General features: G+C 36.0%; 7 protein-coding genes across 8 annotated transcripts; 3 read left to right on the top strand and 4 right to left on the bottom strand.

The window, feature by feature from the left end:
• Nucleotides 1–7,707: 7,707 nt before the first annotated feature.
• LOC132556133 (uncharacterized) lies at nucleotides 7,708–10,521 on the bottom strand. 2 transcript variants are annotated; one of them, XM_060220519.1, is made up of 4 exons: nucleotides 10,414–10,521; nucleotides 10,028–10,169; nucleotides 9,373–9,453; nucleotides 7,708–8,720 (listed from the first exon to the last, which is right to left on the bottom strand). In XM_060220519.1, exons 2-4 carry the CDS (start codon nucleotides 10,131–10,133, stop codon nucleotides 8,620–8,622), a joined length of 288 nt encoding a protein of 95 aa, XP_060076502.1. In that variant the 5' UTR covers nucleotides 10,134–10,169; nucleotides 10,414–10,521; the 3' UTR covers nucleotides 7,708–8,619. The 2 variants fall into 2 exon arrangements, with proteins under 2 accessions (XP_060076502.1, XP_060076504.1); XM_060220521.1 differs by having other exon boundaries at nucleotides 10,454–10,474.
• Nucleotides 10,522–10,614: 93 nt separating this feature from the next.
• On the top strand, nucleotides 10,615–24,878 carry LOC132556136 (palmitoyltransferase ZDHHC6-like). Its single transcript, XM_060220524.1, has 9 exons — nucleotides 10,615–11,104; nucleotides 11,501–11,592; nucleotides 12,976–13,132; nucleotides 14,040–14,168; nucleotides 14,958–15,011; nucleotides 18,782–18,943; nucleotides 19,978–20,165; nucleotides 20,471–20,517; nucleotides 22,658–24,878. Exons 1-9 carry the CDS (start codon nucleotides 10,853–10,855, stop codon nucleotides 22,801–22,803), a joined length of 1,227 nt encoding a protein of 408 aa, XP_060076507.1. The 5' UTR covers nucleotides 10,615–10,852; the 3' UTR covers nucleotides 22,804–24,878.
• Nucleotides 24,879–30,372: 5,494 nt separating this feature from the next.
• Nucleotides 30,373–45,074, top strand: LOC132556139 (UDP-GlcNAc:betaGal beta-1,3-N-acetylglucosaminyltransferase-like protein 1). The gene is made up of 12 exons (XM_060220527.1): nucleotides 30,373–30,521; nucleotides 32,490–32,606; nucleotides 34,923–35,022; nucleotides 36,037–36,101; nucleotides 36,526–36,591; nucleotides 36,991–37,086; nucleotides 38,321–38,416; nucleotides 39,619–39,743; nucleotides 41,332–41,467; nucleotides 42,998–43,066; nucleotides 44,193–44,267; nucleotides 44,695–45,074. The coding sequence occupies exons 1-12, from the start codon at nucleotides 30,414–30,416 to the stop codon at nucleotides 44,773–44,775; spliced, it is 1,134 nt and encodes a 377-aa protein (XP_060076510.1). The 5' UTR covers nucleotides 30,373–30,413; the 3' UTR covers nucleotides 44,776–45,074.
• Nucleotides 45,075–49,126: 4,052 nt separating this feature from the next.
• Nucleotides 49,127–80,867, bottom strand: LOC132556162 (meiosis regulator and mRNA stability factor 1-like). Its single transcript, XM_060220551.1, has 23 exons — nucleotides 80,703–80,867; nucleotides 80,150–80,367; nucleotides 79,111–79,228; nucleotides 77,593–77,759; nucleotides 76,945–77,114; nucleotides 68,966–69,057; nucleotides 66,532–67,763; nucleotides 65,920–66,098; nucleotides 64,761–64,841; nucleotides 63,563–63,707; nucleotides 61,862–62,037; nucleotides 61,403–61,575; nucleotides 60,631–60,848; nucleotides 60,237–60,375; nucleotides 59,154–59,245; nucleotides 58,720–58,765; nucleotides 58,048–58,250; nucleotides 57,539–57,766; nucleotides 57,049–57,252; nucleotides 56,371–56,635; nucleotides 55,852–55,959; nucleotides 54,271–54,471; nucleotides 49,127–54,011 (listed from the first exon to the last, which is right to left on the bottom strand). The coding sequence occupies exons 2-23, from the start codon at nucleotides 80,348–80,350 to the stop codon at nucleotides 52,996–52,998; spliced, it is 5,454 nt and encodes a 1,817-aa protein (XP_060076534.1). The 5' UTR covers nucleotides 80,351–80,367; nucleotides 80,703–80,867; the 3' UTR covers nucleotides 49,127–52,995.
• Nucleotides 80,868–83,669: 2,802 nt separating this feature from the next.
• LOC132556155 (uncharacterized) lies at nucleotides 83,670–85,337 on the top strand. Its single transcript, XM_060220544.1, has 2 exons — nucleotides 83,670–84,087; nucleotides 84,625–85,337. The coding sequence occupies exons 1-2, from the start codon at nucleotides 83,670–83,672 to the stop codon at nucleotides 84,939–84,941; spliced, it is 735 nt and encodes a 244-aa protein (XP_060076527.1). The 3' UTR covers nucleotides 84,942–85,337.
• Nucleotides 85,338–95,211: 9,874 nt separating this feature from the next.
• LOC132556154 (major facilitator superfamily domain-containing protein 1-like) lies at nucleotides 95,212–103,364 on the bottom strand. Its single transcript, XM_060220543.1, has 13 exons — nucleotides 103,358–103,364; nucleotides 101,908–102,014; nucleotides 101,017–101,123; nucleotides 100,506–100,561; nucleotides 99,798–99,947; nucleotides 99,301–99,453; nucleotides 98,838–98,944; nucleotides 98,444–98,544; nucleotides 98,099–98,204; nucleotides 96,914–97,054; nucleotides 96,094–96,233; nucleotides 95,587–95,701; nucleotides 95,212–95,385 (listed from the first exon to the last, which is right to left on the bottom strand). The coding sequence occupies exons 1-13, from the start codon at nucleotides 103,362–103,364 to the stop codon at nucleotides 95,212–95,214; spliced, it is 1,464 nt and encodes a 487-aa protein (XP_060076526.1).
• Nucleotides 103,365–105,871: 2,507 nt separating this feature from the next.
• LOC132556153 (sodium-dependent proline transporter-like) lies at nucleotides 105,872–122,381 on the bottom strand. The gene is made up of 13 exons (XM_060220542.1): nucleotides 122,147–122,381; nucleotides 114,006–114,137; nucleotides 112,937–113,219; nucleotides 112,421–112,553; nucleotides 111,501–111,635; nucleotides 110,775–110,878; nucleotides 110,415–110,539; nucleotides 108,609–108,721; nucleotides 107,559–107,687; nucleotides 107,282–107,378; nucleotides 107,076–107,176; nucleotides 106,673–106,843; nucleotides 105,872–106,171 (listed from the first exon to the last, which is right to left on the bottom strand). Exons 1-13 carry the CDS (start codon nucleotides 122,379–122,381, stop codon nucleotides 106,028–106,030), a joined length of 1,902 nt encoding a protein of 633 aa, XP_060076525.1. The 3' UTR covers nucleotides 105,872–106,027.
• Nucleotides 122,382–131,047: the final 8,666 nt, after the last annotated feature.

Here is a 131,047-nt window from a genome sequence, read left to right as displayed (position 1 = left end):
GTTCCGTATCGGGAATGTTTACTCTGGCGCTGTGTGCTACACGCTCTGTACCATGCCTACTAATTGAAAAATGGCATTCCCATGTATTTCATTACCAGATATATCAGTAACAGCCTCTCCGCTTGTCTGTCCGTCCGTCCGTAATAACCTTTATCCTATAAGAGTTAGTACTTTTTCAATACGGCGAGATAATTACATCTTACACAATTTCTGTCTGAAAAGCTGCGCTGCTTCTATCAAAACGACAGAAATCTACAGCAAAGAGGGACAACTTTAACAGAGAGCATCGGTACATCATTCTGTGATCAAACCAAATCTAAAATGCATGCCTTATTATCCAGTCATTCTTTCGTGGCTACCTATGTGTAGTAAGTATTTCATATTACAAAATTTATCACAGGTATCACGGTATTACAAGCATACATCTCATAAACGTGACGTAAACAAATATTGAGGTGTGTCATATGAGAAATTAATAGATAATCTTATTGAAATGATAGTAGCGTCTTCAGAGAAGTTTCTTAAGTGAGTTCGCTTCAGAGAAATTCCTTGAGGGAGTATGCTTCAGAGAAATTTCTTGAGGGAGTATGCTTCAGAGAAATTCCTTGAGGGAGTATGCTTCAGAGAAATTTCTTGAGGGAGTATGCTTCAGAGAAATTCCTTGAGGGAGTATGCTTCAGAGAAATTCCTTGAGGGAGTATGCTTCAGAGAAATTTCTTGAGGGAGCATGCTTCAGAGAAGGTGCATTTCATCGGATGAAAACTACTCCGTTCCACTTACAGAAAATGCGCTTTGCTAGGTGAAAGAAAGGTGAATAACTCCAGTTTATTGAAATCCATTGCTTAGAGTGAGAAGTGTTCATCGATTAAAACGAAGGCTATATCACTGAGGTACAGTTAACCGAGAAAATATGTGACCGCTCATGAATATACCCTTATAGGTAGTAAACATTCAGAGTCCATAACCTAGTTTTAGTGGATGTCCTGTTTAATGTCTTGTCCCTGTTCTGAAGTTAAGCAAGCGCGGTCAATAGTTGCATGAGTTACTTCTCGGCGTATTCCGGTTACATTTGGTAGCGGCAGAGGGATTACCAAGCTTGAAAAGCAGTGATTGAATTATTATCTAACCCGTGAACCATATTCTTATTTCGCCGTATTTCACGAAAGTCATACATAAAACCGAAGCCAGTGTTCTTGACCTCAATTTGACGTGTTCCAAGAAACCGTGCCTTTAACTGCCACTTCTGTCCCATATCACTTTGTCTATATAACAGTTTTTCTTGCCTCCGGGTTGATCTTCGTGTCTTTAACAGAAACGATTCTTTTCTAAACTGTTAGATAGCAATAATATAAATTCGGAAATGGATTCTTGGAAATTGTACTTCATATAACTTCAACAAAATACAGTGAACAAACATTGGCTAGCAAAACTAATAGAACTAAACAAACTAGCTTATAAAGACGCTTAACCTTTAGGAACATCAGGTCTGATCCTTTTTTTTCAGAAATCTCAAAGTAAATCTTTTTTTGTCGGTTCATCGATTTTTTTATTTCAGAATTGTTAAGATGTCTGTATATATTATTATCTATTTAGATATTTTTTGCTTTATTTGGTTGTTGTTTATGAGAGCTGTCAGCATGGAAATCCTCGTGTACATTGATAATATACAGTTTCTAGACTGCTTGTATTACATTCGTGTCTGTACAGAAGTTATCTAAAGTTGTCTTTGTACATCAGTATATCTACAGTTGTCTCTGTCCCGGTACATCAGTATATCTACAGTTGTCTCTGTACATCAGTATATCTACAGTTGTCTCGGTACTTCAGTATATCTACAGTTGTCTTTTACATCAGTATATCTACAGTTGTCTCTGTCCCGGTACATCAGTATATCTACAGTTGTCTCTGTACATCAGTATATCTACAGTTGTCTCTGTACATCAGTATATCTAAAGTTGTCTTTGTACATCAGTATATCTACAGTTGTCTCTGTCCCGGTACATCAGTATATCTACAGTTGTCTCTGTCCCGGTACATCAGTATATCTACAGCTGTCTCTGTACATCAGTATATCTACAGTTGTCTCGGTACTTCAGTATATCTACAGTTGTCTCGGTACATCAGTATATCTACAGTTGTCTCGGTACATCAGTATATCTATAGTTGTCTCTGTACATCAGTATATCTACAGTTGTCTCTGTACATCAGTATATCTACAGTTGTCTCTGTACATCAGTATATCTACAGTTGTCTCTGTACATCAGTATATCTACAGTTGTCTCTGTACATCAGTATATCTACAGTTGTCTCTGTACATCAGTATATCTACAGTTGTCTCGGTACATCAGTATATCTATAGTTGTCTCTGTACATCAGTATATCTACAGTTGTCTCTGTACATCAGTATATCTACAGTTGTCCCGGTACATCAGTATATCTACAGTTGTCTCGGTACACCAGTATATCTATAGTTGTCTCTGTACATCAGTATATCTACAGTTGTCTCTGTCCCGGTACATCAGTATATCTACAGTTGTCTCTGTACATCAGTATATCTACAGTTGTCTCTGTACATCAGTATATCTACAGTTGTCTCTGTACATCAGTATATCTACAGTTGTCTCTGTACATCAGTATATCTACAGTTGTCCCGGTACATCAGTATATCTACAGTTGTCCCGGTACATCAGTATATCTACAGTTGTCCCGGTACATCAGTATATCTACAGTTGTCTCTGTACATCAGTATATCTACAGTTGTCTCTGTACATCAGTATATCTACAGTTGTCTCTGTACATCAGTATATCTACAGTTGTCCCGGTACATCAGTATATCTACAGTTGTCTCTGTCCCGGTACATCAGTATATCTACAGTTGTCTCTGTACATCAGTATATCTACAGTTGTCTCCGTACATCAGTATATCTACAGTTGTCTCTGTCCCGGTACATCAGTATATCTACAGATGCCCCTATACATCAGTATGCTTTCTTTTTCTTTATTGAAATGTTTCATTTTATGCCATGTTCCCCTATCTCATATGTGATTTTGTGTACACCGTCACGTGCTTGTTTCTGATTGCCGTTCACAGTCACGTGCTTAATACTGGCGTTAACAGTAACTTGTTTATCAAACTGTTAATTACATACATTTCACTCAATAGCCTGTTTATATATATAATATTTACAAACCCCTGAACGTGTTGCATTCATATTTACAATCATGTAACTATATGTGTTTCAGTCACTTACCTGTATCTGTTAGGTTTTTTTTTTTTCAGTCACGTGCCTGTATATGATTAGAGTTTGTGTTTGCGTGGGAAGTAAGGGTGTATATTACTATCAGACACACAGCACGCAAAACAATGTAGGAAGGGATTAAACGTTCAAGTTTCACTGTGATCTAAACGTTATACTATGGACTGACAACAGCAATGTTTCGTTTTTAACTAATTTGATTGTGTCGTTATAATTCACCATATGTGATGTGTCAAAATCATCCATCGCTTGTGATGGGTCGAATTCATCTATCGCTTGTGATGTGTCGAATTAATCTATCGCTTGTGATGTGTCGAAATCACCCATCGCTTGTGATGTGTCGACATCTCCCATTGCTTGTGATGTGTCGAAATCATCCATCGCTTGTGACGTGTTGACATCACCCATCGCTTGTGATGTGTCGACATCTCCCATCGCTTGTGATGTGTCGAAATCACCCATCGCTTGTGATGTGTCGACATCTCCCATCGCTTGTGATGTGTCGACATCTCCCATCGCTTGTGATATGTCGAAATCACCCATCGCTTGTGATTTGTCGAAATAATCCGTCACTAGTGATATATCAAAATTATCCGTCACCAACGTCTTGTCAAAATCATTTGTCATTGTGATGTGTCGAAATCATTTGTCACCTGTGATATGTCGAAATCATCCGACCAAATCACCCGTCACTTGTGGTGTGACCAAATCATCTGTTACCTGTGATTGTGTATTTGTTTTGTAACCATATCACATCGTTCTACCTATATTGACTGTATATACATTGTGTATAGTAGTACCAGATGACCGGGTAATTGCCGTAAAATACATTTGTAATACATTTGCAGATAAATGTTGGGTTGGTTTGAATGTGTCTGTATTATATGCTATATTGTATGTGGTAAATCATAACCTGTCAAGTGACTATATATATATATATATATATATAGATATATAATGAACATGGAACATTTTTATTCATTAAAATAATGTACTTAAATGTATTGTTTTTATTTGTTTTTCATCCAAGGTTTCTTACATGTAATCATAACAGGAGCAAGACACCATACTACTCTTTTAATGACAGACAGGATTGGACGATCAACGTAGCACACGAAACATAATGACAGACAGGATTGGACGAGCAACGCAGCACACTACACATATAATGACAGACAGGATTGGACGAGCCGCGCAGCAATCTACAACATATAAAGACAGACATGATTGGACGAACAACGGAACAGACTACACATATAAAGACAGACATGATTGGACGAGAAACACAGCATGTCAATCGTGTTACATTGAATCGAGATTAGTCAACTGTCATGGGATGACGTAGGACGATCAATCAGCTTTAATTTTAGTTTACTAGATATAAAACCGTTATAGATACAATTAGAATAGGAACAAAAATTGTTTCAATGTTGTCAATGGTTATAGTCAGCCAGGCTGTTGTTCTTTCTTTATAATTAATGTAGAACTAGAATACATAGCTACAGAGTTACAGATGATTCGGGGAAGTTTTGAAGCATCCATAACCAAACCGACAAATAAACTACGTCAACTGTCCTACTCCCTTTATTGTCTTTTCTTACTAGAATATTTACACATACATACATTGTATGTACTTCCACAGCCATGAGATTTATAAGGGACCGAAGTGTCTGTTTTACAGTGATTAATCTGGTAAATATATTCCTACTTCAATCATAATTAACAGAATTTAAAAATGACACGAAAAGAAGATCGTTTTAAAGCACTCCATGACGACAACCTATATATTCCAAGGTGTAACAATATGCGACAACGCTTCCCGCCTCTTCCCTGACTCAACCCGAAACAACCCCGACACATCATTTTGACAACTTTACCTGAAAATTGTTGCAGCACAAGGACTGAGGAATTTATGGGTGACAATTTTATGTCTCCAATTACTTCTGTTATTTTCTTATCAAATAGCTTTGTAAATGACGGATGACAATTTCACACCAAGTACATCGAATTATATTTATGTCCCCTAAAATACAAACTAAATACAATATATACAAGGATCCGTGATTCAGATTTGTTTGGATGAATCACCTGTTATGTAATTTTCAATGAATGTCAAGCATATTGGAATTTAGCATCACTGACTAACTGGTGAATGGAATGGTCAAAAGGACCCTTTCTGACAATTTGAACTAGCTCTTCCTGAATAAGTAGTTTTTCCTTCTCAAGTGAATGACATAATTTCATGAAGAAGTAAGAAATTAAAAATAAAAAGGTAGTTTTGGAAGTCTCCATAACAATCACACGGGAAACTGCTATAGCTTGCAAGAATTACATAGCTGAAGATCTGTTGACTTTATTCTTCCACTTCTCAGAAATTAGCTCATCTCATTTGATGCTCTTGACTATCTGGATTATATCCACTCGTTACCAATCGATTACGGCTATATATGATAAAAAATGTAAGGCAACTTATCATCAAAATATAATATTGGCGATGTTATGTCGTAGGTCAAAGGTAACGATATAGTGGAAAGAGTATCAAAGCATACAAACACTATAGATCTTAAGTCACCTACAGCAGTATAGCGTCTAATACACTATATCTTCTACAAGTCAGTCAACAATTATGGAGATTGTACAAAGGACACTCATTTAGAGTTAGATACGGTAGGACATAACAATTAACTTAACTGCATCGTATAGCGGTTTCGTACTTCTGGATTCATCAGCGATGATAAGGGCCTAAATTTTGAAGCTTAGGAGGCGACTGTGGTAAACGCAAATTGATGGAAAGAAAATGTTAAAAATTAGATGAGGTGGTGCACTAGCTCCATAATTCCATAAATAAAATTATTTCATCCAGTGCACATCTTATAATATTAGAAAGACGTCGAGTATATGTGCATATTCCGAACCATTTTACGAGATATTTGAGAAAATCAAATTCTCTCTTTGAAAACAGAGCAAGGCGCCCACGTGAAGTACATCTACCTCAGTGACAGGAAACATTGGTCAACAACGTAAATAATTAAATACACTGAATCTCTAAAGCTAATTGTATGGACAAATTGAGCGACAAATGGTCACCACTGAGTTCAGTAAGTGAAATTCATCGATGTTTTCCAAGTATTAACATATCTCTTATTTCATGCTTCACGCGATCTGTAGTTCCTATGTCATTACTTCGAATAACGTACGAATGGAGCTGAAGAGACAAAAAAGCAGTTCAATAGCTAACTGAAAGTTTCATCTAAACAAAACTCCCATGGGACCTGCATCGCTCGCCTGACTGAAATTGCTTTATCCATCTATTTCTCCATTGGGCCCCATCCCTTTGTCCGGCCCCAGTAGTCGGCCAAACCATTTATATAGTTTTCTTCGCCCACGCAAGTTTCAGATCAAGTTCGAACAGAATTCTGCTATTTGCTCTATTTCCCATTTTGAGCCCCTCCCCTCCCATCCCACGGGGTTTGAGACCATATGTGTATGCAAAAGTAATTTCTCTTAATCTCTAAAGAAGCTTTAGACCAAATTGACACAGAATCAACCTTAGGTCTCATCTTTCTTGTCCTAGGGGACCAATTCCTTCCGTTTATACAAAATTAACTTCCATTCATGTGAAGATGCTTTTGACAAATCCACACGTTCACACAGAAGAATGATTATGAGGAATTTTATCTATTTCTCCTATTAGACCCCATCCCTCCTACTCCAGGGGCCCCCTCCCCATTCCTCCTACTCCAGGGACCCCCTCCCCACCCAAGACCCCATCCCTGCTACTCCAGCCCCCCCCCACCCCCCCCCAAAAGATCCAGTTATGAAAAATTGATTACCCTTCACGTTTGTATGCTTCAGGTCCTGACTTTCCTACAGAAGAGAAGCAATTTGAAATAATTTGCTTAACTAATTAGATAGACAACATGCTGTGGTATGCCTCTAGCTCACAACCTCACCAGGTGAGGTAAAACTATTCTTGGTATTCTGATATATGTTAGCCATTTCTTTGGTTGAGGTTCCAACTGTAACCGCTGCAAAATTGATCTTAACCCTTCTTCTTGGCTACAGTATTTGGAGAAAAACAAAAACAAGGCCAATTTTGCATAAAATGTGAGTAAGACCTACATCGTATCATGCCAGATACAGATATGGATTCCAGGGGACCAGAGTAGGACATTAATGAATGTGGTTACAATGTACATATATAGTTTGGGTTTTTTTTTTAGTGTGTTTTCAGATAGTTTTTATTGTTTCAAAATAAACCAAGCAAGACTGTATTTGATAACAGCCCTTCCCCTCCCCTCCCCCCCCCCCCCCCCCAAAAAAAAAAAAAAAAAAAGAATCAGGGGAGCAGAAAATGAATTGTCAACAATAGTATTTCCTGATCCAGGTAAAAGATTAATGCTGTGAAAAAAGTTGCATGCATTGGAAAAATAACAAAAACAACCAAGTCTTCCCATGAAAAAGCTACACAGATTTTATTTCAGAATGTATCATTATAAAAGTATGCATGAAAAACATGGAATAAATCTAGTGTTCTCTCAACCATGTTTCTGTGCACTTACAAAGTTTTTTGTTGTTTGAATTAAGAAGTGTACCAATCAAATTCACAAAATTGAAATGAAAAGAGGAAAAAGGTGGGTGAATCTCTACAAAACCACCAGAGATTTCAAATCAAGAAGGATATTACAGAATGACTGTAGTGTTATTGGTAATAAGCAGATACACACAATGTTAATAGCCAGGGATAAACACTAAATTCATATCAAGAATCTCACTGTACAGTCTTTACTGATCTCTTAGCTTTCGTATTACATTTGGAAAACTGAAATACATTACTATCACCGAGTGCATCAACAAAAAGATAGCCTATCACTTTATAAACTGCTCTATCCTAGGTGTACTCTCAGAAAACTTCATCACTTCTTTCAATTATTTACTCAGTTAAAAACTATTAAATGATATTGAAAGAATTTTGGGGTAACAAGACTAAGCTTGATTATCAATGTCAAAAAATTGAACAACACATAAAAACATTTAAAGACTAAAGGTGTTAATGACAATGATGAAAATAGCTGAATTCATAACTGATACTCGCAAAATGTAACTACAAGTAACAGAAGTGGGGGAACTCTAGCACAGTGCTCATTCAGAAGAATCTTGTTCTAATTCGATCTGTGAAGTATCAGGTTACACTTTAATCTTTAACTGCAATTGTAAAATCGTCAATGACGTTATTGTTGTCCAGCTTGAAATGAAAGATTGTCCATTCTGTTCAAATTGTTTATGTTGTCAACATCAGGAAACTAACTTATCCTGGTAAAGAGTCCATCAATTTGTTGATAATGCTTCATCATGTTCCAAATCATGTTCCTATCAATTTGTCTATGTTAGGATAACGCCAATCATCCTCAGCCATTTTCTTCAGCAACTGTCTCATCTGTGTTAAACACTGCTCATGTGTATCTAATAAAAACAACAAAAAACTTTTCTTAAATTTTAACACATATCAAAACAAAAAAAACATTCCTGAGAGGTTAAAATTCTCATATGCTTCTAATTCATCAGAATAATTGTGTTCAGTTTGTTCCAAATACATGAAAATAAAAAATTAGACTAAATGCCATGTTGCATTGGTATAATTCTGGAAATTAGTGCCTAAAGTTACAAGCTAAAATTAAAATGCTATGATAAAACAAGGCTCCTGAAAAACTCAAAATAATTGGATTCTGATAAAAAAAAAATAGCTCCGCAAATGCGGGCAATACCCCACAGCCCTATTATAAAGTTGGAAATGTGTGGTTGGGGTGAGTGGAAAGTTATCTCAAGAATGGGTTGTGTAGGTCCTAGACCCAACATCCCCAGTGAAAATGGTGATGACCGGTGATGCAGTTTTTGAGATAATAAGCACTATGCAATTGTGGATGGATAGACAGACAGGCGGACGGACGCCGTGCATGATCGCAATACCCCACACCCTTTCAGGCTGTGGGGTAAAAAGCAGATATAAAATACAAACAAACACTTGCATGTTGGATAATATGAGGCTGCGATATAATTGCAGAATACATCATACAATGTTTTACCTTTAATTTATTCATAAGTCTGTATTTCTCACCTTTTTGTAATGCTTTGTAGCTGAGCTCTGTGTCGTGTTCAATCTGAAGTTTGTTCATGAAAGTTAATGTATAGTGGAATTCTGAAAAGAAAAAAAAAACTACAGTACAAAAACTCATCAACTGTCTGGTGAAATGAGTATTCTTTCATAGGCCTCGTCAAAATTTTGAAAGGGATGTTTTTGAACCACATGAAAAAATCCTACAAAAATTACTGATAATTTATTGATATAGTTGTATTCATTGAAATTATTACACAAAACTTTTCTTGTCTTTGATGAATGAAATTTGCATCATGATATACCTTTGACTTTTGTACATTCAAATTTTAATCAAAAGGGAACAATTCAAAGAGTTAATTTAGTTCACAAGCTACTGTGCATGTGGATAGGTGACCCGACCAATGCAAATATTAAAACTGTTGATACTTAAACTGTTTTCTAGGAAGTGGAAGACATTTATATACTTCTCAGATCACACAATAAAGTTCATCCTTGTTGGATCTGAATAGATGAAAAATCTCAATAATTCATTAACTTAATTTTTGCTCATATGATGACCATCTGGAACAAAAAATGGAAGGTTACAAAACATAATTCAACAGATTAAGGGTAAGGATAATTTACATTGTACATCAGAGGCTCAAGTGAGATATACCTGATGTTCTCTCTCCATCAACCACAGGTGATCCGAACAGTTTCTTTCGGATTGGATCTTTACTTTTTGATTTGATATTGAACAAATCACGTGCAATTGATGCCATTTTGCTTGATACCTTTTACATGCAGACCTTCATTTCCTGTAAATATGAAACAAAACATTTTTCATCCAAAATTAAATAACAAATAATGGTTTAAACAAAATAAATGATTTGTTAAACCTGTGCCGAAGCCCAATATATCTAAACAACTGTTTCAGACATATACTGTAGTGTGTACATAATGTACGTATCCATCGAATTATTTCCGATTCATCATAGATTAACGATTAGCGTGATGTCTCGGAAACTCATCGGGGCAATTTCAGGACATACAGATGATTACCTAAGATAACAATGTCATATCTGGTGGTTGTATACGGTACCCTTATGAATTTCTTTCGGGTTCTGAGTTGTATTGTTCCTCGGACAACACTAGCTAGACAGGAAACGAAACAAAATGGTAGAGTCTGCTCCCTTTGAAAGAAACTTCATCTTATCACTTCCGGGTCAAAAGACGTGACAGGTCCGGTCTGATCCCAATGCATATTTTCCTAGCAGCACATTTCCACTAGGGAACTAAGACCGAAATGACACTCGACAACCAAACACCTTGAAAATTAAGCTACCAACAATGTGAACAGTCTAACGTGTTTATGTGTAGGATAAAGTCAACGAAACAAGCAGAATGTTATAGAATTTAATCGGATCACATTGTTTTGTTGACACAGCTGAGTAATAGCTACGCTTAACCGTGTCGTTCTGGATAATATTTGACATAAGAAATGGCACAATTTACTTATAAAATGGTGGTAAGGCCTACTCAGTTGCTTCACTGGGGCCCTATCATCGCGCTCACTGTCATATTTATGATCTCGTTCACTGGTATGCGATGCTTGTTGATGTGGTGGCCCCTACACACCTATGGAGGAACAATTCATCTGTGTGTTTACTGTATGTGGATGTTCCTTGTCCTCTACAATTATCTACTTGCCGCATTCAAAGGTCCTGGCTTTGTTCCGAGAGGATGGAGGCCGGTGAGTCCTTAGGGTAAAATGCTATAATGGTAATGTTACATACACTTCTCTCATTTACAAAGGTTATGATATGATACTAGGCCACAGAAATTCAGGTAAACTTGTAATGGGCCAGAGATATGTGCATGGCTGCCATGATGCTGCACCAGGTTTCAATTGTGTATTGTTTCTTTTTACATCCTATTACATGCTGGTACATATGACCAACCAAAGACAAATGGGTTTGGATAGTTAAATCCTTTTCTGGTACTGTTTTGTAAAATAAAGATTTAGTACAAATGTAGTTGTTGGAAGTCATGATACATGTACATATTAGGTAGCCAATATTATCCATGATACAAAAAGTTTGTTTTGATGTAAATATCAGGAATTTTTATCACTAATTATTCATTACAGGACACAGAAGAAGAAGAAAGCTGGTTACAATATTGTGAAGTTTGTGAGGGATTCAAAAGTCCCCGATCACATCATTGTAGGAAATGTAATCGGTAAGTGGAAGTAAGATTGTTTTAGTCAACATTTCAGAAAGCAAACTAAAACTGTAAATGGATATTGGGACAGCTGGTGTGGTGGTATAGTCACATACGACAGTAACTGTTTGTTTACTGGGTTTATCATCCTGGTAACAGCATTGTAGATCAGCTGTTGGTTGCCTTATTGAATAAGACATGACAACATCAGCATATAAACCTGTTGATTTCTCAGCTTATGGAGCATTGAACCAATCTGGATCTTTAACAGAAGTACAAAAAGGCCTATTATCTAACAAACTGAGCAATTGCATCCCCCATTCTACCTGTTGTCAGTGTGTGATACAGCTAGTGTGTAGTGGTATAGTGACATACTGTTGTCATTGTGTGTTACAGCTAGTGCATAGTGGTATAGTGACATACTGTTATGACTATGTGTTACAGCTAGTGTGTATTGGTATGATGTTATTTCTGTAAGTTAGATTTGAGGTGTATTGGTATACTGTAAGTTTATATGAGTACACTATTATTACTGTGTGTTACATCTGGTATGTATTTGTATACTGTGTGTTATGTCATGTGTGTAGTGGTATACTCTTATTACTGTGTGTTACATCTGGAATGTATTTGTATACTGTTATAATTGTGTGTTACATCTGGAATGTATTTGTATTTGTGTGTTACATGTGTGTATTGGTATAATGTTGTAACTGTGTGATATGTTTGTGGTGTGTATTGGTATAATGTTGTAACTGTGTGATATGTTTGTGGTGTGTATTGGTATAATGTTGTAACTATGTGATATGTTTGTGGTGTTTATTGGTATAATGTTGTAACTGTGTGATATGTTTGTGGTGTGTATTGGTATAATGTTGTAACTATGTGATATGTTTGTGGTGTGTATTGGTATAATGTTGTAACTATGTGATATGTTTGTGGTGTGTATTGGTATAATGTTGTAACTATGTGATATGTTTGTGGTGTGTATTGGTATAATGTTGTAACTGTGTGATATGTTTGTGGTGTGTATTGGTATAATGTTGTAACTATGTGATATGTTTGTGGTGTGTATTGGTATAATGTTGTAACTGTGTGATATGTTTGTGGTGTGTATTGGTATAATGTTGTAACTGTGTGATATGTTTGTGGTGTGTATTGGTATAATGTTGTAACTATGTGATATGTTTGTGGTGTTTATTGGTATAATGTTGTAACTGTGTGTTACATCTAGGGTGTATTGGTATAATGTTGTAACTGTGTGTTACAGCTGGAGGAAAGTGATATACTGTTGTTACTTTGTGTTATGTCAGGTGAGCATTGGTATAGTGACATACTGTTTTTGCTCTTCTGTATTGTCAGATGAAAGTTATAATGATGTATTCTCTTTTTTATATATTGTAGGTGTGTTATGAAGATGGACCACCACTGTCCTTGGATTAACAGCTGTTGTGGTCACTACAATCATGCTAACTTTGTCTACTTCCTTTTTTTTGCCCCACTAGGCTGCACTCATGCAGGAATTGTCCTTGTCATCTCCACTTACAAGGCTCTGAACTGGGTATGTTTGTATCAGACTGGACTGGAAAAATGTGTAAAAAAAATGAACATGTATTAGAAGTATTGATTATAATATACTGTGGAACCATGTTGTCCTAATTAGGGTTTCCCCAGACTCTCAAAAATCTTTATTTTGGTTACTTATTTTAAGAAGGAAACCCCAAAAGGAATAAAGTTTGACTTGATTTCATGTATGGTGTTAGTCCTTGGGCTCTTATAGTTCATAAATTTGGGGGTCCCATGGAAGTCCCTGGGCTCTTATAGTTCATAAATTTGGGGGTCCCATGGAAGTCCCTGGGCTCTTATAGTTCATAAATTTGGGGGTCCCATGGAAGTCCCTGGGCTCTTATTGTTCATAAATTTGGGGGTCCCATGGAAGTCCCTGGGCTCTTATAGTTCATAAATTTGGGGGTCCCATGGAAGTCCCTGGGCTCTTATAGTTCATAAATTTGGGGGTCCCATGGAAGTCCCTGGGCTCTTATAGTTCATAAATTTGGGGGTCCCATGGAAGTCCCTGGGCTCTTATAGTTCATAAATTTGGGGGTCCCATGGAAGTCCCTGGGCTCTTATAGTTCATAAATTTGGGGGTCCCATGGAAAATCATGCAAACGCCCTCGCTTGCTGTCAATTTTGTTTGGATTTCAAGTTTTCATGACTGTTTATGGTGGCTTTTGTAATTAGATTTTCATTTCAGTCCAGCAATACCAAAAATATCAGAGCATTCTTTACACTAATGCACATTGTTTATATTCACAATAGCCACACACCCTGGACTTCTTGATTTTGTGAGAGCTAGTGATATTTTTAACTACTGACACCAAATATTGGTTTGGCTAGTAGAAGGATCTGACTAACTGAAATGTTTTTTGTTTGTTGACTACACCAATAAGTTGTTGTATTCATTTTAGCAATACTACATGTACTACACCAATGAGCCTATTGTACAGCTGGGATTTGCTGGATTCATCACAGCCATGTTTGCTATTGGACTTGCCATTGGTGTTTTTATAGCTGTTGGGATGCTGTTTATCATCCAGGTCAGTGTCCCCTGGGTTGGTGCTGTAAAGTTTACAGGGGTGGGGACAGATATCATTATCCATGTATCTCCGGTTGTATCCCATCATATATACTATTTAGCATGTTAAGTCTAGGTTAAAGGTTGATAGGTCACATTATTCATGAAAGAGAAGAATAAAGGATCTTTTCCTAGCTGGAGGGTAGGACAATCAGTGATCTCTTTCGTGCGTAGTGATTTCTCTGTTCCACCCACAAGGTAGGGAATGATCCTTTTTCTGCCCCCTTTTCCCCTTAAAATTGAATAAGGAAATAGATATACATTTAATATCATAACTATCAGTATAGTCATTTGCATTTGAGGCCTGGATGATAATTGTTAATGATATCAGTGACCCCAACATGTCATAAAAAAGACATAATTAACAATTACATGAACCTAAAATTTTACTTCCTGTGCATGCAGTCTCTTTTGCCAGGGTCAGATAGAGATACCTTGCACTCACTGGAAGTGTGGATATTTCTGTTTGGTAGGGTAGGAATTGATGGCTTGCAGACGCTTTCAATTGTTGTCATAGAACCCCTCTCTGAGTAATAAAAAGGCATTTAATATTAAATTCAACATTGAATACATTTAAAATGAGTTTTGACTGTTTAGATATAAGTGATTGTCAAAATGTTGACAGGTGATGACAGGAAATATTTTTTCAATAAATGGATATTTGAACTCTACTGAATGATAATATAAATTTATAATTCAATATTTTTACATACATGTGTATTGATTACATGAATACTGTTTTCTATTCCAGATGAAAAGTATAATAAAGAATGAATCTGGTATAGAATCTTGGATCATAGAAAAGGTAATATGTGTTTCTGTAATCATTAATCATTTCTTATATTTTCAGATTAGAACTGTCATTAAGAATCAGACCTTTATAGAATCCTGGGTCACACACTGGGTAAAACAGAGTTTTTTGAAGGATCACTAACAGATAACATCTGCTTTGTGTGTTTGTTTAACAGTTAGGAAATGATAAAAAATACTACAGAAATAGCAATTAGAAAATTTAAAAAAAACAAATACCCAGTAATATACATTTTTATTAAAATATTTCCTGTGTTTTATTTTTGGTATGTTGGCAAGAGTTTTGGCCCAAAACCCATAATGAATTACAAAATATTCTGTATACTTGTTAATAATTCTGTTGTCAATCTGATTGAAACCATAGATTGAAACAATATTTTGATCTATGTTCCCTTTGTGTAAAGTACACTATTAGTATATCAGAGTGTATTTAGTGTACAAAAGGGAAGGGTACACTGTATTTTACAGGAGAGAAAGGGGAGTGTATACGATAGTTTACAGAAGGGGAGGGTACACTGTAGTTTACAGAAGGGGAGGGTACATTGTAGTTTACAGAAGGGGAGGGTACACTGTAGTTTACAGAAGGGGAGGGTACACTGTAGTTTTACAGAAGGGGAGGGTACACTGTAGTTTACAGAAGGGGAGGGTACACTGTAGTTTACAGAAGGGGAGGGTACACTAGTTTACAGAAGGGGAAGGTACACTGTAGTTTACAGAAGTGGAGGGTACACTGTAGTTTACAGAAGGGGAGGGTACACTAGTTTACAGAAGGGGAAGGTACATTGTAGTTTACAGAAGGGGAGGTTTCACTGGAATGTACCTTGGTAGTTTACTTGGTAGTGTACAAAAGTGGAATGTACATGGTAGTGTACAGAAGGGGATTGTACATGGTAGTTTACATGGTAGTGTACAGAAGTGGAATGTACATGGTAGTGTACAGAAGGGGAGTGTACATGGTAGTGTACAGAAGTGGAATGTACATGGTAGTGTACAGAAGTAGAATGTACATGGTAGTTTACATGGTAGTGTACAGAAGTGGAGTGTACATGGTAGTTTACATAGTAGTGTACAGCAGGGTAGAGTACATGGTAGTTTTTATGGTAGTGTATAGGAGTGGAGTGTACCTTGGTTGTTTACATGGTAGTGTACAGAAGTGGATGGTAGATTGGTAGTTTAGATGGTAGTGCACAGAAATGGAGTGTACCTTGGTAGTTTACATGGTAGTGTACAGAAGTGGAATGTACATGGTAGTGTACAGAAGGGTAGAGTACATGGTAGTTTTCATGGTAGTGTACAGAAGTGGAGTGTAGATTGGTAGTTTAGATGGTAGTGCACAGAAATGGAGTGTACCTTGGTAGTTTACATGGTAGTATACAGAAATGGAGTGTACCTTGGTAGTTTACATGGTAGTGTACAGAAGTGGAATGTAGATTGGTAGTTTAGATGGTAGTGCACAGAAATGGAGTGTACCTTGGTAGTTTACATGGTAGTGTACAGAAGTGGAATGTATGAGTGTACAGGTAGAGTTTAGTTTTCATGGTAGTGTACAGAAGTGGAAATGGAGTGTACCTGGGTAGTTTACATGGTAGTGCACAGAAATGGAGTGTACCTTGGTAGTTTACATGGTAGTGTACAGAAGTGGAATGTAGATTGGTAGTTTAGATGGTAGTGCACAGAAATGGAGTGTACCTTGGTAGTTTACATGGTAGTGCACAGAAATGGCAGAAGTGGAATGTAGATTGGTAGTTTAGATGGTAGTGCACAGAAATGGAGTGTACCTTGGTAGTTTACATGGTAGTATACAGAAATGGAGTGTACCTTGGTAGTTTACATGGTAGTGTACAGAAGTGGAGTTTAGATTGGTAGTTTAGATGGTAGTGCACAGAAATGGAGTGTACCTTGGTAGTTTACATGGTAGTGTACAGAAGTGGAATGTAGATTGGTAGTTTAGATGGTAGTGCACAGAAATGGAGTGTACCTTGGTAGTTTACATGGTAGTATACAGAAATGGAGTGTACCTTGGTAGTTTACATGGTAGTGTACAGAAGTGGAGTTTAGATTGGTAGTTTACATGGTAGTGCACAGAAATGGAGTGTACCTTGGTAGTTTACATGGTAGTGTACAGAAGTGGAGTTTAGATTGGTAGTTTACATGGTAGTGCACAGAAATGGAGTGTACCTTGGTAGTTTACATGGTAGTATACAGAAATGGAGTGTACCTTGGTAGTTTACATGGTAGTGTACAGAAGTGGAATGTAGATTGGTAGTTTACATGGTAGTATACAGAAATGGAGTGTACCTTGGTAGTTTACATGGTAGTATACAGAAATGGAGTGTACCTTGGTAGTTTACATGGTAGTATACAGAAATGGAGTGTACCTTGGTAGTTTACATGGTAGTATACAGAAGTGGAGTGTACCTTGGTAGTTTACATGGTAGTATACAGAAATGGAGTGTACCTTGGTAGTTTACATGGTAGTATACAGAAATGGAGTGTACCTTGGTAGTTTACATGGTAGTATACAGAAGTGGAATGTACTTGGTGGTGTACAGAGGTGAAGTGTAGCTTGAGATATGCTTTTAATCAGATTGCTCTCTGATAAAAGTGACATGATATTAACAACAAGTGATAGCTAATACATCAATCACCAGTGAGTCGGGAATATATTCATTGGCTAGCTTGTTTTACTTCATATGGAATTCTTGTTAAAATAGAAATATTAATGATCATTCTTCATACTATGTACTATTAAGTACTTTGAAATTTACATAATTGTGAAATGTTGATGATTTGGCAACACCAATTTAATTATAACTGAAACAGAAATTAAACTCAGAAGATGGGACTAAAACATTTAGAGACAGTGAAGCATTAAAACAGTGTTAAAAGTCAGATGGGCATCTTATAGTGGTGATTGCCTAAAGATTTTTGTTTCATAATTGATATGTTGTAAAACTGGAGAGACATTGGGACAAACATAAAGGATCCCTTTCAGGAACAATGAAATTTTGCCAACACACCAAATTAAATAATGTGGTATTTGTAGCACCTTGAGTGACTACCCATGAAACAGGATTAACAAATTCAAAAGGTCCATAGGGCCTGTGTTATGACCAATTTAGTGTTGTAACCGTAGGAGTGGGACAGGGTTCAGTTTTTCATCTAAAAAATATTAAAACCACAGCATACATTACCAAATGATATGTTTAATTAACAAGGATCAGTGTGACAATATGATGGTAAATATGTATCAAAATATTGCAAAATAAAAAACAAATGATATAGTCTCAAAATGGAAAAAGTTTTTTTTGTGACATTTTTTCAGCTTAGACAGTATGAAGTATGTACTTTCAGTTTGAGTACCATGAATTTGTGCTATTTTTGATTCCTCTGTTGACAAAGTGCTGCACATATATATATACTGTTTTTTATATCATAGAAAATTCAGAACATCTATCTTTATACTTGACTGTAGTATCATGTGTATGTATAAATGTAGTTAGGGGTGTGGGGTGTTATTTATTTGTTGTATTTTAATGAGTGTCTTGTCATTGATACTGTGTAAAATGAACTGTTACTCCTCTCCTGATGAGAGAAAGGTAGACCAAACCTGCTTGTGAAATTTAACTTGTTGTACAGTATGTACAGTTGATTTGTCTTGTGAGAAAAAAAAATTGTTCACCTATTTTTATATCAGCATGTGTGGTCACATAATTCAAGGGTATCAGGATTAGTCCTTCATCAGAAGATTTCATCTGTTTTCAGGCCTTAGACAGAGACAGAGAACCAGAGGAGGGTGAATTTATATATCCTTATAATTTTGGATGCTGCAAAAACTTGTCACAAGTGTTTACTTGGTCAGGTATGCCTCAGTCAGATGGTATCACCTGGCCTGTACTGGAAGGATGCAATCAGTACACACTCACGGTAGGTGTTTCTGTTATTTCTGTTGCTGTTACATGACATACATACAAGTGTAAGTAAGTCAAAGAGAGGTTAAATTGAGGGAAATGGTTATGAATGATATCTAAATTGTGAAAGTGATAATAAAGAAATATACTGATTGATTAAAAAGAGTATGTAACAGCTTTAAATGTAAAATTGTGATATTTTATCGATTACAGACATTGTATTTACAGAAATTCCAGTTTCATGATGCATTTTACGGGAAATCATTTTAAAATTTCAAACTTTATAAAAGATAATTACTGGTAATTCAACTTGGTTCGAATACATAAAATTGATTAAAAATTCTAAATTGATGTACATAGTTTTGAATAATGAAGTGATATTGCATCTGAAGTTAACAATAAAGGTCGTTCAAACATATAGAGCAAGGTGAAATCATACATTGATCACTTTATCTGTTTTAGGGGTTACTCATGATTGTTATAGCGAACAAATGTTAAAAAAATAATTTGACAAGATTGTTCAAAAGTTTGTAAGTTACTATAGTATATAGAAGACATATTGAGGATGAAATGTGTGAAGGAAGAAAGATAACTCTGTATTTAGTTGGCTGAATGACAACAATCTGACATTGCTAGTGACAAGAACAGACACACAGACTGGATCATGAAGAGAGTATTATGAAATAATACCACATGGTAGAAACTGAAAATTTGATGGAGTACACCACTAACTGTAACAGACATATACTGTAACTAGTATTCTACATGGACTCATGAAGATATGATTAAACACATAAGTGTAGTAAACAAGTGATTTCTGCAAAATCAAAGATCAGTGTAGATTTGCTTTAATACTTACCCGTAGTTCATTGTTTGTGTAGTTGTAAATAATTAAACAAATGATTATCATGTTTTGAAAATTATGTTGTTGATTTTGCCCCTGTAAAAAACTAGTCTTGACAACAACATATGGTAGAATCAAAGTTGTGGAGAATACAAAGTTCCGGATAAAATATTGAATACATTGTGATTTTTGTCTTACCGAATCAGATAGAACAAATTCAGCAGAAAGCACTGAAGCGTGAGAGAACCCTGGAGTACCTGATAGTGGAGAACTTTAGTGGTTCCTGGATACCACTCAACAAGGGATGTCGGGTGTGCTTCAACATGCCCTGTACAGATGAGCCACGTATACCAGTGACAGCCGGAGATAAAGTCCTGGTAACTCGTTGGAAAAAGTACGTGAAATCTTCTAGTACAGTTTACATACTACAACTATTGAATATATACTTTTTAAAATTGTTTTAATGAATTTAACAAAAGTTGTTTGTTAATCATTGTTGTAAGTGAAGGAATTCAGAAATACATCCTCAATAGCACTGCTGACAAACTTAACAATGTTTAATGTCTGTTGAAAGCATTAAGATATCTTGTTTCATTGATCATTTCGAAAGCGTTTAGATATCTTGTTTCAGTAATCATTTCGAAAGCGTTTAGATATCTTGTTTCAGTGATCATTTCATATATGTCACTTTCATTGCAGGCATTGGATGTATGGTACAAAACTGATTCCAAATAAAGTAAAAACAGGTAAGAGTCCATACAGCACTGCCATGTCTACTATAGCAAAGGTCTTGATTAGATGGTTAACAATAACCAACACCCCTAACAAGAAACCAGTAACAATTCCCCACACCCCTAACAACAAACCATTAACAATACCCCACACCCCTAACAACAAACAAATAACAATACCTCACACCCCTAACAACAAACCATTAACAATACCCCACACCCCTAACAACAAATCATTAACAGTATGCCACACCCCTAGTAACAAACCAATAACAATAACCAACACCCCTAACAACAAACCAATAACAGTATGCCACACCCCTAACAACAAACCATTATCAATACCCTACATCCATTATAACAACCCATTAACAATACCCTACACCCCTAGTGACAAACCATTGAAAATACCCCACACCTCTAGTGGCAATCTTTTAATAATACCTTATACCTCCCTATGAAAAACATTTTAAAAAAGGACAAACTGTTAACAATATCCAAAACACTCTCTAAGCCAAATGGCATACTGCTTATCATTGCCACCTTCCTCTCTTGGCCTAATTATGATATGTTGACAATATCCCACACACCCTCTATACCTAATGAAAAACCAATAAACAATGCTCCCATCCCTTCTAGGCCTAGTTATAACATGTTAACAATATCTCACACACCCTCTAGGCCTAGTTATAACTGGTTAACAATATCCTACACGCTCTAGGCCTAGTTATAACCCATTAACAATATCTCACACCCTCTAGGCCTAGTTATAACTGGTTAACAATATCCTACACGCTCTAGGCCTAGTTATAACATGTTAACAATATCTCACACACCCTCTAGGCCTAGTTATAACTGGTTAACAATATCCTACACGCTCTAGGCCTAGTTATAACCCATTAACAATATCTCACACCCTCTAGGCCTAGTTATAACCCATTAACAATATCTCACACCCTCTAGGCCTAGTTATAACCCATTAACAATATCTCACACCCTCTAGGCCTAGTTATAACCCATTAACAATATCTCACACCCTCTAGGCCTAGTTATAACTGGTTAACAATATCCTACACGCTCTAGGCCTAGTTATAACCCATTAACAATATCTCACACCCTCTAGGCCTAGTTATAACCCATTAACAATATCTCACACCATCTAGGCCTAGTTATAACCCATTAACAATATCTCACACCCTCTAGGCCTAGTTATAACCCATTAACAATATCTCACACCCTCTAGGCCTAGTTATAACCCATTAACAATATCTCACACCCTCTAGGCCTAGTTATAACCCATTAACAATATCTCACACCCTCTAGGCCTAGTTATAACTGGTTAACAATATCCTACACGCTCTAGGCCTAGTTATAACCCATTAACAATATCTCACACCCTCTAGGCCTAGTTATAACCCATTAACAATATCTCACACCGTCTAGGCCTAGTTATAACCCATTAACAATATCTCACACCCTCTAGGCCTAGTTATAACCCATTAACAATATCTCACACCCTCTAGGCCTAGTTATAACTGGTTAACAATATCCTACACGCTCTAGGCCTAGTTATAACCCATTAACAATATCTCACACCCTCTAGGCCTAGTTATAACTGGTTAACAATATCCTACACGCTCTAGGCCTAGTTATAACCCATTAACAATATCTCACACCCTCTAGGCCTAGTTATAACTGGTTAACAATATCCTACACGCTCTAGGCCTATTTATAACATGTTAACAATATCTCACACACCCTCTAGGCCTAGTTATAACTGGTTAACAATATCCTACACGCTCTAGGCCTAGTTATAACCCATTAACAATATCTCACACCCTCTAGGCCTAGTTATAACCCATTAACAATATCTCACTCTTTAGACCTGGTTATAACCTGTAAACAATATCTCACACCCTCTAGGCCTAGTTATAACCCATTAACAATATCTCACACACCTTCTAGGCCTAGTTATAACCTATTAACAATATCTCACACACCCTCTAGGCCTAGTTATAACCTGTAAACTATATCTCACAACCTGTCTAGGCCTGGTTATATATAGCTTTAGTTGTAACCTTCTAGTAACAAGCTGTGTTTATAAGATAATGCACTGAGAAAGTTACATTCATGTCTATATTTTGGTGTATTACAGGGAAGAAGAAGAGGATACGAGGGTGGTTTCCTCGCTGTTGTGCCAAAGAGCTAGTCATGGATGATGTTGATATGGAGGAGGTCACCAACCACAAAACAGAAAAACCTGGATTACAGAAATCAAATTTAGGGAAAAAAGATAACTGATATATGTCCTTATCTTACAATACATTTTCACCTGATGATAAGGAATACTGATGTGTGTGTTACTTTGAAGTTAAGATAACCTGTGTTAATTTATGTGTGTTTGACTAGAGAACAAGGATGACATTCATTTTACATTTTTACGAGAAATCAATTATACAATGTATTAGTGTACATGTCTGTCAGACGTCAACAAAGACAATTAGTGTACATGTTTAACTTGGTATGAAGCGTAATTGAATCTTATCTGAAATGGGTTGAAAATAACTACTACATGTGGGTGATCATGTGGAGTCCCTTTGACCTCTAACCAAGGGTGACTGCTGCCTATCTTAGTTTGACATTTAACCAAGGATGACTAATATATATGTTTGTTATACTCTAACAAAGAATGACTGCTGTTTATGTCTTTTGACCAAGAATGACTGTTGTGTGTCATGTTTACCTTTCCTCAAGGATCACTGTCATGTGTGCTAGTTTCACCTTTACACAAAGATGATGGCTGTGTGTACTAGTCTGACTTCTACAGAAGGATGACTGCTGAGTACTAGTTTTTCCTCTAAGTTAGGATGACTGCTGTGTGTGTCAGTTTTTTCACTAATTAATGATGACTGCTGTGTAGTGGTTTGACCTCTAACCTAGGATGAATTTTCTATGTTTACTAGTTTGAATTTTTACCAAGCATGACAGCTGTATGTACCAGTTCAACCTTTAATCAAGGTTGCATTGTGTACTAGTTTGACTTTTTTCAAAAGATGACTGCTATACATTAGTTTGATCTCTAAACTAGAATGTCTGCTCTGAGTGTTGGTTTGACCTCTATCTTAGGATGACTGATGTGTTTACTAGTTTGACCTTTAACCTAGAATGAATGCTATGTGTACTAGTTTGACCTTTACCTAAGGTTGACAGCTGTACATGTATGTGCTAGTGTGACCTCTAACCAAGAATGATTCTCTGTGTGTTAGTTTGACCTCTCATCATGGATGACCGCTGTGTGTAGTAGTTTGTCCTCTAACCTAGGATGACAGCTGTGTGTGTAACCTCTGAAATTTCACCAATATCCCAAGTGAGAACAGGGAAAAGATAAGGATTGTTTTGTTGGTATTTTGTAAGAGTATGGTGTTGGATGGAGTCAGCAAGTTGGTATGTCTCATTCCTGACTCAAATATAATTATACAATACTTCAGTATTGCCTATCCATACAAAGTTTATGATTCACTATGATGTTAGACTTTTTTTATACCAATAGTCACTAGTTCCTTGTATGTAATGAGTTTTTAAATTAGTGTGTCAACTCTTCCATCTGCTTGAAGTGCTCATCTCAGAAAGATATGTCATGTGGCAAAACACTACTGTTTATCTTTATTAGCTACTAAACATATACTTTCTAGCAAGGCTTCACTTAACCACTCCCTAATATAAAGTGTTAGCCCCCATGGTAGCTAGTACTTGATGTTTGATCAGCTCCTTATATGATTTTAATAGTCATCTCCATGGTAACATGGACATGAGTATCGTTTTTCATAATTATTAAAGCCAGTGCAACAATGCTGACAAGACTCTACCAGGTATTTTAATGTGATAGGAAACAAAATGATTGATCACATTATACATTCACTCTGTAAAATGTTAACAATTTTAGAAAAATAATGAAATAGTGGAACATGTTTTCCATTAGATGCCAGTTTTACCCAACTGACCAAGAATGACTAAACAGCTGAAACAGTGCTAAATTATTTTTTCTGGTTTATTCAAATGCTCAGAATTAGTGGAGTATTCTAGTTTTAGACTATTTAATGGATGTATTTCATCTAATGCAAATTTTACCATTTGGTGTTAAAATCAGAATATCTAAATTTAGCCATGTCATGTTTTTGTGATTGTAGATCAGAAATTGAAAATATATGATGTAGTTCTTTGCCAGTTCGATATTTACCTTGCAATATCATAGCAAAAGTATCAAGAATTAGATACTGACAAAAAATCTGTTATGGTTTGCAATACTTTTTATGTTAGTATCGATTTTGTTACACTGAAATTCATATTTCAGAATTTAAAGTTTGTTTATTGATTTAGTAAAGCATTTTTTTATGTAAATAGATATGTATTTATGTAATATATATGTACCTGTAATTACAAATTTGTTGAGCATTTGAGCAGAACTTTGTGATCAAATACATATTAACTGAATAGAATTTAATCCTACCATTTGTATATATTTATTGTATTTATGTTTATTGTAGCGGAGCCTGATGCTGATGTGTCATTACTGTCTATATTTGTCCATGTTTTAGTTGAGATACAGTTTTATGAACTTCACATGGACTTTCATGCTAGATCAAATTTCCATTGCTTTTTTAAAACAGATCTGTTTGACCCTGATTTATTGATGGAAGTGATAAGATACTTTCTCCAAGCTCCCTGTGACTTTCATGCCTCAGTCATTTTATCACATAAATCATATTTTAAGGATGTCTATCTTTCAGGATTTTATTCCATTTAGAAAAAGAAAACTTCAGAGATAACCTAAATTATTCAAATGTATTGGTAGAACCTCAGCTGGGAAATATCTGATAGAATATAGAACCCCTCGAAAATAACCAAAATTAGCGACAATTAGAAATCCCACAAAAAGTATTGACATTAGTGAAAGGATAACCCCTTTAAAAAACAAAACAATGAGAAAAAAACAAAAAAGAATGAAATTAGAGAAAAATATGATCTCTCAAAAATCACCAGAAGTAATGATATATAGAACACCTTAAAAATAACCAAAATAAATGAAACACAATACCTATTAAAAATAACATGTACTGATGAAATATAGAAACCTTTAAAAACAACCAAAATTAGTGAAAACAGAATCCCTCAAAAAGAACTACTAGGACAATGCTAGAATTTAGTAGTATTCCAGGTTTTGTTTTTATAACCCACCGCATTTGGCTAGAGAATGTATTTATGAATGACTTGCCTGGACAGCTCTGATTGTTATTTGTGTGAAAGTTGCTTTGAAATCTCTGTACAGAATAGTTGTCATTGTCAAAAGAGAATCAATGTTTATGGGTAGTAAATTAGAAAGTGGTTCACTGACACAAGTAATTTTGGACAAATGATGACTGCTTGACTGACCAACAATTGTTATGCTGTGCTCCTGTCTGTTCCAGAGGCCTTGCCCAACTGTGGACGTACAGTGGTTATGTTCCTTGGAGTCAGGGATAATTTAGGCATAACCCCCCACCCACCCCCTGTGCTTTCTGAACACAGATTGCTTTGGTTGGAGAAAACATAGAACCTGGAACTTTCCAGCCAAGGTATTGGTTAAAACAAGTTTTCAGGTTTAATGCACATAGATTTCATGAACGCATGACATAGTATTGTCCACCGTCCTTACATATGCTAATCTGCCCTCTACAACATAAACTGTATGGTGTTTGTACTACTGAAATCTCCCATGAGAGAGGTTACCCACCCTCTACAACATAAACTGTATGGTGTTTGTACTACTGAAATCTCCCATGAGAGAGGTTACCCACCCTCTACAACATAAACTGTATGGTATTTGTACTTCTGAAATCTCCCCATTACCTGCCCTCTACAACATAAACTGTATGGTGTTTGTACTACTGAAATCTCCCATGAGAGAGGTTACCCACCCTCTACAACATAAACTGTATGGTATTTGTACTTCTGAAATCTCCCATGAGAGAGGTTACCCACCCTCTACAACATAAACTGTATGGTGTTTGTACTTCTGAAATCCATCAAGAGATAGGCTACCTAACCTCTACCACAGATATTGCATGGTGTTGTACTTCTGAAATCTCCCCATTACCTGCAGCCCTCTACAGTGTATTCTGTATGTACAACAAATCTTCATTTAGTATTATACAAATTCTTTGGTGATGTTCAATGTTGAAAACATAGAGTCTTGCACTGTAATATTTCTTATGATAGTCCCACACATCTTGACCCCTTGATATTAAATCATATTGGTAACCCTATAAATATTGTACCTGCTGTGGTGGTAACCCTATACATACTGTACCTGCTGTGGTGGTAACCCTATACATACTGTACCTGCTGGTGGTAACCCCATACATATTGTACCTTCTGATGGTAACCCCACACATATTGTACCTTCTGATGGTAACCCCACACATATTGTACCTTCTGATGGTAACCATATACATATTGTACCTTCTGATGGTAACCCCATACATATTGTACCTTCTGATGGTAACCCCATACATATTGTACCTTCTGATGACAACCCCATACATATTGTACCTTCTGATGGTAACCCCATACATATTGTACCTTCTGATGGTAACCCCACACATATTGTACCTTCTGATGGTAACCCCATACATATTGTACCTTCTGATGGTAACCCCACACATATTGTACCTTCTGATGGTAACCCTATACATATTGTACCTTCTGATGGTAACCCTATACATATTGTACCTTCTGATGGTAACCCTATACATATTGTACCTTCTGATGGTAACCTTATACATATTGTACCTTCTGATGGTAACCCTATACATACTGTACCTGCTGGTGGTAACCCCATACATATTGTACCTTCTGATGGTAACCCTATACATATTGTACCTTCTGATGGTAACCCCATACATATTGTACCTTCTGATGGTAACCCTATACATATTTTACCTTCTGATGGTAACCCCACACATATTGTACCTTCTGATGGTAACCCCATACATATTGTACCTTCTGATGGTAACCCCATACATATTGTACCTTCTGATGGTAACCCCACACATATTGTACCTTCTGATGGTAACCCCATACATATTGTACCTTCTGATGGTACATCCTTCTGATGGTAACCCTATACATATTGTACCTTCTGATGGTAACCCTATACATATTGTACCTTCTGATGGTAACCCTATACATATTGTACCTTCTGATGGTAACCCTATACATATTGTACCTTCTGATGGTAACCCTATACATATTGTACCTTCTGATGGTAACCCTATACATATTGTACCTTCTGATGGTAACCCTATACATATTGTACCTTCTGATGGTAACCCTATACATATTGTACCTTCTGATGGTAACCCTATACATATTGTACCTTCTGATGGTAACCCCACACAAGTTGAAGGAATGAAAAATACTTGCATTGGAAAAAACAATAATATCTATGATGTAAAGTAATGATAGTGAATTCTGACATTTATTTATCAAGAAAGTGGTTTCTTATACCGTGTGATATACAATGTCAAAATCTGAGGTATCAATTTGAACCGACTGTATATTCCATTGTGAATGTCTCTATATAAAGGGACTTTAAATTCTATTTGTACAACATATAAGCAAGTAAGGTGTATAGGGACCATATGTGTTAGGAACTGTGTGTAAACTGAGGTGCTGTGTAACAGCTTGATGCCTTGAAACCTTCATATCCAGGAGACATTCCAAACTGTTACACAAGAGTATTGAAAACTTTCAAATTTTATTTTAAATGAATTAGGAGGAACTTATAGAGGAATGTGTCCTCAATGTGGCAATAGAAGTCAGACCTACTGGTTATGAAATAAACACTTCTTTAGAAATCTGTTGTAGTAAAATAAGAAAATTGCAATACATGCATGTACAAAGCCCATTACTTGACTGATGTTCACATCTAGTAAGTGCTGATAAATATATTTTTTATATTGAATTTCATGTTCTTAATATGCACTACTTAATTAAATTACATGTACTGTGATTAATTGGTGGTGACATCTTACTGCAATAAATTGATTTCAGTATAAAAGTTTTCCTCATTGTTGTTTTATCATTTAAATCTGCAACTGAACAAGTCACAAAAGAACCAAGGTAACGTGATACCAAGCATGAGGATCAAGTGAATGATATACCATACAAAGGCTAAATGAGGTGAATAGTTCACCATCTGTAGGCTAAACAAAACCAATGATTTACCACTCATAGGCGAAACAAAGTTAATGGTTTATCATTCTTGGGCAAAAAAAAAACAAAAAATGAACTGTTTACAATTCATAGGCTAAACAAAACAAGAGACTCGGAGGGCCTGTATTACTCACCCGACTTTATTTGCTGATTTTTTCTTAATCCCAACTAAAAGAAAAGAAAATGAGATTTAAAGGTCTGTATCTACATGTATTGTTCCCATTAAACCCCAACCTTCTACACACAGGGGCCTGGGTCACTGAAGCCTTTTATACAATCTCCTTTACCAAATGCTTCCGATCCAATTGGGATTGTCTCTCACATCCCACAGTAGATCCTGTATACAAAACAGATTCTCTTTCATCCAAGGATGCTAGAGACCAGATTGGGACAGAATACTTACATTCTTATAGAAAAAGAAGGATTTTAAAAATTTACTCTATTTCCAATATTTGGCCCCACCTCTCCAGCCCCAGGTGGGCAAAATTTACAATTATATACAAAATTAAGTCCCCTTCACTACGGGATGTCTCGTAGAAAAAACTTATGTCAGAAACATGACATTGCTACAGAAGAAGAATTTTACTGCTGCAATTTACTCTATTTTCCCTATTGGACCCTGCTTGTCCCATCCCAGCAGGCCAAGACAAGTGCAAAGTATTCTGATGTTCTATCAACTTTTTTTCATATCAGGTTAGAGTCTGCTCTAAGCCGATAAAAAATGTTGATTGAACGTCAGAATAATTCAGACTAGGAAAAGATCTACAAACTTAACAAAATTGTTTCCACTTCACCTAGAATTGTTCAAACCAAATTGTGACAGCTGAATCCTAACATTCCTACAGATGAGGGGTTTTAAAGAATTTGCATTTTTTCCCCACATCTAAAATGCTTCAGACCAAAGTTGGACAAAATCAAATAACTCCTACAGAAGAAGAATTTTAAATAATATAGTTAAATTTCCTCTTTTTGACCCTGAATCCCAAGGAGGTCAGACAAACCGTTTATACAAATTTAGTTCACTTCAGGGTCCACCCCAAAGGATGCTTCTTACCAATTTCAATCAAAGTAAAAAAAAGAAAAATAAAGACCATGCAGATAAGCTAACAACCCTGTTTATAATTCATGGGCTAAATAAAGCCAGCTGTTTACTATTACTAATCATAGGACAGCACTTTATATATAATTATTTCACTTGACTTGGTTGGGGCGTTTTTGCCTCATTTTGGAAAGAAAATTGGGTGAATTAACAGGGAAGGAAATTTTCATAAGTATCTTGCAAATGTTTGGAATTTTACTTAAATATGGTTCGTACTGTGTCTTTTTGCCTTGCAGAACTATATCTAAATCTGTACTTTTTGTAAGACATGTATCGGTAAAGTATATTTTTTAACGAAGAGCATTTTTTCATAAATAAATGATTGAATAAAAATGACTGTTTGCAGAGAGGTAGAGATCAGTCTAATTTCTTCCCAGTTTGGTTTCGAACTCAATTTACGTCCAAATTTGATCAGGAGTTAGCGTCAAGAGCGCATGCGTAGCTAAAGCTACTTTCACTTTGACACACGAGTACTTCAACATGCGTTTCACCTACTGTTCGTCTAATAGCAGTGTAAAAACGATTGTTTTATAATTTTGATAGTTGATTAGTATTTATTATGCGCTCACTGTGTCTACGATTGGCAGTTCCTGAGACGTGTACGAGAACCACGCGTTTGGTGGCATTGATGTGCAACATGTGTTCCCGGAAAATGGCGATAGACGTGGTATGGTATTTAGTACAGTTATATTAGTAGGATTTTTAAGGAAAATTAATGAATGCAAGCTGAAAGCCACTATATCCATATAAGCAATATATAAACAGTGAGGAAATTTACACCATCCGGTACAATATATGTACATAGCTATGCAGAACCAACTGTTAAATTAGAATTTAAACATACAATGTAGCAACGACTATTTTTCCAGTGTTCATCAAACAATACTTCGAAATGGTAAACACCGATGATATGTGTCGATGAATTGTTCCATATATCTACTTTTCTGTGACTGTAGAAATTTCTTCTGATATTGAGGTTACAACGTTTTGGGTTTTTTTACGAATCTTTTCTAAATGATCCCTCCTTTTACTTCAGGTGTCCATTTGGAAAAAAGTTTTCTGTTACTCTATAATCATAAATTTGTTTCACTCTTCTGAAAACATTAACGATATCCTCACTGATTCTGTGATGTTGAAGTGTTAAGAAATTTAATCTCTTCAGGCGTTCCTCATTCTTAAGTCCAGGGATTATTTTTGTAGCCTTCTTCTGTACTTTCTCAATCAGTGTGATATCAGCAACTCCAGATGGACTCCATACACTTACTTACTGCATACTCATGGTGTGGTCTTACAATGGCTTTGAACAATAATCTGAACATTGACTCATAAAGATGAACAAGCGGTCTTCTTTTCAGTACAACTGTACTATCTGCCTTGTTAACAATAATATGTAGATGTGTTTTGAAATTTAATTAAAAAATTAAATATTAGAGATTCAACACGTTGCGTATGACTCGCCTATGTAGTGAAGCAGACTAAGACCTTCTATATGTACATCTCAGAAAACTGATGCTATACATTGATCTGTTTATGAAATATGTGTGCCTACTAAAATATCATCACCCCAGGTATTTCAAATATTAAACTTTCGATGTATGTGTGTCCATAGAGTATACCTAATATTACGAGGTTGATATTGATGTGTTGTGTCTCTTCAGTGGTGACAAGTAGGATGAGTCAGTGGATTCATGAAGTGTTCAGAGACAGGCAGATGGGGAGTGGTGATATTCTAAGATGATAAGGAAAGGGAAAGGGTATAGTCTGAAGGATCATTACTGCTATAAAAGGAGTTAAAACTTCATACTACATGTAGAAGGGGTACAGGCCTGGTATCCACTTCATACTACATGTAGAAGGAGTACAGACCCCAGGTTAACACTTCATACTACATGTAGAAGGGGTACAGGCCCCAGGTTAACACTTCATACTACATGTAGAAGGGGTACAGGCCTCAGGTTGACACTTCATACTACATGTAGAAGGGGTACAGGCCTCAGGTTAACACTTCATACTACAATGTACATGTAGAAGGGGTACAGGCCCCAGGTTAACACTTCATAGTACATGTAGAAGGGGTACAGACCTCAGGTTAACACTTCATAGTACATGTAGAAGGGGTACAGACCTCAGGTTAACACTTCATACTACATGTAGAAGGGGTACAGTACATGTAGAAGGGGTACAGACCTCAGGTTAACACTTCATACTACATGTAGAAGGGGTACAGGCCTCAGGTTAACACTTCATACTACATGTAGAAGGGGTACAGGCCCCAGGTTAACACTTCATAGTACATGTAGAAGGGGTACAGACCTCAGGTTAACACTTCATACTACAATGTACATGTAGAAGGGGTACAGACCTCAGGTTAACACTTCATACTACATGTAGAAGGGGTACAGGCCCCAGGTTAACACTTCATACTACATGTAGATGAACTACAGGCCCCAGGTCTGGTATACACTTTGAGTTTTGTTCAGGAAGAAACACTGCTGTTTTCTTCATTTTTAAAACTAGGAGTTTTGATCAGGAAGATGTTAAGTATTAGAACTTTAAACAGCTGAAATGACTTTGATAATGTTATAAACTATTCCTGGTCTAAGTAAAACATATTATGTATTTCTGGTTTTGACAGTCTGTTGTGATGCCTGTGTACAATGGAGACCAGTGGCTGGCAGAATCTCTTCAATCTGTATGTAACCAGGAGTTCCAGGGTAGTCTGGAGCTGTCAGTCTACAATGATGCCAGTACAGTAAGTATGGTTAGGGTTTGGTAACTACTAGCTAGGCCTTCCATCAGATAAATGTTAGAGGTGTTAGTATGGTTCTGGTGTGGTTACTCTAGGTCTTCCATCAGATAAATGTTAGAGCTGTTAGTATGGTTCTGGTGTGGTTACTCTAGGCCTTCCATCAGATCAATGTTAGAGCTGTAAGTATGGTTCTGGTGTGGTTACTCCTAGGCCTTCCATCAGATAAATGTTAGAGCTATAAGTATGGTTCTGGTGTAGTTACTCTAGGCCTTCCATCAGATCAATGTTAGAGCTGTAAGTATGGTTCTGGTGTGGTTACTCTAGGCCTTCCATCAAATAAATGTTAGAGCTGTAAGTATGGTTCTGGTGTGGTAACTACTAGGCCTTCCATCAGATCAATGTTAGAGCTGTAAGTATGGTTCTGGTGTGGTTACTCCTAGGCCTTCCATCAGATAAATGTTAGAGCTGTAAGTATGGTTCTGGTGTGGTTACTCCTAGGCCTTCCATCAGATCAATGTTAGAGGTGTAAGTATGGTTCTGGTGTGGTTACTCTAGGCCTTCCATCAGATCAATGTTAGAGCTGTAAGTATGGTTCTGGTGTGGTTACTCCTAGGCCTGCCATCAGATCAATGTTAGAGCTGTAAGTAACTCCTAGGCCTTCCATCAGATCAATGTTAGAGCTGTGAGTGTGGTTCTGGTGTGGTTACTCCTAGGCCTTCCATCAGATCAATGTTAGAGCTGTAAGTATGGTTCTGGTGTGGTTACTCTAGGCCTTCCATCAGATCAATGTTAGAGCTGTAAGTATGGTTCTGGTGTGGTTACTCTAGGCCTTCCATCAGATCAATGTTAGAGCTGTGAGTGTGGTTCTGGTGTGGTTACTCCTAGGCCTTCCATCAGATCAATGTTAGAGGTGTAAGTATGGTTCTGGTGTGGTTACTCCTAGGCCTTCAATCAGATCAATGTTAGAGGTGTAAATATGGTTCTGGTGTGGTTACTCCTAGGCCTTCCATCAGATCAATGTTAGAGGTGTAAGTATGGTTCTGGTGTGGTTACTCCTAGGCCTTCCATCAGATCAATGTTAGAGCTGTAAGTATGGTTCTGGTGTGGTTACTCCTAGGCCTTCTATCAGATAAATGTTAGAGGTGTTAGTATGGTTCTGGTGTGGTTACTCTAGGCCTTCCATCAGATCAATGTTAGAGCTGTAAGTATGGTTCTGGTGTGGTTACTCCTAGGCCTTCCATCAGATCAATGTTAGAGCTGTAAGTATGGTTCTGGTGTGGTTACTCCTAGGCCTTCCATCAGATCAATGTTAGAGCTGTAAGTATGGTTCTGGTGTGCTTACTCCTAGGCCTTCCATCAGATAAATGTTAGAGGTGTTAGTATGGTTCTGGTGTGGTTACTCCTAGGCCTTCCATCAGATAAATGTTAGAGGTGTTAGTATGGTTCTGGTGTGGTTACTCCTAGGCCTTCCATCAAATCAATGTTAGAGCTGTAAGTATGGTTCTGGTGTGGTAACTCCTAGGCCTTCCATCAGATCAATGTTAGAGGTGTAAGTATGGTTCTGGTGTGGTTACTCTAGGTCTTCCATCAGATCAATGTTAGAGCTGTAAGTATGGTTCTGGTGTGGTTACTCCTAGGCCTTCCATCAGATCAATGTTAGGGCTGTAAGTATGGTTCTGGTGTGGTTACTCCTAGGCCTTCCATCAGATCAATGTTAGGGCTGTAAGTATGGTCCTGGTGTGGTTACTCCTAGGCCTGCCATCAGATCAATGTTAGAGCTGTAAGTATGGTTCTGGTGTGGTAACTCCTAGGCCTTCCATCAGATCAATGTTAGGGCTGTAAGTATGGTTCTGGTGTGGTTACTCTAGGCCTTCTATCAGATCAATGTTAGAGCTGTAAGTATGGTTCTGGTGTGGTTACTCCTAGGCCTTCCATCAGATCAATGTTAGGGCTGTAAGTATGGTTCTGGTGTGGTTACTCCTAGGCCTGCCATCAGATCAATGTTAGAGCTGTAAGTATGGTTCTGGTGTAGTTACTCTAGGCCTTCCATCAGATCAATGTTAGAGCTGTAAATATGGTTCTGGTGTGGTAACTCCTAGGCCTGCCATCAGGTCAATGTTAGAGCTGTAAGTATGGTTCTGGTGTGGTAACTCCTAGGCCTTCCAACAGATCAATGTTAGAGCTTTTATTGTCACTTAAATTTCATATATTTCTTTTGTTTTAATTTGTTGACATACCGTAATGATATACATATATTGATGGTAGTAAGTTAGCAGCCATTATGTAGTACTATAGTTTACACCTGTTCATATTTTCCAGGATAAGTCCATGGAACGTGTCCAGGAATGGGCTGACATTCTCAAGAAAAAAGATGTCCATGTCACAATCTCAGAAAATACATCTGACTCACCTAGGGGAGGTAAGGACATCACTGAGTATCTAACACATAACTCTGTTACTAGTCACCCTTAGTTTTGTATGTGTGTGAAATTATTATATCATGTTAACTTTAAAATTGTAGAAGCGAATGTTATTCCATTGCTATATGTACATTGTACAGACTTAATATGCTTCATTAAATGACTAATGACAGTCCTATACAGGACATGGAAACAAAGCTTGAAATCTCTTTTTGGAAAATTTCAATGTAATGCCATTGGAAATCAGGTTGGTGCTAAAGAATTAAATTATATTCTGTGGTCTTGTGACTGTATATTATGCTAGATTACAATGTTTACAGAAAATAGGAGGACATTGTTTATTTCAGTGTGAATAGAACAAAAACATTGAATTACAAAATGAACTTTATCAGTTCTCTCTGAATATTTGATTTTATTATAAATTCATACATTTGACTATTTTTTTTCATTCATTGTACTCTATAATATGAATATAAATAATAAATGCTGGTACATGTGCTCCACACATCTACATTTTGCACATGTATGTCCACTAAATCACATGTTAACCTACACAGTATATTTGTGCTTTCTGACATCAAAGTGTTGCTTTATTTAGGAAGAAGAATATGTATAAACCTGGTAAATACTAGCCACAATATACTGCTCAAATAGAAACTTTTCTTTGGCTGGATCAGTTGAGCATCAGACTACAATGCTAGAGGTTGTGGGTTCAAATCCCAGTGAATGCATTGAAATAAATGATGACCTCTCTCACATGCCCAAGGTCAGCTTTAGAGATTGTCTGTATTCTTCCATCGGCTGAGTGTAAGACTGAAGAGCCAGAGGTCCCAGTTTGAATCCTAGGAGAGGCATTGAAATTAATAAAAACTGTGTTACAAAAGTATGAGTCACCTAGTCCTAATAATAGATAGTTGGAATATTTCATTGAGTCAAATGGAAGGGTGTAACCATGAAAACATTGATTTTTGACGTTAATATTAATACTGTAATTCTGTTTTCCTGTGTTACAGTTGGATTTGCTAAGAACAAGGCAGTACAAGCCAGCTCTGGACGATTCCTCTGCTTCCTGGATGCTGTGAGTTGTTTAAATTCAGAAAATGTCTATCTGTAGTACATGCTTGTAGGCAAGAAAAAAATTGAATACATGTACTAGGGAAAACATAGGATTCTAGCTTGTATCATTTCTCATCTCAATACATACTTTGATCTTTCTTTCTAGTTTCTGTCATCCTGGAAGTAATTAGAATCGGTTACATAATTATGATCTCTTTAATATCTGAAATCTGTTACATGATTAGGATAATTGATGAATGTTGACAAATTGTCTGAAAGTTTCCAAATTCAGCAAAGTGTAATATATATCAGGTTACAAAATTTATTTTTGATATTGATTTTGCAAATAACTTCATCTTTTCAGGAATAAACTTAGATGTTGCCCAATGCAGCAACTGAAATAATGTATGAATATTGAGAATCTCTTTTCTTAAAATTTCAAACAGGATGATGTAATGCATAAGGAACGGGTAGCACGCCAGTATCAGGCAGCCCTCAGCCACCCCAAATGTGTAAGTAAAAGTCACTGTTTATTATATAACTACTCTGTGCAGAGTTATTGTAAATCTTATTTGTTTCCATGTCATGAGATCAATTAGTCTTAAATTGGAATGACATCTCAAGAAAGACTTGCTTTGTGAAAATTCCATAGAATTGATTCATAAATTTCATGAAATCTCTTGTCTAAATTATTTTAATTTATATGAATTCTCAAAAGATATTTAGAAACTATACTTCGCTGCCTATCAGAACATATATGAAAAGTATGTTGTAAATAATTAAAAACTGAGCTTGGACTAAAATATTTGTCTTTCATTGGTAACCAGAGTAAGTGAGTATACTGATTAGATTGATAATACAATGCATGGATATTATCAGCACTCACAGTCTTATTGGTATATGCATTGTAGATTGTAGGATCTAAGTTTCATCGCTTACCTGAGGGGTCCACTGAACGTTACACAAGATGGGCCAACACTATATCTCAGGAACAACTCTATACACAGGTATATACCCATCTGTCTCATGGTAAAACAGCTTTAGTTAGAAGAGATATACATTCAAATGTGTACTTCCCACTGAGAAGATATGTAGTTTGTTTAGGTTTGTTATTTGTGATGTAAAAAAACAGAACATCAAGGAAATACCCACATGGCAACATAATCATAATCCAAGCTCAAATTCCATAAAACTAGAGCAAATCATGAACAAAAGAAAGATTTACACATGGACTCTTGAAAAAGCACAAGGAGAATAAGACCAGGTGTTCCGGAAGAGTAAGCATCTTCTACTTCATTGACGACACCCGACATGTAAATCTTGGTCAATCCAAGGAAGTAACGTCACATCCTCAAATGAGGACAACGTTTACAACAACAGAACCAACAGGCAAACAAACAAGCATCCGATAGGTTCAGCTTCATATCACACAAAGAAATAAAATTTTTCTCAATGAGATCACTATGGTGACCATAAAAATTCCCCATAATTTTCCTCAACCTGCATCTTTTGAACCCCTGTGTTACATATTCGCCAGTCAGTTGAAAACTTCTTGCACGAAAATCATGGTAATTGGAATAGGTCCTTGAATATTGAATTAACTATGACATGCAAATACATAGGTTGGAAATGCAGGGATATTGCTATCCAGAAATTGAAAATTCACAATAGGGAAATTGAAATCATCATGTTTATCATACAGCTTGGTGGAAAGCTGTCAATATTGCTTTCATTATAGGACAAGATCAAGATAAGCAGCTGTTGCAGAAGAGTCTGTCATGTCTTTGATTTCTAATTCTGATGGGGATATATGATGGATGTTGTCAATAAATGAAGTTAAAGATTTCCTAATTTCCCAAGTAAACAACAGTTATATTGGATGAGGTTTATTCAAGTTAGCTGATAGCAGTCCCTTTAATGAAATTTTGTCAGCTGTATTATTAACATCTCTGCTGTACCCCTGAAATCTGTCTGTGAAGAACTTACAACAGTAGGTGATATGAAGAAACTATCTTACCTGAACTAATAGAATTGTTTAATTTCTGTCTGTGTAATACACTCTGTTTTTTTTTTCATTTCCCTATACCCCATATGCTTTATCCACTAGGCCAATCTGATTTTCATTTTAAGAGGGTCTTGCAAGGTTTTTGGACAAATTGCTGAAATTTGGATGTGTCTACATATATTAAGTAATATCAGTACTATATGGTCAATACTCTACATGTCACTGACTGTTACTAGATTTATACCTCTCATGGACCAACCGTGCTGATGCCAACCTGGTTCTGCTCCAGGGATGTTTACAACAAAGTTGGGGGGTTTGATGAGGGAGGAAAGGTAAGTTCGTATTATGATACAACTTATATCTAATTCTATAAAACAAGCTGTAACTGAAGTGAAATGTCAATGAAATGATGAAGACAATCTATGTGAATAATAAACAAATGGTACATGGCCCTGGGTAAAAAAATTGAAGGTTATTGATGGTTAAAGTAATTTAAGTGTTCACTAACTACAGCTGGTTACAGTTATAATTAAATTTGTCAATCCAGCTTCAATTTGTTCCTTTAAATGACTTCTGTAACCATGTTTGGCTGGTAATTTCCCAGGATAAAGTGCAACAACCTTTGTGAGAAGAAATGACCTTGACATATATTAATTGTTGCAGGGATAAAATTTATCAAAATGCTCAAAAGTGAAAGACCTAAAATCATGGTAGTAAACTTATTGGTACCTGGCAGTAGGTTAATAAAGTTTGCCAAATGAATTTGACCTTGGTTCATATTCAAAGTTGCAGTCATCATATTTGCTATAACACTTGAAAGACTTCTGATCAACCAGGTGACCTAGAATGATGATATTTGGTCTATAGCTACCTGGGATAAATCCCAACAAAATTCGAAAGAAATTATCTATATTCAAGATCACAGATATCAAACTTGTTGAATTGAAGTGAATGGACTAGAATCATGTAACTTGTAGGTTCCCTGGATAAAGCTTGAGTAGCTAAATGAAAGATGATGACCTTGACTATGTTCCAGGTCACAGGAGTCAAATTTATTAAGGACTCCAACTGCTTTACCTGCTTATATATTGTAATTATTGAAGAGAGCATCCATCAGCTGTAGACAAATTATGTTAAGTCTGTGATACAAGTCGTTACTAGTCTCACAATTTCTTCAAATACTGTATAGTTGGTAATATTTGAGGGCATTTTAAAACCATTATAATCACAAAGATACTGCAAAATTGAATACCCACCCATCATTTCTACAATAAATGAGAATGTCAGAAAATATTTTATATGACTAGTTCATCAAACTGGCACAACTACAAAAAATTAGCCCCACAAAATTAAACAACTGTAAAGAAGAAATGATAGAGTGCTGTCAATTACAATTATGTATTACTTTGTTACCAAGTAATATTCATGAGAAAAATGCTGAATACCTAGTGAACAATGCAAGCCTATTGAGCCTCTTGTTTCTTTATACTGAAAGGTCAAGTGAATGTCCAGGTGTTGTTTCTGTATTTTCCAGGGAGTACCAGAAGATCTGATATTTTTCTATCGTCACCTTGAGTTGGGCGGTGGTCTGTTTCGTGTTGATGAGGACCTTGTTATGTATAGATACCACCCACAAGCTACTACCTTCTCAGTCCACACGTATGTCAGCTGATTTTCAAATATTACACAAAAGTTCTTTTTTCATCTTTGATCTGCCTTTTAAGTTTTACTTGATAATTGATGTGGTAAATTCAACACATACAAGGGATAATTGATAAGCTGTGAGCCTTGTATTGAAGAAGTTGAGCATGGATTCAGATCTACTATTCCCTGGCTATTAAGGCTGCCCGAAGACTGGTGTCATTTGGTCACTTTATGTTGAAGAGGTAGCACTCTAAAGGAAACAAGGCAAATGACTTTTGCAAAGTGGACAAAATCACTCAAAGATCAGTGATTCAATATTTGTATAAGGAAGGTCTAACACCTAAGGATATCTATACTGATATGGCAGCAACACTAGGGAATGATGCCCCTTCATATGCTATAGTAAAAGTGGGTAGTGGAACTTAGGTGTGGCAGGCAAAGCCTTGGGGATGACGCCCATCATGGAAAGCTTGCTGTTGCAACCTCAGAAATGGCCAATTAAGTCCACGATACTGTTGTGGCTGACAGGAAAGTTACAGAGATATATAGCCAGCACAGCTAGTATTTCACAGGAAAGAGTACATTCCATTCCTACTGAAGATCTTGTAATGAGAAAGTTCTCAGCCCGTTGGGTACCAAAACTTCTGACATGTACAGTAGATCAGAAGTACATCAGGTGGACTTTGTTTTGTGCTAATCTGAACCTTTTAGAGGCAGATCCTGCTATCTTTCTGCAGAGGTTTGTGACTATGGATGAAATGTGGGTCCATCATTTCACCCCAGAGGTCAAACAACAGTCTAAACAATGGAAGCACCCTGTTTCACCCCACCAAAGAAGGCAAAGGCTGTTCCATAAACTGGAAAGATTATTGCCTCGGTTTTCTTGGATGCTGACGGTATTCTGATTGTAGATTGTCTGCAAAAGGGACAATAAATCAATGGCACATATTATGCATCACTTAGGCAGTTAAGACTATGTTGTTCCACCAGGATGATGCCCCTGTTCACAAGTCTGTCATTGCTGTAGCTGTCATTAACGACTGTGGCTTTGAATTGATTGAGCATCTGCCATATTCGTCTGATTTTGCTCCATCAGACTTTCTTCTATCCCAAAATTGAAAAATGACATTTCCGATCCACTTTCAGTCAGATGATGCTGTTATACAATGTACATGAGGTGAAGGACTTTCTGAATCGTCAAGAAAGGGACTTCTTTAAATATGGCATTGAGGCCCTTAAACATCGCTGTCAAAAGTGTATAGATACTGAGTGGAATTATGTTGAAAAATGTGTCCTCGAAAAGTTAAACCCTTTAACATGAAGCTCACAACTTATCAAGCAGTCCTCCTACAGATAAATATTTTGAATTCATGGATGATAATACGGAGCCATATTTTTTGTCAGTTGTCATCTAAAATTGTTTTAGGGATGCTGCAATCCAAAGGATGATGAGCTTGACAGCAGAAATTGTCTTACTGTGTGTACATTAGTGTGTGTGTGCATGTATATGTCAGACATATCATGGACATATGTTTTCAGCCCTTGATGTATCTGTACAGATATCATTCCATGTCCTGTTGCCAATTACTTTTTTGTGATACAGAGATACAATCTGGACACACCGTATGGGAGCCATTCAAGACCAGGTCATTAACAAGTGGTCTTCATTTACTATCTGGAACGCAGGCAAGCAAGGCCGCAAGTTGTACCGCAGCTTATCTAAGGAAAATCAGAAAAAGGTTAGACAATGTGTACTGACCTTGATGTTAAGGTCATCTGGCCTTGTTAGGACATTTGGATTTGGTTGTTATATTTATGATAGTCATGGTAACAGTAAGGAATCACAGGCTGTATCAACATAGCTCGATGAATCATCACACTTACTTATGTTATTTAAGATTCTTTACTCACACACAATGCCATGTTCACGAAGAGGTTGACATACGACACAATATCAAACAATGATATAATAGACAGAAACACTGATACATCGATATAATGATATACAATTCTTTTTACTTGTTAAATATGCCATGATATCAGCTTCACCTCAGTCACATTGATATAATGATATACAATTCTTTTTACTTGTTAAATATGCTGTGATATCAGCTTCACCTCAGTCACATTGATATAATGATATACAATTCTTTTTACTTGTTAAATATGCTGTGATATCAGCTTCACCTCAGTCAGTATCAGTTTTCTACTGGTCAATACCACAGCATGATAACCAAGTAAAAAGTGTGTAACTTTTCTATTATATAATCAAGAAAGATGCATCTGAACTCAAGACAATGTCATATATCCTCATAATTTTTTATTTCGTAACAGAATATTCTAAATAACAAAAGCCTGGTTTATAAATTCAATTCTAGTACATATGGTAATTAATTACATGGCACATTTGTGCAATTATTGTTGGGAAATTATGTGGGAAATTATGTCCTGAAGCCTGTATGGCAGAGACATTTGCAACTACAGAGACACGTAGGTAAGTAGATAGTGACATCTCTGGGTCTGGATGGGATCTCATAATGTCATTAACCTCACCATCATCAAAAGTATTAACTAAATTATAATCTTGTCTAGCTTGGCAGTAGTTCAAACGTTCAAAGTCTTCCTGCATGCCTTTTCACTTAAACATTCTTCAAATATCTTTACCGATGAATCAGTGGCATGCCTGGTGTTTACCAAAACCTTTTTTATTAATATCTTTTCCACATTTTTCTCCTCCAAGGAGGCAAAGTGCATTTTCTTTTTCCATGCTGGAGAAGCAAATACATCATCTGACTCCACCATTTCAGGTCGTAATTGCGGTAATAGGAGTCCAGATATAAGGGTATTTCCAGATTATATTTTGAGCAGTACCTGATATTAGCGTGTTTTCTGATATTAACAGGTTGAACTGGAAATAACCAGTTGATATCTGGTGTAAGGGATTCATCCAATGACAGAAGTATTACACACATCAGAGGATTGTATGAAGTACATATTACACATCATGTACAGGTTTTAGAGATATGTATAAGTACCAGAATGTACAGAGTGTATGTGGGGATAGGTCAAATGATTTTACTTGTTGTGTAGACTTAACATTACATCTCAAGATCATACCTGTCTCTACTTATTATGGCATTCAACAATAGTCATTGTGTAGACATTTGTATCTAAGGCCAGTTTCATCTTTACAGTCATATTGATATCTGATCACATTTTCTACAGGGAAGTATGATGTTGTGATGCTCATCGTTAGTTTGTTTTTCCAGGTAGCCATGTTCTGTGATGTTGATGAGAAGAAGATCAAGAAAGGAGTTTACATCTTTGAGGAATCAAAGGTTCAGTGCTAATAACGGGTTATGTTTTGTATGTGTTCAAGATATTGTGGATCATTCATGAGTGCATCATTGGTGCTGATTTGTATTGAAATCCAATATCTATAGGACATTTGATAAACTATATTAATGTTTGATATATACTTGACATTTGTTAAACTCTATTGTCATAACATCTACTGACATTTGTTAAACATCTACTGACATTTGTTAAACATCTACTGACATTTGTTAAACATCTACTGACATTTGTTAAACATCTACTGACATTTGTTAAACATCTACTGACATTTGTTAAACATCTACTGACATTTGTTAAACTATATTGTCATAACTTCTACTGACATTTGTTAAACATCTACTGACATTTGTTAAACATCTACTGACATTTGTTAAACATCTACTGACATTTGTTAAACTATATTGTCATAACATCTACTGACATTTGTTAAACATCTACTGACATTTGTTAAACATCTACTGACATTTGTTAAACATCTACTGACATTTGTTAAACATCTACTGACATTTGTTAAACATCTACTGACATTTGTTAAACTATATTGTCATAACATCTACTGACATTTGTTAAACATCTACTGACATTTGTTAAACATCTACTGACATTTGTTAAACATCTACTGACATTTGTTAAACATCTACTGACATTTGTTAAACATCTACTGACATTTGTTAAACTATATTGTCATAACATCTACTGACATTTGTTAAACATCTACTGACATTTGTTAAACATCTACTGACATTTGTTAAACATCTACTGACATTTGTTAAACATCTACTGACATTTGTTAAACATCTACTGACATTTGTTAAACATCTACTGACATTTGTTAAACATCTACTGACATTTGTTAAACATCTACTGACATTTGTTAAACTTTATTGACATTGGATATCTACAGACATTTTCTAATTGTATTAACATGGACATCTGGTGGATATTTTCTAATCTTTGTCGACTTTGATTATCTACTAGTTATTTTAAGTGCTAATATTGGATGGGTGTTTGGTCCTTGCTCATATATGTTAGATATTTCCTTGAAAGATCATGATCCATTTAACACAAAATTCCTCTTCCTTAGCAACTTCTGTTTGTTCTTGACAGGAGAAGCCAAAGCCCACCGTTCCAATCAAGCACTTCAGCAAAGCTACCAAACCCTTTCTCATCTGTGTCAAAATGGTATGTTAAAATGGTATGTTAAAATGGTATGTTAAAATGGTATGTTAAAATGGTATGTTAAAATGGTATGTTAAAATGACTCAAAATCTGATTATTGTACATGTATTATGACATTACAGTGTACTTCATCAAGGTTTTGCATGTGGTGCCTGGTTTCGTCTCAATGTATCTTTCAAGATATGGTACTCATTTTCAGATATCAAAAAACTACAGGGAATTTTACAAAGCATTTAAATAATTGTGGGTTTAAATGGTACCATTTAAAGAGCAATTAAATAATTATTTTATGTAAAATACATTCATTAGTAACTTAAAGTATTTAAGTATCAAGGAATGGAAATGTCTTGTTTCTTCACATATTTTACAAAGCATTTAGTAAATAAATGTAGGATATGACTGAAGGAAATCTGTTGTTTTTGTGTTGTAGGATATGACTGAAGGAAAACTAGAGGAGAATATAAAATCTCTTAACCTGAAGGAAGGTGTGGATTTCTTTCACTTCAACTGAGAATCTCTCACCCTCAAAATAGATGTGGATTTCTTTCACCTGAAATGAGAATTTCTCAGCCTGGAGGGAGATGTGAATTCCTTTCACTGGAAATGAGACTTTCTCAGCCTGGAGGAAGATGTGAATTGCTTTCACTAGAAATGAGACTTTCTCAACCTGGAGGAAGATGTGAATTGCTTTCACTGGAAATGAGACTTTCTCAACCTGGAGGGAGATGTGAATTCCTTTCAGTGGAAATGAGACTTTCTCAACCTGGAGGGAGATGTGAATTCCTTTCAGTGGAAATGAGACTTTCTCAACCTGGATGTGAATTGGTTTCAGTGGAAATGAGACTTTCTCAACCTGGAGGGAGATGTGAATTCCTTTCAGTGGAAATGAGACTTTCTCAGCCTGGAGGGAGATGTGAATTGCTTTCAGTGGAAATGAGACTTTCTCAGCCTGGAGGAGGGTGTAAATTCCTTTCACTGGAAATGAGACTTTCTCAGCCTGGAGGAGTGTGTAAATTTCTGATGGATGAAGAATTAATACAGGGTCTCTGTCAATTCAGTTTGGGATTTTAGATGTTATACAATTTCATTATTTCAAACTTGTTACAACCTAACGTTGTCCGAACCATTCTTTACACCATTGGATATTTTGATGAAGATGACAATGTGACCACAAGACAATTAAAAATAGACACGTCACACAACATGATTTTGCCTTTAGGCAATGTACAACTTGGATTAAGGCTGTGATTTACAAGTGTTTTCCAACAAGGTGTTAACAGTATGAACACTAATAATGGGTATCATACACAATATAAACTGTGACAAATTCTCTTGGCCTGTCTACATCCCAATATAGGGCCCATGGTGTGAGCTTTGATAGGCTGTCCTGGTCTGCACATGGTATGATCTTTGATAGGCTGTCCTAGCCTGTATACACACCAATATAGGGCACATGGTATGATCTTTGACAGGCTGTCCTAGCCTGTATACACACCAATATAGGGCACATGGTATGATCTTTGATAGGCTGTCCTAGCCTGTATACACCCCAATATAGGGCCCATGGTATGATCTTTGATAGACTGTCCTAGCCTGTAAACCCCAATATAGGGCCCATGGTATGATCTTTGATAGACTGTCCTAGCCTGTAAACCCCAATATAGGGCCCATGGTATGATCTTTGATAGGCTGTCCTAGCCTGTATACACACAATATAGGGCCCATGGTATGATCTTTGATAGACTGTCCTAGCCTGTAAACCCCAATATAGGGCACATGGTATGATCTTTGATAGGCTGTCCTAGCCTGTATACACCCCAATATAGGGCCCATGGTATGATCTTTGATAGACTGTCCTAGCCTGTAAACCCCAATATAGGGCCCATGGTATGATCTTTGATAAGCTGTCCTAGCCTGTATGCATTCCAATATAGGGCCCATGGTATGATCTTTGAAAGGCTGTCCTAGCCTGTATGCATTCCAATATAGGGCCCATGGTATGATCTTTGATAGACTGTCCTAGCCTGTAAACCCCAATATAGGGCACATGGTATGATCTTTGAAAGGCTGTCCTAGCCTGTATGCATTCCAATATAGGGCACATGGTATGATCTTTGATAGGCTGTCCTAGCCTGTATACGCCCCAATATAGGGCCAATGGTATGATCTTTGATAAACTGTCCTAGCCTGTAAACCCCAATATAGGGCACATGGTATGATCTTTGAAAGGCTGTCCTAGCCTGTATGCATTCCAATATAGGGCACATGGTATGATCTTTGATAGGCTGTCCTAGCCTGTATACACCCCAATATAGGGCCCATGGTATGATCTGTGATAGACTGTCAAGGCCTGTATACACCACAATATAGGGCACATGGTATGATCTTTGATAGGCTGTCCTAGCCTGTATACACCACAATATAGGGCACATGGTATGATCTTTGATAGGCTGTCCTAGCCTGTATACACCACAATATAGGGCACATGGTATGATCTTTGATAGGCTGTCCTAGCCTGTATACACCACAATATAGGGCCCATGGTATGATCTGTGATAGACTGTCCTAGCCTGTATACACCACAATATAGGGCACATGGTATGATCTTTGATAGGCTGTCCTAGCCTGTATACACCACAATATAGGGCACATGGTATGATCTTTGATAGGCTGTCCTAGCCTGTATACACCACAATATAGGGCACATGATATGATCTTTGATAGGCTGTCCTAGCCTGTATACACCACAATATAGGGCACATGGTATGATCTTTGATAGGCTGTCCTAGCCTGTATACACCACAATATAGGGCCCATGGTATGATCTGTGATAGACTGTCAAGGCCTGTATACACCACAATATAGGGCACATGGTATGATCTTTGATAGGCTGTCCTAGCCTGTATACACACAATATAGGGCACATGGTATGATCTTTGATAGGCTGTCCTAGCCTGTATACACCACAATATAGGGCACATGATATGATCTTTGATAGGCTGTCCTAGCCTGTATACACCACAATATAGGGCACATGGTATGATCTTTGATAGGCTGTCCTAGCCTGTAAACCCCAATATATGGCCCATGGTATGATCTTTGATAGGTTGTCCTAGCCTGTATGCATTCCAATATAGGGCACATGGTATGATCTTTGATAGTCTGTTCTAGCCTGTATACATCCCAATATATGGCCCATGGTATGATCTTTGATAGTCTGTCCTAGCCTGTAAACACCCCAATATAGGGCCCATGGTATGATCTTTGATAGGCTGTCCTAGCCTGTAAACACCCCAATATAGGGCCCATGGTATGATCTTTGATAGGCTGTCCTAGCCTGTATACACACAAATATAGGGCCCATGGTATGATCTGTGATAGACTGTCAAGGCCTGTATACACCCCAATATAGGGCACATGGTATGATCTTTGATAGGCTGTCCTAGCCTGTATACACCCCAATATAGCGCCCATGGTATGATCTTTGATAGGCTGTCCTAGCCTGTATGCATTCCAATATAGGGCACATGGTATGATCTTTGATAGGCTGTCCTAGCCTGTATACACCCCAATATAGCGCCCATGGTATGATCTTTGATAGGCTGTCCTAGCCTGTATACACCCCAATATAGCGCCCATGGTATGATCTTTGATAGGCTGTCCTAGCCTGTATACACCCCAATATAGCGCCCATGGTATGATCTTTGATAGGCTGTCCTAGCCTGTATACACCCCAATATAGCGCCCATGGTATGATCTTTGATAGGCTGTCCTAGCCTGTATACACCCCAATATAGCGCCCATGGTATGATCTTTGATAGGCTGTCCTAGCCTGTATACACCCCAATATAGCGCCCATGGTATGATCTTTGATAGGCTGTCCTAGCCTGTATACACCCCAATATAGCGCCCATGGTATGATCTTTGATAGGCTGTCCTAGCCTGTATACACCCCAATATAGCGCCCATGGTATGATCTTTGATAGGCTGTCCTAGCCTGTATACACCCCAATATAGCGCCCATGGTATGATCTTTGATAGGCTGTCCTAGCCTGTATACACCCCAATATAGGGCCATGGTAATAAAACACAATGGACTATCCTGAGCTTTCTAATTTTCTCTTCAAATAATTCATTATATTTAGGCTATGTAATATTTAATAGACTATCAATAGGGGTTCATTTAAGCAATATTTATTTGTGTTTAAGCCTGGAGAATATGAATGATATTCTTGCAGAAATTTTGTCAGTTATAAGATGTATAGTCCTTTTGGCAAGTAACAAAAAATTGACCTGTATCCTGCTTAGAGTGACACTGCAGACAGAAAAGTTCAGGAAGTGGAAAACAGTTATGTCTTAAGTGGATGTAGTGTCCTGTAAGCTGGACTAATAGAATCCTACATAGGCTGTTATGCTATGGATAACGGATGTCCCATCCATGTGTAATAGTTTGGTTGGTCAACACTTGGAACAGACCTATGTGCAATTTTTTTTCTCACATACACAAATAGAATCAGTTCAGTAACAATTAATGACATCAATTTGTGATATGGTTACACTGTATAAAATGTTGTCACTACCCTATTCTGAGTGGTGTCACAGTATGCATTATCTGCCATACCCTTGGTGGTGACAGAAAAATCGCCCTGTATAGGTCGACAGAGAATTCTTAAACAGGTAAAATAGGAGACATACTTAAATGATGGAAGAAACTGTCAATGATAGTAATACAAATATCCAACGGACCATCAAGGTTAGAAACTTTAAAGATGGCTAAACAGACATTACATACACTCAAGACTAAAGGTTGAATGTTTGTTATTACAGGTACAAGGGGAATGAAATTATAAATAAACAACATGTTCTGTGCCCAGTTTTTATTGTTCTCAGAACTTCACCATACACCAACATTTCGGTGACAATTATGTAAGTACTATGATCCAATGTAATCTACATATCCTCCGAAAAGAACGCTCTGAAGTACATATGTACCAATTCATTATGGTAGATTAGGAATTCAAATCTGGAAACATTTCAGAAAGCTTCGGCTATAAGTATTAAAGCTAGGCATTAAGGCATGTAGGCATTTTCTAAACACATAAATTGGTCACATTGCATGTCGCATCAATTCATTTTATTTAACAATACACATACTTGTATCATTTGCCATCCTGATTAATTATCACCAACACAAATTTCAACATTCTTTTCCTGTACTTTCTTTTTCAAATATCTCCCTCTAATGCTCTGAACCCTTTACTGCACCAAAATTCTGCTGAACCCGAATTGCCGTATAACTAGGTTTTAATATTAATACCAATAACCTTCCAATGGGATCTTGCAAAATTATTGATATCCTGTAAACAAGCATTTTAATATATATGTATACCAGCGAGATGATGAAAAGTACCCGGTATTATAACCTGTAGACATCTCGTGTTCCCGGAGCTAAGGAGTGCTCACTTTACCTCTACCATTCCTATAAAACTATAAATATAGGTTCTGGAGTATTTTCTTGCAAATTATCCTCTCAAATACCCGGTAATTTGTATTTTGTAGTCATTATAGCAATGCTTTACATAAAAAACAAATTTTGAAACATCTCAAATGATTTTAATTTTGGAAATAATTCCTATCCTCAATAAATATATTCAACAAATTTGGTGCAAGATTTGAGCATGCATGTAGTTTAATCTGTGAAAAGAACACTAGAGATCTCCTAAGTGCAGTAACATATATATCTAGGTCAATGATAAATTGTTGTAATGGGCAACTTTACCTCTACAAATAATGTATATCGACATTTAAACTCTTGATTATTTTGTTACATGAAAAACAAATGTCCACGAGCTGTATTTGGTGGAATTCCTTGTACAAGAAGCTTGAAAGACTGATGAACTGTTTGACTGACTAACAGATAGATGGTGCATATTACTCTCTGGTTGACTAGCAGGAGACAATGCATAAGAACACATAAGATTCCATCTCTTAACTGACCAGACTACAGGACTCCTTGCCTGTGCCAGCATGGTCAGTTACACACATTAAAGGACTTCTACATTCCTTCACCTTTTTCATAACAACATTTACCATGAAATACATGAATATTTAATTTCAATTAAGAATTATGAAGGCAACTTTTTACTTTATATCAATTTTGACTTCATTCACCCTCAAAATATATACATGTACTTCTTTTCTGATGAAAATCGTTATATGCAACCAAAATAGAATTACGATTGACAAAAATAAAACTTTAATAGTTTTAAATTATTAGTCACCATCATGATAAAGATTTTTAAAAAATGCCACTGAACCAACTTATAATAATTCAGGATGATTATAGGTCGTGCTTGGATGTACGAAACATTTACCACCTAATCATGGTAATCCAGAGCTGATATGATACACAATACTGCGACAGCTCTGTGAGGATTCCCAAAGTACCAAAATATGGTATCTGCTCTCCAATATCATTATAGTGATATCCTTTTAACTGAAGTACCACAGCTTGGTATTTCACTCTTTACATTTCATGACAAGTATCCATTGTATACCATCCATATTATCAAATTTATATTGTATTGAGCAATAATAAACTTGGTAGTCTTGGAAGTCCTGGCCCCACGCCCCTTGTAAGTACCAATATATGGTATCCATTTGTAAAGAACACAGCCTTGCTATATCCAGCATACCACTACATGGTATCTGATTACGACCAAAGACATGCTATCTCCAGCATACCAACTTGTGTAGCCAGTTTCCAGTACACTGATACTCTAGATAATGATATATATTCTGTAATATCTACAGTTGGTAAACAAACCAAGTCCTTCTCCCTCCAAGTAAATTCATTTTATACATGAAAACTTTTCCAATGTATAATTTCTGACTTTCTAACTTGACATACAGGTAAATTAATACATCCTATTTGTAAATGAATCTTATAATTTACCTACCTTTAGGTAAATCACACCTCACAGATCTCGTATTTACAATAAATCTTACTTATATTTTGCCACAGGTGAATGCAATGATCACTTACCTTCCACAGGTACAAAGTAAATATTATTTGAAAACCTATGTATCTCAGATTATTTATCCACTAAAATTTATTTCAATGTACCACAGGTAAATGCCATTATCTACCCTACTTTGGTAGATCTCATCATGTACACACAACAGATAAATATCACTTTTTACTCATCAAAAAGTAACCATCATACCTGGGTAAATCAATGACCTACGACCTTGTTACCTACTTAACATAGGTACTGGTAATCAATCATTTCCTATACCACACCTGATCAGTTGTTGTATACTAACTACTTTATGGTACAGGTTCACAAATGTCTGGAATACAAGTCTTAGTAGAACTGATAACATGGACATACCAGTATCATTATTTGATCTTACATCTAATTAAAGGGATGTACAGTAAATGTAGCAAATTTGTTGCTTTGATTTGAGAAAGTTATCAAGATTGTTAAGTAAAATTTATGTCATAAATCAAGCAGAAGAAATTTTCCAAATACATTTATACCTGCAAGCTAAATTTGTACACATGAAATTGTACAGTCATGTTAAAGTAATGCCAAAGAATAATCATAAAGAGGGGGGTTTATATAGTTATGCAAAAATAAATATATATAGATAAATATGAAAGAAGAAGGATTTGAACTTATACAGTTCTACTGTATATTGAAAGGGCTTCACTGAACATGTACACTCACCTGATGTAGTGTAATACATGTACTAGATAGTGATAAAACAACTTCTCTATTTGAAACTTTTACTTTCATCAGAAAGTAGAATATTACTAGGGTAGTTATGGCTCTATAATTGGACCCTACTCTCAAGTGTGAACTATCTTGTGTCTCATGGTCATTTAAAGTTTTATATGTTTGAAGCCTTTTTTTCCCCCTACTTTAACTTGGCAGAGGGATGGTCGGAATTTATTTATTTAATCACTTTCTACTAATATATGAAAAGTTCTATGTCAAAGTATTTTGGTTCTGAGGTACAGTTTAATTACAAAATTTTTAATTTGACTATAAAGGATGAAAAGACAAGTAAATATTGTCAAGCCGTGATGTAAGCTCAAGAAACCTTTTGTAAGAAAATAAACAAAATAGCCCTCAAAGTCATGCCATAAAATACCCAAGAAAATCAAACTGCAGTGTTATGGAAAAAATGGCATTAGTTGAACCACTGTACTGGTCAGTATACAATAAATTTATCAAATCATCAAGCACAAACGCATATAGTCAGATTGGTATTACAAAAGCATACCACAATGTTAGACCATTATATAAACATGTCGTGATACACACTTGTTACTTTCAAACAAATCACAAATATCAAGAGAAAATCATTATTTCATACAAATTGTAAGATTTTATAATGATGTACTTCATAACCCTTCCATCGCCATACCATTGTGTAGGTACTAATGCAGTAGGACAAATTTAATGTGGTAACCTACTGCAAGTTCTTCGGATTAAACAGAAGGAAAAAAAACAATTCAGTTATTCCAGGGTCAATACTTGGTTTTCTTCTGTCTTCCTATCTATTGTCCATTTTACACTGAAGATGAAGCATTTAAGCAGTATCGACTCGCACAACATTTATATAGGTTACATGTAGACATGTACACAACCTTTATCATATTCTGCACCAGGTCACAAGCTCTGTCACAGGCTATCAAAATACTGCTTTGTATACACTACATCTAAGGAGGTGAGGAATGCTCCATTGGATTGTCAAAGCGAGCTGCGATACGTTGTTTACGCGGGGACTTACGAGGCGATCCCTGAGAAACATCACTCAGGGTGCTGGTGTCTGATTTTACAGAACTTGTATCTAGGGGTGCTTCTTGACGAAATATGGTGTTGTAGCTGGTTGTATCTGTCAACGATTTGATTGTTTTTTCCTTTGGCGGACATTTTGGCAACACAATTTTGTGTTTTATAATTGTATCCTTATTTTTCTTGTTTTCTGATGTCTCTATCTCTGTGTTACGATCAGTTTCATTTGTAGCTAAGGTAACTGACACCAACACTGGGTTATTGGGACTATCTGTCACAGCTGGCAAGTCTCCTGAAGATTCTGAGGCAGTAGATACTTGATCAGTAACTGCCGGAGTAGTGGACATTTGAGTGGCAGATTCTGCAACAGACACTGGATTGAGAGCATTTGGACAAGACTCTGACTTCATATCAATTTGACTGAAATCTTCCCTGCCACTAGTTTGTACCTTACTTGTACTAGAGATGTCCTGGTTCAGTTTGCTGGTAGCTGTATCTTCTTGTGGAGAAGAAATTCCTACTTTTCCAGTTGCTGAAGATGAAGCTTCAGACTGGATTGATATAGTTTCAGTAGAACACACTTCCCCTGGCTCAAGACCTCTCACTGGGCCTGCTCCATCTACTTCCTGTCTGGTCTGCGTTTCCTGTCTGGAGAAAACTTGCATCATTTCTGTAAGTTGTGAATCACTAGCCTTCCACCAACTCTGATCATCAGCTAACTCACCCTTGGTGACATCTGCCTGTCCCTCAGCCCTGAGGAGTTGAGGTGTGGCAGACCTATCCAGACTTGGCGTAGACCCTCCAGAGGCTGGAGGTGGTGGACGAGAGATCAGACACTGGGCAGCAAAGTTCAGGAGCTCAGAGGTTGGTGTTCGACACAATGGTGTTTTTTGTCCTCGTTTTTCGTGTTCCGTCAGAGTCCAAATTCTCTCCTGCATATCTGTAAATATAAACATAAATGATGTTGTTGTCCATGACAGTAAGTCAAGGTTACATTTCTATCATTCTGTACCAGTGAACTACTAGTCAAACATAGATTCAATATCAAACATTTCAATCATGCTTATCTAAATGTATGCATCATCATAAAAATTATTTCGGTGTATTTTATCAGTAATATGGATATAATGTGCTGTCAAATTCTCTGAAATTCAATTTTAGATTAAGACCACTCTTATAACAAAGAATAAAGTGAATACCTGTGGAAAGGGTCTCAAAGGTCATCAGGTTTGGAACCTGTTCTTCTGGATTGAGGTCTGGGGAAGGAATGGCTGATGGTACAGGGGCAGAGAGTAGATCAAATGGTTTTGTAGAGATGGGCCTTTCCACAGATTCATGACTAGGCATGAGGTTTTCTGTCTGTGATTGTCTGGCATCACTTTCAACACAGGGCTCATCATCTGCAACCAAAATATCAATACTGAATGAACCTGTAAAAGACATTATGTAGGAATATATAATTCATACATGGGACCAATGGATTGACTGACCAAAATTTGCATGGTGGGTGTCATCGATGAAACAGAAACCGTTTGCCCTTCCAGAACACTTGGTATTCAGGTCATCTTAACCCAAAGGTCAGGATGACCTACAGCAATCGTGTTTTCACCTGTCATTGTGCACCTTCTGCCATGTGTAAACTTTCCATTCAAATGACTGATATTGGGCCTGTGGAATGAAGGCTTATCAATTTGTTAAAATGAATTACCTTGACTCACTTTCAAGTTCACAGGTGTTAAATGTGTTAAAATGTTTAAACAACTTCCTCTAAAAAACAAAAATGACCAAGGGTGCTGAAATCAGGCCTGTAGCCTGCTGAGATAAAGGGAGGGCTACCAAGTTTGTTGATATTATTGACCTTGACAACCTTTCAAGGTCACAGGTGCCAAATATGTAAAAATCTTTAAACAACTACTTCTCAATAACCAAAAGGATTAGGGTGTTGATATTGGGCCTGTGGCATGCGGGGATGAAGAGCTACCATTTTTTTGATGGATGTTTTCTCTTTTTCAAGGTCACTTGGGTCAAATTTGTAAAAATATAAATAACAAAATGTCATCAACAGTCAAAGGCACAATTAGGGTACTAACTTTATATATACAGAATGTTTTCGAGGGTTGAGTGGAGTGGCTCTGAAGTTGTGTTTTTTCGGCAGTGTTTCCATGGTAACACAAATTTTAAAAAAATGTTATCAATAGCAAAAGGCACAACTAGGGGCACTAACTTAATATATAAGTTTTGTGAAGTTCAGTTGAACGGTTTTGAAGATATAGCCATAAAATCCCTCACACATATGCAAGGATGCATGTCCGCATGGAGCCAAAATTAATATCCCCTGCAAACGCGTTTGTATACAAGTTTATTTCTTCAATTAATCAATAGAGAGGGCATAGTGTATAATATATGATAACATACCACTCGGCAATGTGATGTCCCTAACAAAAATCAAAAGTTTTAAGGACTGTGCACTTCTGCAACATAAACTAAAATTAAGCAGGTGACTTAAAATGTATGTACATGGATCCTTCTTATATCAAAGGTATATTCAAGGTAGGTAGATGATTATTGATGAGAGTGAATCAAACCTTCAGGGTAGGTACTGGTTCTCTGGTAAAGGTGAATAAAAAAAATTCAACCTTCAGAGTAGGTAGAGGATCATTGATTTAAGTGAATCCTATATATCTCATCTTCAGGGTAGGTAGAGGATCTTAACTTCAGGGGAGGTACAGGATCACTGATAAAGGTAGATAAAAATATAAGTATTCAAATATATATCTGACCTTCTGGGTTATTGTCTGTGACCCCTGAATCACTGGACTGGGTGTCTGAAGTGGAGCGATGTACATATTCTCTAATTCCCTCCTGTTCCTTGTAGGCAGGCAGGCCAGCTGGGTAGACAAAAGTTTTTATCAACATCAGTAACCTTCACTTAAAACATTTGATTCAATCTTAGAAATTTAAGCTAAAATAGTCTCTATCACCTTTGATTTACCAAAACTTCTTAAGTTGAGAAAAGCTGTAAAGTTTGTTATCAACACTAAACAAACAAAATGAATCTGAAAGAGGCTCTGCAATGGCTGAATGATAATCATCCCTTATTTTTGTAACTTTTGAATTCTGGTTTGTAACTGAATAACATGAAACTACTGATTACCCAACATATATATATTACACATTCCTTCTGAAAGGTAGGTTTCTCAACCCCTATGCCTTTATTTCTTAAACTCTGGCAATAAGTGTCCTTGAGAAGTTAAATGTTATACTGCTCCTATAACAGTTCATATAGTTTGAACTCTCACCTTTGAACTCTGATGATAGCGTACAGTACTTGCGAGGCCCCTTGCCCCTGATATTGGCTATGTATGGGATAGTCTGCAGCAAGGCTAAAGTTGTTGGGTATCCAAACAAAGCAGGTTTGAGTTCCACCCCGAAACGTTCCTTGTAAACTCTCTCAAACTGTGTCAGGTACAAGCGTCCTTGCTCATGGAGGAGAAGACGGACATCGCGGGCAAACGCCTGAACAGGTGTTAGACTGATCACTGCCGACTCGTCATCTCCAGTCACCTTTAATCATTTATACAGGGTAAATGATTATGTGTTTACCTGATATTTTTCACCTGTCGAAATCTGGATTTAAACTGATATAAGTGATCAATTAATTCTTAACAAAATTGTTTCCTAGATATATCTTGTTTCTTGGCATTTTTCCGTGGCACCCGAAATCTGATCAAAACAAAAAACTTTTTAAATGAATTATGTATGTTTGTGTGTATGGCTTAGTGAGTGTAAGTAGATATTAGGAGCAAACTGATTGTGATGACGTCAAAATGTTTGATCCATATCCGGTTAACAAATAGTTTTGAGAATATTACAATCCTACCACAAAATTTTATCCCAACAACTGTCTCTGCATCAACTGGGTCAATTCATATGATCTAAATAAAGAAAATATGACTACCTCCCCTTTCATGCCTCACCTGTACATAATCTAACAACTCTTCCTTGATCTGTTTGATATCACAATCCTGGCCATGCTGTGACTTGTAGCGACTAGCAAGCTCTACTAAAGGGAGACTACCCCCACTCTGGTCCATCATGAGCTGCAGAATGTGATGAGCAAGACGAGGCATCTCTGTTTTATTGACCAACATGACATACTTACATCGGTTCACCATCTCGACCTGAACAAACAGTATGTAAAATAAATAACACATGCTGTATAATTTTTGTTAAAAGATTGGTGAAAAATTGAAAAATATAACCCGATGATCTCAAAATTACATAAAAATGCCACTGAGTTTTATAAATATTACTTAAAACTCTTTATCAAATTTGTTTATGATGAACAAATGGACAGGCTCCAAGAAAAACTTTTTAGAGACCAAAAATAATATCCAATACATTAAGTTATTATTGATAATTTATGGCTACTCATGTAATACATTACTTTTAGTATAAAGGGGTTACCTTGACAACATGTCGTAGTTTTTTCATGAGTTCCTCCTCAGACTCAACATTGAAGTCATAAAGAGGGATGTTGAAGCCATAGTGACAAGTGAATGTTGACATGAGATGATGAAGTGGTAGACACTGACTTTTCTGATATCTTAGCAATGTCACAACCTGCTCTGCCAGAATCTTACGCAGTTCTGGCTCCGTTAGGTGAATCATCCTCTCTTCACCATCCTCCTCCATCTGTAATATATCATTTTATAATCATTTTACACTTACAATACTCTGCTGTTTCTTGTAATCCAAAGAATTTTGCCAGAAAGTACAAGTGACAGTCTTGTCAAATGCTCCGATTCATGCTCTCATATGTTAAATTTGCTGTTACTATATTATGTTGTCATTCCAAATCAACTTTAACATGTAAATGTCATTTTACTGATTGGGAAATGGAGAACAAACACTTATTGTACATTCATTTACCCCCCAAAAGATATAAATGATAAATATTATGTATGACTGAGTACCTCCACTACATGTGGAATGGCCTCGAATAGGTCCATGAGTTTACTGAAGCCATAGTCAGACACACGACACTGGCGACCGAAATGATGGTGGTAGGCAGGAATAAATTTGTTGAATGGCATGCGACACTGGGGGTTGTGACGAAGGAGATCTACAACCTCTAAAGAGAACTGACGAGTCCGTTCAACTTCTTCAGCAGTCTGGTCTAAAACGACAAACATCAGGGATCAAATGAAGTGTTTCACAAGGTCTTAACTTACAGGTGCTCTGTCACTCATCCAATTACCTGTGTCATTTAGATTAATAAAAGTCATTTCATGTAATTTGTATCTTTACCTATGGAAACAACCTTTTATACATTCTAACACTGTAAAGCCGCTTTCATTGTTTAAAGAAAAGAAAACTCGTGTCTAAAACTTCTAAACACAACTCCTCAAATTAAATACAGATGGAAACATTTTCCCTTGTCCATTCCTTTGTCCAGGTAAGACTCACATACAATAATACGACTGAAGGCTTCTCGTTTCTCCAACGACAACTCTTTGAATATTTCTTGAAAAGTCATAGCCATTTTGATTAGTAATGTAATTATCATCATTATCTTTCATGAATTTAAGGAGTCTGAAGCATTTTTATCACATCAAGATCACAGATGACTTACACATGTTACTAACCTTTCCGAGGTATCACAATAACATTTTCTCCCCCTTCAGCAATCACCTGTAACAAATATTTAATCATATGATCTATATGTAAAATAATCAGACTCTACCCCGTCATACATGTATGTGGATAAGGTTAAGCCTTTAGTTGACAGAAATGATGCAGGTGGCAAGATCTTGGTTCAAAGGCCAAATGTATACTTTTATAGTTTGGGACAGTGTAAGCTAGGTAGAACCTCCTCATATTCATCATACTTCTTAAAAATATGGTTATAGTAGAAGTGAAATGGTGGATGGAATGCTCAATGGATTATATATAGTACAAAAGGTGTATAAATCCAGCAATGGTGAGACAAGCGACCATCATCAACAGGTAAGACTTTCTAAAGTTATAGCAATGTTAGAAAAGTTATTCTCTGTAAGTCAAACTACATCAGTAAACTTACCACAACAGTCGTAGGAGGCACCTCTGTTAACAGGTCATCTAAGTGTGACATGCCATATTCTGTTATATCCCACACCTTGTTGTAAAACTTAGCTGAAAGATAAAGTCAGATTTAAAAAAAAAATTAATCAATGATATACATTAGATGAAAAAAGTATACAAAATCAAAATTAGGCTTACACATCAAGAAAAGACCTATTTCATAAACAACAGGCTTTTTGGGGCCATTATTGTCTCCACATTGAAATTATTTGATAAAAATAAATCTCAGCAGGGCAGCAATCCCTAAAATAATGAGGAAAGTTATAGAAAAATGTTTCAACATCAAGTGATAATAAATGGCAACCGTGATGTTGATCTGTGAATTGAATAATTATATTTGTCAAGAGTACTAGCTTGATGCCTGTATTAAGTTTTGAGTACCAGGTAATTACCTTGAACGGTTTAAGAGAACTGGTCTGAAAAAACTGAATTTTGTGATCTGGCCTACCTTTTTTCATGGTAACAAAGTATTTAAATGGAAAACTTCCCTTTAGCAAAAGATAATACTGGCTTAAAAAAGTATAAAAAGTTTTGAGCAATTATCATCAACATTGAAGAGCACTGGTCCACAAAACTGAAGTTTGTGATGGTGGTTATCTGTTTCCATGGTAACAGAAAAATCATTTAACTAGGACACTGACCTAATATATACAGAAAACTAAGTGGAGTTGAGTGGAATGGTTTTGAAGTTGAAGCCAAGCAAGGAAAGTTAACACTAATTTTGTGATTTTTGGCTGTTTCCATGGTAACAGAAATACAAAAAATAAAATGTAAATAACAAAAGGCACCACAAGGACACTAACTTAACATATACAGCAAGTTTTGTGAAGTTGAGTTGAAAGGTTCTGACGTTAAAGCCCGGAAAAAGCCCTCATATGGATGGACAGACGGACCCATGCACGGACAAATGGAACCCAAACCAATATCCCTCACAAACACATTTTGTGGGTGATAAAAAACAACATCTAGCTCATGAAAAATTCTTCATCAACCCTTCTAAGGAGAGGAGAACAGTTTGAATATTCTAACATCATCTACTTACTCCAGGCATCAGGAAGAGACTTCACACTGAGCCTCTTGCCAGGCTGGATCTTGAGCAGCTTTGTGAGGTCAGCAGTGAAGCGTCTTCCCTGAGCTCTGTGACTCAGTGTCAATAGCTTCCTATCACCTGTACCCAGCACCTGAAAGAGAAAAAATGATACCATTCAAGGTAAGCTTCTTTATAATAAATATTTGATAGTACTTAACATTATAACTTCCTTTATGGTCAACAGTTCAAAGCTTCATGGTTTAGTAAGAACATCTTTCTGATTTTTTCTGATAAGAAAGGCTTGATGTTCTCATTTTAAGAGGTTGTTCATTAAGTATACAAAAGAAGTAAAAGTTTTCGGGTAGTTTTATTATATCTGTTTCACTACCAACACCAGTACACATACCTGAACTATATGGGGAATGGCTTCAAAAAGGTCTTTAAGACGACTGTATCCATAGTCGGCCACACGGCACTGCCGCCCGAAAAAGTGGTGGTAGGAGGGGATGAATTTACTCATTGGCATGCGACACTGAGGACTCTGCTTGAGAAGATCAGTCATCTCTCGACATATCTGGTTCAGCTGTTGATTCAGCAGAGGACTGGCCAAAGGTCGAACTGCATCTGTAACAAAGGTGATCAGTTATTACAATCAATGGTATACAGTCACTATGTTTATCTTTCAAATTTTATTACTGTATTAGAGGTAAAATTTCCTAGTTCAGATGAGGTATAGTCTGGACTGATATCTAACTGTTCACTTGAGGTAACGTAGGGATGATAAAGATTAATTTGGTCAGATAAGATAAGGTGGGGAAAGATGCATGATGTTTCTGTTCACATCAGGTACAACAGGGACTGATACAAACTACAGCTATCTGTTCATATGAAGTAGGGCAGGGACTGATTAAAGGCTACACATATCTGTTCAGATAAAGTAGGTTGAAGGACAGGGACTGATTAAAGGCTATACCTATCTGTTCAGATGAGGTAGGTTGAAGGACAGGGACTGAATAAAGGCTACACTAACCTGTTCAGATGAGGTAGGTTGGGAATTGATTAAAGGCTACACTTATCTGTTCAGATGAGGTAGGGCAGGGACTGAATAAAGGCTACACATATCTGTTCAGATGAGTTAGTCTGAAGAAGGGCAAGAAATGAATAAAGGCTTCACCTACCAGAGGAGTTAGATGTCTGATTCTCTGCCCACTGGACTTTCTTCACCCCTGAGGCAGAAACTTGTATCTGGATACCAGGCACACAGCTTATAAGATGCTCTAGGGGTACACCGCCCTGAGACTGCAGGGAAATTGGCAGGCTGGAGAACTCGGCGATGTAACACATTGGAAAGCTGGACAAGCCATATGAAAAGTGAAAGTTTTATATAACTGAAATGACTCTTAAAATATGTCAACAGATATATTTTTCTCTTTATTGGTATTTCAATACTTAAGAAATTTCAGAGGTTCTGAATATACGATATGGACAGTATTTTCTGTGATTGCATTGTAATGGTATATTTTATATCTAATGAAAGCCTAAAAATGACATGAATAAATTGGAAATCAATCTATTTTTAATTGGATATATCTTAAACTGTTACATATCATAGCAACAATAAAACAGTCAGGGTGTACCTCATCAGCGGCATGTGACCATCATGTGTTTGTAGGAGAGAGTGCACCTGGGGTCCAAGCATCTTGATTGACATTTTGACATAGGGAAGCATACAGCTGTTAATGGCCTCTGCATACATAGTGCTGCCCTCTGGACAATGGATTGTACACACAGGCTGTTCAAGGATCTCCTGTACCTGTCAATATAATGGAACTTTAGAAAAAAACTGAGAAAAGTAATAGTTGGGAGCATAGAAATTTAGAATGTGGATGGGAGCATTGGAAATTTGAACCTAGTTGAGGGCTAAGAAAGTTAAAACCTAGTAAGGGGAAAGAAAGTTAGAAACCAAGCAGGGGGACAAATGAAGTCAGAAACTATGTTGGGGTAAAGGCAGATAGAACCTAGTTGGGAGCAAGAGAATTAAGGTCCTGGTGGGGAACAAGGGAATTAAGATCCTGGTGGGGAGCAAGAAAATCAAGATCCTGGTGGGGAGCAAGAGAATTAAGATCCTGGGGGGAGCAAGAGAATTAAGATCCTGGTAGGTATCAAGAGAATTAAGATCCTGGTGGGGAGCAAGAAAATCAAGATCCTGGTGGGGAGCAAGAGAATTAAGATCCTGATGGGGAGCAAGAGAATTAAGATCCTGGTGGGGAGCAAGAGAATTAAGATCCTGGTAGGAAACAAGAGAATTAAGATCCTGGGGGGAGCAAGAGAATTAAGATCCTGGGGGGAGCAAGGGAATTAAGATCCTGGTGGGCAACAAGAGAATTAAGATCCTGGTAGGAAACAAGAGAATTAAGATCCTGGGGGGAACAAGAGAATTAAGATGCTGGTGGGGAGCAAGAAAATCAAGATCCTGGTGGGGATCAAGAGAATTAAGGTCCTGGTGGGGATCAAGGGAATTAAGATCCTAGTGGGGAGCAAGGGAATTAAGATCCTGGTGGGGATCAAGGGAATTAAGATCCTGGGGGGAGCAAGAGAATTAAGATCCTGGTGGGGAGCAAGAGAATTAAGATCCTGGGAGAGAATTAAGATCCTGGGGGAGCAAGAGAATTAAGATCCTGTTAGGGAACAAGAGAATTAAGATCCTGTTAGGGAACAAGAGAATTAAGATCCTGTTAGGGAACAAGAGTATTAAGATCCTGTTAGGGAACAAGAGTATTAAGATCCTGTTAGGGAACAAGAGTATTAAGATCCTGTTAGGGAACAAGAGAATTAAGATCCTGTTAGGGAGCAAGGGAATTAAGATCCTGATGGGGAACAAGAGAATTAAGATCCTGTTAGGGAACAAAAGAATTATGATCCTGTTAGGGAACAAGAGAATTAAGATCCTTGGGGGGAGCAAGGGAATTAAGATCCTGATGGGGAACAAGAGAATTAAGATCCTGTTAGGGAACAAGAGTATTAAGATCCTGTTAGGGAACAAGAGAATTAAGATCCTGTTAGGGAACAAGAGAATTAAGATCCTGTTAGGGAACAAGAGTATTAAGATCCTGTTAGGGAACAAGAGTATTAAGATCCCCGCTTGGAGCAAGAGAAGTTAGAACCTTGTGTAAATAAATGACCTTTAGCTTTGACTGAGCTGATGAGCTGTGCATGCTGCTTATTATTTGAGCTTGGCACAAGTAAGACGCCTCCTCTGGGTGCAGTGTGAAACCTCATACACTTGTTTAGTAGTTGTTATCAAAGGAAATAAGTTTGGTACTACTACCAATGTTTACCTCTCCATCAGCTATCTCTGTGGTAGGTGTATCTTGCTGAGGATGTGAGGCTAAGTAGACCATTCGCCCCGCCCCTCCCTGTTCTCGAATGTCAATCACGTCCCTCATCTTGTATAACTCAGACACACTGATAGATCTGTGGTACCTGGATTAACATTATAAATTTAAAATTAATTTAAAATCAATCTAATAAAAGGCAAGCAAAAACATTCCCTCTCAGTATGCACTTTTTAAATCAATGTTAAATAATTAGGAAGATTCAAAACAAATACATTTATTCCAGATAAGAGTCAAAATGGATTGACCTTTGATTTGTTTTTAACCTTGACTTCAATGTATCGCTCTAAACTCCTTTATCATTGTGTGTTTATCACATTTCACCTAAATAGCTTCATATCATATTTAGCAAAATCACACAAAAAAAGTGTTTGTGCAGTAACCAAGAGGGTCATGGCCCCTAAAAGGTCATCTAACAAATTAACTCCAAATTGTTATCTCAATTGTGTGAATGAAATTTGAGTGGTTCAGACTATTTGTTCAAGATCAGTTATGTTGGATTTTTGACCAAACTGAAAATTAGATTTTGTCAGGATAGTCTCAGGATCACTCAGGCATGTCTGACATCACTCCATCCAGGAATTATGAAGGAGAAGGGTTTTGAAGCAAATTGTTGCCTAACTTCCCTTTTGCGGCCCTGTCCCTTAGGGTCAAATCAATTTTCTGATTTAAGAAATGATAACCTACTTGCAATGATGTTTCAGACCAAATTTGGTTGAAATCTAACCAAGTATTGGGATGGAGTAATATTTAAATCAAACTTCTAACTTCCCTCCTTGGGGCCCCACCCCTAAGTCACCAAGGGGTCAAATTAACATTCATAAGACCCTAAAAACTATGCTATAGAAAGCATGAAACTAGAAATTTGTTTTTATAACTGTAAAATGTTTTCTTTTTAATTTTGTAAGGGAATATGTGGTTCTGTGATCTTTTAAATGATCTTCATAATGATGAAACATCCAAAATTATTCTACTTTCACTACCTTTTTATTTTTGAAGGACATATACCCCCAGAACCCCTGTATATTTTACACCAGTGCACAAAATAAGTAGGTATTTGGGTATAACTAAATATAGATATTTCAAAGAGGTCAAATCAGAAAAAAATAGATCTGATTTCTCAGGATACAGTTTTACATACCTTTTGTCAAACAACTCGATAAATTTAAACAATGGTAGAGTGTTGTCCTTGGCCTCCAGAAGTAGGGCGACTGCCTCAGCCCTGGTAAACAACAATGTATAAGTAACAATTTACTTGTCTATACAATAATAAGCAGACAGGTACTAGGTTGGTACGACTTGTGCAACATCAGATAATTTAAAAGAAAAAAATAATGAAACATTTACTTTCTTCACCTCAAAATTTTTCATTTTGAAGATGTTCCTAATTTCATTCATTGTGAATGGAACTAACAGAATTGTGTTTGTTACAATATCTAACAAGCTTTTCCCTACATACAATGTACTCTTGCTTTATATACAGGATCCTATGTGATTTCCCATTCATATTGCAATTTATGAAATTTGTCTACATTTCGTTCTATTTCCAGACCTTTACGAGGTAAAATGAAAAATTTAAGATGAGCTTCACTAATCTCAAATGGAACAGATTCACATCACTTACTATAGTAATAAGTATTTTAACAAACATTCATGAAACATTTTATACAATTGATACAAAATCAAAATTAATATTTTCATATAACATAAATATATATATATAATGTGTTTATGATGTCATAAGTCTATGATGTCACAAAAAACTATGATCTCACAATGGAAACAATGGGAACTTTCTACCAATCACAGGTCCACTAGGTCATATACATGTGTAATAAAACATTATGTAATGGTAAGTATTACACAAACATGTATCTAGGTGATTAAAGATAAACCTGACACTGATAATACTATTGTACCACAATGAAAGTGAAATGATAAATCTGCCTGTTTTAACAGAAATCACTTTTCACAGTTTCTTCAATTTTTGACAATTTCTTTTGATCTCTTATAAATTTAGGTTGTCATGTCATACATGTGTCACTGTAATGTATAAATTATTACAAACGTTAAGTAATCCGATCTTCCTCGTCTTTAAAAGTTTGTCACATGTAAAAACCTGTAACATCATTAACATCTTCTACTGGTTCTAGATATAAACTAATATGTTATATTAGTAAAACCATGAATGATATCAGTTAGTTAGGACATAATGGTATTCCCAATTTGGTCAGGTTTTGTGGCATTCGTTCAAGATGACAGTAGATATAGTACCATTGTTGAGTGTTAAAGATAATTACCTGGTAGTGTTGGCTGGATGTTGGCCTTCATCATTTTTTAAAGTAACATGGATGCGTTTGTAGCCAATTTTCTTGCGGTGGAACTGTGAGATTGCGAAGCGAGCCTCCTCCTTACTTGGGACCTTCACCATTCCTATACTAGTGTTATCAGGCTGAGCCTTCACGTGTACATTCAGCACCTATATATTATATCATACTCAACTGTATAAGGCTATGCATGTTTATTGCACATTACCAAAAGTCCTGATAAATATTATCAAATTATCTATGGAATATTGCTAGTTATAACTACACTGGCTATTTCCATAATCAGCATTTATTCATATTATTTAAAACTTCATCATTCAGTTAAAACATCTAATGACTATATAATTTAACACATATTTTTTCATGGTCTTTAGAAATGGCAACCTTTACAATTCTTCAAAATATTCATGGAAAATAATCATAACATTGTACTTTTTAATGGTTTTAAAGGTTACATGACATTTGTATTCAAATTATCTAAAAATTAAAAGCAGTTATCATATCACTAGATATATCCCTATCAATGATCAGGCAAGGTCAGCACAAGAGATGGGTACAATCATAGAAATATGAAACATGTCTTACCCTGACATGGGGGTGGAATGTGGTGAAGAGAATCTTCCTCCATTCCTTAGCACTTATGTTGTAGTCAAGATTAGATATCAGTAATTCCACTGGACCCACCACACTGTCCCAGTCTGGAGAATCCTGATCACATGGAGAACTACCAGCTGTACTCGGACTGTCACTCCGTATTGGCTGAAAAGCGTTCATATATGGTGATGTTCTGTCTACCAGATGATTAGCTGATTTGTAGGAAGTGTTCTGATAGGGACTGTGACGGTCCAGTGTGTGGTAGTTTGGGCTCTGGCGATCAGCTGTATAATTGTTGTAGGAACGTTGGTTAGAATATGGTGTTGGGGAGGACGGTGCATAGTCCAGACTTCTGTGAGAATTGTAGTTCTGTCTATATCCTGTAATGTCTGGGGAATAAAACCTGGGTCTCCGAACTAGATCAGAACTGCAGAAACTACGGTTCAAGTCTGGATTATTAGGTTGATATCCTCCATCATTTTCCAACAAATTATTGTTATAACCATAAGAAGACTGAGGATCCATGTTTGTGTTATGTAAGTAATTGTTATATTGGTACCCAACACTGTTACCATAGTATCCTGTATTGTTTCCATAGTAACCTGAATAGCTCTGATAATGGTTCGGTCCCCAGGTATTGTGACTGTAGTAACCATATGATCCTTGTTGATACAGCTGGTCATCATATGACTGGCCAAACATGCTGTAATGACCTTGGCCCTTTTTGAAACCTGAGTTGATGGGAGTATGCCTGTTTTCAGGTGTAGGCTGTGACTGTGGGCGTGACTGTTGGTAGGCCTGAGGTGGAGCCTCCTGTTCCTCCTGGTACAGTTGCTGCTGCAGTAGTAATACCTGTCGACTACTCTTGTTGTCTTTGGAGAATTTATCCACCACTGTTTTGATATCAGACTGACTTTCGTCTTTCAGCTGCACGTCTCCTTGTGATCCTGTACTGATACCGGGCTGTCCAGGTGACTGAGTGGCCATTTTTATAGCCTTTGTTTTCTTGTTAGGGCTTAACAGTTGACTTTTATGTGATTTATCTTTCTTCTTCTCAGAACTTAATTGTTGAGTCTCAGGTGATTTCTCCTTTTTCTTCGATTGATCTTGAGGACATATAGGTAATAATTTTGGCTGTTCTCTGGACTTAGAACGTCGAAATCTTCGTCGTTTAGGTTTTGGATCTGGAGAGGAATCCTTTTTGTCAGGAAGGCTACAGTTACCTAGGATTTAATGATCAATCATTTATACTGAGAAGTTTATTCTGTTCCACTGTAAAAACTAATCTAACATCATCAAAGTGTGGAAAATGCTACATTTTCTGATTGATTTAAAATCACAATATCAACAAATTACATTGTTGTACGTTTCTGTTGAAATTGGATCAAAATAAATGGGGGAAGTAAGAAATAATAAAGGTCTAATTAATAAGCATCTGAGACATCACAAATTAATGCCATTACAGTTAAATCTAAATTGAAAACAGAAGGAACCGAGAAAACCAAAGGGAAGTGACTCCCCCAAGTTATTGAAAATTTCATACAAGAAAACAAGTGAGATCATTTTGGACAAGAGAAAATACTGAAAGCTACAACAGTTATATCCCCTGTCTTCAATATTAAATTTGTAAGGCAGCTTAAGTAAGAACAATCAAAGATGTAAAACTACACCTGTAACCCAATTATCATTAAATCAACCAACATTTATCTAAATAAATGAAATAGAATCCAATTGGCCAATTACAAATTTGTAGTTACTTGTTGATATAACACAATAAAAATACTATCATAAAGATACTAATTCTAACACTTTATGGGTATATGAATTCATGGATTTAGTGTATCCCCAAAATCAATAAAAAATAAATCACCCACAAAAATTGATGATTTTACAGTAACTAACAGTCAATGAACTATGTTGACAGTCAAACTTAGGCTGAAGGATAGTATGATACAAACTAAATCTTGATTGAAATTCATTTATATTTAGCAAAGTTATTACTTTACAGAAACATGTCAAAAATTATGGTGCCATTTTTTGTTGTAAATGTTTAAAAGAACTAAATGTGTTTCTATCTAAAATCATCCTGCAATTGATTAAAAATTGTATTATTCAAAACAGTAATTCACTCAAATGCAGGACATTATGCATATACAGGAGTGTGCCCACCTGTATGATAGGTATAAGACTGAAGTGAATGAGATAGCATTGAGTAACTAACACTACTGTAATTGTTCCCTTTTATTTCTAATTGTATATGCACAACAGAAATTATAAATCACCTTATGTACAACTGTGTAATTCTAACTTTACAATTTTTATATTCCTAGAAGAATACCCTGAAACAGATATCTTTGTCTATGGAAATCCTCACAAAATCACATAACTACTGAATTTTACAATAAGATTTTCCATGCTATTTTACCTTGAGCTGATGGAATGTCTGTTACAGCTACTGCAAAGTCAACTTGTATTGTATTGCTAAACACTTGCTCTCCTGTCATCCTCTTCTTGGCCCTGAAATGGACAGCGTAATCTTGTAATGTCAGCCATGGCTGACCACTTATACTGACACCCAGTAACAGAGGTAGAGAGCACAGGTGAAGGACCTCTCACCACACACAGCACCACATGCATGTGCAAGCTAATTTGCATAAGAAAGGATAGGTCTCTAGCTATAGCCAGGAAGGGTTTACAGTTCAGTGTGGTCTCAGGTAAAAAAACCCACTACAGGAGTCAACATTAAGAATGAACAAGGTAGGTCTTAAACACCAAGTAGTGTAACATTATTATATTAACCACACTTTCAGTAATTCTCAAGATATATATATATATGTCAGAACTGCTTATTTTCATTTATTTAGGCAAGATGGACAATATAGAAATACGACTTTAATTCTATTAAATAAAAGAAAAAGTCTTCAATCAACTGCAGTCTTCTAGAATAAATTAATATTTTTGATATATTACTACTTAATTAACTACAAACTATAATTCCTTGATTCAGTGTACAAAATTCCATATCCATTCATCATTTTCCGTAAAACACTGATATATAATTATATCATGAAATAATGAAGTCAAATCATTTCAGATCATAGGTTAGAATTTTTGAAGACAAATTGAATGTTTAAAGCCTTGAAAATTCATTTAATCACAGGCCTTGGCTTTGCACAGTGATAGTTCTAATGACTGAAACATATATGTATAAATGAAATGTCCATTATAACAAACTGTTACCAAGACAACTTATGAGTTATGTCCATTATAACCAACTGTTACCAAGACAACTAATGAGTTATGAGAGTACCTGAATATATCATACCAAGGGGTTACTGAAGGCAGATTTTAATGTTTATATCTAAGTTGTATCTACTGATCAGTTACACTGTTTTGGCTTAGGCTTCAGCATAATAATCATCATAACTTTTTGTCACAAAATCCAAAGGTTATCTTATTTACACAAACAATATTCCAACTTAACCAGGAATCTTCAATGCTGCACTTTAAAAAGTTGAAAGTTTATTCTTCTCCACCTTAACACAAACCCAAGGTCAAAGTCTTTCCAACACTTACTAAAGGTCACTCCAACACTGACTAAAGGTCACTCCAACACTGACTAAAGGTCACTCCAACACAAACCAAAGGTCACTCCAACACTGACTAAAGGTCACTCCAACAAAAAGCAAAGGTCACTCCAATAGTGACTAAAGGTCACTCCAACACTGACTAAATGTCACTCCAACACTGACTAAAGGTCACTCCAACACTGAATAAAGGTCACTACAACACAAAGCAAAGGTCACTCAAACACAAAGCAAAGGTCATACCAACACAAAGCAAAGATCCTCCTTTCACAAACCAAAGGTTATCCTAACACAAACCAAACACCATCCTTACACAAACCAAAGGTCACTCCAACACAAATCCCAGGTCATTCTTTTGAAAGTCCAAGGAACCAACAGTCACCTCAACACAAAGTAAATGCCACCTGTAAACAAGGTCACTCACACACAAAACCAAGGTCATCTTAACAATACGAAAGGCCATCCTGACACATACCAAAGGTCATCCTAACACAAACCAAAGGTCATACCAACACAAAAAAGGGTCATACCAACACAAAGCAAAGGTCACTCCAACTCAAAGCAAAGGTCATACCAACACAAAGCAAAGATCATACCAACACAAACTAAAGGCCATCCTACCACAAACCAAAGGTCATCCTAACACAAACCAAAGGTCATCTTAACACAAACCAAACACCATCCTAACACAAACAAAATGCCATCCTAACACAAACCAAACACCATCCTTACACAAACCAAAGGTCACTCCAACACAAAGTAAAAGCCATCTGTAAACAAGCCCAAGGTCACTCACATACAAAACAAGGACATCTTAACAATACCAAAGGCCATCTAACACTAACTAGAGGTCACTCCTAACTAGCACCAACTAAGGGTCATCCTAAACCTATTCAAAGGTCACTCCAACATAAACCAAAGATCTCCCTACCAAGAACCAAAGGTCACTCCAATATAAACCAAAGATCTCCCTACCAAGAACCAAAGGTCACTCCAATATAAACCAAAGATCTCCCTACCAAGAACCAAAGGTCACTCCAATATAAACCAAAGATTTCCCTACTAAGAACCAAAGGTCACTCCAACATAATCCAAAGATCTCCCTACCAAGAACCAAAGGTCACTCCAACATAAACCAAAGATCTCCCTACCAAGAACCAAAGGTCACTCCAACATAAACCAAAGATCTCCCTACCAAGAACCAAAGGTCACTCCAACATAAACCAAAGATCTCCCTACCAAGAACCAAAGGTCACTCCAACATTAACCAAAGATCTCCCTACCAAGAACCAAAGGTCACTCCAATATAAACCAAAGATCTACCTACCAAGAATCAAAGGTCACTCCAACATAAACCAAAGATCTCCCTACCAAGAACCAAAGGTCACTCCAATATAAACCAAAGATCTCCCTACCAAGAACCAAAGGTCACTCCAATATAAACCAAAGATCTCCCTACCAAGAACCAAAGGTCACTCCAATATAAACCAAAGATAATCCAAAGATCCAAAGATCTCCCTACCAAGAACCAAAGGTCACTCCAACATAAACCAAAGATCTACCTACCAAGAACCAAAGGTCACTCCAATATAAACCAAAGATCTACCTACCAAGAACCAAAGGTCACTCCAATATACCAACACAAACTAAAGGCCATCCTACCACAAACCAAAGGTCATCCTAACACAAACCAAAGGTCATCTTAACACAAACCAAATGTCATCTTAACACAAACCAAACACCATCCTAACACAAACAAAATGCCATCCTAACACAAACCAAACACCATCCTTACACAAACCAAAGGTCACTCCAACACAAAGTAAAAGCCATCTGTAAACAAGCCCCAAGGTCACTTACATACAAAACAAGGTCATCTTAACAATACCAAAGGCCATCTAACACTAACCAGAGATCACTCCTAACTAGCACTAACTAAGGGTCATCCTAAACCTATTCAAGGGTCACTCCAATATAAACCAAAGATCTCCCTACCAAGAACCAAAAGTCACTCCAATATAAACCAAAGATCTCCTTTACACAAACCAAAAGTCACTCCATTTCTAACAAAAAGTCATGCAAAAACAACCGAAGGTCATACCAATACAAACCCTGGGTCACTCTAATGTAAACCAAAGGTCACTTCAACACTAACCACAGGTCTCCCTACCAAGAACCAGAGGTCAACAGAAATTTAAGGTCATCCTAACACAAACTCAAGGCTAATCCAAAACAAACCCAACATAACTTAAACACAAAACAAAGGTCATTCCAAAACAAATGAAAAGTCACTCCAACACAAACTGAAGATCAACTTTACTCAAACCAAAGGTTACTCCATCACATAGGTCACTTTACTCTAACCAAAGGTTACTCCATCGCAAAGGTCACTTTACTCTAACCAACGGTTACTCCATCGCAAAGGTCACTTTACTCTAACCAAAGGTTACTCCATCGCAAAGGTCACTTTACTCTAACCAAAGGTTACTCCATCACAAAGGTCACTTTACTCTAACCAAAGGTTACTCCATCACAAAGGTCACTTTACTCTAACCAAAGGTTACTCCATCACAAAGGTCACTTTACTCTAACCAAAGGTTACTCCATCACAAAGGTCACTTTACTCTAACCAAAGGTTACTCCATCACAAAGGTCACTTTACTCTATCCAAAGGTTACTCCATCACAAAGGTCACTTTACTCTAACCAAAGGTTACTCCATCACAAAGGTCACTTTACTCTAACCAAAGGTTACTCCATCACAAAGGTCACTTTACTCTAACCAAAGGTTACTCCATCACAAAGGTCACTTTACTCTAACCAAAGGTTACTCCATCACAAAGGTCACTTTACTCTAACCAAAGGTTACTCCATCACAAAGGTCACTTTACTCTAACCAAAGGTTACTCCATCACAAAGGTCACTTTACTCTAACCAAAGGTTACTCCATCACAAAGGTCACTTTACTCTAACCAAAGGTTACTCCATCACAAAGGTCACTTTACTCTAACCAAAGGTTACTCCATCACAAAGGTCACTTTACTCTAACCAAAGGTTACTCCATCACAAAGGTCACTTTACTCTAACCAAAGGTTACTCCATCACAAAGGTCACTTTACTCCAACCAAAGGTTACTCTATCACAAAGGTCATTCTAACCAAATTTCATCACTACATCAACTCTAGGTCTCTCCAACTCAAACGACACTCTAACACTAACCAAAGTCAACATTACACGAACCAGAGGTCACCTCTATGTAAAGGAAGCATTATCATCCTACAAACTAAAGGTTGCTATAAAATATACATAAAGTCAACTCCACATTAATCAAACATCAACCCAAACAAACAACAGGTATTGTCTTAATATAACTGATGATCTATAATACCAAGGAATGATCATCCTAGCATAAATAACAAGCTGCCACGAAACAAACTCCATTCATAATCATCTCCATCTTTTAAGGGAATATACTGCAATGTGGCACCTTTTCAAAAATACTCTGTTTAGCTTATCATAACAAAGACAATAAAATTATACTGACATTTTTCTTATTCTGTAAAAAAAGTATACAAAGGTTAAGCTTTATGTATTAAGGATTATACAGAAATACCAGAGATATTTTTGCATCATTAAGCATGCTGTATGTCCCCTCTGACTGCATATCTTTTAAAAAATATTGCAAATTGAATATTTTGTTTTCTCCCTAATCCCCATTAAAAAAGAAAAAGATAAAAGAATTTACAATGATTTAACCCAGGGATGTTTTTTCACCTCTTTCAGGAATGGTGATGACCTGAATGATGACAGAAAAAGAGATTTTAACTACGCGTATATAACGCAACTTCACTATATGTTGTTGAGCTTCAAAAATACCAGGTGTGTACACATTATGTATTATTGATAATAATTTGTTATAATTTGTATAGATCAACTTCTGAAATCTCATTACCAGAAACTCCTCTGATTTGATGGCATAACATTATCTGTACATGTATCTGGATGTTAAGTACATTTTTGACATTCTTATAGCCTACATACAGTTTCAGCTGATAAACATCCTCCAGTATCCATTAAGCTTTTGTAAATTCAGAGTTAGATTGTCAGGATAATATTCAATTCCTCAGGCATATTGTATCATTTCTATACAACCTACATATGAATGTGGTATCTTTGTCTAGCCACAATTGTGGTAACACACAACGCACGAAAAATTTCCTGAGTGCATTGTGCATAAACATGCACAAAACAGTATCATGCACACAACTGTGCGATAGGATGGCACATTTTGTGCGGTTTGGTAAAAATGGTAGGCTAATATAACAGATTGAAAATAAAATGGAAAATTTGTGAAGCTTTCACAAAATAGTGATCACATTAACATTATTATTTTTTAATTCAACAGTTTTCAAAATACCACTGGATCTAAATTAAGCAGTCTTATCGCATATAGTTTCACACCTCAGGAAGTGGGGAGTAGTGGTGCCTCAGGCAACAAAAGTTTACCTGTATACCAGTATACACCTGACTGGTATGGATCCATTGGTAGCGACTGGGTCACCCATGTAAAAACACAGCATTTATGATTTACCCCAGCATGTATTTTTTATTTACAAAATGCATGAAAAATGAGACACTATGAGATTTTAAATGATTTATTGCTGTGACATAAAGAGACATCCATTTCATTTTACATGTATATATAACGTGTGTCCATACACTAAGGTTGGCCATGTGTAGCTCTTTGTAAACAAAACACTTAAAGTTACGAGTGTATCTAACTATTCAGTGTGTATCTCATGTATCTACAAGTGTCCAACCTATATATTAATGGCTTAATTAGGAAATGTACTGTTTTCTTATATATTTAGAAAATAAATAAACAATATTGCTCACTTATTTATAAGCCATTTCTAAATTTATATCAACCACGATAGAACTGCACATTTGTGCAATAGAACCGCACAATGTGCACACAAATGTGTAATAGCTTATTTCATCCAATTTTCCTATTGTGCGCACATCATGCACACATCAGGCATATATTGTGCAGACATTGTGTGCAATTTGCATAACATTTTGCAATCTGCCAACTGTAGTATAAATGTCCATAGATTGGAATAAAAAACCCAATATTCTATGCATTTTTTTGCTCGATATGGATGTCAATTCTGGTGTTCACACTACCAGTTTGCCCGTTTGATTTTGAGACTAATCACAAAACTGAGACAGCTGACAGGTGGCCATCTTGGATTTTAATGATGAAAGTTTGTTATTGCATTTTCTTGAGATGTGCTGAATGGATCTTTCTCAAATTGTAGGATCACCTTGATCCTTGCTTGTTTGTTTTTGGAACTGATCAGAAAAAAACATGACTAACAGGTGACCATATCGATTGGACAGTTTAAGATTATTATTGCTATTTCTTACGAGGAACGTTAAAATTTCATACAATGAGTCTTTAGTGCCCGTTCTTTTTACTTAAGATTTATTTAAAAGTCATACTAAAACAAGAACTGTAAAATGTAAGATAAGGTTTTCCCTCCCTTCTCAGAAAGATTGATATTTTGGGGGTAAAAATGTCATATTTGTGCGAATTTTGAGAATTTCATTTCATTTTCATTTTTCATTTCAATGCATCAATATTTAAACATGACAACAACAACGTTTATTATTTTGGCAGAAGAGAACAAGATGGACAGAACGTTCATGTAATAACTGATTCGGTCCAAGGAAAGCAAGGCTGTAAACTTAGGCACGTACTGATTGATGAACTTTGAAATATGGACAAGGGGAGGCAGCAAACATTTTGTATAGTGTTGTATCCCTTGGTCTGGAATGTTACTCATACCTGAGTTTCCAATCCTGTTGAGAGTGAAGAGAAATGCTTGAAATGCTTGTTGATTTTTCATATTCAATTTTAATCACGAAATAAGCTGTGTGTTTTGGGGTTTTTTGGTGAATAAATTGTTCTGTCCAGCTTAGGAACTCACCAGGATGTACATCTTTAGTGATGCACAGCATCTAAAACTGACTATACAAACAACACATGCGACATGCGAGGTATATAATTACCTGTAATTCTTATTATCATTTTTAGTTCGCCTCTCAAAGAGAGGGGGAGCTTATGTTGTCACCCCTGCATCTGCACTAGCATTGGTTTCGAAATGTTTAGTTTTGTTGCAAGTGTTGAAAGACATCAAAAAACACCTTTATAAGTATACAAGGGTACTGATATTTTGTTTGAGGGTTGCTATGTGGGGTTAACTATTACTTCTTGGAGTCAGAATGAATTTTTTGGAAACATTTGTGGCTTAGATTTTTATGTAAAATCTGATATATTTTAATGTGCAAGTGTTGAAAGACACCAGTAAACTCCTTTATAAATGAACTAGGGTACTGATATTTGGTCTAAGGGTTTCTGTGGTTATAATTTATCAAATACAAGAGTCTTTATAAACGTTTTATTTTCGGAAAAAAGTCTGTTTTTATTTTTAAACATTTTGGACTTTGATTATTTGTGTCAAATCTAATCTAATCAAATCCAATGTCAAGTATTTTGTGTTGAAAGGTCTTAATTCCTGTTCAAATATCAGTATGTCTGGATGTAGATTCCTGTTGATAAAACCACCTCCTCATGCTAGTTTTGTGAGCTTTTGTGCCATTGATGGTAATCTTGTTTCAAATTAATGATGCATTTTGGACATAACCTATTCCAGCAAATTGAACCGTCCCCTTAGATGCCACCTAAATGTCCATAGTACTTACCGACTAAAACAGATAACCAACAATTAACTTATCCCAGGCTCCCTAATTACCTGACAGCATCATTATGACTGGGGAAGCGAAGTAAGGCATAACTAGCTGTAACACTGATCACACGTCCACCACAGTTTGTTGACAGCTTCTTCAAACAGCTTTCCACCATTTTGGATGGCTGATTGGTAGGGAAGCCCACCACTACTAACTCTTTCTGTCCTTCCTCTGACTAAAAAGAAAAACAAAAGGAGGAAATAAGATTTTACTGTATATAATATACATAGTTATTGACACAAGCTTCAGTTTCATCACCTAGCTGAAGTGAATTTATACAATATCTCTCTCCATGGGCCATCTTTGTTGTCAATAGTTAGTAGTACCACAACAACTGCAGGCACTTGCAGTATAACTAAATTACAGCTTACAAACCTATTCATTCTGATAAAACTGAGCACATGTTTTTACAATAACAAACCTGACACTTGTCATGTAATTTACATTCAATTTAATGTCTTGTATATATTTTATGAATCCTTTTAACCATGAGCCTGCTTTTTAACATAATTACCCTAATCCAGTCTTTTTTTCCTCAATAATAGCTAATCGTTCCCAAAATAGCAAATGCATCACTCCCATGGTAACAACTGAGAGTATTTTGTATGTGAAATCTTTCTATACCCTTACATCCTGTGGCTCGCATGACTTACCAGATCAGGTTCACGGTGGGGGAGATCCTGAATCAAGTCCTCATACAAAAAGTGCTCATTTGCACACAGTTTTAGGGCCTCATGGACATGTTTAGTGTGAACCAGGATTACATGGTAGCCCTTTCGATGACGCAAGTCTGACAAATCAGGCGCGAAATTGATATCACCTGTAAATAAAATTTTGTAGTTTACTTTTTTGAAAAATTTAATATTAACTTTGTTTGATCATTCACTGATAAAGAAAGAATTTTAGCTTGCCTAATCAAAGAATCAGTACTGAATCGAAAATATCAATGGGTTGAAAAAGTTTATCATTAAATAGCTCTAGCACTGGCAGTTGATTATGGAATGGGGCCTAAAAATAGTAAATTTGTGTTTACTTGAAATACCTGTATGTCATAACTAGGCGAGCTATGCTGTTCTCAAACAGCTCTTACAGTTCATGCAAATACAATTTAACCTGTTCTCAAACAGCTCTTGTTTTCGTTCAGTTCATGTAAATATAATTGTACCCTGTTCTCAAACAGCTCTTTTTCTGTTCAGATTTTATCAATTTAATTGAAAAATAAACATTCAACTGCATGCCAAAATCTTACATATATGAAGTAAGTGTTGTTTTTTTTCTGTTTTTAAAACACAGTTATAAGGATTGAATATATGGTTGCAAGCCATTGGTGAAATCTATTGTAACCTATTGTACTTATCAGCAATCAGTAGACTAGTACAGAATTTATCATAGGCATCAGAGTGAGGCTAAACTTAAACAAGAGTTCCTCGGAACTGTATGTGTCGCCTGCATAAAGTGTCATGGTCATCCAGAAATCGAACTGGATGTGCAACGTTCAACCATAATGTCGTAATACCAAATTCATTTCTATAACTCAAGCATGAAGGGAAAACTGCGCAAAGCAATATTTCTGAGAAAGTTCAAAGGGACATATCACTGCCAAGAAGGGTTACAGACTACCAAGAAGTGAACTCGGAGCGTAACTTTTGACCAAGAACTCATATACAATATTGCATTTTGATAACTCAAAGGATAACCAAGAAAATTCCAGAAAACAATAGTCCCGGAGAATTTTCTAAGTTCAAAAATGCATAACTCTGCCAAGAAGGGTTACAGACAGCCAGGAATCAAACTTCACCTGTACCCTTCCAACAAGAAGCCATATACTAAATTTCATTTCAATAACTCAAAGGATAACCCAAAAAAGTCTGGAAAACAATATTCCCAGAGAATTTTCTAAGTTGAAAGGGGCATTACTCTGCCAAGAAGGGTCACAGACAGCTGGAAATCGATCCTAATCTGTACCCTTGCAACAAAAAGCCATATGCCAAATTTTATTTTGATAACTCAAAGCATTACCAAAAAAAGTCAGGAAAACTTTCATACGGACAAAGACGCCACTGCCACCGCCGACATGTGACGACGGACAAAGTGATCCCTAAGTGTTCGCCAGCTCTGCAGGCGACACAACTAGAGATTAGGAACATGAGAACGAGTTTTATAAAACTTACTTGAGATGAGTAACACAACAGCGGGAGGGGGCTGTTTATCAGTGAAGCGTCTGAGACTTTGACGTAGCTTGTCGTCAGCAGCATTTTTACTGGTAGCATTGATGTGTACAACATCAACCTGAAACACACGAAGAATATTACCTAATATAAAGCAGTCAACTTAAATCAAATGAAGGAAAATTGTTCAATTATTCAACAATCTAATCCTTGTATATTACATCCAGTTTTCATAATAAAAATCTAAAACTTGTAAAATATGTGTAAAGATGGAAAGTATTATATTAAAAAAAGTCATATTTGTAGGTAATACATCCTCAATACAAATAATATTCAGACACATTTGTTTAAAGTTACATAATGCACAAGCCAATTGAATAAGAAATGTAAGATTGTGATCAGATTTATCACAATTGGAAAGGAATATATCCAGATTCCCTCTCTGATTTTTTTTTTCATTTTTCAAATGTGTATGTATACTTTTTCTTAAATTTGTATAATCATTTTGACATCAAAATTTCATTGAAAATTGCAGGATAAGAAGGACATTGTCAAACAATATTTTAGTCAAATGATCCACATCCTGAGTCTGATGTTTGGCTTTTGATCTGTTTCCTTTTTGTTTTTGATTGATGTCTCATCTTGTTTCTATATGGTTGTTTCAAACTTTCTAATGTAAACTCATTTAAATAAATTCTCAAGGATATCACTGGTACACAGGGCAAAGTTAAAAGACATTTTGACAGTGCCATTTCAATGAAATGTACTGTACAGTACAAACAAGTCACATTGCATCTAACATCCTCCAAGTATTTTAAAGACATTTGAATGGGCTAATACTCCAATAATCAAATTTAACTGTGATTATTTCAAATACATCAGAATGTATGATGAAGTGGAAAAGACAATTAGTTCCCCTGCTAATATGGTTATCATAACATGTACCTTATACAAATTGGATCATAAACAAAAACATTTGTGTAAAATACTATCAATAAATAATACACATGCGAGTATCTCAAAAACAGTTTTACAGCGGTACCTGAGCAGCTGTTAGGTCTTGAATGACTTGTCTGTTTTCTTTCGTAGTGTCACATACACACAGAAACTCCACCTCTCGCCTTCCAATAAAGAACTTCTCGCGTATGCATTTCACTATAGGTAAGGCTGATTTCCAGCGTGGTACATTACAGTTTTCAATATCCCAGAAAACACCAATCGGGACTAGAAAGTTGTCTGTCATAATGAATGGAAAAAATTCTGAAAAAGAATGAACTATAGTTTTATAATCGGAAAAGCTAACAAATTTAAACATTTGTAAAAAACATTAAATCAAACAGGAAAAGTTCCACACATTTCCATAAAGAAAATGATTTTGCATTTTCATTCAGGGCCACAATTTTTTTTTTCAAATCTTACTGTTCTTTCAATTACCTTATACTGCACAAATATATTTAAATATCTATGGTTTTCATCTTCGTCTTTAACTCTTCTATTTATTTTACCAATTCATCATGTAGTCAAAAGTCAGCAATGTGCAGTCATAATGATTTTGTGAATCATTTTTATAGTCATACTGTTAAAATATCACTTACTTTAAGGAAAAGGCTATCTGTGACTTTTTAAGATGGAGTGATACTGTACATATGCCTGTAGATATAGCAGCCATGAGAATGCGTGGACTATGGCTCTGGACTAGCCATGAGCTTTAAAGCTTACAGCCATTCCATATGAAAATATAGAACACATAATACTTTCTCCTGACACAATCCTCCATCCTTGTCATCCAGTTCAATCCTGCAATGCAGATTTATTGCTGTTTAGTATGATTGTTTGCTTTATTCTTACCATGCAATATTTTATTTCTTTTATGAAAAGCAGAAATATGTCAGAACTAGCCATTTTATTTCTTTCTTAGCAATAAGCCTATCATAACTCAATTGCCCTCAGCATACACCATGTTGATCCCAACCTTGGGAATTACTCAATGGAGGTAAATAGGCCAAGACCTACCCTTTCCATTGCTTTCATTCGTTCAAAATTTCTACCTATCAAGCGATACCACATCATCTTCCTGCAAATATCATCAACTGGAAGATGTGAGTCGATTCTAAAGCCAAAGTGCAAGATCACGTAACGTAACGATAGGTTCTTCCAGCTAGGATCAGCTGATCAACTTTTCGATCAGTTATCAACGATTTGTTTATACCCTGAATGACAACGGTTTATGTCAGTTTCATCAGCTACAGACATACTGATGTATCTTACCAGGGAGTTTTTAACTGTAATGTGTCCATATATGACCAGGTCACAGACTGACCAACACAGCTGTCTTGTTTTGTAATGTTGCACCATCGAAATGAAAACATGAAAGGGAGATTACTCTGACAAGGATTTACTTTAGGTCGCACATACCCAAATACACGTACATGTGTTTGAGTTTCTTATGTGCCTAAAACAAATAAAGGTAGAACTTGTTGTATTCATAATCAACGCTGTGGATTTAAACATTTTCATATCATGCTTTAAACGCAAATTCTCAAAGTAATATAAAACAAAGACATTGAACGGAATATTCTAATTTGAGTTCTTGACTGAACAGATGAGATGAAAAATACATGTAACTAGTTGTTATTCTAGTGTGTAGAATTTCTTGACTAAATACGCCTTATCTATTGTCATTTTTTAAACACAAAATCAAATATACTACTTAATCATGAAACTAGCAATTTTGTTGGACCACGGACTTGGGATCGACTTATTGATATATTACGAATTTGTAAACCATCGCGCAATCGACCCGGTCGACCGCCATCTTGGAAAACATGTCGATTTAAGATGGATCTTAATATCATTAAATCGTCGACTATACCAGTGTCTCTGACAACAGAGACATATATAACACATATACGTGTGATATATACGTTTCTGCTGACAATAAGAAGTCGTTTGCTAGAGGGTGGCAATCGTCAGGTGGTGAAATTCTAGTAACACGGACCAATTTCGTCCCAAAATTTGTCATTAACATTAATATCTGATTACTGATATCAGAGACGTATATACGTCTCTGCTGATATATAACGAATTTGTGAACCCTTTGGGCAAAATGTCGAATTTAATATCAATAAAACTGCATTGTCAAAAGCTATGAATCAATGAAAGAAAATTTATTGGATTTAATACTTTTCGTTGAACAAGTTTCAACTAATTATATAATATGGTTCAGTACTTTCTCACCTTCGACAGCTTATGTTATTAGCCGCCGTGAGAAGGTGACCATAAAATGGCCGATTGGATTCACTTACTCATGAAAGTGGAATTAAAATTATAGGGACACAACACGTTTCAATAAACGAAAAAAGACAAAATAAATGACGAGCTCACATTTTGTCAGTTCTACAGCAAATGGAAGAAGATTAACCCCGGCACATCCGTGGTTTTTAAAAGTCTTTCAAATTACGAAAAATCTAGCGCAACGAGATAAGCTAGAAGAAATTTCCCATTGCAAAACGGCAGATTTGTTATCCATTTATTATAAGCCTGTGCCAATTTTCTTAACGAATTAATCAAGTAATTATTATCCTAAAGGAATTTCTCAAACACAACTCAGTGACTAAGGAAGACAAGTTTTGATTTTTTTTTAACTTGCAACCTTCGGCACTATACCGCCAACTGTAGCCAACCAAGTTAAGACAATGCATCATATACTGTTGATCCGAAAGTTCCTGTTGTAATTGTACTTGAGTGAAATATATAAATGTAACTTTCATATGATTGATATATATATAGAGAGAGATAGCACTTGGTCAGTGTCTTAAAATATAACATATTGGCGAGGGTGAAGGAGGAGAGTTCAAACTGTCAGTTCTTGTACCACAGATGTATCGTAAGAATTATTCATATTTCTGTATCATCGTCTGTAAGTTAGAGTTAGACTTAACGTAGTCTCAAACTGTAGCGGAGTTAGTTCTCTGTCTAATTGCAATACAGTTCCATACCCTAACCTCATATTCCAGTTTTGGTCTTACTAAGAGGACCTAGACATCTAGTAGAAGCGAATCAACAATTGAACTTAATGCCCCAACCTCTTCAATTCTTATTTTATTTTTTCTCTTTTTGCTTTGTTGTATATCAGGCGTACATCTGTAACATCTAAATCCACATTTTATTTGAAAATGAGTTTTGAATTTTTTTTATTCGTCCGTACAGGGACGTATAATACAGATGATTTGTATTATACGTCCGAGGTCCATATCACGCATCGGTATAACGTGATATTTCTGCCTTTTTTATAGGAGTTACTTCCCCTCGATCTTGTTTCTTCATTGAGTTGTAAAAGTGCAATATTTCCCGTAATTATTATGTTATTCTTAATAATTATACACACAACAAGAAACTGTATATATCTCTACATTCAAGCCCGTGTTTAGCCGAGTTTCAAATGGACTTAACGTGTTACTTGCTGCTTGCAGGTGGTCATTCGATGTTACACTATCTACGATATTTTTAGACACAGGGAAGTCCTTCCGCAGTTCCGGTGGAATTTCCCTTACCTAGGTATTATGAAGGGACAAGACGTTCTCCGTGTTGCTGGGTATACTGTGGCTCTTGGCGTTTTATCTGAGATTGTGTACACGATTTATAAAAGACTGATAAAGAAAGCAGTTTCAAAGAGAGATACGACAGAGGTGATATTTTTCCCCGATAGCAAAGTGGCGTGTGTAGATTTCTTCACAAAACCCGATGGCTGTGTGGTAAGGGGATGCAAATTTTCACACCAGGATAATTCACTTAGCAAACTGTTTATGATGCTGTCAAAGTCCACACAGAGCATGGATGTCTGCGTGTTTGTTATGACTTGCACTGACCTGACGGATCTGCTCATCCGGGCACATTGGAGAGGAGTGCGTGTCCGAGTGATCACGGACTGTGAACAGGAAGGTGCCACTGGTTCTCAAGTCTGGCGTTTACGTAGTGAAGGTGAAGACATGTACACTACCTAGTCACAGTCAGTGTTATACAGACCTAGTTGAAAGAGGCATAATAGAATGGACTCAAGAAATTACATTTACTATTCAATTGTCAAAAGGAATATATGGTCTTTCGATCGGTAAAGCCTAAAAATATGTACATAAATGTAGTCTGTTTAATTACAATGTTTTGTTACCGGTATTCTCCCTACACTCGCCAAATTTTCTTACATGCATTCTGTATAAAAATGGTAAGATGAGCCTAAAGTGAAAGCAGACTAACGTTAAATGAGATCGAATGGCGGTGTTCATATTTCTATCTTGTCTAGAAAGGTCAGCTACAATTTCAGATTTATAAAATCGAAGTATTTGTTCATTTTTCTCAAAAATATTGAACAAAATCTTTTCATTAAATGAAATTAATTAAATTAAAGAATTGTAATACCATTACGATCAGTGACTAATTTGACCTCTTTTCTCCCTTTTGAATATATGAACTTAGACTAGCTCACATTATATAATAAACATTTGATTTGTGTTGTTTCAGGTATTGCTGTACGTACAGACGAGTCCTCATTCTTCATGCATCATAAGTTCGTGGTTATCGATGGGAACACACTGATCAATGGGTCATTTAACTGGACCCGACAGGCCATCACAGGCAACCAAGAGAACCTACTGATCTCGAACAACCATGCGCTGGTTACAGAATACCACAAACAGTTTGAATACCTCTGGGGGCTCTATGACCCAGGAGAGGTCACATTGATTTACCACAGGACAAAGGGTAGGGGAACCTACTCATCTCAGCAACCATACGCTGCTTACAGTATACCACAATCTGAATACCTCTTGGGGCTCTGACCCACGGAGAGGTCACATTGATTTACCACAGGACAAAGGATAGGGGGACCTACTGGTCTCAGCAACCATACGCTGCTTACAGAATACCACAATCTGAATACCTCTGGGGGCTCTATGACCCACGGAGTGGTCACCTTGATTGACCACAGAACAAAGGATAGTTCTCATGGATCCATTTGGAATATTCCTGCCACACAAAGACAGTCCATGGTGTTCAGTATTCCTGGACTTACGTGTAAGTAAACTTATAGATACTGTAGGTTGTCTGATCCAGAGGCAAGTGTACCCACCACAGTCCACTGGTGGTATTATTCAGTCAGCAAATAGGGCGCCGAGCCAACAAAGAACCAAGGAAGAACTGGTATTTTGTCGTAATAACCACAGATTTATTGTTATTGCAAGTTTATGTTTCTTGTTATCATAAATAAAATACTAAATCGATAACTGATCTGTTGAATTATTTTTATATATATTACGTAATCTACCATTCATCCAGGCTGGCCCAAATAAAACCTTCGAAGGCTATTTCTTCAAATCGCATATGAAATGAAAAATATATATATATTAAAAACCTAACTGCACGATCTTCCAACATCTGATTTCAATAGATACAAATTTACATGGACATCGGAAAATTTAACACAAAGGAAGTCAAAACTCAGAAACAATACGATCTCTTCAGAGACATGCCGGGTACACGAAAACTCGTGTAATCAGACCATCGCCAACAACAAGAGAAAGTAGTTCCCAGAAAGAACCTCCAACAACTTATTGATTGGAGAGAACTCGTGTAACTGTAAACAAAACAGAACTGAAGTGATAGGAAATAGTGACAACAACCTTGAGGAGTTGCCCCATCATCCTGGTCCCAGGTGAAAATCGCAATGTCGTAAATAAGAGATAATGCGATCTTCACCTGGGGCAGAGATGGAGACAAGCTCGGGTGCACTATTTGTCGATATTCAGCTAAATAGACCACGAAGTCGTTAAAGAGAAAAAAGTAAGACACATAATAATGAAACATTGATAGTATCTCTTAAAGGTGGTTCACAAAGGTATGAAAAATAGGTGATACATTTTCTACAATCCTAATAACATTAATTACAGCTGAAAGTGCAGGTAATAATGTGATCATTTTTTATGAAAACAAAATGTGTTTATGAAATAGGAAAACCTAGAATGATCAATAATCGAAGGAAAAAACAAATCGCGTTTACGAGCTTGGTGTAGACAAGTATCTTATCTTTTATTACAGTTTGGGCCTCAGTCAAAGAAATACTTCATTACTTAGGGATTCTGCATGATACGGTCGTAAGCAAATCAACATTTAAAAGAAATGAACTTGTATAAAATGTATTCAGACATTAAGAAGTGGCTTTGTTTGTACAAAACGAATTTGGAACATCGGGTACATTGTATGGATACAGAAGGATTTAAAGCTCCAAGGCACATAGTTTATGAACTGTTAAAGTTGTTGGACACAGCGGGCGAGCGGTTGTATAAGAGTTATTGACTTAAAATGCGTTAGTACAAAGTAAAGGGCACCTCGACTCGTGTGACAAACTAAAACCACAGAAGATTATCTGTGAAGAAGAAATTCTCCGAAAACTTGAGGTTCCTTGTGACGAAATAGTCGGAGATCTCAGTGGTATCATCATGGAAAGAAAAACTTCAACATGTTTTCAGACGGCCATGAATCTTAACACCTTTATATTGAACTTAGAAGGAACATTGCATCGGAGTTGAATTGATATAATGTGATGGTACATTCCGTTTGTGTATTTTACCATACGTGTGTGTATATAGGTGGAGGGACGGAATTAATTGAAGTACGTGCTTGCAAATAACTTCGCATGTAAGTGTTATTGTTTCTGATATTTTATGTGAATCGTAACACGAATAAATAGTTTTCTTTTATGTACACATTTGCATTTTGTCTTCAATCAGATACATCTTGGTCACTCGACATTTGCAATATTCATAAACAGATGTAACGTGTGCAACACAATACATGAAATTCTGCATCATTTTCCCCACCAAAGATCATTAAATGAAGTTAAACACAAAAATACAACTACTTTTTACCACATATACTACATCATGTGTATACTACTTTCTTGGCACCATGTTTTAGTGGTGGAGGTATGTTGGAGTTTCTGGGGAAAACACGCATGTACACACACACACACACACACGCACGCACACACGTAAACGTGAACTGGATTTGAATTCATACCTCTAAAAGTCATTATGACAGGGTTTTTCGTGTTTTAAAAAGCCGTTATTACGACTCTATCCACGTTATTACGACTCTATCCACGTTATTACGACTTTTGAAAGGCGTTATCACATGTTAATTGCATGCATACTTTCTGAAACACTTAAGTCTTCATCGGGTAATGATTTAACAGTTTTAGTTCAATACTTCTGACCAATGTACTTTTTAACTTTAGGTCAAACATCACGGTCAAGGTCACATGGTCAAAAAGTTTCATCCACCGGAAACGTCTTGTCACAAGAAACACACATGCCAAATCTCTGTCTCTTATGCTGCAATAGTAATGGACAAGGTTAAAGATGACACCTGACAAACAAATCGACAGCACAAAAACAACATGCCCCCCTCCCCTCCCCCCACCCCGATCATTCTATCCGGGAATAACACAAGAATTAACCAAATTCTCACTTTGTAAAGTGTTTGCTTATTATCTCATCATGCATAAGTCAAATTGCATCGGCGTAACCAAACACAAAACCGAAAAGTATGTGTCTTATTGTAATCTGGTAACAAGACCAAATCTTCAGAAGTACTTACAGAAATTAGGCTGTATCTCCAGCAGCGAACCAGTGTGGTAGATTTGGGCCCATGTAAGATAATGAAATAGAATCTACCTTATTAAAAAAAGTGATGATGTGAAAGCGAATTAAACTTTGGAAGAATTTGATTTTGTAGCAAAAGGGAAAAATATGCAATATATCACTCTATCCCTTATTCGAGCAGTTGGGGACGAGTAATGTTGTATATGAGTTGCATTACCAGTATAATATGAACTTTACCTTGGTTGTTTTAACCAAGTATGATGGTGAGATCGTTCAATAATTCTATGCTTGAAAATGTGTTTTGACCTTGGACACAATAATTAAAGCAATAACATTGAATAAATGGGAAGTTAACAGTATAACAGTATACCAATTAGGACACAAGCGAAAACTAATTAGGACGAAAAATCTCCCCGGGTTCATGTTGGACGACTTTTCTGTTACAATCTATGAAAAGTAAAAAAAAAAAAAAAAAAGTCATGTTGCAATTTACCAATACCACAAATGAATTTAACTACTCAATAAACCAAATTAGTTCTTCACTGCTTGACAGACGCTTACTAGACGTTGCTAATGCCTAACACGATACTCATCTTCTCAATATTTGTTCGCATAGAAAGCTGCTTCAGAAAGTGATTGTATGTTTAAATTCCTTGTATTGTACTTTTGTCTTATTCGTCATTTGACTTTGTTGAATTTTGGGAAGAAACCTATTATGGTATAGAGAGGTAACAGCCACGCTACAAAGCACGTGTGCATGATGACTCCATCGGAGTCGATCTTCCTCTATAGAAAAATAATACAACACGCGTGTTTTGTTATATTACTATATATACCGATAACAAAGAAAAAGTGAGAGAGAAGTTAGACAATTAAACAAAGAAAAGGAATAAAAGATTTTCATATTAAGCTGCCAAAACGATGCAAATTATATTTACGTTTGTGTCACGATACTCAGTGGACAAATCAATCTATAATAATCTGTGTGTATTAGCATTACAGTTCTTATAGCACAACCATTAGAAGAGTGTTTCGATGACTGTCACTTTCATTAGACAAATTACCAGTGTGAGGCGTACCTAGTGCTGACGTACGTAGTGTACGAGATAGTAAAGAATCGCAAGGCACGTTTTTTTATGACAGTTACTATTGGTCTGCTGAAAGAGTCTGAGCTGCATAACAACAGAGCGAATAAAGCGATCGGCTGATATTACTTTTTGGTTTTAAATGTTTACATATATTTTGTTAAGTATTGCGGATATTTGACAAGATATTATATAGGTGATTAATATCTATACACATATATAACTCCTATTTATCATATCAATGAGTTGCATTTAATGTGTACTAGGTGGTATATTGTATTTATGCAGAACCATATTATTCCTTTGACTGTCCACTTTCATTTGGCATTTACAGCGAAAATGATTTGAAGCATATTTAGTTAGAAATGAAAAACATACAGCGCAAAGATACGCTATCAGGCCATACCCTACCACCATCAGTATGTAGGTAGGCGTAGTTGCAGGGGAGACATGGCTCCCACAGCGAACAGTATTGAGCTTACTAGTGGCATTATACTGAACAGTATTGCGGATCCTAGAACAAACAAGTTAGATATACACTTGTGATACCAATGCTAATCATATAATAAACAAATGAAGATGAAGACTGGAACATTTGTATGGTTGAGATTTGTTCATTGATCTACACATTTTAACAATTCATTTGATGAACCGACTCTTGCCCCATTAGTAATTGCATGTATGCAAAACAGTTATTGTTACTATACTTGCCTCAACAATATGAAATATTAGAATGGAGTGAATAATAGCACTCACCTTATAGTTATCTGCCCTTGACATCATTCAAACTTCCGGCCAATGTAGTTATCATTAATGAAGTCATCTGAATATCGTTAATCGATATGCACATTGATTTAGAATTTTGGAATTATGTCGTTGTTACACTAGTGACGTGACTAGACAATCTTAGAGTGCAGAATTCTCTTCTGTTTTGTAGAAACAATATTCATTCTATAACACCTGAAAGGAAATTATCAGAAAGTAATCCCAAGGGAAGACAAATCACAGCACAACTCTAATTATCAAACTTTGAAATCAGACACGTGATGGCGATACTATTAATACCAAAGTGACGACGGTAATGTAAAAAGGAAGGTCTTTATTAACACATTCAATTCTTTTGTCCACCTGATATATTAAGTTTTAAATTGATATTTGTTTGTTGGGTTTATCGCCACGTGAATTGTCAGGGTCATTTCGAGGCGGGGTCTCTTTAAAGTAGCCGCTTGCAACCTCATTGAACAACATACGGGAGGCCGGTCGCGTGCCGTAAAGAGCAATTATCGTCTTGCCTAAGGACACAACCACGTCAGCCACAGACTGGTTATTCGTTTATCAGCTTCATGAGAAACACAAACCGCCACATCTTCACTAGATGTTACATAGACTAACTGTGTAACAGACATAGCTATCGCGACACCTCTTTAAGTTTTAAAAGAATCTGCTGATAAATTTCTCGAACATCAAACTCAAAATAATCTTAAACTTGATCATCAATCATAAAAAACATTATTTACTTTCTCCTGAATTCTTTAAAAAAAAAACAATTGTTGGACCTTTTGGACATATTTCATTTACTCACTGTGAAAAGAGCTTATTGTGCATGTTTATTATTTTCTCACGTTGTTAAGAGAGCTTACTGAGTATATATATCATTTTCTCATGGTTGTTAAAAGAGCTTACTTTGTATGTATATAATATACTCATTGTGTTAAAAGAGCTTACTGTGTATGTATATCATTTTCTCACTGTGTAAAAAAAGCTTAACAAGCAGGTGAAATACGTACACCTGTCAACATTTGACAAAGTTAATGTTTCCCATGAGTCATTTACTACCTAATTTTCTTATTTAATAAATATGCTATATGTTGAATATGTAATAGTAGTAAGAAGTCTAACTTTTAATCTTAATAAATCTTGTTTGTCTCGATATCAACGCGAGTAAAAATGGAAGAAAACTTCCCGAGAAAATCCTTCCATGTAAGTTCAATGCCGTTGAAAGCCTTTGCCGTGTTTTCATTTTTCCCAATGTTCGAAGTGATACCACTCGCATTCGAAGATGTACTGAACAATTTTGATAAACGGCGTTTTTCTTTTATGGCAATAATAGCATTTTGCTGATTGTTTCTGCTGTTTGCATTTTGCCTTCAAGTAATTACGTTTTAAGTACAGTTTAAGTTGATATAAAGACTTTTGAGTGATATGCTTATCAGAATATAAAAGTTAAATGTTAGTATACCAAAATTATTAAATCAGTATGCACTATATCATATTTTATTGTCATTTTTTTCTGAATCTATTTATGTACTGGCATGAGTGATGTATGATATATTTTTGATTTGTCATCTTATTTTGTCCTGTAGCGTATAAGGATGCTTGACACTAAATGTGTACAATATCTAAATTCACTTATTTTACTTTCTTTGTGTGTGTTTTGCTCTTGTTATAACCAGCCTTCCTTTTATGTATATATATTGTATATTGCTCCTCCGCTAACTCGTGTTTGATCTCTCCGCTGTGTGACGACAACCGATGTTCAGAAAACTTTCGATGGCAATGCATTATAAATTCGATATAACTGAGTAAATGCTTTCATAGATAAAGTATTTGATTGATAATACATACATAACAATGACTATAAAATTATTACTGCTATCATTTTAAACAATCATAAAAATGAAAACATATTTAATAACAAAAACACTCAATTTGTTTGTTATATCTTTTAGCAAGGCATGGCAAATAATACAGCTGCATCTCACTGTTTTACCAGATGTAGGATAATGTAATGAGCTGTCAAATGAATCCATATCTTTATGAAAAATGTTTTAAACATAAATCTTTCCTGCCATCGTCTATCACTATATATTGTGTGGCTTCTGGTTATACCACTAAGTTCATACCTATATCGAGAGTAGTGTATATTTTATGGTCGGATAAAATCAGAAAGAGGTTGACTGCTTTTGCGTTATTCGACCATAACATTCCTGTATAAACGACAATGAAATGTATGAAAGAAAAGAAGGTAGTCTCATTATGTCATATCTACACAACCGTCTGTCAAACAGCCACAGCCAAATACGCCGTGTTGCTAGCACATGTGTTTCTTGATGAATATCAGTGACATTTTTCAGTTTTCATTGATGTCAGTTTGAATTTGCCACTCTGTTTTTATCTGAAATGCTCGTTCTCAAAATTACCTAGCCGAATGCGTAGTTCCGCATCTAAGACACCGATCATCTTTGACACCAAGTTAGCAATTTTTACAATAACAGTTATGTTTTAATTAAGATTGGCCAGGGTCAATCTGTTAAAGTAAAGCGAGATTCTTACCAGTAGGGTTATGGTTATCTCTGCCCGAGTTATCGTTCCTAAAGTCCGCAATGCATTAACGGAATGTAAAATACAGTAAGCAAATACAATGATTCAATTGGTGAAAAATGAGTGAAAAGATGAATACTTGTTTTTTGTACTGGAGTAAAAATATCAGTTATATTTTCATTGTAAAACCTGAAAATGTAATAAATTTGGTTACCTTTCACAGTGGTAAATCTAACATGTAAGCATGATATAAGCTATTCTTTGATGTTTTACGTACAGTATATGATTTATTAGCTTTATGCTGTCATTGATAATATTATTGTGTGTACAGGAACTTCTATTTGTCATATAATTGTAAATGTATATTTCTGATATCCAATATTTTTCATAAATCCTTATTTATACGACAACGCCAGAATTCACTGGACCCCTATGGTGAAACCACAATTAATAGCTGAAACAACTGTCACAACAACATGTTGATCTAGTTTCTGATTGACAACATCTTCGTGGAGTTTGGTGGTACGAACTTCCAACAGTCTACTGACATGCCTGAGGGAACTAAGTGTGCCCCATTTTAGTTGACTTGTTTTTTGTTTTCATAGGAGGTGAAATGCATGGAAGAGTTTATCAAAACAACTCAAAAAAGACCTTGCTAAGTCGACAAATCTCACTTTCAGGTATATTGATTGACGTCTTGTTTTTAAATAATATCGTATATACCACCATCGTCTTATTGATCTCATTACGAAATGTTCTGTTGTTTTTTTAATGAAGCTGTGTGTGTTTTATGCTATTTTGTTAATTGTTGGTTCTTTTGTTGTATACCTTGTTCGTACTGACAACGTGACATTTGTTTCTTGGACTTGCCAAGGAGCAGAAGATGCTTACTCTTCTGGATCACATGGACTTTTTCTTTTGTACTTTTTCGGGAGTTTCCTTGCAAAGTTTTCTTTTGGTTCATATTTTGTCATTTTATTGAATTTGTGTTTGCATTATGATTATGTTGGTATTTTCCTGTTGTTTTTAAGTTTACAATATAGATTTTACAAATATGACATTTTACTAAACGACAAAACATTCTCTGCCATCTTGTCAAATTCGTGTGATTCTACATTATTTGTTTACCTACGAGATTATGCTTTATTTGTATGTTATGATATATGATTTCCTTAATGTATGATTTCTGTAATTTCATTTTTTATTTACGAGACTTAACGCCCTTTTAACATATGAGGACGAGAAGTAATTCTAAAGCGAATTCTCTATACATATTCGTCCGAGGTCTGTCATACCTGAATTGCTCGCCGGCATGTCCGGTTTTGTTCAGTCGCTGCATTGACCTAAAATGACTGAACGACTTACATTAAAACTTGCCTGTATCTCATACCAACTTGAACCATTGCTGAGCTTTTGCATCTGCCATTTTTCGACATGTCATTTTAAAACATTGCAAGAGCTCGTGTACGATTTACCAGTAATACACGAGAATAAGCTGCATTAAATGGCTAAGCAAATTTGTGTTTAATAGATCACAGGGTACTCCACTTTAATATGTGTATCATTGAGTGTAACGCTTGGCAGCAAGCGGAACCAAACACAAAAGACCATGCAAGGAATGCATAAAAGTTATTTTATTTTTTTAAAAAGGAAAAAAAGGTTTTGATTAAATTTTTGTACTAAAATAGTAGTCCCTTACTTAGGGCCAAGTGTATATAGTTGAACGGTCGTTGTAAACCATCCATAGGTAATATATGAATACTTTAATTTAACACTCATGTCAACCGCGATCTGAAAATGGATGTACTATATGCATGGAAGATATAGATATATTTGCTTTTCAAAGTGTATTGGAATACCTTAAAAATGGATTTGAAATTTAAATCTCACACACAAATTGAAAGTTCAATAGATAATAAAGATAGAAATGTGATGTATATATTGTTATCATTGTTGTTTACTACTATGCGCTTATCAATAGAATGGATAGTTAATAGTACTAATATTCCTATCATAAAAAAATGTCAAATATCAATAAATTGATTATTTAAACTCAAAAATTAAATACGATTTTTTTTTTCTATTTCTTTAGACCGTAATTAGAATTTAATTCGATCCATGGACTTTATGGCCTGTATCCTACGGATTGTATCAAGGTTATGATCCTGATAATTTTGCATAATTTACAATTTGTCATTTCTCAAAACGACACTGCAAAGATTATGATTGTTAAACATTAATCGCTGAGATATTCACATAACATACCCTAAAACACGGTTGGTTCCCTTATACATTAAATATGTTTAGCTTAACTACAGTAAAAATCCCATGCATACAAGTTCGGAAATTATTCAGCATGATGTCTAATCCTATGAACTTATAAACAATTAGCTGGAATTGAAATGATACATATTTCCACCCCTTGGTTATCGGTTGATGTATGGTGCCTCTGTGTTGCATACGAGTTGCGTCGTCAGTATTTATTTGACATTTTCTTGGTTATTTTAAGGAGGTCAAAGAGAGACGACTTTTTATTCTACTCTTCAAAACGAAATGATTATTTTTATCCTTGAACAGAATAATTTAATCGATATCATTGAGTGTGAAAAGTAAACAACATAATACTGATTAAAAGACGGATGAAAACTGATTAGGCGAAAAACATCTCCGGGTTAATTTTGGGCGACAATTTTTGTTTTAATATATGAAAAGTTAACAAAAACAAAAAATAAAAACAAAACAAAAAAAAAAGAAAAAAAGAAAAAACTGCATTACCCTGCAATAAGACTGACATTTACCAGTACAATAAACATAAATTTCGCTATTCATTTAATCAAGTCTTCAGCGTTTAGCAGATGCTTACTAGACACTACTTATGTCTAAGAGTATGCTGTGTTATTCAATATTTGTTCGCATAGTCTAAATTATAGAAAGCTATTTCAGAAAATAATTACCGGCTGGTTATTTCTGTAAAACGTTATTCTCTGTTATTTCCGTTGAATGTTTTTTTCTTAGTTATTTCCGTAGAATGCTTTTTTTCTTGCTTATTCGTCATTTGACTTTGTTGAATTTCGAGAGGATGTGTCATCATTCAAGGTATCGTTATTAATGTTGTCAATACCACTGTATTTGCTGGACGGTTGAATCATCGACATTAATCCTATAGCTTCGATATTAGATTGTCTCCATCCTCTTATTGTGGAATTCAAAGCGCAGTCCTGAAATAGATTAAACTGATATCATTTCTACATTTCGTTTCAACACGTCCTTCTCCTATGATGATTTAATATGACGTTTATTCAGATTGAAAAGAAAAGAATCTTAATATCTCACTCATTCCAGAACAAATATATCTCTTAAATTAAGAATGATCAAAAATGCATTTTCATAGATATTTTACTTCACTGTTTTGACTTTACCTTTCGGAAATCCAGTATGTTCATCAATACTCCACTTATCACCCCGATGGACGACAAGGTTACCAGCAAGATAAACAAATTCTGATAGCCAAGAAGTGCTTCATTTAACTCCAGCCTGTTTGAGCGTAAATAAACAATGTTATGCAATGTATATGCTGATTAAATGGATTTGTTGACATATCTAGAATTACATAAATTTTCTTCCTTTTCGCCTAAAACCAATCGCGATTATCAGAATGCACACTTCGATTTTGTGATTTCTAAAGTGATTTATTCACTTTCAGACTTTTTGAAAAGGATTTTCTCCTTAGAATTATAACGAAGCTGGTTCTACTAGCAAATAAAAACCAATCTAACAAACAACGAATGCGATTAGTTTTTATTCAATGACATTAATCGTTCAGCAAATAGAAATGCTGCCAAAAATATTCTGTCACAATGTTCTTATCCGAGCTGGTCAAATGAGAGAAATACTAATCAGACAATTTCAGAGTAAAATATACTTACACTTGATGTCTCTTCAGAATATATCCCGAGACAACGAAGATCAATGCTGTACACGAACTCCTGAATAAAAACATCAACCCACCCAAAGTGCCTACGTGAGACGCGGGACTAAGATCCAAGAGAACCTGCCACATCATTACCTACAAACAAAAATGAGTCAATATTTACCCCTTTCCTGGTATAAAACTAAATCCTAGTTCATTTGAAATAGCGGGGGTTTAGTTCACTGAACCAAAATAATTTTTCATCGTTTATTTACCGACCGGAGATTTATGTACGAGTCATTTTGTTTTGTTGGAAACAAGTACATGCTTAAAACATAATTAAATTTGTGTTATCTCTACTGATATATTTATATCTATTTTTAACAACTCTTGCTGCCGTTGTCGAAATAAACCTGCCAAGTATATTTTTGCTATATTTAAGTATGTTTTTGTATTCTTGAAAGATTAAATAGTCTAAATAGTCTGAAATTTAAGTAGCAATTGCAGGATTAAAAGTGATACATTGTCACTGACTTCAAAATATATGTGCTGTACTTTGGCTCAGACCAAAAAAGGTCAGAAGTGGCTTGCAAAAGAGTTCGTCAATTTTGTCTTTCTTCACCCTCACTTTATATTCATAAGATCGAATGGTACGTGATATCACCTCTTTCAAATGACCATGTATATCATTTATAAATTTTAGGGTATTAAATATGATTATAAACAAATACACATCTTTCTTGCTATCTTGTAAATTCAACCTGAATTAGATACCACTGCACATCGATTTCCCGGAAAATAACCGTCAGTAGATGCATGTTGTATAATATACTGACCCCAGACATTGTAACTCCAAACCCGTCTGCAATGGCTATGACATAAACGTTGAGAGCCGGACAGAATCCCAGTAAGGCATAGAAAATCAGTAACCACGCTAGAAATCCCGTGTTCATGAGTCCATCAGAGTCGACCTTCCTCTACAGTTAAATATGATTTTTTATAAGATTATACCTACATAAATCTACATACGTTTGACATTGGTAAACAAAAATGTCCATTACAACAACACCTCTTAAACCCAATGGAATTTATAATTACAGCAGTGTATATTTAAAACTGCGAATCTACTCCAGTATGTTAACAAACAAAATGACCATTTAAAATATCATTTTGACGCACAAGGTTATAAACAAGAAGTGGATAACTATTTTAACAATCATCAGCTGGAACTCCAACCTGATTTAAGAAAATTGTACTTGCACTTCTTCAGGAGTCTCCGTGTTAACATTTTCTTTGTTATAATTTCCCATATTTACATCTAATCTGTGTTTGAATAAAGCAAAATCGGTATCTTCTTTGATGGTTTTTTAAAAACATGTGTTAGGAAACTTGTAAAAACGTGTCCATATATAGCAAATGTACACCAAACTAATTTAGGAGGAATTGCTATTCAACACCTCGGATAAAAATGAATAATATTAATAAAAATCACATATAAAATCATATGTAGTGTTCGTATAACATCAACATCACATGAGAGATGTTTCTCAAATTCCAAAAATCAAATCGCACTACTAGCAAAAATAGCACCCCGCAACAGGCCCTGCAGCCATTGAAATTGATAACGGGTATATTCACAAATATTCACAACATGTATAATTTGGTTTTGCAGTATATCACACTCAAATAATTGTTCAAGTTTACTCGTCGAGCGGTATAGCGACTGGAGCACTGATTGTTTCTTAACAATTTATACCGTGATCCCGAGACTATATAATAATCCACTGAAATGTTTTTCATATACAAAATAGGTAATTATTTAACATGAATATAAATTCTGTTGATACAATTACCAGTGGTCATCTTGTAATTTATATTTTATCGAAACAGCACTTTAAATGTTTAATTAAAGCAATCAAAATGTTCATACATACTTACCTTCCATGTACTTAATCTATAACCTTTCAGTAACAAAAAAAATATTTGTATCGACAGCAGTAAAAGAAAAAAAGTATACTTACCAGTAGGATACATAAGAAAGGTGTCAGTAAATTCATGATTGAAGGTATACCAGTTATATGACTAGCTTCTTCCATTGTGTAACCATGTCGTAATACCAAGTAATCTCTGTAATGATATAAATTTTCTGCCATCAAAAATGACGTCTGTGATCTTAGATTTCAAAATCGGTTAAACCAGAAAACAAGACTATGTATTCGATAGTAAACATTTCCTCTATGTTGTCACCTAAAATCGGAGACTTCTTTTGTAGGACAAAATAGCAAAGGAAGATGCTATATCTATGTATAAAGATAAAACGCTATTTAAAATACTGTAAGTATCCATGTCCTTTCTAGTTTCCTTACGGTAAATTGGCTTGTTTAACAGTCCAACAGGCTGACGAAAACGCTGTAGTCATTATAAAGAACCAGTACGATCCCGGTAGTGCCCTTAAATCGCTCAGAGTCTACAACACAGTAATACGATTGAGTATGCTTAACATACATTATCATTGTCGATTTCATCATTGTTTACTCGTGACCTTTACCTTCAGACAGTTTTTATCGGGAGTAGTAACTGCATAAGTAACAAAATTTAATACTTATTTAATATAAAACAGTATGCCGGAATACTCTTTTTGCTTCCTTGTGAGGAAAATACACAGTGTTTATTTAGAAGTTACAAGGACATTTGCATGTATTGTAAGTATCAAAATTCTTTAAACAAAAGCAGTACTAAGGATCACTTATAGTTGCATACCAACATTTTGTTGTATTCAGAATCAGTAGACATCTTTGGTACTTGATGTTTGAGAAGTAGAGCCAAACCAACAGCACACAAAACTCCAAATCCACAGGCTGCTGTTGCTGTAACCGGAAGTACATGTTGTAGAGGGTCGCTTGTATTGTATATGTGACCACAGGTCAGTCATAAGACATAAATATAATTACATACTAGTAGTTGCAGTAATAGAATTCTGAAAACGGAAGCTAATCATTTCTTTTTTTAATTACTACTGATAAGAGAGCGATATCCTTTTGTCATTTTGAGAGGTTCCTGTCTTAGATATTCAAGTTTTATTAGTCAGACATTTTTGTTTTTCATGTTTGTAAATATGACAGAGATCATGCATGTGTTTTGACTTATGCGATTATCATTATGTTAATATTTGGGTTACTATGAGTAACTTTTGTGTTTAGAGTATTTGGTTTTTCGAACATACCTAACCACGCGGCAGCTATTGCCCCTACGTGTACTGCAACATAAGGCGACAAGTAGAGACTCATAGCTTGCCCGGTATATCCAAGTGAACTGAACGCTATGCCGATAAATGTGGAGTCTGGAAAACAATGGGCTATCACTCTGGCCTTTACAACTGAAACACATGGTCCAATACATGTCAAGATTTGAAAAGGAAAGTTCTATTAGAATACTTTACATTTAGATACTTGTTGTACGGAGCACACAAAGGACACACATGTTATAAGAATCCAAATAATTTACCTAATGTTACATTTCGAGGCAGTGTTAAATCAACTATTCTTCTGAACTTGATAAAGTTGTCCATAGTCAACAATCCTTCTTCATATCCACTTGAGCAAAGACTTCGGGATCGTGCAGACCAAACCATTTTGGCATATGCAGCGCAATTGCTTTCAAGCATATACATGTATAGCAAATATTATAATTGAACATTGGTTTTAAGGTGCAGATACCTACACCGCAGAGTTCCGTACGCAAACGCTAACAAGCCATATCCTACCACCATCAGTATGTAGGTAGGCGTAGTCACAGGGGTGTGAGACATGGCTCCCAGGGCGAACAGTATTGAGCCTATTAGTGGCGTTAAACTGAACAGTATTGCAGAACCTAAACAAACAAGTTAGATATACACTAGAAACAATAATGGTAGTCATGTAATAAACAAAGATAAAGATCGGGACTATATGGTTGAGATTTGTTCAATAATCGACATATTTTAACAATTTGATGAAGCGATTATTGCTCAAATATTACTTATATAAAATAGTTATTGGTATTTATAACATATATATGCATCCCCAATATGAAACACAGCCAACAATTTCAGTGCGAATTACAGTAAACTAAAATCACCTGGATTACCTGCTCTTGATCGGGACAATGGATTTAAATCATCAGACATTGCGGTTATCATGAATGTAGTCATGAGATCGTGGTCTCCATACTCTGAATATCGCCAATGGATATGTGCACAGATTTAGTGTCATTATTACAGTATTGACCATTGACCATCGTCTCAAAGCGTGATGTCACTAGACAATTCCATGACGCGGAGTTATACAGTTCAGACAGGATTTTTTTGTTTTGTAAAGTACTATTTATTTGTTAACACTTTGAAACAGTCTAAGCATATGTATGACAACAAAAATCATGTATAATACGTACGTCCATTTCCAAGTTTGTCTATCAGGAAACCTAAAGGAAGACACAGGACGGCAGAACTGTAAATAATAAATTCTGAGTTATACTCATCGCTGCGGTAAACACAAAAATAAAAGCAGAGGAGTAATGACTGAACTGTAGATATCAAAGCCTAAACTTAAAACAAATGAGTTTAAAATGTTCATAAGGGAGGTACTGTATATAACGAATTCTAAAATTAGACATGTGCGGGCGGTGCTGTAAACACCAAAGTCTCATCAGTGAAGAAAACGGTTATTATATTGATATTCGTTAGGTATTGGCAGTCTTAAAATCATATCAGCTGATCAGTTTCTCTCACATCAAACTCAATCATTATTTACTTTCTCGTGACATTTTCAAATGAAACAATACGAAGGTACGTTTCCCTCTCTCGTAAACGATGTATTCATTGTAAAGGACGGTATAGGAAGCATATTTTTTCACCATTCAATGCATAAAGGGTAGAAAAGAATAGCATATAAAATGTACTTACGTCCATCTAGAGATAGCAAATAATACATTGTACCGGACCTCTCCAAAACCAAGACATAATTTACAGTCTGTCCTATTGCTGGTGTTGTTAGATCCCATATAAGAAAACTGTAATAAGAAACCTTTACATTCATCATAATAAGTCAATTCTAACACAACATCAATAGGAAATTCTTTTAACACAGATAAAGGTAAACACGTTGACAAAACTTCAGACGTTCATGGTTTTGTGTAGCAGACAACTGTCAATACAGTTATATGTAAGTTATATGTTCGTTAATGTATAGTTGACATGAGGTTGTCGGTACAATGTAAGTTCGATGTTCGTTAATGTATAATTGACATGAGGTTGTCGGTACAATGTAAGTTCGATGTTCGTTAATGTATAGTTGACATGAGGTTGTCGGTACAATGTAAGTTAGATGTTCGTTAATGTATAGTTGACATGAGGTTGTCGGTACAATGTAAGTTCGATGTTCGTTAATGTATAGTTGACGTGAGGTTGTCGGTACAATGTACGTTATACGTTCGTTAATGTATAGTTGACATGAGGTTGTCGGTACAATATAAGTTAGACGTTCGTTAATGTATAGTATAGTACAATGTACGTTAGACGTTTGTTGATGTGAGCAAGGCCGGAAGTAAGATATAAGTAAGACGATTGTTAACATGTACAGAATTGCCAATAAATCAGTTCTTTGTTGGTGTCCAAACAGTCACGTGCTATCAGTACCATGTTTTGGTTTACCACATAGATGGTCAACTTAAATAGAGATCGGAAGTGTAGTCCCCGATCAATGAGAAGGGTTTGGAGGCTACTAAGTCATATACCGGACACTATAATATGTCTTAGTCACTTTTACAGACCCTATTGTCTTCTCATCATACTTACACGGCTATTCATAATCTCGTTTTGTAGACCAACCGGAAGTTCCATGAAATAATAAGCTCCAATAATCATGAAACTGTTGCAAAAAAACATGCCATATTTCCAACACGCTAAAAACAGAAATAAAAATGAAATATATGAGACATTTCAATGTACCTACTTCAGCCAATTCCAATGTACTGACCACACTTCGACTGATTCTCTCGCAATTGGTGTTTTAATGGTTTAACATCCTGGCAATGATATCTAAAGACACATCACGGTCAAAAGATATAAAAGTTGAACATAGCATGTTATGTCCAGATGCTGTCTCATTGCTTATATTCAGTTCTGATTGTCGACGCTGAGTACTCGGAACTCCCACTATTTATAGTGCCGACACAGCACATTTTTCAAGTTTGTACTGACTTCACTGGGCCATCTTTGCATCAGTTAGAAGTACTCTGCTTTGAAACTGACGAAGTCATTGATTTTTACCCCGATGATCACAGAGGTAGTCATTTTTTGTTTAAAGTAGGAGTGTATTCAAGGGCACGCGTTGTCATATATCTTGAAAAAATGCATATCTACAGTGTTGATCAATATAAAAGGATTTCTTTCTATAATCAAGGTTTGATATCTAGTGTGTATTTCAGCAAAATAGACTTTTATGGTTTAGACAACTATTCTTTTATGATGCACCGCCATACACATTCGAAATATTCTACATGTTCGTTGCTAGTTAGCGTGCCTTGTGGACTCGATCTTAACATGTTTAATCCTAGATCTCAATTTTACACGTAGACTCCTGAAAAAGGACAGAGAGTTTAAGACAAGTTGTTCCGCCTTCTGCTTCATCGACGACATCTACCATGTAAACCTTGGACATCTGAAGTAAAGTCAGTAATGCCACGTTCTCAAAAGATAACAAGGTATACAACAATGGAACCAACAGGCACCAAATCTATCGTAAATTGTTCAGTTTGGTAATCAACAGCTACTACAAGGAGACCCATATTAAAATGACCCTGAGATTCACGGGACTATAAACCCAACAATTGCTCTAAAGTGTGTCAGATCCATTCACTGTATGCATTTATGACAATAACCTATGCTTTTTTTCTCGTCGCCTCCTAGGCTTAGGTCCTGAGTATCACTGGGGAGTCATAAAAGGATGAAACAACTGCATGATGCAGTTAAATTCATTGACGGAATCTACTACATAACTATTTGGGGAATGCTTTGATACAAACAAATGAAGGTTATATTTGATAATATAAACATAATTGTTATACCTTAAATGATTTTTTCACTGCGAGGTATGACAGATAATGGTACAGCAACAACATACTTATATATTATTTATATTTCACTCTGTAAAAATGTTTTATGCCACTGAGTAAACGATATCACTTAATACTACTGATTGAATTCAATAAGCTCATTGCAAAATATGTAAAAAAAATTGTCTTACCTTCCATCGTCTTTCACTGTATATTGTGTAGTTTCTGGTCATACCACTAGCCTCATACCCATAATGGGAGTAGCGTAGAGTTCATGGTTGAATGAAAACAGACAGGGGTCGGCTGTTTTGTGGCATTCAGTCATGACATCTCTACATATAACTACGCGAATAAATGAATAAAAATAAATAGCGAAAGAAAAGAGAGTGCAGTCTCGGTATGACAAACTCACACAATCGTTTATCTGTTTTAGTAGTACAGAGAGATTACTCTCATGAATCTAGTACATGTAGCTTTGAAGCATGAAATTCACTTTTATCTTCGTTGATGAGAACTTAATTTTCTTATTATACATATCATTTTCATATTTCTGATGTCTAATACTGATCACAACACTATATAAACCATGAAGCACACAACATTGATTAAATTCACCACTATAACTACTTTACTCCCATGGTGAAACAACAAGCAATAGCTGCAACAACAACCAAGAACAACGGCTGTTAGGCCTACAATATTTGTTAAATGTCAAATCTTAATCAACAAACCTGAAGCATTCAATCTATTCCACATATTTCATGAAGTTAATTTTAGAAAATTATTTTAAGCCACTACAATTGAGCTATACAGTATATGTATTTGTGCAATAGAACCGCATAACGAGCGCATAGATTTTTGTCCGGTTTTCTTTCGTGCCGACATCGTGCATGCTCCAAAGTGAATTATACATTAGTTTCGTTACATCCAGGAGAGTTGATATTTTTTAATTATTAAAGGTGATATAACAGTGGTGGTAGGGTGGTGCAATAATAGCACATTTGTCTTTCACCATGGCCTGTCCAACCACGTATTTTTTCTTAGGGTACTCCGGTTTCCTCCTACAGTAAGACTCCCGCTCTCTTACATCCAGTGCAACAAAATAAAATAACTTGTTTCCAAATTATTGTAAAATAAATAACGTGTATATCATAGACGATGTGACAAACTTCAAAATTGTTCAGATTTAGTGTAGTAGGACATGATCATGTAATGAAGTGGACAGACATTTTAAACTGCCATCTGGACAGTGGTTTAACAACATTAATTAATCAAAGTGTTTACAAAGAAGCAGGCAGAATATTTTAGAACGCATCAAAATACCTTCTATTTACATTAAGAAAGGTTTCTTCATTGGTGTCTTTCGTGTTTACTCATCGACACTGCCAGAGGACTGAAGTCCTCAAGGTTTGCAGTAAACTGCTTGTCACGTTTAAATCTATTCGAATTGTGACACTGTTCAGAATACACACATGTACTCGATGGTGTTAAAAATATTTTATATATATATAATATATGATTTGATAATGAAGCCACTCCTCTTGTTATCAGCTCACATACGATATATCTCCTCCAACCTTTTCAACATCGGCTGACGTATCATGCCTTTTTCCAGCCGCATTGATTATCGACTGGTTTTCGATGCCGCTTTTCTAAACCATTTCTTATGGACGTATGGTGACATTCGGTGAATCTTTTAAAGCCGTTTGGTTTTTGGATGAGATGGGATGCATCTTTCTAACCTTTTGATTATCGACTAATGTAACACGCAGCTTCATCAACCACCAGCTAATGATAAAGCTATAATGTATGATAGCCATCTATTCTGCCATTGTAAGAATACACCTACCATATATATTTTTGCTGTATTCGGCAGTAACGGAAAATAACTATATCTTAGCGTGCGTCATTTCCATAGAATTATTTTATGTGATAACTTAAAAAATTAAAACCAAACAATGAAAGTAACTATAGAAAAAGGTTATTTTATACGTTGAAGTGAATTAGGTTATTTAGGAAAATTCCTAAAATCGCTGTCATATCCGTTGATGTTTGGAACTATTTCTGCGCGGAGCAATTATTTTGACATACGTCATCAGGCAAAATTCATTGTAACGTCAACATCAGGTAAACAAAAACTGTTGATGTTTTGAGTGTCTGATTTTCAATCAAAGTTGCAGGATAAATAGAAAACAGTGTCAGCGTCTTAAAATATAATATATATATATGCATTTTGGCTCGAGACAGAAACACAAAAGTGGCTCTTCAGAGGCACGCCACTTTTGTCTTTTCTTCGCCAAAATACAGCTTTTAAGACACTGGCCTTGCATTCTCTATTTATCAGTTCCCGGATTTCAACTGCTATATGTTACCCCTTGACCAGATCCCGGATAAAGGCTGAGGTATGACTGTGCTTTCTCGACCTTTTCGCTTTTCGGCTGACATATGGTGTATCTTTATCATACACAGATTATTAACGTAGGTATGACTTTCCTTTACCAGCTCGTTGATTATCGGCTTATGTGTGGCGCCCACTTAACAAGTTTCCACACCTAATTTAACACAGAGGCTGTCATAAATAGAGACACACTTGCACGAGATGATACAGATTTTACTAATTGAATACTTTAATACCGGTAAGTGACAAGGTAATAGTTTTGCATGCAAGTGAATTCTATAACGTACATCATTTGCTATACGTCTTAATCTCCTTTGATTATATGCATATCCGAGACATCTCTGGATAAAAAAGTTTCTGAAAATAATGATGTTCATATAGCATATCTAGGTCACTCAGGGGTATAACAATATGACAACTGTTACGGTAATGTTTCTATATGTTAATGTGCTGCATTAACGTCTCAACCCCGTGGTCCAAGGATATTCAACTTCACTCTGCTGTAGACACTTTTATATTTACTAAGATCATGATATGTGTAGTCCTTTGCGTGTACACGTGAAGCTGGTTTCCAGTTCGCTGATGGTTTGCACGCATTTACTATTCTCTGAAATGAAACAGACGAAAAGACTCAGTCAGTTTGTTAGTACACATTCTTTATAACATCCTTACAAGGTGAAATGCGTTGTAACAAGACCACAATTATTCCAGGTATAAGATGATATACTATAACCAAAATATTACTTAACGAATACAGCAGGGAAATGGATACGTACGCCATAGGCCTATTCCGTTCGATGGTTACAATGATTTGGGTATACACTCATAAAGATGTAAGACACAATCACAATACGCCAGAATGTTTACAAAAAAGGATGTTTCCGAATAGAAAATCACTTCCTCCTGACAGGAGTAGTTCTTATTGGGTAGACGAGTAGTATAGGATAAATGTATCGAAAAGAAATATTTGAATTTAGCAAACTTGTGCTGTAGCTTAAGAAGCAGTGAAAAGGGGGAAAATAACGAATTGTTGCTGAGGTTAACAATAACAAATCTTTTCACTAACATGAAACTTTCAAAGATTTGTATCTTAACACAGGTGACATACCTTTGCAATTGTTTCTCCGTTGGTATGACATATTGCTGTGATTGCTCTAAAGACGACGGGTACCAATGGCAAAAATCCAAGAAAGAAACCGTAGATAGTGATGTAGGAAGGAAACTGGTACGCACCATACGTGGGCGCCTTGTATGTTGTTAGGGTGCAAATGGTGATGACCTGATACAAACGATACTTCGTTACCTTTATGATAAGTATACAGTTGTCCAGTATTAGGTGACAAAAACAGCTGTTGTTCATTAGTATGTAAACACAAATATACCTCCTCTACTTTTGATGAAGTGTAACAAAACAAAAGAGACGAGTTTACGACAAATGATGTGACAAAGTTGCATCCCAATAACACACGTTAGACATGTCATCAAATGTACGCAGGTGTTTATCCACTTACCAGAAGCATACTCGGTGCGATGAAGCATATTGAGATCCGTACCAGGACAGGAATTCCACGTCCAAGCATCAACTCAACATCCCGAGAAAAACGTTCAGCTCCTGCAGAATCGAACCAAATATACACATATGGTTCATAGGAAACTATACAAAAGTAATTAAAAAGACAACACATTCGATATATTCATTGAGTATCTATAAACTTACCGTAAATCCACCCGACAATGATACACTCGGTGAAAGCAAAAAGGGGGATAGATAAGGCCACGTACCAATCAATCGCTAGAAACACATACATTCCTCCCTGTAACGGAACCGACAGTACATTGAAATGTCGATAAACGGAATGAAGACCTGTGCAAAAAAACTAATTTACTGAAGATAATTAATCGACGAATGCTATTCAGTATGGAACATAATGTAAATCGTAATCAGCTACTTTGGCGCACTAATTTTATAAGATTTACATGGAAAACAATTTTACCTGTGTACACAGAATCAGTCCTAACAGAAACCAAAGTATGCATCCAATACCTTGGATCAGGACTCGCTTTGGACGAAGTGCCGGAAACTGGTCCATCACTGCTGATATTAAACTCTCAACAGTGGAAAGCTACAGAATAGGTACAAATAGATAATGACAGATCAAACAATGTGCAGTTACCCAAAGGTGCTACCTTGAAATTTTATTTACTTTTTATATGTTAATAAGATCGGACACAGGCCATGCCTAGGTAAATCCTTTCCAAACTTGGTACGTGAATATAATATATATTCTGCATTGCATTAAATATGTTCAAGTAGGGAAAGGGGAGTTACTCAAATTTGTTTTGGAATATAAAGTACTTAACTTTGAGCATTCTATCCAATTATGCATGTAAACCAAATTTGTTGATAATCCTTAGATAAAGGTCCTTACATTTTTGTGTATATATACCGTAACCATCCACCCATTTGATATGTATAGCAATTTATCAATAACTTCGTATTTAATTGTATATTTAATGATGATTTACCTTTTGATATGTTAATTGTAATATTTTTTATCTTTATTGGAGTACAAGCTCTTAACACAATATGTAGTAGAGTAATGATATATATATATAATTAACATAACAGTAAATTCTTCATAATCTCCATCCAGTTCAATCATAGTTTATTTATAAAATTGAAATGTACTCAATAATTGTTTATATAAGGTTACATTATAGTAATGACTGAATATAAAATATGAGAAAAGTTACACAATAAATGTATTAATCTAAAATTTTAACCCTTATACCATATGATTCCAATTTACATAAAATCCCTCATGCCAAACTCAATTCTTGTCCCATCATAGATGAATATTTGTACAGTATATCGTGTGTGTTGACACATGATATGTGTGTAATGATATATGGCAGGTGAGCTCTAACATATTTGTAAAATAATACACGGTAGATGTACTTTAAAACACCAACAACAAACTTGTGTGTTGTTTGTACATGCTTAAATAGGATAATGGAGATATAAGGTTAATGGCTCATGTTACCTGACTATCCATACCAACAGTAATCATCATCACGAAGAACAGCACTGTCCACAAATTGGGCAGAGGAAAATAGGTCAGAGCCTCTGGGTAGGTCATGAAGGTAAGACCTGGTCCTAAATGAACATAGACGACACAGCAATACCAAGTGATTCAATCTTATTTCTACATCTCCATAGTTTGATTGTTTAAGACTTATATATTGCGGGTGTCTTCGATGAAGCAGAAGCACCTTGTACAGTGCACTCTGTCTAAACCGGTAATCAATGGGACCAGATAGAATCCAGAACAGTTACGGACTTTGCCATTTATGATGCTTTTTCACAAATGTCTGCGTTTTGCCAATAAATGCGTCACCACACATCGCCTAAGTAGGTGTTATAAAACCTTAGGTAGATATCCCTTTTCGATCCCCTCGCACTATGCTTCTAGAGCACATGCTTATACAGAAATTACCTGAGATAACTTTCACCGCCGCATTTCGTGGTCATTGAACCGGATTAAACAGATCGTATATATGCACCATTTTCATGTAAACAATCTTAAAACACCTCCGTAGTCTACGAACTTAACATAGTAGTAACTTAAAAGGAAAATGCCGAGCTCAAATAATTCACTGGTATTGACGAAAATCAAGACTTTTCTCTACATGTTTGACCGTAATTTTCATCAACCTGCATCATTTGAAACTCTGCATTACGAATTTTTCTGTCAGTTGACGACTGCTTGCATGAAACTCGTGATGATGAAAGAAGGCCCTTGAATATCGTATCAACTAAGACATGTAAATATCATAGGTTGGGGAAGTATGAATGCTGCTATCCAGAATTGGAAAATTTACAATAGGAAAATAGGAGTATCGCGGACGAAATATCAACACATTGGAGCCAAAATTCCAAACAACTGCGGAGGTACTCTCAGAACAAGTTTCGGCATCTGATCAATGGTATGAGACCACGGACACAAGAATTGTACAAGTAGCGCGGTGGCTATACCTGATATCGACATTTTCAAACCTAACATAGAACTCGCTTATTGGTTAATATTGATCAATTAGTTTTGGAGATTCGATGACGTGTTAATAAGAGTCGGTTAAATTCAAGTTTTTTTTTAGATTTTGGGGATGTCTTTATGAGCGTTTTTTCATGTTTTTTCAGTACTTCCATGTCTGCAAATTTCTTTTCCTATCAACTGTGTATAGTTTCGTTAAATGCCTAAATACATTCTAGCCCAAGAAGGTATTTGAGGTACCTAACTTGTAGGCAAAACATAAGTTAAATAAAACAATGAAATAGGAATATGGAAAACAAACAACATTCGAATACCCATTGACAATCGATAATAAAGAAGCAGCGCAAATATTAAGACGAAAGAAAGATGTTTTCTACTGACACGTAAGCATATTGTGCTTCATTGACACTAACATCCCGTTCTCAAAAACAAATTGGTGCTAATAACAGCCCACACAAGTCAAACGTCTCATAACAACAGGTAAACTATCCTTCTTATTACCAAAAAGCCCTATCAATAGCTGTCCACTGGACACGAGTGTATTACTGATATTGAACCAACCCTACAAGGCAACTTACATATAAACAATGCCACTATACACACCTGTAAAGGCCAAAACCTTTCATACTGAATAAAGCTATTTACATGTGAAGGAATGACAAAATGTTTGAAAGGAATTGCACTCATATTTGTCATATCTCTGTACTAAGATCAACTTCTGATGGAAATAAAAAAAAATGTGGGCCATCTTGGAAAGTTGGGTTACATCCTTTTGTAAACACATGGAGGAGAGCTTACCTGAGGTTACGACATCTGATATGGTCATTCCTGTCTGGTGTGCCATGAATCCAAGAACAGCAAATACGACTAACCCTCCGTATATACTTGTTCCCTCACAGATAAACACCATAAGGATTGAATCTCTACAAAGGATACCGGAAAACAATGTGGCAACAGTTTATTAAAGCAGTGCCATTTGTTATAAATGGAGCAAGCTTTTTATCTTAATGTGTCTCCTTTTCATATGACACCCAAAACATTATGGTTTCTTTATGGTTTACCTAGATTGTTGTGCGATTGTTAATCTTGTTTGCTGTGACATGGTCTACCTTTTTTTGTTGTGTAATTGTTTACCTTGATTGTTGTGAAATGGTTTACCTGAAACAGTTGTTATGAAAGTCGTTGTAGCTAGCTATGGTGATCAAAGGTCCCCAGCCAGGCCCCAAAGAATAGAAGACTTGCAGAGCCGCCTCCAGCCATACCTTCAACGATTGAAAGACGCTTCCAATATATAAAATCATGGAGGTTTATTACAAATATATAGACCAGAAATCTAAACAACAATCAATAGACTAAAATAGACTGTACTGTAAGGTCAGTGTGTTTCCTAATACAGTCTCCGAAACAAATTAACAATGTATAGATAAACTTGTTCAATAGCCTCCAATATCCTATTACGAGAAAAAACTAATGGCATTTATTGTTGGGATAAATAGTATGTATATCATTTATTGAAAATATAAGTATATAAGCAAACATATTTAGTGACGTTTAAGGTCTTTCAAGCACGAAAGATATCATTACTTGGGAATCAGGTTATAACACATTAACATCAATAGGCACCAATAATGCTTTGAATATGTAAATGTATGTGAATGTATATAAAGACAACATTAAATCAAAACAATATAACATTATATTATGAGAACAATCGTGTGTGACGAGAGAAAGTACATCCCACTCCGCTGACGACAACAAATTGTAACAAGAATATCGTTTACAATAAAATTTCCTTTTTGTTTAGATATATATATATATATTCATAGATTTTAAACGCTATGATCAATTATTATCAAAGTAATATCATGTTTGTCACACATCTACCTGAGCCTCTGAAAGTTTGTTCATGTCTGGGGTGATGAAAAAGATGATGCCATCCGCGGCCCCCGGAAGCAGCAAAGTCCTGATGAAAATGATGGTGAGAATGAAATAAGGCAGCAAAGCAGTCACGTACACCACCTAGAAAACCAAGACAAAATATTTATATAGAATTGAACACCACCTATATAAAACCAAGACAAATATTTATATAGACACGAACACCACATGCAGAAAACCAAGACAAAATATTTATGTAGACACGAACACCACATATAGATACCAAAGACAAAATATCTACACAAAAAGCACACAACTTTTAGAAATATTTATATAGTCATGTGCACCATCTATAGAAACCTAAGACAATGTATTTATATAGTTACATACACCAACTATAGAAACCCAAGATGAACGATTTATACAGACACGTACACCACTTACAGAAATATAGGATAAAACAATTATATAGTCACGTGCACCACTTACAGAAATATAGGATAAAACATTTAAATAGTCACATTTACCACCAATAGCAACTCAAGATAAAACATTTACATAAACACGAACATCTAATAGTGAACCCGAATACTATACAGTCATTCAATACGTACATCCCCGTACACAACATAAGGAAATCTAAGGAATTCAGTCTATGACACTGTGCAATACAACACAAACATTCGTGTAAAACATAAGATAACGCCAAATACTTCTCTTACCACATTAATTGGAATATTTATACTTAAGATACATTAACAGTTCGACAAACATGATGATGTCATTATATACGTCCCACACAACACTTACTCTGTACCTAGAACGAATGGTATATTCTGCGACATCTAATGATATCTATTAGAGGTCGCTGATGTCCTGAAGGTATAATGGAAACTTCCTTGACAGGCGTCTAATCTGACCATTACCTTTCCTGAAGATCTGATGCCACGGATCAAACTAACAAACGTTAGTAACCAGGCGGCTAACAAACACACAGCTAGATGCCATGGGATATCCCCTAAAGCGTCGATACCAGTAGATATATCTAGGAGTCGATACCTGTAAAAGCCATGTTATGTTCAGGTCTATAATATTTCGGTAAACAATTCATCACTTCGTACTAACAAGCATATCACTCCACACGTTAAATAGACTAGACGTAAACTCGGATGTTCTCAGTGTGTCGTTGGCATCAAGCCATGATCATTGTTAAGCTATTTTGTCACGCTGTACCATTTCTTTACTCTATTGTTTCAAATTGCACTACTGAATACAAAATTGTAAACGTGACACAATTATTCTCGTATTCACAACAATATAAGGATGGCTATATTTGAAATTCTCCTCCGCCTTGCCTCTTCTATGTCTACAATAAAAATAAAAACAAATATATTCAATTGCTATATCCGAATACTAAATAAAGGAATAAAAGGTATCCCCACCTCCAGAACTCCTCTGTTGAAGTCGCCACTTTCTTAGGAAGTGTCACATTGTTTCTGTATACAGATTCGGTCAGCTCTGTAGTGTTTGTAGTATAGTTGTACAGAGAGGTATTGTGTAACGGTTTGTTGATGATGCAGTTGGCTGTGTTCCAGCTGTTGTCACAGTTGTCCCATGGTAATGGTGTCAGGAAGGAGGACCCAAGATAAAACAACGTCCATGCTATTATCATGTTGTAGTATGTACTGATGACAAACAGAACGATCAGGGCTCCAGCGCCAATACCTATTGGTCAAAATTGACGAGATATGAACGGACATATTGATACAGATTATACAAAATACTCTGAAATGATTAGCACCTTTCAATACAAAAGAGAAAATTTAACTGCATCATACAACTATTTCGTCCTGCTAGGATTCGTCAGTGATACTAGAGTCTAGATTGTTAAAACATAGGAGGCTACTGAGCAAAGTCCAAAATTGGTCGAAGAGAATGGAAAAACCCAGAATGGGGGGGTCACCCAAACATTTAAGACTTTAGTTATGTTTTTATAGATGTTATTGATATTTACATTTTTATGAGCATAGATAATAAAAACATGAATATCAATACAACATAGTTAATATAATAAAATGTTTTGTCTATAAGAATCCAGCAACAGTGTCTCCGCCATTCTAAAATTTTACAAAATAACTTTCATGTAATTTGTAATTTTAACGAAATGCAGTGTATATATGTTTTGTTTTAAAGACATCAATGATGAATAGTTACATTGTTTCGTTAATTAATATTAATATATAAATATAATAAACAAAATATACCTGAGAAGTACAGAAATGAGAAATATTTTGTTCCAGAAAGACATCAGAAAATTGTTGTATTAGCATTAGATTAGGCCTTATCCTACTACTTTTTAATCAAATGATTGGGTTATTGCAACATGTAACAAAGTAAATAGTTTACATTATTAAGACACTTAATTGAATAACACTTTTCAATACAAATTTAGAGTTAGATACTTTATGACCAAATGTTGAATAACAATATACATGTTAGCCGTTTTGTAACCTTGCAGTAAAGGACATATTTCCCACGCATGAAGTGTTGTCTTCCCAGAGAATTGACCCATCACTAGGTCCAAGAAGAACGTAGGAAGTCCGCATATAACCAGGATAAATAGAAAAGCCACGAGGAAAGATCCTGTAATATAAAACAAACAAAAGAATTTTCTGCAGTTAGGTAAGAACTGATAGTGAATCCCTCGGGTTCTATAACTCGATATAGGTATATTCACACTGTGACTGATGTGGGGTTCTTTTACTTTTGCTCTCTGGACAGTTAAATTTATATATTTTTTCCTGAGTGAGATTTCTTTATATCAGCTTAGGGTTGCGACAAGCTATACGTGCTCTTTGCAGGGGCGTAGCTTCCATAGAAAGAAAAAGCCCAGGCTTACACATAAAAAAATCCGTGCATAGAGTATGTCGAACAAAATTTCAAAACTAAGGTTCAAAATAAATATCTTATATTTTTTATCAATATAAAAAGAAAATTGATGAATAACTAGACCTAGTGCATTGCTTTCCGCTACTTCATACACGTCATACTGTTCTATTTCTTACCATCATATCAACTTTTCCTGTTATACTGTTGTTAAAGTGCAAATGTTCAAAATGAAGAAGGCTTCTGGATTACAGACGTCGATCGACAAGTTTTTCAAACAAAATAAAGTCTTTTATTTAGTCAGGGGTTGAAGTTTGTTGCTAGGTGAATAAAAAAACTGTCTCAGAAAACGATTCAAAACATCTTTGAAATCATGAAATTCATTTTCCGTCAGAGGGCTTCTCCCCCTGATCCCCCACCAGGCGGCCCCAAGACCCCTCGCCTGGGCTTACACATTTCTGCTGGACTATAGCTACGCCCCTGCTTTGCATGTTCTTAAAACAATAAAAGTGACGTCACTGAAGTGACGTGGAACTACTTTTGTGAGGTCACACACAAACTAGCTTGTCTACTACTAAAAACTATCCTAAAACCAGAAAATCCAGGTTATCATCAAGATTGAAACTCACCGTTATCCACAACTTATTGTTAATATCTGAAGAGTTTAATGTTATCTGACGTTTTATTGGCATATGCACTAGATTTTTTTAAGCGGAAGATCAAATCGCAGAGTGTGAATCGTCCGAGGTGAAGCCTCGTCAATATTCATACGCATTCCTCGTGTTTTTGTTTAACGTGACGCTACCCAAATCGATACTATACCCAAGTTGATACCTTTCATGGTAAAAAAATGTCCGTCAATCATTGCGAATGAAGTATGCAGGAATTCACAATGATAATGTAAAAATAACAATATCTAACAACACTGATTTATTGTACAAAGCATCTAAGTTCCTATGCAAGACCGTTTCGAAATGAGCAAAACTGTCATAAATGTTCCTATCACAAATCATGCGACGGGAATTTTTCTATCCCTTTTAAGGTATTTCTGCATATAACCAAAGAGTCTTTTATTACATGATAAACTTAAAATCCAAAACAGTCACTTTCGTGTAGAAGATATCTAAGTATATTTTTAGTAGTCCGTTTTTTGTATCGACGAGACACGACTCTTGTCGATTCCGCCATCTTATAAGACCGCTCTGCGCATGGCGCAACTAAAAAACGCACGGTGACTAAAAGAAAATCCAGATATGATCTTCGTGACATATAAGCTACTTTGTTAAGCTACAAAACATTGACTATCTGCACATTTTTCCTTTTTATTCGTATAGACAAATATACGCTGTGTAGAAAGTAGTATTTCTTTTACTGAACTGTTTCTTATATACCAATAAAACATCACTTGTTTAACCTCTCTCTCTCTCTCTCTCTCTCTCTCTCTCTCTCTCTCTCTCTCTCTCTCTCTCTCTCTCTCTCTCTCTCTCTCTCTCTCTCTGTGTGTCTGTGTGTCTGTCTCTCTCTCTCTCTCTCTCTCTCTCTCTCTCTCTCTCTCTCTCTCTCTCTCTCTCTCTGTGTCTGTCTGTGTGTGTGTGTGTGTGTGTGTGTGTGTGTGTTTTGTGTGTGTGTGTGTGTGTGTGTGTGTGTGTGTGTGTGTGTGTGTGTGTGTGTGTGTGTGTGTGTGTGTGTGTGTGTGTGTGTGTGTGTGTGTGTGTGTGTGTGTGTGTGTGTGTGTGTGTGTGTGTGTGTGCTTGAGGGAGGGCGTGTGTGTGCGTGGGTGGGTGGGTGGGTGGATGGATGTTTGTCTGTGTGTGGTGCGTGCGTGCGTGGGTGGGTGGGTGGGTGGGTGTGATGTGAAATTGAACTTGTCTGACTAGTTAAGTAATAACACAAACAGAAAACTAACCTTTCAAATGTATACAGGGATCTACATCTAGCCAAGTCTCTGGTCAGAGTATACATAATGTTTTTTTTTTTAATTTGCAGTAGAGATGAGGCCATTTAAAAGGAACAAGAATGTTCTGCTTTGTTGTATATAAAGAATAGGACTCATAAACCTTGAAGAACTTTCAGATACCACAATGAAACATTCCCCAGATGTTATTTACTTCATGGAAAGCATGCACTATCAAAACAAACAAAAATGCCGACAAATAAAAATCTTTCCATGATTAAGTTTATGCTCTATTTCTGTTGAATCTTTGTTTAATTTGATGTAATTTTTTTCGATTCATATTTCACTGGAGTAATTAACATACATGTCTATTTATATGCCATTTGACCTTGCCAGTACAAAAAAATTCAAAACTCAGTCATGTAACATAACATTTAGTGCGGATACAATTTTTTAAAATTTTATTTCCAGATTCAAGTATAAGTCATTCACATCAATCCAACTTGCAGTTTGCAGTGAGAATGCTATCAAATGACAAACTAAGCAATAGAAACACGGTGAAGAATAATTAACTGAGCCGTATGATTGTTGAATGTCGTTTGAAAGTCAATCAAGTCACATTGTAACCAGCTGAGGATGAGCTCCATACTTAGGTACACGTATCACAGTCAGGAGAAATCTAGGATTGATAAATAGAAAATTACAAACAATTGTTTGTATGTCAAAACACATTCCTTTCATTCCTGAATCTGAAAGAAACAATGCAATGTCTTAGTAAGACACTGTAGTCATTAACTTTCATCTTTACATCATCACGATACATGTACTTAATTATTAAAAAGAAATAAGCTTTCATCATAAGGCATTCTTTCACATTACTGACTACATCCATTGTGATTTTGATGTTAACTGATTATCTCCCTTTTATCTTCCCCTCTACATGTACCAAGAAACATGATGGTAATATATGGAGGCAGATACTCTACCTGTATATCTAAAATATCATATCTAAATCATTTCATTCACATTATAGTGTTATGAATTTGATACATGTTATATAACTGTATAAGCTATTTAAGGACAAGGTATACATCAACAATGACTAATTGGATCTAATTAGAACGATTTTTCAATATGTCACCTTCAGCAGCAACCATATACATGTATGTGTCTGGAGAGAAACTTTTCACCAACTTTGTCAGTTATAAGAAAGTTATATGAAGGAGAGAAAAATAGGAACATTAAGTATGATACGTAAATTATGAAAGGTATCTATACATGCAAGTGTGTGATATTTGACATCTGTTACATACATTGATAGAAAAGTAGATTTTTCTTACCTGCTATGAAACAAATAGTCTCTTGGTGAAAAACCATAAAAAGATTTAGAAAAATACCTGTTTGTACCTAATTTTAGTTTAGGAGTGTTGGAATTGATTATCAAGCATGCTATCATATGCATTGTCTTTGAAAATGAACAGATAACCTTCAAACTGGAGAACACTCAGAGGATGACTAACCTAAAACAATAAATCTGACAATTTAAATATTTACAAAAACTGATTTATCCTCACCAGAGTAAAATGCAATTCTATTTAATTTTATGTGTTCATTCTCTGGTATTTTCTGTCAATTTGGATTTGTTTTTGTTCCTCTTAATTAGCCTCTGCACAGATCTTTGTCCTTCAATGAACAGCATATTTTGTGCTGTTTGGTCAAACTGTTTCGCTGATATGACGGATTGAAAACTAAACGAAAAATTCTTAACGTTGTCACTAAATAGCGATCACATGAACATTAAAATTGATCGGTGATTATAAACGTCATTTTTAATGCTACAGTTTTTAGGAAATAACACTGGACCTGCATTAACTAGTCCTTATTGTATGTAGTGCCACATCTCATCAAGTGCCGAGTAGTGGTTTCACGGGCAACTTAAGTTTACCTGTATAAAGGTATATACATGACAGGTGTGAATCCGTTTACAAAGTGAATGAAATAAAACAACCTCTTTGACTGTATGATATTTTGAAGTTTTCATTGCCGTGACATAAAGAGACCACCATTTAAAGTTTGCATATATAATGATTATGTAAGTTGTTGTCGTACACTAAGGCGGATTACGTGTGGCTCATTGTAAACAAAAAAACCCTCTAAATTCCGAGTGTATCTAGCTATTCAGTGTTTATCTGATATACCTACAATTATCCAACTTATATATATCTCAATAGCTTTATTAAGAAATATACTTATTTGTATTCTTATATATTTAGAAAATAAATAAACCCTATCCAACACTTATTTATCAAGCATTTCTCAATTTATATCAACCACTATAGAATCGCACACCTGTGCGATAAAACCGCACAACGTGCGCACAAATGTGCGGTAGCTTATTTCCTCCAATTTTCCTATCGTAAGCACATCGTACAAACATCGGACATCGTGTAACGTTGTGTGATCCCACAGCGGTATTACTATGCACGGCAGCGCTTATCTTCATTTCCATATTTAATTAGATTATGAGGTAATCAGTATGTTGTACACTTAGTTCAAAATATATACTTACATCTCATTTGTTCTGGAAAATCGTTATTTTTTACAGAACAAGATGTTGTGGTGTCTGTTTTATCCCCTTTTTCTTGCAGGGTATCAATATGGGTACACACTTCTTGTTTGCTACCGAAAGTGACGACATATCATATTTACCGTTCTATTAATAAACACACGCGCTCTTAAAGTCGTACTAACACACGGAGAGGTAGTTCTTGGTTACTCTTTGTCAAAATAAAGCAAAAATGTCATTGTGGGTAGCGTCACGTTACACACCATGTTCTTTGTCTTCTACTCGATACGGAAAGCGCGTAAAAATTGAGGGAAATTCTTAGCATTTCCCATCTCATCCTAGAGTTGATGAACGATTATATTAATCCCACGTGGGAGTGTACATTAAATTAGTTTAGTTTAGTTTAGTTTATTACCAGTGCAGGATAGTTACGATCCTCTATACCGGTCTCAGTGATACAATGATAATGTTTATAATTATTGTCATTTGAGACGTCAGATCCAGGAACTACAAAATTTCTGCTTTATAATCATATACCAGTTCTTGATTTGTCCAGTGTTCATCTAATCTATTTTTGAAAGAGTTAACTGTTGGTGCCGATACAATATACTCCGGAAGATTGTTCCATATTTTGACCACACGCAAAGAAAAAGAACGTTTCCTGATGTCAAGTTTACAGTGCTGCATGTTTTTTGGAGTGACCCCTTGTTCGCTGAATTTGAACTTTGTCGATCCACAATTTAAGGAAACCTGCAGCGTTACTATCACAAAAATTGTTCGTAATTTTAAAGACTTCAATCACATCCCCACGAAACCTCCTGAATGCCAATGTTGGTAATTTTAGGCGTTTCAGTCTTTCCGAATAAGTCAGTTCCTTAAATCCTGATAATTGTTTTGTTGCTCTCCGTTGCTCTGCCTCGATCATATCTATATGTTTGACTTTATATGGATGCCATACAGTAATGGAATGTTCCAGATGAACCCTAACTATTGTTTTGTACAATAACGGGAAGTTATATTCACTGAGAAATTGAAACGTTCTCCTTATTAGTGCAAACATAGAGTTTTCTTTTTTGACCTGCGTACTTATTTGTTCATCAAATGATAAAGAATAAATGACCTTTGCTGTTGTGACGTCATAATAAGATGACAACATTATGACTGCTTATGTTACCGTAATAATAGATGCAGGAATTATGTATATATGTATTATGTATTATCTAATGATGACTGTATTTTCACAATTTCTGTTTTACATGTCATCTTCATTTTAAGCCATGTTTATGTTAAATTTTGGGACATAAACAAACATCGTTAATATGAAATTATGATAACAATGCGTTTGGTTCTTTGTGTATAAATACTATGCTGCGTAAGTATAGACATTCAAAAGAACACGTTTGGAGCTGTTAAGAATACCGCTCTCGTTTAAGGCATTCAACCAACCAAATGTGTTCCATTCAAATGAACGTGTTTGGCACCTTTGAGATTACCGCTCTTGTTCTCGCCATACAAGTGTAAAAGGTTCTGGTGTCTGACACCAGCCTAGCCACGTATAGTGATTTTACATAGTACAACTCTGTGGTTCGGTCTCGACTTACAACTGGCTACAGATCAATGAAAGACAACAAGTGTGATTATTATGTCCATGCTGCAACAGGGATGAGAAGGTTAAATGTGATGACAAAATATGCAGAAAAAGAATATAACCTCACTGACCACCCATAACTCCTGACAAACAATGACCACCCTAAGTAATATTGCTGACTATACCAAGCCTACAACGGGAAAATACCACCCAACCTGGAATAATTTAGGGGTCTTAGGTCCTACATAATGACGTACCTGACTGTAACATTAGGAAGACGAGCGGGTCAACTACATATAAGCCTCTGTCAGACTGTCGTATAATATCCAGATACATTGCTATATCGCTAAATTTAACCACATGGGAACACCTCTCTGGAAATTGTATGATCATAAGAGTTAAGCTTTGCGATAATAGTAAGGTTACACCGACAAGTCAAAGCTATTAATTCAAACTCGATAAACGGAGAATGATATCAACAAACAAGACTTACAAGACGACTCCTGAACAAAGTATCAGGATAATATAGACAAGGTTTCGGCAGTTTACTTCATATATGACACGTACAATTTGGTTAGTATTAGTAAGGCGAAATACAACAAAACCATAAGGACCTAATAACGAATCTCGAGCACATCTTAACATCGAACAAGGAAGTAAATCCATATCGACCATATACCTGTATCTCTCAAAACCGTGATGTTTATTTACATACTGTCAACATATTGTATAACTCAGATTTACATAATCTAATATCATTTGCACATACCAATAGAAAAGTTCTGTATAATTTCTTTTGAATACACCATCGCAGTATCAAAATGACAAGTTAAAGTGTATTTACGCTTTCGTTGAAGCCTGGTCCTTGTTGTTCGTGTTGAATTAAAATGAAGTTCAGAAAGATGTTAGAGATAAGGTAACGTACATGACACAAGGCTTAATGTAGGGCGTGGACGTCTCCAGATAAGTAGAGCGTTTCAGTGTATGTTATTAGATGTATAGTTCATCAGATAAACGCAGAAATTTGGTCTAAATGGATCACGAGAATAAAAAACAAATGGAATACCATTTTTGGATTTTCACTCTCAACACGCATCACTTAGCCTAAAGTCGGTGAATATGACTCATTCCGACCGATGCACAGTCACATGCAATTGGTAGGGGAAATAAATGAAATCCTTTATTCGCAATATTTAATTGCGTTGAGAAACATGAAAGACAGTTACATCTTTCGATTGAAATATTGCCATATAAAACATTGCCCGGATGCCGCTCTGTACACAAGTCGCTAAAACTTTTTATAGAGGGAGGAATCCGGACTACTATTCGCGACCAAGACAAAAACAAAATCGCGAATAGATAATCAGAGCCCTTCCGACTACACATACATCTCATAATACGCACATGCGACACTTAAACAGGCCTGACCCATTCCCTTACCATTGTACGGTATTTGAAAAAAACAGTAGCAAAGGCAAGAAAACATTACAACGAAAAAACAAACTTACAAACAAACAAAAAATCCCTACCTGCATATCTTTTCTTCAAGCAGTAACCGGAAACAAATATATGTATATACAGTCACATACATTATCAAAGACTTGATTGTAGAGCATCGCGTTTATTTTCAATAAAATCTAAGATGATGATCTAGGGCCGTTAACACATACTTATTTGTTTAAGGCGAAAGACTATAACAACGTTTGTCAGCTACATACCTCCACCATTTCGCATGCAAAAGTAGGGAAATCGCCAGATGTTTCCATACCCAACACAATAGCCGATCATTGACAGCAGCGAGTCCAGTTTGTGTGCCCATTGTCCTCTTTTTGTATCTTTAACGCCTTCTGCAGTTTCCGTATCCTCGTCATCAAATGGTGATACGTGAACAGGCTTGGCGCTCTCCGAAACAAGGCCTTCAGCTTCCATGGTCTGTAGCCTAGTACTCATCATTTCGGATGTCTGTGTATCTCTAGCTTATGACATGGATTTCGCGTAAAGAGGGATCTATTACATTACAGCGATAACGAGGCTGTAAAAAGTCTCGAGTGACGTGGAAAACATACTATATCTGACCTATCAGATACTTTCCACCTCGAACAAACAGAAATAGATTGGAAAAATCGGATGTCCTCTACCGTTGAATAACCTTTGTAGGTCAAAAGTAACTAAAGGCTGTCAATAAAGCTCCGGTAGTATATGTATATACAAATATTCATAATATTATTATATCGACTTGAATTACAATTTAAACTCAATAAGACAAGAAAGGTTTACATAGAGGTTCAAGAAAAAGGTACAAGGGGAATGAAACCATGTGTTCCTGAAGGGCAAGCGTCTTCTGCTTCATGGAATACAGGTCATTTTCCCAAATGAGAACAAAGTAAAGAACAACGGAACCAGCGAGCATAAGGAGCACCAAAACACGTCCAACTTTATAAGTTCTATCGAAACATCTCTTGATGTTTGATCCGATAGTCAACACTTGTTGATGTCCTTTGTTGAAATAAACGAACCACACCTGATAATAGAAACGTGAAACGAAATCGCTACTGCAGTCCTCTTAAAATTGATGACGGAGTTAGAAAATCACGGATATAATCGAGCTCCTTAAGCGAAATATAGGAAAGTTTATTAATGAAAATGCTTAATCACATTGCATATAAGGCATACATTAAAGCGACTTGAATAAATTTAATCAGCTGTTCACTAATCTCTAGTTTAACTGAGCCTAAACTCTTATATCTGACATCAAAATAAAGTTTTACTTGGTTTAAAGAGAAACTTAATACACATAATATGACTCTATATGTAGGTACACTCATATTACCGTTAAACAAAGTATTGTAAAAAATATCACCTTGATCGGAAGAAATGTCAAAATCTAAAAGAAAAGTGCTGATTTCGGCAAACCTCAGTGACTAAAGCTCCACCAGAAGAATCTACTACTTGTGAGTTCGAAGACGGTACAAAAAACGTACAAATAAAATGATTTACGAGGTTTGATACAGGTATAATGTACACACATGTGCACGCTTAAGTCTATACTTTGAGTCGGAATATTGTCCAGCTATATCGCTGTAATTCGGAAATCAACTCCAATATAAATATTATTTTTGTTTCTGAGAAATACGTGTAGTCATTGAAAGGTAACACTGAATTCTTCTTCTGGTATAAGAATTCGATGGACTGGCGTCATTTCTGCCAATATGGATGATGCTTTCCCCTACAACATCTGTATTCCATTAATATACTAATATTGTGAATAAATAAGTTCTCCTTCCACGAGGGCACTGACGAGTTACTTCTTGTAGTGAAAAGTTCGCATACATGTACAGACAAGAAAGGAATGGCAGGAAAGTGCCAGCTGCCTGCTGAGACGAACATTTTGATTTTAACAGGTCTGGAGGTGGGCAACATCATCAGACCTGCTTAGGACCACAAGGATCATGTAAGATTAATTAGAATAAAAATTTTATTGTGAACATTTCAGTGATTTATTTATACATTTATTTAAGTATTTGGCTGCTGTACATCCTCATCTAGATTTTCACTTTTCTTTCGATCACTTTAGATTTTCCTCGGTTGCTTTCTAGGCTTTAAAATTTAGGTCCCTGGCATCAGCGATGAGTCCTAGAAGGACGAAACAGCTGTAAGTAGCAGTTTAATTCATTGTTTGTCTCTACTGTATCTAGCTCTAAAATTGTATTAAAAGGTTCCATTCACTTGTGTGTCTTTTGCACAATCTTTATTATAGGAATACCATTCCAGGATTACCCGGCATATCACACATGTCAAATTAATTGAAGGATGAGTTGTTACATTTTTACATAAGACTGATAAAATACGATACGTATCAATTAAACAGAGAATGAACAGCACAGCCATGCCGATATCGTCCCTGCATTATTTCTAGAGTTGTCTTTCTTACGCAGATTCAGAATTATTCATTATTTCTAGAGTTGTCTTTCTTACGCTTATTTACATTTGTTCAAATACCCCCTTTACAATTAAGTACTCTATAATGTAAAAAAAAACATGATAAAAGAACAATAAAAAAGACACACAAGCTAATAGCACCTTTTGATGTAAGATAAGGATAGATACAGTAGAACAAGACAAGGAATTAAATTGTACATGGCTCGTTAGATTAGCAATTAGCGATGTTTGTTATGTAGTACTTTCTGCACTTTTCCACTAGTTTCTCTCCCTCTTCTGTGAAACTTAGGGTCAAACACATCGAAGAGGTCAGCATTACAATTTATTTATTATTTAAATACCCTCAAGAACGGAACCAGTTTGACGGTCTAAGCACTCCGCAGTGATGCTAATCACATAGATTTTGAAGCTGGGAGGCGGTTGAGGAAATAAAAAATCAATGCCTGAATTCATTGTTTCACTAATAACATCATTCACACATCGTATACAAAAATTGATTAATTTGACTCGTCAATTGTGCTAGGAGCTCAAAAATAAAAAGATAATACCAATATATAAACGTATGCATAAACCAAACTCAAATTCAATAAAACTAGGTCAATATTTGAACAAAAGAAATATTTACGCGGATACTTTTGAGAAAGTACAAATCCAGCCTGGTATAATCATTTAACATTCACCTTCACCAAATGATGGAGCTTTGCCAATATAGCATTATCCTTCATTCAACATAGCAGTTTTATTGTACCAAACAAAGTGGAATCTGAACATCCGGGATAAATGTTCATGAATCTGAACCAAGCGAGAGACGCCTTGCATTCGTAAAGAACATGCAAATGTCAAAGTGATGCTTTTGAATAAACAGTGCATGGGATAAGGTCAAACACACAAGGATCGATTTCACCTTACGCTAATGTATTTCTGCGTCCAAACAGCAATAAAGAGAATTCAGGAACTTTATATTTTTAATATTTAATAAACAATGTTATGTCTAAAAGTAATGAATAAACATGTGTGCTGATGGAAAACACAAATTTTCGAGCATCTGCTATTGGCAATGATTGGCATTAACTATAGATGTAAAAGCAATGAAGATTTTATAAATGTCCTGATCAAACAAATAGAACCGGTACATTAGTCACGCCGAAGTGGAAACGAAAATACGTAATAATGATGAATTCTTTCCCACATTATCCGAACCTACAACTACAATATCAGGGGTCATCCTCAAATGTAGTCGACTTATATAGTAACAGTAAAAGGAGAAGTACTGATTTGGACACAAGGATATATAAATAAGGGGACAATATGGAATTAGAAAATTGTTAATGCTATACCGAACCACATGGTTCCTATATTACTAAATACCAGGTATGATTAGGAACTTTTGTTTGACAATACCGTAAATATTAATTGTTATTCATATCAAGAGTAGTCAGGGCTACAATTAACAATTACCTGCTGACAGGGTGTAAAAACCTACTTGATTTCCCTATTGCATGATTCGGAGTCAAAGATATAATATAGACTTTATGTTGCAATCTTGATTAGAAAAAACATGAAATTTCCAAATTTTGTCTCTTCAAAAAATTGTTTTCATGTATAAGATCCAAGAGGAAAATATACCCAAACCAAGACGTCTACATCCTTATTAAAACCCATCAGAACGTCATGTAGTTAGTCTATTATACAAGACATATTGCCTACAGAATGTGTCCAACATTCCAACCAGGAGGATCCATTACAGTGTATGTCCTACAGGTCGTGTCGGCAGATTGTCAAGTTCGGTGATATACTCGCTACTTCAGATTACTAGTTTACAGGACGTTGCAGTCGGAAACTTGGTGACAAAAAGCCTATATTTAGCCTGTATTCTGTGTTGAGGTCAGGTATGCGAATGGTGCTCGCTTGATATAACATACAGGTCAACAGCGATTGGAAGGGTTATTTTTCTTTATGCGATTAACGTTAATGTTCGTTGTTATCAACTTGGTTCTAGTTTGAGATCGTAAAATTACTCCATTAATTTATATTTAAATGGCTGTTATCGATCAAGAAAAAGACGCTCTCCCTTCCGAAACACGTTTTCCTATTATGCAGGACTTTTTCTAGTCTCGTATATCTTTTCTCAATTGTTTATTCTACTTTCGTCTCATAGATATCGAGTCTGAATTAATATTTGTGTCGGTAATGTTTCGTTTTATCATGATATTTCGTAAGCAAGCCTTCCTGATGTTGTTTCTTGGATGAGATCCATATACGTCCGACAAAAGTCAGAATACGATAACGTGGTTGGTCACCTCTGATCAAAAACAGGAATACACTGCACCTGGGATAAATTTTTATAACACTCAAGCGTCATCTGCTGCTTACCAACTGGGTGCTTGTCACTCATTGTTTGTCAACATAGTCATGGTTTCTATATCAAAATCCTTGTTGAGTATACAAATGTTTTTTACTTGACTTATGGGAATAGATTTTCGGAAACAACCGCCATATATTCGAACGATCTTCTATCAGCTGTCCGTGACTTGAAACCTTCGCTACATTTAATAAGACAGTCAAAATGCATCTATACACATTTGTCTGTTTATTTTTTACATGTATACATCAATGTTTTCGACGCTAATACGGCTTGTGTATATAAAGTAGTTAACGTCATATATATGATATATCTTTATGTTTCTGTAAACTTAGTATGTAGGGATAGTGGTGGTTTAGTATCACCTAATGTGGATTTTTCAGCTGTAGAGAGGGATTCGTTAAAGGCATATCTGACAGTACTTTCAATTTAAAATATTGTATAAAAGACATACAAGTGAGTAGCGCCTATTAATACAAAGTGATAAGAAACAAACGATAAGTTAAACTGTATCATACAGCTGTTTCGTCCATTTAGGACACGTCAGAGATGACGAGGGCCTAAGTTTGAAACCTAGGAGGTGACTAAAGACAATCTAAAGCTGTGGAAAGAACTGACAAAATATAGACGGGGAGGGGCACTAGCGCTATAATTTAATAACTTTGTAATTTACATATATCTGTTAATTTGAAAAGAACATCAAGTACTTGTGTATATTCTAACCCATACCGTTATTCGAAGTAATTGTGTTGAAGAAGATATATACACGCCAAAATCATTCCAAAATTCCGGAACAAATAGTATGTAGTATTGTAGCTTGAAAGTGATCAATCACAACCTTAGTTACAACAGTCACGTGGGATTTTGAATGTCAATGTGTGATGCTCATTCAAAGTATTGAATACAGTCATAACACCCTGAAAGGTACACGTTTCTGTATCATACTCATTACAAAGTTGTTTTCCGTTTCAGAGAGAAAACTAGCACAGCAATTCCAGAGAAACGATTACAGATCCAGTGTGTCCGTTTTTAGATATATATAATTCATACCCTTATTTATCCAACATTCGGTAGTCATGGCAACACACTAACGCGGGCCATTATGACGTCATTCGGATTTCTTTTCTACACGTTGAATAATTTGAACCGGACAAAAGAGACTTGTCTCATTTCAGCAAGGACAGCATGTAATGTGAAAATTCATTAGCGAAACTGGGTAATTAGTATTTCAATTAGTAGCAAGGACCTTTGGGCACATTCGTACATCGACATCCCTGTTCCAGATCTCGACAACAAATGCGGTTTTCCTGGAAGACTGAGTCAAAGATCTCAGACCTCATTTGAAAGAAATATTAGATTTTCATGTGAATGTTTGCTATCGGTCACTGTGTTAAGAGCTAGGACTAGGTGTGTCCATTAGGGCTCTACCTGGCTTGAGAGTGAGAAGGTATGGCGTCTTGGCGTGTAGGGTACTAGCCCTACTAATGGTCGCTAGCTTACCACCCGATTCTATCTGTCGCCCGTCTTGGCTTCCCTAATTGGCTTTGGGTGATTAACTGCTGGAAAACCATTTTGACCCATTAAGTGTGAATACGAGTGATAGGTAGATACCGCTAAGTCTACTCTCCACCGGATGTCAAGTCTGAAGTGGATCTCAGGGCCGATATTAACGGGTCCCTTGCCTGTGATATATGTACCATCAGGGTACACACCTCGCCAGTCAAACGTATGGCGTGTCACATATATTGAAATATTGCTTTTTTCAAACGACTTTTGGGATGATAGCAAACCTAATCGGCTGCAGAGTATGTATACCTGATGTGCACCATTAAACCCTGGCCAGCAATTTGATGTAGATAAAAACGTTTTTCCCGACAATGGTCCTACGGCAGCCTTGCAGAGCAAACCGATGGATGTCCGATTCTCTTGATCTCTTTTATTTCAAATAATTTATGAAATATTTCATACATAAACAGTAAGTTGTTTACAAAATTTCAGTAAACCACTGTGCTGAATACGATATACACGCACTTATAAGTAAATAATTGATTTATAACTGAAAACTGAATAGCTGACAAATCCGTGTTTTTAGCTCATGAAAAAGTTTTCCACGGAAACCGCCAATCAAAGTTACGTAAGTATCCAAGTCTTCCTCGACAATATTCACAATACTGATGAAGTCCAAGAAATGCCTTGTTCTCTACGTGAGAATATAGGCAATGACAACGTGATCCATCGTTAGAGCGTCTATATGGTACACGGTATATAGAGCGGCATGGAGTTATCGTTACGTCATCATTTCACCTGGAAGTGAAACTGAAGGAATTTTCTTTGTTCTTCGCTACTTCTTAATATGTGATCCTCTGAGCGTATTTTCAAATTTCAAATCACATAGTTTAAATTCGTGTTTTCTGACGTGGTTTACCACTCTCCTTGATTTCTAGGACCCGAAGACAAATGTTTCAGCTTATTTCTTAATCCTGGAAAAAACTGATTATTTGGGTCCAGAGATTTACGAAGTATGATGTTTTTAGGATTTCTCGTACGAGTAAAACACTTCTTATTTCTTTATTTGATTTTGGAACACTAAAAGTAGTTAATAGACCGAAAAGTGAACAACTACACTTTTTGGTTTGTTATTTACAGATTAAGTGAATATCAGAATATCATTATATTGTACTGGACTTCTATAGTGTGTTTCCTCACTAATGTAGTTATGAATATAAATAGGGCTTTCGTTTTTTGTCTATTCACAAAACATTCTGTCGATCTATATGGCTCTACGACACGGATATGCTGCTGGCTTGTTGTGTTTCTGTTTTTACATAGATCTACGACACGGATATGCTACTGGCTTGTTGTGTTTCTGTTTTTACATAGATCTACGACACGGATATGCTGCTGGCTTGTTGTGTTTCTGTTTTTACATAGATCTACGACACGGATATGCTGCTGGCTTGTTGTGTTTCTGTTTTTACATAGATCTACGACACGGATATGCTGCTGGCTTGTTGTGTTTCTGTTTTTACATAGATCTACGACACGGATATGCTGCTGGCTTGTTGTGTTTCTGTTTTTACATAGATCTACGACACGGATATGCTGTTGGCTTGCTGTGTTCCCTCTTAATGTCACTTTTACTGGATCCTTGTCTTATCAATTCTCGTAAAATTACGAAATTTACTCAATTTCAAGGCTAGATTACTAGACATTTCCTCAGTAGCAGCAAAGTTTTTAAATTTTACATTCGCCCTTATCATCACTGACAAGTCCTAAAAGAACGAAAAACCTGCAGGATACAGCGGTAATCCCTAAATTGGCATTGAATGGTTCTTTTCTTTTCTATAATCCAAGCACGAACACAAGTACTGTTAGTACATTCCAAAACATACCCGAGGATACCACAATATAGAGCTAATTCGGATAAGATGTATAGATACGGTGATGACTAACTGCGTCTCTATTGTGTAAGGTTTCTACCTCCTAAAGCGATATTTTGGTTGGTTTGATTGACACAATGATAAATTTTCTTACTTTAAGTTTATCATTTAATCAACAAACGTAATCCTACTTTTAGTCTATCTTTTAATCAACCAATCTGTAAAAAAGTGTTGAAATCGGTTGAAATTTATATCTTCAATCAAAAGAAATACAATAGTGAATTTTGTAACCTTGTCTCCGAACAGTACCTGTTATTTGGGTAAAAACAATTGGTTAATAATGTCAGAAATACTTAAATCAAAAGTGCCTTATAACATGGATTTAGGGTTGAAATGTATAGCGTGCCACTGACAACTAATTCTATTCTTGAATTAATACATTAAAAAAATCGTTAGTGATCTGTATCGCGTAAATTGGATGTAAACCTATCGTCTCACAATAGTTCTACTTACACGTTGTAACGCATTACATCGCTATATTTTGTAGCTAGTTATAGTGTATAAATACAATGTATTTGACATGATCACGTGTCCTTTTATCACACGCGACAAAGCAATGGCGTCATTACTTCATAATTGAAAATAACAAACGAAATATCTTTAAATAGTTGTTTTGTCGTGAGATGGTATCAATTTGCACGTTTTCCTACTTCCTCTGCTATCTATTAGTATCACTGGAGGTAGTGTGGGATTTGTCTGAGGCGGGCCCTTATTAGAGGTTTATTGGACATCAGGATCATCATGTCGCTAAAAATAATGATGTTTTGTGTGTAGTTGTGTCTTTTTTATTAAATACGTACCACCATAGGTGGAAGGTCGATGTGTGTCAGTACGTCGGGACCGTTACCTCGGGATGATGCATGATGTAATACTCCACG

This window comes from Ylistrum balloti, unplaced genomic scaffold (genome assembly GCF_031769215.1).
Source record: "Ylistrum balloti isolate Yb309-2 unplaced genomic scaffold, AGI_CSIRO_Ybal_v1 Utg370552, whole genome shotgun sequence".
Classification (NCBI taxonomy): domain Eukaryota; kingdom Metazoa; phylum Mollusca; class Bivalvia; order Pectinida; family Pectinidae; genus Ylistrum; species Ylistrum balloti.
The sequence above is the reverse complement of the archived record's forward strand: the minus strand, read 5'-3'. Positions and strand labels throughout refer to the sequence as shown.

Excerpts from the sequence above, each read along its gene's own strand:
- LOC132556133 (XM_060220519.1), bottom strand. The coding sequence starts at position 10,133 with ATGGCATCAATTGCACGTGATTTGTTCAATATCAAATCAAAAAGTAAA. Across the intron at positions 9,454-10,027 it reads TGATGGAGAGAGAACATCAG|AATTCCACTATACATTAACT; the intron begins GTATATCTCACT and ends TTTTCTTTTCAG. Across the intron at positions 8,721-9,372 it reads CTACAAAGCATTACAAAAAG|ATACACATGAGCAGTGTTTA; the intron begins GTGAGAAATACA and ends TGTTTTTATTAG.
- LOC132556136 (XM_060220524.1), top strand. The coding sequence starts at position 10,853 with ATGGCACAATTTACTTATAAAATGGTGGTAAGGCCTACTCAGTTGCTT. Across the intron at positions 11,593-12,975 it reads CATTGTAGGAAATGTAATCG|GTGTGTTATGAAGATGGACC; the intron begins GTAAGTGGAAGT and ends TATATATTGTAG. Across the intron at positions 18,944-19,977 it reads GCAATCAGTACACACTCACG|ATAGAACAAATTCAGCAGAA; the intron begins GTAGGTGTTTCT and ends TTACCGAATCAG.
- LOC132556139 (XM_060220527.1), top strand. The coding sequence starts at position 30,414 with ATGCGCTCACTGTGTCTACGATTGGCAGTTCCTGAGACGTGTACGAGA. Across the intron at positions 41,468-42,997 it reads CTAAGGAAAATCAGAAAAAG|GTAGCCATGTTCTGTGATGT; the intron begins GTTAGACAATGT and ends TTGTTTTTCCAG. Across the intron at positions 43,067-44,192 it reads ACATCTTTGAGGAATCAAAG|GAGAAGCCAAAGCCCACCGT; the intron begins GTTCAGTGCTAA and ends TGTTCTTGACAG.
- LOC132556162 (XM_060220551.1), bottom strand. The coding sequence starts at position 80,350 with ATGACAGACAACTTTCTAGTCCCGATTGGTGTTTTCTGGGATATTGAA. Across the intron at positions 67,764-68,965 it reads AGACATTCCATCAGCTCAAG|GTAACTGTAGCCTTCCTGAC; the intron begins GTAAAATAGCAT and ends ATTAAATCCTAG. Across the intron at positions 55,960-56,370 it reads GCTATCATCAGAGTTCAAAG|CTGGCCTGCCTGCCTACAAG; the intron begins GTGAGAGTTCAA and ends TTGTCTACCCAG.
- LOC132556155 (XM_060220544.1), top strand. The coding sequence starts at position 83,670 with ATGAAGGGACAAGACGTTCTCCGTGTTGCTGGGTATACTGTGGCTCTT. Across the intron at positions 84,088-84,624 it reads CTGGCGTTTACGTAGTGAAG|GTATTGCTGTACGTACAGAC; the intron begins GTGAAGACATGT and ends GTGTTGTTTCAG.
- LOC132556154 (XM_060220543.1), bottom strand. Across the intron at positions 98,545-98,837 it reads CTGAATACAACAAAATGTTG|ACTCTGAGCGATTTAAGGGC; the intron begins GTATGCAACTAT and ends ACTGTGTTGTAG. Across the intron at positions 95,386-95,586 it reads ACATACTGGATTTCCGAAAG|GACTGCGCTTTGAATTCCAC; the intron begins GTAAAGTCAAAA and ends AATCTATTTCAG.
- LOC132556153 (XM_060220542.1), bottom strand. The coding sequence starts at position 122,381 with ATGATGAGTACTAGGCTACAGACCATGGAAGCTGAAGGCCTTGTTTCG. Across the intron at positions 112,554-112,936 it reads TCAACAGAGGAGTTCTGGAG|GTATCGACTCCTAGATATAT; the intron begins GTGGGGATACCT and ends TGGCTTTTACAG. Across the intron at positions 106,844-107,075 it reads TCGCACCGAGTATGCTTCTG|GTCATCACCATTTGCACCCT; the intron begins GTAAGTGGATAA and ends CGTTTGTATCAG.